This window comes from Myotis yumanensis, unplaced genomic scaffold (assembly GCF_028538775.1).
Source record: "Myotis yumanensis isolate MYYU_CA2020_CCGP unplaced genomic scaffold, mMyoYum1.0.hap1 SCAF_11, whole genome shotgun sequence".
NCBI lineage: Eukaryota > Metazoa > Chordata > Mammalia > Chiroptera > Vespertilionidae > Myotis > Myotis yumanensis.
In genome coordinates, this window is record NW_027223762.1 from 39945517 (window position 1) to 40072906 (window position 127390).

The window sequence follows — 127390 nt, forward strand, 5'->3', positions numbered from 1 at the left end:
TTCAAAAGGATGTTTTTTTCCTTCCTAGGGAGTCATCCTCAGCCTTCATGGAGGGTGGGCTTTGTGCCAGGTAAATGGTAGTGCCCTGGGAGCAGGCAAGGAGGTGTCCACCCTGGTGGGCACATACTATCACAGCCCCACCCCCTCAAGCTGCTCAGCTACGGAGCCTGCTGATGACGGGGTGGTCACCACGGAAGGCGGGATGGAGGAAGGACAGGGACAAGCACTTTTTGATTGCCCACCAAGTGCCGGAGCCCACATTAGCCCAGTGAGGGCTGGCTGGAGCATGCCGGTGGAATGGCCAGAGCTGACCTTTGAGTAAGTATGCGCCTTCTAGTCCAGGTCTACCTCTCTCCCCGGCAGTGCAGACGGAGACCTGGGCTGGCGCTGGCGCTGCCCAAATTAAGAAAGTAAGTTGGTGTGATTTTCAACACCTTTATTAAGAAATATCAAAAGTTGATTACAGTTCCATACACAGTTTTACAAAGTTCAAGTGGAGGGGAGGGTGGGAACGTCGTCAATATGCAGGTCTGTACACTAGGGCAGCTGGCCAAGGAGATAACCTGTAACTCCCGTCGCCTTGTTTAACAGTGGCCCACACCCTGCCTTTCCCCATCGCCACTCGGTCACAGCACAATTTAGGTACTTGAGACTGTTTAAACACATTATGATCATAAACACATTATGAATACTCGTTCAATAGCTCTCCTTTTATTTGGTCATCTCCCTTCCCTGAAAAAGCTGAGCTGTGCATAGGAAGCCCACTTGAGTCCCATTCCCTGCTGTTTGCATCACATGTTCACAAAGCCTGCTTTGAGAGTTGCACAACATTGCAAGTTACACGTTACCATGTTACACTTGGGAAAGAACCCACACACATTGTGATTTTTTAGGTAAAGGCTAACAAAGAAGGGGGAGCACTCAACTTAGAAACAAAACACCACGGTCACTCCGTGGAACCGTGAAATACGGGACTCGCCTGCCAATGCCACGGAGGTCCTCGCGAGCGGCCAACGGGCACGACCGAGAACAATTGGATGCAGGGAACCGGCACAGAATTCAGAAAGGGATCTTCTCGGGCGGGTACATCACGTTCCTTTGTCGGGGACATTGCATCAGAGGGGAATTACACTTTCCAAATAATCGGGGCTAGTAGGTCATTGGCACCGACCGGAAACAGCAACGGTGTGGGTGGTGTGCCTTGGTGAAGGCTTGTGCTGGGTTATCTAAGAATAGATTTCGGATGCGATTGTCCAGCAACATCAGCAAGAGCCATCTTCAGAGGAAGGACTCCTTGTTCACCCACATGAGGCTGCGTGTCTCGTTGGGCTTGCACTCATACTCAATGACCGAGAAGGGGCTGCCCCACTGGCAGTGATCTCGCTTGTGGTAATTGTAGAACTTGACTTGCCACACCGTCTCGAAGGTCCCAATGTCAGTGAACTGAGGGAAGAGAAACACGCCCCATAAAAACCCCGTTCTTCCCTGAGCAATAGGCAAGAGCTAACGTTACTAAGGTCTTCCATCACCCAGGATAAGCAACCAAGGCTCTGTGGGTCAGCAAAGCTTAGACCTTTAATGAACTAGCTTCCTTTATGATGGGAGATATTTTCCTGAAAAACTGTCTGTAAACCATTTTTTCCCCTCTATGAAATCTTATCCCAGCGTGTGGGTGGCGTGCGCTGTCATATTGTCTTTAATAAAAATACCTTCACAAAATGTATCTGTGTTCCAAATTTAACTTCTGGAAACTGCTCTTAGAATCTCAGAATTTTAGCATTTGCCACAGAAAGGGGGATTGGGAAGAGAAGAGGGCATAATGTCTAATGGTTGTTTTTTGGTTTCTATTTCAAAAGACAGCTGTCCAAAATAACACAAGCACAACATAAGATACAACTGCCCTTCCATCATCAATTTTAATTCCAAGAAAAGCGATGTGATTGGAAGCATTTGATAGTTAAAGACCCTCCTTTAACTTTCAAATATTACTACCTAGTGTTTAGAAGTCAAGATCCATGACCATGCCTCAGGCTTTGATTATACCTTACCAAAACCATATTTGAGTACCTACTAGGTGTTTTGCACATATAAAAACTTGTATAAGGCATTATTCTTACTCTCAAGAAGTTTGCATTCTATATATAATACTTTAAACAATAAAGAATTTATATTAAAAAAAGTTTGCATTCTAATTTAGAAGGTAGGCCCTGCAAGTCACTGCACAGAATTCTCCGGAACCATAAGCCCATGATTCTCATGTCGCTGAGAAGAGGGCACAGAACACCCCAGAGGCCACTGGGCAGGTGCTCAAGTGGCCTGTGGGGTAGCCTGACCCAGCTACCACCTCCTGGAGCTATTTAGGGGATCTGGCATTAAACAGCGTGATGCCTGTCGTTATTTTATCCGCTGACCCTCCCTTGTCATGGGAGGGGACAGGGACTGACTTGGCAGGATTCTTAGACTTGTCCGGAGCCAGAAGACAGAAATGGGGAGGGCAGCGAGAGCTAGGAGCCTTCTGCTTGTGGCTGTGACAGGAGAAGTGTGGTCAGGTGCTTCCCAAATAGCTTTCCAAGATGCTCTCAAAAGTATATCCTGCACGATGGCCTCATCCTGCTAATTTGATTCCCCAAACAAGTTCTGGCTTTCCTTTGGGCAGTTTGCTTGACTTGAAAGAATGGAGGATCTACCTAGGATCCATAAATCTACTCCCAGGTAAGAAAAATAAAGTATCTCTGTCTAGAGAGTCATGGCTTAAAGACCTATGCAAGTCTACAGCAGCTTTATCTATAATAGTCCCAGACTAGGATCATTCACCTGATGACAGACAATATTTGGCATATCTATCAAATGGCATTTACTCAACAACAAAGGGAACATACTGACTCAGGCAGTGGCAAGACTGGATCTGGACCTCAAAAATACATACTGTATGATTCTATTTATATAAAACTATATATATGTGTATATATATATATAATCTATAGTGGTAGGATATAATGTAAGCTGACAGGGAACATCTGTGGTTACCCAGGGCCTGGGGTGGGAGGAAGGGATGATGATTGATGAAAATGTGCAAGAGGGAACTTTTTGGGATGATGAAAATGTTTGATTGTGGTGGTGGTTATAGAAGTATATGTATATGTTTGTCAAAACTTACTAATCAGTGTGCTTAAGATGGTTATATTTATTATATGTAAACTATACCGCAAAGTTGATTAGAAATAGAAATATTGCTTTTTAGTGCGCTACAAGGAAACAGCTATTCTAAATACTGCCAATGGGAACTGAGTTATATAGCCTTTGGAAAGGTAATTTGTATCAAGTTAAAGGTTCTGAATATACTTGGGTTCAGCAACTCCACATGTAATTTTTCATAAGATTATCATAATGTTTAGAGTACTAAAAATGTGAACATTTGTATAAAAATGGAACACAGGTCATTAAAAAGAAAAAATGTCTAATATCTGAAAATATTCAAATATACTTATTAATTTAAGCAATATACTTTTACAAAGATATTATTGACCTGTCAACTTAGCAAACATTTTCTAAATACCAGAAGCTAAGCATCTAATAAAAGGAAAATATTATGAAAATGGTGGGATATGATGGATTTATATAGGGTGGGGCAAAAGTAGGTTTACAGTGTGAGCATGCAAAACAGTTTATTTTTGTATTATTTTACAAACAACTGTAAACCTACTTTTACCCCATCTGTATAACCATGAAATAGGGTTATAAATGATGTCAGAAAGTGATTAGAACAATGCCAACAGGAAAAAGATGGATTAAAACAGTTTATATACAGTATGAGCGCAAATCCATAAAATAAGATATATGGGGGAAAATGAAAACATATTAATAATATAATTCTAAGTAAAAAAAAATTGAGTGGTTTTTCTATCTTTTCTACTCAGATTTTTGCAATATATGTTACTTTCATAATCAGGAAGAATATTTTAAATGGTGAAATGGATTTATCATCCCTGAAAAATTAACATGTATTTCTCAAATCCTAGGGATTTTATAAATTCTATGAAGGATACATATATGCTAATGAAAACATTAAAAGTTTATGTACAATAGGTTATTAGCAACAATAATAAAATGAAATTTTGTTTTGTAAATCACCAACTCATTCGAAGAGGGTTTAGTATTACTTATTATTACTGACCAGCACAGGGCATTACACATTTTAAGTGCAATTGAGTTAAGTTAAATTATAAAGATATTTTACAAACACTAGCTGATCTTTTGAGAGAAGAAGCCTGAAACCATGCTAGGTAAGTGGAAGAAACAATGCTGAGGCCTTTTTAAAAAAAATAAACACAAAAGTTGGTTTTTAAAAAATAAACTGATGATAACAACAGGTAAGAAAAAACTTATGTCTGAATAACCTTAAAAACTAAGGAAGTCTCAGTAACACAAGAGAGCAAAATAGAAATCTGCTGACAGCAATAGTCATAGCTCAGTAAATGGCACATGAGATGCTTCATAGTCAATTTTGTTTCTCCTTTACTGATGTTGCACCCACAGGCATGTTGTAGTAAACTTAACTGGTGCTTACCATGCCTTAGTTGTTTTAACTTCCCATTAGCCTTCCTTCCCGTTCTTTCTTCTGGAGTTCTATATTCTAGGCATCTCACTACCTAGCTCAGAATTTCTGCTCCTCTGGCTAAGAACAGATGGAGTTTTAAAAGCTGACATTCTTCTTGAAGAACAGAAGAAATTACATAGGCTCTCTACTCCCTCTCAACACATCTGTGCCTTCCAAGGAAAATTTACCCAGGCAGGCTCCCTGGATGATGCAGTTTATACACAGGTGTAATTCTGTGCATTTGTATAGTACTCTTTATTTTTTTACAATATTTTTTAAAAATATATTTTATTGATTTTTTACAGAGAGGAAGGGAGAGAGACAGAGAGTCAGAAACATCGATGAGAGAGAAACATCGACCAGCTGCCCCCTGCACATCTCCCACTGGGGATGTGCCCGCAACCGAGGCACATGCCCTTGACCGGAATCGAACCCGGGACCCTTCAGTCCGAAGGCCGACGCTCCATCCACTGAGCCAAACCGGTTTCGGCTTTACAATATATTTTATTGATTTTTTTATAGAGAGGAAGGGAGAGGGATAGAGAGTTAGAAACATTGATGAGAGAGAAACATCGATCTGCTGCCTCCTGCACACCCCCCACTGGGGATGTGCCCGCAACCAAGGTAAATGCCCTTGACCAGAATCGAACCTGGGACCCTTCAGTCCACAGGCCGACACTCTATCCACTGAGCCAAACCAGTCAGGGCAGTACTCTTTATTTTATGCAACACTTTCACATATGTCATTCCACATTGGTCTTGTGATGGGTTGTAACATCTCCATGTTATGAAGGTAAGAACTAAGATTCAGAGAGGTGAAGTGACTTTCTCTTGGTTTAGCCGAGGCAGCCAGCTAATGATAGGAGCAGGCCAAGAACCTAGGTGTCCTAATTCCTATCTAGGAACTATCGTCACTGTACCAAACTGTTCATATAAGGAAAAGAGCTACAAGTTGATCATCAGTGGTTTCTTTTTTCTCCTTCAGTGAGAACATACACAGATTGTTACCTGTTGAATCCTTTAATACTGCTATGGACTGAGTGTTTGAATTTATCCAATATTCAAGCCTAAATTAAAAATGTATTTGGAGGCCTTTCAGAGGTCCTGGGGGTGGAGCTCCCATGAATAGGATCTCTCTCTCTCTCTCTCTCTCTCTCTCTCTCTCTCTCTCCTCCTTCATGTGAGGACACACCAAGAAAGCAGCCTTCTATGAACCTGGAAGAGTGCTCTCACTAGATCTGTTAGCACCTTGATCTTAGACTTCCAGCGTCCAGATCTGTGAGAAATAAATGTTTGTTGTTTAAGCCACCCTGTCTACTGTATTCTACAGTTTACATTCCACTATACACCTGGATATTTGCTGTAGTGTCCTTAAAAGTTGCAAGCCTTGGTACATTTTAATTTCACAACTAATGTGAAAGAGAACCCATCAGATTCCAAGAAGAGAAGATGCATTTGTTGTCCCCAGTTATAAATGAGTAATCTGAAGAGCTTTTTAAAAACAATTTCTGTGGTCTTGCCCTAGCTGGTTTGGCTCAGTGGATAGAGCATTAGCCTGCGGACTGAAGGGTCCCAGGTTCGATTCCGGTCAAGGGCATGTACCTTGGTTGTGGGCACATCCCCAGTAGGAGATGTGCAGGAGACAGCTGATCGATGTTTCTCTTTCATTGATGTTTCTAACTCTCTATCCCTCTCCCTTCCTCTCTGTAAAAAATCAATAAAATATATTTAAAAAACAAAAAACAAAAACACAACCAATTTCTGTGGTCTTACCACCAGTTGGTCTAGAATCCTGAGAACTTCCCTGCATTCCCTATGCCACCCACCTCCACTGGAGATATGTGAAATTCACCAAGTTATTAATAAGGTCATTCAGAAATTCATTGACTTGGGAGCACAGAACAAACTTATATTGATAAAAACACGATGTTACTTCATTACCAAGTAAATTCAGTATAAAAAGCACCTGTGACTTTTAGTGTAGTGTGATCTATTAATTCCTACTGGATTCCAAGCCCCTCTTCTTCCCTCACATGCTCCCTCTTCCTCGAACTCTTATTCATTCTTTAGTTCTTCCTTTAAGAAAGCCATCCTCACCCTATCTGGTTTGGCTCAGTGGATAAAGCCTAGGACTGAAGGGTCCTGGGTTTGATTCTGTCAAGGGCACATGCCCGGGTTGTGGGCTTGATCCCCAGTAAGGGGCGTGCAGGAGGCAGCTGATAGATGATTCTCTCTCCTCATTGATGCTTCTATCTCTCTCTCCTTCTCCCTTCCTCTCTGAAATCAATAAAAAATATATTTTAAAAAAAGAAAGGCATCCTCAAAACCTTAAGCTAAAATTAGAGCCCTGGTATGTGCTTCACAGGCACCATTATTTTTTCACTACACTTTATATAATAATAATAATTTGCTTTATTATTGATAATCATGTATAATTATGTTTTGCTCCTCTAGATTAGAAACTCTGTAAAGCCAGGCATGTATATTTTGTTTACCACTCTTCTCCCATATTAACATATAGGAAATCGTCATATATTTATTTGTTGACAAACCAAGAAAATAAAAAAATTCATAAAATAAAAATCTAAAAACTCGATATAAAATATGAGCATATTGAACTTAGCATTATATTAAGAATCATGCATGATGTTTAAAAGTAGGACTTATTTTAGAAAATAAAGGTATATTAGCATTTGAAAGTGTATTATGTAATTATTATATTAATATATCAAAGAAGATAAGTTATCTCCATAGACAGGAAAAGAAATTAGATGGAATTTCACACACCTCCCAATTTTAAAAATACCTCTTAGTGAACTAGAAAAAGGATGCTTTAACATAATAGATATTTGAAACTAACATTGTACCTAACAGTGTAACTCTGGAGACAAGGCTAGCCTTTACCAACACTGGCATGCAAAATTATTCTAAAAACATCAGCAATGCAATAAGGTGGAGGAAAAAAAATCAGAAAATGATGTACTTATATGTAAATTATGATTTTCTAGCTGAAAAACACAAGATCATTAACTGAAATTTTTAGTATGCAAATTTAGTAAGGTGGCTAGTTACAAAATACATGAACACATATCATAAAAGCAACATATTTAAAACAATGCAGTACTGGCATAAGAATAGACAAATCAATGGAATAGATTAGGAAGTGTAAAAAGGGCCTTAAAATTATTCCCATATAAAAAATTACTATGAAACTGACCTTTGGAGAAGTATGGATTATTTAATTATATTGGGACATTAAGGACAAATAGATTCTAATATGAAACCATGAGTTTAAATATTTCATTTTCTACCTTTTCTTAAGGGGAGATAGTGATTGTTTTCTTTTCTGTAGTTGCTATTTGCCCAAACACCACCCCTTACACCCCCAAGCAGGCCTTACCGGCATGGTGATTTGGATGGGTTGTCTTTCTCCACTCTTGGTTGGGGCCACACCTTCTGTGTCATATGTGCCCATATAAACAATTCTGTCCCCATCAGGCTCTTTTGACTTCAGTTCCAGTGGGACGACCACACCACCAATGGAAATGTTCCTGCAATGGACTTGAGTTGAGCACATGTGGAAGGAATGAGTTTAGGTACCCTTTGTTGGTCTTGACCACAGCCCTAGGCAGGAAACCTACAGGGTGTGGCTAAAGAAGACATTATGGCATTCTAGAAAGTTCTGAAAATTCAAGAGGCTTGAGTTCTCCAACTAACCAGTCATGTAATCTTAGACCAACTACATAATCTCTCTGGATGGACAGTATTCTCATCTAGAATACTGGTACAAGGCCAAGTCAGAGTTTAGCAGTGGTCCTCCTCTTTAGTGTCTCTTTTGTGGAGCTATTAAAAACCTACCTATTCCCAGCTCCCTCCCAAACCCCAGAGAAGAATTCAATGGGTCTGGTTTGGGCACTGGTAAATCTATCTTAAGACTCACTAGGTGATTCTAAGGTGTAGGTAAGGTTGAGAACTACTAAACTAGTTCTCTCATGATTTTCTGTTCCACCAATCATGGATCCCATGAGTTGGGGCACTCTTCCTCAAGCCAGCTACAACACCAGACATTCCCACTGTTGTTTAAGCCACCCATTCCTTTGTTAGGGTAATGGCCCTCAAATAGCCCTGAACTACCAATATCAGATCACTTGACAGCCTATTAAAAAGCAAATTCTTAAGCCCCTACTCTAGGGTGGGGCTCAGCCCTCTGTGTTTTAACAAGACCTCTAGATGATTCTGACCTACACTCAATCAAGTTCAAGAACCACTGGGTTAGGACATTGAAATCCCCTTGATAAAATTAAATTTTAACTAGAAAATAATAGTTTTGTCATTAACACAGATTCATTAGTAGATTAGCTTGAAAAATAAAAAACTGCCCTCAAGAAAATGGCACAGAGAACAGATAACTCGAGAGAAGAGGTTGCTTGGAAAGAGGGGAAAGAAAACGTCCGGATCTCATGGAGATGCACAGATAACACTGGGAAATGTGAGGACAATGGGTCCATGAAGCTATGGGGGGGGGGGGGGGCAGGCGGGGGAGAAGATGCTGACAAATAGGTGGACCAGGAGCACCAGAAAAAAACGAGGCCTTAGGTCCTTGAATTAGGGCCTGCCACCTAGAAGGCCAATACAAGTTTAGTGAATTAATGACTGCAGATGGGCACTTACGCTGAAAAGGTCTCTGGTGGATTCAAAGCCCACCCCCCCGCCCCCCAACTCAGTAAACTCAGTATATGGTAGATGATTTAAATGCTGGCTATTTCCTCCTTCCCCGCTAGACCTCACATCAGGCTTAGGTGGAGGCTGAGAGGTAAAGGACCCCAGCCCTGGATGCTTCCCCATAATCTATGAGCCCTCCCACACTGACCTCCCAGCCAGGAGTCTACTTAGGTGCATCAGCTGGGATAGCAGGGAAGAGATAATCCCTGCCACGAGTAAACGAAACACACACACACAAACACATCTTTTTGTTGTAAGGATGTTGCTAATCCCAGGCGCCATCACCAGGCTGAACAGAAAACTCGGGAGAAAAAGAAAAACAGCCGGCACGGGAAACCGGCAAATTAGGCCGAGCAGAGGAGGCTGCGCTCTGACTGTGGCTGCTCCCCCAGCCCGGCGTCCGCAGCCACGGAAGGGCAGATGGAGGAGTAGGGGGCGTCCTCCGGGAGCCACAATAACCACCCCACCGCCGCCTTTACACTCCATTCCTCAGCCTATAGCTCGGGGGCAGGCCGGGGCGGGACGCCAGAACACGGGAGAGGAGGACCGCGATTGCGGAAGGTGAACTCCGCGGCGAACTGCACCCATCTGCACCGCCCCGGCCGCCAGGGGGTCCGCGCGGAGGCTGGACAGAAGGGTTGAGAAATGTACAGGTAAACAAACAAACAAAACCAACCCCGAACCCCTGGCTTCCTGTCGCTGTTTTAAACATCCCACCCTCGATGGGTGGAGGGAAGCCAGAATAGAGGAAAGGCAAGGGTAAGGCAGAGGAGGGGACCAAGGGAACCAGGACTTCTGCCTCCCACCTCCGGGTCCCCCTGGGTGCGGCGCGAGCCAAGAGGGGCCCGGGAGGCTCAGGCGTCCCGGGGCCTCGGTCCTCCGCGCGTACCCCCAGGGGGCCGGGCATCCTGGGCGCGCTCCCGCACTCACTCGACCTGCAGCGTGCTGGGCTTAATCTTCACCTCCACCTTGTAGGAGGAGCCGGTGAGCAGCTTGATGGTGCGGTTCTGGCCGAAGCGCTGCCCGTCCACCTTGTAGAAGACCGGGCCATCGTTGGGCTGGATGCGCAGCGCGATGGAGAGGCGCACCAGGCCGGGCAGGTCCCCCATGGCTGGGCACAGGGCGGCAGGGCGGGCGCGGCGGCTCCGGGGGGCGGAGGAGAGCGCGGGCTGTGACCGGGCGGCTGGAGGGCGGTGGGCGGAGAGGAAGCGCGAGTAGGGGGGAGGAGGCGGAGGGAAGGCTGCCGCTAGTAGCCCTCGCCGTCGCGGCCGTCCGCACGGGCTCTGGAGCAGCTCCCGAGGCTGTGGCCTCCCGCCCCACTAGGCGAGGAAGCGCACCGCAGGGACAGCTGCGAGGCCTCGAGCCTGCCCATTCCCCCGCTCCCCCTGCTGCGCCCTCCGGGCACCCGTGGGCTCGCTCCAGCCTGCAGGCCCCCGGTAGATCAGCGTGGCTGGGGGCGAGAGAGTTAATCCTGTTTACGCACCACAATCCCCTGCAGCTAGGGGAGAGGAGGATATTTAGGCTCCTCCTAGAGCGGCGGGGTTTGGTCGATGGAGAGGGTTGGGAGGAAGGGGTTCAGCGACACGACAGCAAGAAGCGAGACCTCCGAATGTGGATGCCTCCTCGGTCAGCACAGGGATGTGGACACCATTGCTCGCGGATGGGGTCCCAGGCAGACAGGAGGAGGCTGAGAGGCGAAAGGGAGACTGGAAGCGAGCAGGGCAGGAACCCGCTAGCCCGTGATTTAAATTTCAGGAAATAGGAGTCTTTCTAAAGCGTAGGGGAAATGGCCGAGTAAAGGCGCAGTTCCTGCTAATGCGGACTGCAAGCTACACTGGATTCGGAATGTGCGCGAGAAAAGGGGAAAGATGAAGAGAAAGAAAATAAGCAATACTCAAGGAGGTACACCTGGCGGTGTATATTTTAATTGTGCATATCATTGTCTCAAGAATTTCACGGTAATGAATCACACACATATATTTATAGTTCTTGATGGGTGAGTTATTAACCCTGTAAAAGGCAACTGGCATGTCTGGAAGGCATAGTTGGTGGACTATGTCCAGGAGGGATCCTCCATAAAAGATTATTGGCAGAGCCCTTGGCCGGACACATTTGCATATTAAGTATGATTAGAGAGACTTCAAGGCAGGAGTCGGTTGACAGATCCTGATTTTGGAAGCAAGCAGAGACCTGGGGTATTAGGGCTCTATTGAGAATGGTTTCAGAGAGTGGAGAGCAAGCTTCTGCTTCAGCACCACCCAGGTGGATAGTACCAGGACCGGTGAGCACACCTGGGTGATGGAGAAGCGGTTAGTGAGGACTAGTGGGTAGGAACGGGTCTGTTTGGTAGTATTTGTTCACCCGGGCTGGTACCACTTTTCTTTAGGAGTAGCGTCGTCTCGAAAGTGATTTGTTTCCTACATTATTCTACAAAAATAAATCAGTTTTAACTCTCATTCCAGAGTTGTTTGCAATATTCCCTACACTATTCTGAATAGTATTAAATTGTGTAGAGCTGCAGAATTTTGTATGGTTGCTTCCCTGACACTGGATAGATTTGCTGATCACACCATAGTTGCTTATACTAGTATAATGTTTTTTTTGGTTTCTCAATAAGACTTTGCATCTTCAGATCACCAAATAATGTCTATCACAGTGTCTTCTGTACAGGGAACCTTCAAGTATTTGCTAGTTTAATCAGCTTGTTCTCACTTGAAGGGAGGGAGTCAGACTGGGTGGAATGTATTGAAAGTGTTCCTGGCAGCAGAAGCAGTTTGTGTAGTTGTTCAACCCAGAAGCCCTACAGTCAGACTTGTTAAAAATCCACACTCTACCACTTCACCTGTTGTGTGACCTGGGGTCTCATAATTTCTTGGAAGCAGTTTTCTCATCTGTAAAGTGGGCCGGGGAAGCAGATGTTATCTCTCTGAGAGAGTTGTGATAAAGAACCAACAAGGGATGCACATTTCAGTACCTAGCTCTAATATTAGCAATCATTATTAATTTGAAACCCGAAGAACAGTAGGCATATGTAAGGATGCTCAACCCTCCCTAGGAGAAGAGCCAGAGGAATGCAAATTAAATCAGTAATATCACAACTATTTTGGCCTATCAGCTTGGCAATTTTTTTCACTATATTTGTAATTAGTTTTATTATAAAGAATTCCAATTAGGAGGACCAGCCAAATGAAGACACACCTAGGGTGAGGTCTGGGAGGAAACACAGAGTTGGCAAACATTGTACATACTTAAACTTCAGTGTTGGCAAGATGTAGCGAAATCAGTACTGTTAGACGTTGGTAGAAAAATATAACTGCTATAACCTTTTATTAGAAGTAATCTGAGGAATTTATTGAAAGTTTAAAATTATACATCTATATCCCTTGTGTCAACAATCCTACTTTTTAAAACTTACCCTTTAGAAGAAATAAAGACACCATCACCCTGGATATGTGTAATATGGGTATTTATTGCAACATTGGTTATAAAAATAAAAACAAAGAATAAACTGAATGTCAAAAATAAATGGCTGAATAAGTTTTTATATGCCCATACTATAGAATTTATGTAACTTCTTAAAATAATAAATTATACGTTATATTGGGAAACACGTATGCTAAAACTGTTGTTGACAAAAGTAGGATGGCTTCACTGTGGTAAACTGTGAAAGTCCAAGGGCAGGCATTTTTGTCTGTTTTGTTCATTACCATATCCCCAGTCCAGTACATGGTAGTGCTCCATAAATATTTGTTGAATTGTGCAGGAAGCCACCGCTTTCCCAATACTGTCCTAAGAGTGCATCAAGGAATGCGGAAGGCTGATGGACCATGGACTTAGCAGGGCTGTGTTGAGATAGTGGTGGCTCGAAGCAATTACCTGACCTGCTAGCCTCAAAGTAAATGTTTACTGATCTTTACTGATCTTTATTGACCTTTGAGATGGTCTGTCTGCTGCCTGTTTGCCGTGCTTTACTGAGGGCAAGATGTGTATCTAAAACTGAATAAAAAGCAGACCGGTCAGAATTTCGGTGTGTGTTCTTCTCAAAAGAGACACCCCTGGCCCCCAATGCCTTCTAAATTCATACATTTTGTATAGCATTTTCATTTGTGATCCTGAACCCTAGCCGTGCAGGTTGCGGCAAAATTGACTTCCTGTCCTTGTTGTAAATATGTTCATATGGAAATTCTCCCATATCTTGAAAAGTAATTAGTTAGATCTATATGATTTATCTGGAATAATGTAAGAGAAAAATCTAATTGTAAATAATATCTATAGTATGATGGTATTTTAAAATACTTAAAATTTTAAAACTATATTAATTTGTACATATTTTTATTAATTTGAAAAAGCATTAGAAGTACACAGCAAACTGGTTATTCTGGTGAATGGGGATGGAAAGAGAATTACTTTAGTTTTTTTTGGAAATTTTTACTTTTTTTCTCACTTTTCATTCAGCAGTCCTACAGTCTCAAACCAGCTTCTACCTGTGCATTTGATGAAAGTTTTGGACGTGGAGTGAGATGACTTCAGTTTGAATTCTGGCTCAGGTATTAATTGTTTTCTTTATGCGAAGCACTTAAAATGTTTGTATTTCAATTTTTATTGTTGTAGAATGGGAATTAAAACGCTTCCTTCTCACTGTAGTGAGAATTAAAAGGAGAAAGAAATGAAAAATGTTTTAAAAAATTGTTTTTCAAATATGAGGTGTTACTAATGCCAGGCAACATGCATTATTAAAAACATATTCAGAATCATAAAATGCAACTTCTTAAAATGAAATTAATAAATGTAAAGGTAACTGGACAATTTCTCATCACTGATATAAATATGCAACAAATCTGGGTATGGAGTCTAATGGACCTGTATTTATATCCCAGTTCTGCTGAGTACAAGCTAGGTGACCTTGAGCAAGACAAGCTACGTTGTCTCTCCAGGATCCAGTGTTTTCATTAGTACAATGTGTGTGTGTGTGTGTGTGTGTGTGTGTGTGTGTGTACATACAGGAGTGGGCAAAAGTAGGTTAAATACCAGCCATTATTACCTAAAAGATAAATCATATGTAAGGATAAAAAATAATACAAATAAATAATACTATAATAAATAAATAAATACATAAATAAATAAATAAATAATATGAGTAAATTCTTGTGTATTCACAACTGTAAACCCACTTTTGCCCACCCTTGTATATGTAAAATCCAAACCCAGCACATTTTACTCTCTTTTTCATTCCTTCTGTCCCTTAGCAGTACATTTTCGGATGGGAATTCTTAATGATCTCTTCAAGTTTATTTTACATTTAGAGTTCTTCAATCAAGTAAGAAACAAATCGAGTCAAGGAAGATAGAGCACCTGGGTGTTTCTCACATCCTGACTCCCACCTTTCTTTCCATCATGCACATATGTGCCCGCATGCTCAGATGCCTCAAATATCCTCAAACTGAAACACAATATACAGTCTCAATCCTTCTCTAGATGTATATAAGGTATTGGTGGACATTACGAAATTCTCAGGCTCTGAAATCACAAAATGCAATGAGACAATTTCCTGCCGATGACGACTGGCCTGGCCCCAAGCTTCTCAGGATCATGAAATTGGCTCCATTATTTTCTTTCTTCTCCTGCCTTATGTCTTACAAAATGGCATCTTAAATAACCACAGGACCTGTAATACTGATGAGTAAGAAGCCATAAACAGTGGAATAGATTGTGCATTATAAAATAGGAAATGAAATGACTGATTGAAAATCAAAGCACAGTTCTCAAAGATGAAACTGTGGCTTAAAGCACAACATACTGTCCGAAAACATGCTGAAAATTGTACATGAGGAGAGATGGGGAGTTAACAGGGTAGGAAGCAGTAAATAGACTTTTATTTATTTATTTTCTTGAGATGGAAAGATGCTATTAAAGCACTAGATTCTGAAAATCTGACCAGTGTTTTATGGAAAATAATGTGCAGGGAATTTCCCCCCTCATTTTTTTTTTTTTTACTAGTTCCATATATGACACACAGACATTCCGAACGCTGGAGTTGTGTCTGAGTACAGCAGGGTTCATGGTCTGGGCACTCAAAGGACTGGGTTTGAGTCAAAGAAGAGGGTTCTTGAGAGCTGCAATATATGCAGAGTGGCTGGTGTTAGGAACTCAGTCTAACATAGGTGCTGTATTCCTTATCTATGGGTGCATAAAAAATTACTCTATAACTCAGCAGCTGAAAACAATGTGCATGTATTATCTTACAACTTCTGGGGAGTCAGGAGCCCAGGAGAGTTTAGTTGGATGATTTTGGTGCAAAGTCTCAAGCATTCAAGCTGTTAGCCAAGGATAGAGTGTCCTGAAGATTTGGTGGGAGCGGAGGGTCTGCTTCCAAGCTCACTCACATGGGTGTTGCCAGGAAGCCTCAGTTCCTTTCTGACTGTGGGCTGGAGGCTTCAGTTCCTCACCCTTTGGGCCTCACCACATAACATGGCAGAGAGCCAAGGCAAAAACTGCAGTGTTTATAACCTTACTAGAGGCCTGGTGCACGGGATTCATGCACTGGTGGGGGATGTGGCCTGTGGAGATTGGCCTGCTGTGGGAGCCCCACTCATCCAGATCAGCCAAGCGGCTGCACAGCTGCTCATCCTGGTCAGCTGAGTGGTTGTGGACCTGCCCTCCGAGCAATTGCTCCCGCTGTGGGAGTGCCACTCATCCCGGTCAGCAGTGCCGCTCCCACTTTGAGAGTGCGCTGACCACCAGGGGGCAGCTCCTGCATTGAGCGTCTGTCCCCTGGTGGTCAGTGCACATCATAGCGACCGGTCGACTGGTTGTTCTGGTCATTCCGCCATTCGGTTGCTGAGCTTTTACTATATAGGATCTTGGAAGTGATATACCATCACCATTACCATATGCTATTGTGCTAAGGGAGGGAACTTCACCAGGGGTGAATACAGGAGGTGCGTATCACTGGGGGCCAACTTGGAGGCTAAGTACCTCAGGTACAAAAGTATTTATTAATAAGATGGTTCTCCCTAGGAAATGTCAGGTCGATCGGAAATCTTCCTAATAAGGAAGCCCCAAAGCATAGGTATATTTTTGTTTGAATAAATAGAATTTTTTTAGTGGTCACTGCACCACAAATATTTAAAACTGAGTCAACAAAATATAGCCCTTGGGCCTAATTTGATTCTGCCTATTTTTTTGTATGTTTCATGAACTAAGAATGGTTTTACATTTTTAAATAATTGGAAAAAGAAAAAGAATAATTATATTTAATGACAGGTGAAAATACATAATTCATATTTCAGTGTCCATAAATAAAGTTTTATTGGAACACAGCTGTACTCATTTGTTGAGATATTGCCTAGGGCTGCTCTGGTAGTAAAACAGCAGAGTTGAGAAATTGCAACAGAGACTGTATGGCCTGCAATCTAAAATATTTACTATTTGGTCTTTACTTAAAAAGTTTGCCAACCCCTGACTTAAAAGGACATTTGAAATAAATTTAAAATAATATCCTTGTAATTTATACATTATGAAGGATATGAAGAATTTTTTATTGATAATAGAGTATGTCATAAGGGTTAATATTTGTGTAAATATAAATTAATATTTGTCTACTGAAATAATGAAACTGGACAACCAATGAGTCCAGGCTACCTTTCATTGCTTGGGCCAATTTGGCGGAGACAGTTTGAATCAAATATGAGCGTTTATTTCAATAATGCCGGTGGGATGGGAGAGCAGCAGGTTACCCACAAAAATCTGCTCTGCACCCCATCATAAGCCAGCTGCTTATATTGGATAGAAGGGCAAAGATTACGTGGGGAAGTAGGAATTACAAGCATGGGAAAGGAGGCACAGGGTAATCATTACAGGTTATGCCATGTGGGCTGGTGGGTCGCAGGAGGGTGGGCACCTCCGGACACCCTGGGACCAGATTACAGGCAATAGGGGCTGGAGGTTGTAAAGAGCAGGTGCCTCCAGGACTAGATTGCTTTGCCACAAGGTTGTCAATCTTTCCATAATGATAGGCAGTTCTCGGGACAGGAGGATGGACTGCATTCCGATGTTAGCTCCCATGTCTCAGGGCATACAACTCTCAGCCAGGTGAAAATGTGTTTTCTAGTCAGAACAGAACCATCATGATTAACAGAACATGATTAATATCTCTTATAATTATAATTATAATAATTAGTTTTTGATATTCTATTTCTGCCCCTAACAATTCCTTTGCTGGGGCTGAGGGCCACCAAGGTTCCTGTGCATCCTGAGGACTGGGCATTCTGTTTCCATTATGGGAGCTCACCAGTACCCTTCTAACCACTACCTTCTATTATTTAAGTAAGGGAAGGGTAACAGAATTTGCCACCTCCAAATATGCCACTTTGGCATAAGGCAATGAATCTAAGATGCATATAAGAAAAAGAAAAAAATTTCTTCCCTTACACAAGTCAGAGTCAGAGCGCTTTGGCAACTAAATACTACTAATAAAGTTGGTGTGGGGTGGGAATGGTACAATCAGAGAATGTACACTAAGGTTTTAACAATAACATTTGCCCTTTTACCCTTCATTTTTCTTGTTTATATTTCCTAGAGTGAATGGTGAATATGTATTACTTTTAGGCTATGAAATGAAAGGATAATCAAACTATTTTACAAACAAGATCAGAGATGGAAATGAGACCACGCACCGGTTACAACTGACCTTACTCAGTTTAGATCTGACTTTTGCGGGGACTTAAGGGGAAAAAATTGAGACAGGAAATATATGGATTATTTAGTCTGGTAAAAAAAATAAGCAAACATATTTTTCTAAAGAGACAAGGTTTTTTTCTGGCACTGAATTTAAGGAGAAATTTTGTATGTGTGTGGGTTCTTGTTCAAGGTACACGGAGTAATTTAATAAATATCTTAAAATGTGGTTTTGCAAAAGACAGACTGTTCTTCAAATGAATGTTTATATTGGCATACTGTAAAAACTAAGAGACTTATATTCCATCTTAACCAAGTGAAGATTTCTGTAAGAGACCAAAATAATAATATCATGTAAGTTCCATTCTTCAGATATTACCTAGTATAGGTAATAGATCCTAGCTCTCACTCTCACCTACCTCAGAGCCAAATTCAGAATTTCATCCTGAAAGGATTCAGTGCCAAAAATCCTTGAGGGAGGGATGAAGACCTTGAGACCCCCAGAGCAAGAATGATGGGCCAGGGACAGGTATAGAAACCCACTGGGACAGAAAGCTCCAGATGCCTAGCCAGGGGCAAACTGGGAAAACAAGAACCTCGCCCCCAGGGTAACCTATTCTCTCCATTTCATATCACTAGTCAGGCTCCTTGGCCCCTGATCTTCCAAAGTAAATCCAAATTCACTTTTTTTTTTTTTTTTTTTTTTTACAATGGACAGACATATCTGTGGTTAGTTTGTTATTCACATTTCTCACCAAACAGCAGAAACTTAATCAAACTCATGCAGTAGAGTTTGTTCCTCTTTCCAGTTACATATTTCTCTTTCCAAATTGCTACAGATCCTCTCTGTGGTCCAGGTTTAGCTTTTGTCCTCAACTGAAGATAACCCAGCTCTCATCTATCTTATTTAAAAAAACAACCAACCAACAACAAAAAACCCAAAAAACAAAAGCCTGGTTTGGTTAGTGGAGTAATTTCCATTCATTGTTCTCAAGTAAGACCGTAATGCCTTACCAACCTACCAAAAAATGACTTCTGCTTTTGGCATGACAGTAGACCACATACTCTCCTCTTACAAAACAACTAGAACCTACATAAAACACAATTTTTATTACATTGCTTATATATCACCCGAGGATATTTTTCCATTGATTTTTAGGGAGAGTAGAAGAGAGAGGGAAAGACAGAGAGAAATATCAATGTGAGAGAAGGACATCGATTGGTTGCCTCTTGCACATACCACGACCAGGGACCAGGCAGGGAAGAGCCCACATCCGAGGTACATGCCCTTGACCGGAATCAAACCCGGGACCCTTGGGTCCGCAGGCCGACCAAATAGCACTTTCTTTACATAAGCATCTGGTCTCAGGTTTTTCATACTGAGGACATTTTGAGATTTCAGTTTGAAGACAGCCTGAGGTCCTATGAGTAGCATACCCCGATCACCCTCTAATAGCTAGATTGTTTGTATAGCCCAGTGGTCGGCAAACTCATTAGTCAACAGAGCCAAATATTAACAGTACAACGATTGAAATTTCTTTTGAGAGCCAAATTTTTTAAACTTAAACTATATAGGTAGATACATTGTTATTAACTTAATTAGGGTACTCCTAAGGCTTAGGAAGAGCCACACTCAAGGGGCCAAAGAGCTGCATGTGGCTCGCGAACTGCAGTTTGCCGACCACTGGTATAGGCAGAGGGATTCATCTCTCCATTTTAGATGGCTTGATGTTTGTAGATCTTAGAATGCTTGCCTTTAGGGACACTTTTACTTGGAAAATTATAACACTAGTACACAAGTCAAGCTTTAACACATTTAATATTTGCTTGTTGAATGCAATGTCAAAAGATTAAGCATGTTTTACTTTTTTCCTCACAAGGACATAAAAATTATGGAAGGGGAACTTAACAGGAACTTTTAAAAAGGTAACAAATTTTTTCTTTTGGTAGCCCGAGGGTGGTTATGACAGATAGGTTCCAGGTTTTGTTTGTTTCATTGAACAGGGATTTTGCTGCAGTTTTGTTTTTAATATCTGCTTCTGCTTCCCTCTCTGTCAGATCGGCTTCCTGCAGGGCCACCACCAGTTGGTGCTCGGTAGCTTGAAATGCTGTAGGAATCAGGTGGAGGAGGGGCCCCCTGCCCCTTTCCATTGAAGGGGGAAGCCCTCTGTCTTGTCTGCCAACCTGATCACGACCATGTGAGTAGAGATCACTTCGGCTGCTTAAGTAACTGTCTCAACTTCCACCATAGCTGCTGTGGTCATCACAGCGACTGCTTTCCACTGTAAAATGATGGGGTCCTCCTATAGGTGGAGCACCATGTGAGTTACCATACCTGTCATGTGGATCCTTGCAGGAACTACCACTTGAATCAGGGGTCCTCAAACTTTTTAAACAGGGGGCCCGTTCACTGTCCCTCAGACTGTTGGAGGGCCGGACTATAGTTTAAAAAAAAACTATGAACAAATTCCTATGCACACTGCACATATCTTATTTTGAAGTAAAAAAACAAAACGGGAACAAATACAATATTTGTATTTGCATGTGGCCCATGGGCCGTAGTTTGAGGACCCCTGATTCTGAATAGTCATGATCACAACTGTAGCCATCTCTATCGCTATAGCCTCTTGATAGATAGTCATCACATGAACTGGAATGACCATAATCATGATAAGTGTAATCTCTCAGTGGTGGTGCATAATCTCTTGTATCACGAGAATTTGGATAATCTCTGTGTGAATAGCTGTCTTTAGTAGAATATCTATCCTCTCTTGGGAACAAATAAACATCTTTACCAGAAGGCGGGGTGCCTTCGAGGTGGGCCTTCATTACCATCTCTTCCACGTGATGGGGAGCCCTTCCTCCCATTCCACTGTTGCTGGGATCTGGTCTTGAAGGAGCAGAATTTTTTTTTAAGTGAAATTACTTTTTAAAAAAATACATATTTTTAAAATTAATTTCATAGAAGGAAGAGGTGAGAGAGATAGAAACACCAGTGATGAGATAGAATCATGGATCAGCTGCCTCCTGCATGCCCCATACTGGGGGGATCGAGCCAGAAACCAGGCATGTGCCCTGACCTGGAATCGAACCTGGGATCCTTTAGTCTGCAGGCCAATGCTCTATCCACTGAGCTAAACCAGCTAGGGCAAGGAGCAGATCTTTCGGAGGAGGACCCTTACTTCTCCGTGGTGGTCCTCTTTTTCCTGGAAGTGGTACCCTGGAAGAACTCATATTAAAAATCATGGAATAGTCACTATCATCCATGTGCCTTCCATGTGAGTGAGGTCCCCTGGTTCCTCCACTTCCTCCCCTGCCTCCTCTAAGACCTCTTGGAGGGCCTCTGCTTCTTGGAGGGGGAGGTGGCCCACTTCTACTACTTTCAAATGATGGATTAGTGGCTTCTTATACCTTCACAGTTTCCATCTGAGGACTTTCCATTCATGGCTCTGGCTGCTTTCAAAGGTGACAAAAGCAAATCCTCTCGATTTGTTGGTTTCAAGATCTTTATTTATTTATTTAAAAAAATTTTTTTTAAAAAATATTTCTTTATTGATTTTTTACGGAGAGGAAGGGAGAGAGATAGAGAGTTAGAAACATCGATGAAAGAGAAACATTGATCAGCTGCCTCCTGCACATCTCCTACTGGGGATATGCCCGCAACCCAGGTACATGCCCCTGACCGGAATCGAACCTGGGACCTTTCAGTCCGCAGGCCGACGCTCTATCCACTGAGCCAAACCGGTTTTGGCCTATTTTTTAATTTTTAATTGATTTCAGAGAGGAAGGGAGAGGGAGAGAGAGATAAAAACATCGATGATGAGAAAGAATCATTGATCAGCTGCCTCCTGCATGCCTCACATTGGGGACCGAGCCTGCAACCCTAGCATGTGCCCTTGACCAGAATGGAACCTAGGACCCTTCAGTCCGCAGGCTGACGCTCTATCCACTGAGCCAAACCAGCTAGGGCTTCATGATCTTTATTCAAGAGTATTTCTACTCTTTGCCTATATTTGCCAAATACTGCGTCAAGGGTTTTCTCATTTGTTTCTGTATTGAGGCCACCAATGAAGAGATTTCCTGGGCGATCAGCTTCAACAATTTTCCCCCTGGTGAGAGTCAAAGGGGTGACAACAATTTCAAGCTCCTAAGATCTCATGAACGGGCCTTCCTAGCAGTTCAGCACACGGGAGGGCCCCTGGCTCTGAAGACAAGAGAGAACTGCTGGAATTATTGCTCAAGGAGCGAATGGATACATTTTAGACAACAGAATACTATTTTAATGAAAATGAACCATTTAGAGCTATATGAAATAATATAAATGCATCTCTCAATACTAAACAAAAGTAATAAGGTCCTCAAGAATACAAGTAATAGCCCTAGCTGGTTTGGCTCAGTGGATATAATGTCAGCCTGCGGACTGCAGGGTCAAGGGTTCAGATTCTGATCTAGGGCACATGCTGGGGTTGCAGGCTCAGTTCCCCAGCAGGAGGTGTGCAGAAAGCAGCCAATGATTCCCTCCCATCATTGATGTTTCTATCTCTCTTTCTCTCTCTTTTCCTTGCTGAAATCAGTTAAAAAGAAGAAAAAAAATTTTTAAAGTCACATAAAAAAAAAAAAAAAAGAATACGAATAGGCCCCAGCCAGTTTTGCTCAGTGGATAGAGCATGTACAATTTTGGCCAAGGGCATGTACCTTGGTTGTGAGCTCCTCCCTGCCTGGGCCTTGGTTCGGGCGTGTGCAGAAGGCAACCAATCGATGTGTTTCTCTCACATCGATATTTCTCTCTGTCTTTCCCTCTCTCTTCCACTCTTTCTAAAAATCAATGGGAAAATATCCTTATGTGATTATTAAAAAACAACAACAAATAATAGAATTTCATATAGTTCTAAAACAAGTAAAATTAAGCAACAATAATCAAAACCGTTTGGTGTTGGCATAAAGGGAGATATATAGAAAATTGAAATAGAATAGAGCCCCAAATAAACGCTTGCATAGATGATCAAAAGATTTCAACAAAGGTGCAAAGACCCTCCAGTGGCGGAAAGGACAGCCTTTGCAACAAATAGTGTTGGAAATACTGGTATCCACATGCAAAACAGCAACAACAATAAAAACTGAAAATGGATCAAAGACCTAAGTGAAAAGCCTAAAAGTATACAAGTCTTAGAAGAAAACATGGGGGGAAGCTTTATGACATTGGGTTTGGCAAGATTTCTTGGATGTAATACCAAAAGCACAGGCTATAAAAGTAAAAATAGATAATTGGATTACATCAAAATTAAAAACTTCTCTGCATCAAAGGGCACTGTCAATAGTGTAAAAAGGCAACCTATGGAATGGGAGAAACTATTTGTAAATCCTATATCTGGTAAGGGTTAATATCCAAAATGTAAAACTAATTTCTACCACTCAACAACAAAAAGCCAAGTAACTATTAAAAAATTGACGAAGGACTCAAATAGACATTTCTCCAGAGAAAATATGTAAATGACCAACAGGCACACCGGAAGATGCTCAACATTACTAATCATTAGGGAATTGCAAATCAAAATCATAATGAGGCATCACCTCACATCCAATATGATGGTCGGTATGAAAAACAACAACACAGAAAATAACAAGTGTTGGTGAGGATGTGAAGAATTGGAACTCTTGTGTACTGTTGGTCGGAATGTACAATGGTGCACTCACTATGGAAAACAGCATGGTGCTTCCTAAAAAAAAAATAGAATTACCATATGGTCCAGCAATATTACTTATGAATATATATATATATATATATATATATATATACACACACACATACTGAAAGCAGCATCTTGAAGAGACAATTGTACAATAATGTTCATAGCAGCATTATTCACAATAGCCAAAAGGTGAAAGCAACCCAAATGTTCATTGACAAACAGACAAATAACATGTGGCATATTCATTAAGAGGGATACAAAAAGACGGAATTCTTACCATTTGCAACAGCATGGATGGAACTGGAGAGCATTATGCTAAGCGAAATAAGCCAGCCAGAGAAAGTTAAATATCATATGATCTCACTCATTTATGGAATATAATGAACAACATAAGCTGATGAACAAAAACAAATCCAGAGACAGAGAAGCATCGATCTGACCATCAAACCTCAGAGGGAAGGTAGGGGAGGGTGGGGGTAAGGGGGAGAGATCAACCAAAGGACTTGTATACATGCATATAAGCCTAACCAATGGACACAGACACCAGGGGATTGAGGGCATGAGTTGTAGGGGGGTGGGGGGGGGGGGGCAATGGGGTGATAAGGACACATATGTAATACCTTAATCAATAAAGAAAATAAAAATAAAATAAAGTAAAATAATAAAATAAAATAAAAAATATTCCAGACCAAAAAAAAAAGGGGCGGGGGGAGAAGGATATTATTTGGCCTTAAAAAGGAAGAAAATTCCAACACATTTGACAACATAGATGAAACTTGAGGACATTATAGTATGTGAGCCATAAGCTATTTGCAAAAAGACAAATATTGTATGATTTCACATATAGAAACAGAAAGTATGATGGGTGCAAAGGGATGGGTGAAGGGGGATATGGGAGTTGTTTAATGGGTGTAAAATTTCAGTTTGCAAGATGACAAGTTCTGGAGCGCTGCTCACAACAATGTGAATGTATTTAATACTATTGAGCTGTGCACTTAAAAATAATCAAGATGGAAATTTGTATGTTACATGTCTTTACCACAGTTAAAAAATGTGAGGAATGAGCAAAATTACTATACGGATAGAGATAGTCTTCCATGTAGGCATTTAAATTACAAAGGAAAACGGAAAGTGATTATCATGAAGTCCATCTAAAAAATAAAAACCTTTTCCTAACCTAGGGTTTCAATGAGTTTTTCTGCAAGTTTTTCCAGGTTTGTTTTTACATTTAGAGCTATTGAGTTAATTTTTATATAACATCTGAGGCCTGGGTCCTTTTAGGATTTTAATTCTTGAATGAATTATGATGCAAAGACTAACATATAGCTAGAATTCCTCAGCTGCAGTGGTAGATGCGGTGGATGTTCTATTCCTGCGGCAGCCTCTTGACCAGAGCCCCCTTCATTTCTGTCTTCGAGTCTGACAAGGCAGCTGCATTGAAGATAACATTGTATTTGTGTTCAACAAAACATAAAAATTCCTGAATAAACAATATCCCAAAATAACAGTAACAACAACAAAAACCACACACCTTCTTTAGAAACAAATACGAGATAATAAATATTCTTTTCTGCACTACACTTAAAAATGTTTAAATTCAGGATTTATTATAGCCATTGAACAAGAATAAGGTTGATTTACATTTCACTGCTTGTTTGAAGAGTTGTATGAAGACACCTGAACTGAACAGTATAATTGTTATTTATCTAATTATATTTAGATACATAGATCGATGTCCTAGATATTGCTTGTTTGGTCCATCCCTAAAGCAGCTCTTTGATTATGCGCCTCTTCTCAGGTTTCCATAACAGAAAGAGATTTATGTTCTTATTTGGTTGAAATTTGGGAGACGGGATTAAATATGCATTCTCAAAAACACTCTGGACCTTTAAATGCTTAAAAATTATTTCCGTGTTTACCTTTGCCTTTATGATGTTGTCCATGTGTGTACAAGTGATGACACGCAGGTTTACATGGATAATGTCTGAATGAGCACTCGGAAATGCTAAATGCAGGACCAGAGGTAAGAGAACGTGGGCCTTGACACTAGGTGGACCTGTTTCACTCTTAGCTTTGGCACTTATTAGATTATAGAGAGCTTCTTAGTCTCTCTGAACCTCACTTTTCCCTTTTACGATATAAAAAATTCTACAAAATGGAGAGAATTTTTCCTGCTTTGGATGCATAAACTAGGTTTTTTTTATAAACATAGCTAGATAGAGGAGGCCCTGGGGATTCCCTGGGGAGGCCCTGGGAATATACACGTTTCTAAACACTAAGAGTCTGAGCTGGATCCTGAGGGATGGATAGGATGCTTTCTCTGACTTTTCCTTTTCACCTGCTTTTCTGTTGCTCTGACAAAGAACACATCTCTCCCCCACTGCCTGCCTTTGCTGTTACCATGGTGATCCAGGTTCTATATAGCAGGCGTTAGTGATAGGACAGATTGTTTCTGCGATTTTGTGAAATCTCACTCTCTAAAATAAGGACCAAGCAGTCACGGCAGCAGTTACATGTGTTGGGCAGAGTTTCTGCCACCTCTCGGCCACATGGTAAGTGCAGAACCCACCTTCAGCCTGGCGTGGCGCCAGGTCCTGGTATCCTGGTGATGAGGGAGGCAGTCATCTGAGCTGATAAGATGCAGCAGTTGAAGATTGCCGTTGGCTTTTCAGTTTCCCTTCTCTTCAGTGTCTTTTCTGTGCCACATGCCTCCATGTTCTTCCCTTTCTGCCTTCAAACATCTGCTCTCAGATCATCTGAGTTGACACAGCAGAAGTGGGCATTAAAACAGAGATTCTTAGAATTGATTTCAGAAAACCTTTTACTATAAGAAATGTTTAGTAAATTATCATTTTTTAATTTAGTAAAAAATTTACTAGATTATTTTTAGTACTCATCACCCAACTTCAATAATTATGAATTCATGGCATATATATACATATATACATATATATATCTTTGTATATACATCAAAATATACATATATTTCATCCTCACCTGTATTTTTTTGCCACACATCCCAGAAATTATGTCACTGGATCCATAAATATTTTTTTATTGTTGCCACTATAATAGATGTCCCCCATTTTCCCCCTCCACTCATTCCCGTCCCCCGTCTCTCCCTCCCCCGTCCTTATTACATTGTTGTCTGTGTCCATGGGCATAAAGATTTTAACAGAACCTCTAAAAGGTAAGAATTGTTGTTGTTTGTGTGTGTTTAAATTGACCACAGTGCAATTTAAATTGACCTTGGATATACCCTATTTTTCTTTGATAAGTTCTGAAGAATAAAATTGACTTGTGCTTTTTCCTTGCATGAAAGCTTAACAGCAACAAGAATTTCCATTTTGTGATAAACAACTAGCGAAATGAACAAAGCTTACATAACAACTATTTTCAAACAGTGAAACTCAGGCAATATAGAACTGTGAGACCTGAGAGGACTGGAATAAGTACTTTAGGCTATATTATTTTCCAACCTCTCTATTCTGGTGGGATCAGTGAGATTTTATGTTGTTTGGCACCTGATTTATCTACTGCACACCACTCTCAGGTTCTGCTCCTATTCAGGGTGTGTGTGTGTGTGTGTGTGTGTGTGTGTGGCATGCCCCTTAGAACACTATACTTCTGGAAGCAAATAGATAATGAAGATATCCCATTAATGCCTGCTTTAATAATTTTCCAGTTCAAAATCATTATTGCGATATAAAAAACTCATGATATTCAACTTTGATTAATCATTTTTATATTTACATGTATGATAGAGCAGCCCATAATTGTTTTCCAAGAAAGATCTGTGTTCTAGCTTTAAAAATAAATTCTATAATAACCAATACAGAAATGATATATTCATCTATTGAGGTGCGAATTACTTGTGCATTCTATCAGAGTTAGAATAGAAGCAAATAGAAGCAATATTATCTTACACAAATGGTAACATGCAGTGCTACCGTTGTGCACCTTGCTCTTTCTCACTTAACAATATACATTCACCCATTCATTTATCATTTAATATTATTTGTAGAGCTTCTAATAAATGTCAGGCCCATTCTAGATGCTGGGGATGCAGCCTGTCTTTTGGGCGCATTGCCCTGACATCAGCAGTAGTTACAAGTTCAGACTCAAAATCCAATTAGTAGGACCCAATGGGACTGAGTCTAGCGCTAAGTTTACTCTATAGACATAAACAGGTTGAGGAAAACAGCATGCAAAACATCTTTGTTCCCATTGGTGATCCAGCAACTTCACACAGGGAGTGCGAACAGTTTTCATGAATGAGGTCAAGGTATATCCGATTCATCTTGAAACAGAGAACGTACTGTTCTATTTTTGTAACTGTCACTTTATATGATGCTAGTTATGTAGACCCAAGATGTGCGTGCCAATTCATTGCTCTCCCAGTAAGCAAGACATGTAACCAATTTGTGGTATGCAATAGTCCACATTTATGCAAGGAAGTGGTGCTGTGAGAAGGCAACCCCAGGATTATCTCCCCAAGCGGAACTGCTGCTCTCCCTTTACTCACATACATGCACTCTCTTGAGGGGAGACAGACAAAACAAGCAAGTATGTCCTAAGGACAGCACTGGTAAATGCTGTGACGACCAATAAGGATAAAGAACTAGAGATGGTGGGAGATGCTCCTTTATACCACAGTGAGGGGAGTCCTTGTATATTTATCATTCGTACACAGGTAAGTATAGCCATAGGATTCTTGCTCAGGAGCAGATTTGCTGGGTCAAAGAAAATGTGCTTTTTGTAATTTGGATAAATATAGTCAAATTTTCTTCTGTAGCGTTTCCTCAGCTTTATACTCCCACCAATGATGTGCCTGTTTTCTACCTACACCTTTGTCAACATAGGATGCATAAGTTTGGAGTCTGAGCCATCTGATATGTAAAGAATAGAATCTCATCATTCCTTTGTGATTCCTTTTATTATGAATGGGTTTACACATTTATCATAACTTTAAGAATCATTTAACCCCCTTTCCTGAGAACTGTTAATTCATGTCCTTTACCCGCTTTCTTTTGTTGTGATTGTATTTCCTTGTATAAATTCTCATTGCATTAAAAAATAATCCTTTTGCCTGAAATATGTAATAAATATTTTATTTCAATTTGAAATTTATCTTTTTGCTTTGTGGTGTTTTTCTAATACACTATTTTTTACTTTTATGGAATTTAAACTATTAGTTTTTTTATGACATCTCCATTCTGGGATTATAAAAATAATTTTATCTCATGTTTCCTGATAGGACTTTCCTGATATCATTTTTAATATTTAAATTTATTATCCATCTGGAGTTGATGTTGATACAAGGTGTGAGATGTAGAATCTAAAATTTGTTTTTTTCTATATGCTATCCATTACACCACCATGATTTATTGAATAACAACTTGATAATATTTCAGAACTTATCTACCTGCTTTAATTGGTAACCTAAGATATACACACTTTTGGTCTTTGCTAAAGACTACAACCTCAAACTTTGTGTTGCTCAACTGTGATAAAAGATGATTTACATGGAGGACTGCTTAAAGGATATTCATCTGAGAATTTTAAATATCTGTGTGTATTTTTTCCATGTTTCATTTCTGCATTAAGACAGAGAGTTGTTGTTTTTAAGTCTTCATCCTAGGATATTTTTCCATTGATTTTCAAAGAGAGTGGAAGAGAGAGGGAAAGACAGAAAGAAATATTCATGTGAGAGAAACACATCAATTGGTTGCCTCCCACAAGCACTTGACCAGGGTGGGGTGGGGAAAGAGCCTGCAACCGAGGTACGGGCCCTTGCCCGGAACCCTTGACCAGAATCAAATCCGGGATCCTTTGGTCCACAGACCGACGCTCCATTCACTGAGCCAAACCCACTAAGCCTGTTATTGCTCTTAATATCCTGGAAACTACCTTGAAAAAGACCCAACTATGTATAAAAACAAACAAACAAACAAACCAAATGTGACTGAATCCTATTCATTTCGTAGAATTGCAGAATGGAGGTATTGGAAAGGTGTTATCTGGCCCAGTTTCCCCTCCAAGAGTTATTTGACAAATATTAAAATAAACCCCAAATTTAACTTTTTCCCCTATATGAGAACTAAAGTGTCTTTTAAAGAAATGGGAAGTCTGTTTGAATCAGAATGAAATATACACGTTTCTAAACACTAAAGTGTTTAAATACTTTCAGAACCAAATTATGATCTGATATTTCATTTGTTTTAAATTCTTTTTGGGAAACAATTCCTTTCACCTTTTATGGTAGGTTGGCTGCTAGAGGGCCTGTGATCTCGCTGTGCTCCTGGTACCTCCCCCAGCTCCGGCCCCGCCCCCCAGCTCTGGTCCCCGACTGTGTCCTGAGCAGTCAGGCGGGAATCAGCAAGGACATTTGCTGCAGCGGAGAATACGTTGTGCTGATTTAGGAATAACAGCTCTGAGCTGATGATATCAGTAGCTTTTAAATAGCTTATTTAAAACTCTCTGCAGTGACCTCAGCTACACGTGATGCCACTTAGCTCATCTAGACGTGGGCAGGAAATGTAAGAAGGATGGTTGACAACTGGAATTCCAAGCAGCAGTATCTTCAGAGGCCCATTTTAGGAAAGAACTGGACTGAACAAGTTGAAGATTGAAGATACCCTTGGTATCCAGTGATCACGATGTAGATATAGAACCTGTGTGGCCCGGCCCTGCAAGTCTGGGGAGAAGTCTTGCCTCCCTACAGCAGTTGCACATGCTATTGCTCTGCACGTACCTTCTGTGGTGGGAGCTCTGGCCCCGTTTCTGGTTCCTTTTGTATTTTGTTGGTTCTGCAGGAGATGACTCAGGGGACTCATGGACACGGTCCTATCAGTCACTGTGGATTTCTCCTGTTGACCCTCCTTATGATTCTCTCTTGCAGCCAATGTGGCCTCCATAGCAGGTGATGCCTCCTGAGGTCGGGGGCATCTAGGCCGTAGATTCCTAACACCTAGAGTGCTGATGTCTGCCCTAGGAGCATGTGTCTTGTTGCAGAGCCCACGTGAAGATGCTGCTCCCAGCAGAAGTGCTGATGGGACAGGACCCTGAAAAGCTGTGCTTAGTCTTCTGGAGCCTTCAGTGTGCTAAAGCTACACCAAAGCAGGGGACACTTTGGCACCCGTAAATGCCATTTATCTGTTAATTAGACACCAAAATGATACCATAAAATCTCCAGCACTCTATACCTGTTACTAGTGAAGTATTCATGGACCATTATTAAACATGATCTTAATAAAAACCTAGATCATCACAGGACTCGACACCTTTTCAGTCTAATCAAAGAGCTGTGTGTGCTGTTTAAGAATCAGGACATAAAGTCTCCAACTGGTTTGTGTCCTGCTTTTTCCACTTATTTCTATCAAATGCTTTTTATTATATTCTAAAAATAAAATCACAACTCACATAGAATACAATGGAGAAAGAGAAGTCAAAGACAAGTTTATATGGAGTGAAAGAATGTTAAAATCAATTTACGAATGAGCAAAACCTTTTTTTTTTCCATGTGTGTGGGTGTGGAATTGGGTGGGGTAGTAGAGTGGACTGGAGTCTGTTGAGCCTCCATCAAAGAGAATTTACGAAGCTGTAAAATAATACAAATATAAGGAAAAACACAAACTCCATAGAATCAAATCACCTGTAAATGTGTGCTGTAAATGAAGCCTAATTTCCCATTGGAGACATACAGTAATCTTTTTTTTTTCTTTTCTTATTCTAATGTCTTACTTTTCCTTACACCAATAAAATGTACTATAAGAATGTTTTCAAAGTATTGATCCATTGTGGAGAATTAGAAGTAGGACAGAAAGAGTTTTAAAGAAGTAAGCCTAGACACACATAAATAAAAAAAAAGATATTCAAAGAGATTCTAATTATCTATCTGACCTGGAGATGGGATGTGACAGAGGGGAAGAGCATTTGCTTCAACTCTTATAAAAGTCCTAAATTCGTCACTCATTCAGACAGTTCCTCCTACTGACCACTAGGTGTTGCTCAGCAGGCATGGTGACCCGTGGCTTGAGGAGAAGCAGGAGTGTCACCTCTAATCCATCCCTGATAATGTTCAGCTGATAAACACATTTCAGCTACTTGGTGGCAAGACATTTTACCTAGTCCAGGGCTTGGCACATAGTCAGCATTCAAAGCATATTTCTTGAAATAAATTATTCAGAACACAGGGGGTTGCTTTTATACCGTAGGCATCCTAGAAATGTGATATTTTGGAGTAAGGATTCTTTACGACCTCTGGTCATATTCGGGCAAAGAGAGGAAACATTACAGTTTGGAAGCCACTTGGCCAATTAAACAAAACGAGGTAAATTTAGCCATGAAACGAGACTTGGTAAATCTATGAACTGTTTCCATGGCCTGTAAAAATACAGACAATGCAAAATACTTGTTTCAATGAAGACAGGATAACCATCCCTTCCTTTGGTTTCTGTTTTGCTCAGGTGCCATCTAATTTTTATTTTTTTCCACTCCTACACCCCCAAGCTTTCTAATAACTTCCAACTAATGTTGGTGCAATGAAAAGTGGATGGCGAGCCGTCTATATAGTTTTACATAATCTACTGTGGACGAAAGGGGCCACATGCTAACCTGACAAGCTCAGGGGAGGCCTGCATGTCAGTCTTGCAAACTCAGAGACCTAAAGTAACCACAAAGGATGGTCTGAAATTAAACTTTAACTAAAAACAGTTATGGTGGATTGTTACATCCTAGGCTGGTATCTTCATTGACAAGGTCAACCTTTACCTTAACTGAGCCTGTCTTTTTGCATCTATAATAACATACCCTTGAAATGTCTGGGTAACTTGTAACTTCTCTTTTTCTGGACCGCTTGGGGCACAACCAAATATGCTGGGCGCCAGGACAGATACCACAAGTTCCTTCATTATCGTGTTAATTGTTCCTGCACCCACCTAAGTATGTGTCCATCATTTTACTTTTTATCCAGTCCCAGGGGTTTCCCTGCTTTGCTTTCTCCCACCTCTCTAGTCTATAACCAATGGATTTCATGTAACCCACCTACGTCCCTTTCCTTTGATTGCAATGTATAAATACAGATGTAATCCGCCAATCTCCGGAGCATTATCTCAACTCATTGAGGTTCTGCTTCCTGGCATATGTGGACAGTTTGGCTCAAATAAACTTACAAAAATTCTTTACAGGTTTCAATGTTGTTGTTTTTTATGTTGACACTACATTAGCCTAAAATGAAAAGTGAAACATAGAGGGGCAGTGACTGCTGGTTAGATACAGAGTTGGAAGAAAGGAGGAGAGTGAGTCAGGAGGCTGTTAGAAAAAAAAACCCTCAAGAACAGATCTTCCTGCCCCTGAATTTCCTGGGGTTTTGCCTATGCAAGGCCTTTCACTCGTCCACTATTAAAAGTGCCCTGATTTTACTTTGGGGGATGAGCCCTCCTCCATCAGGCACTGTCCAGGTGGCTGAGAGGGAAGCACTGAGGCAGTCTAGTCCCATCAAAGGTGGGGTCCCTGGAACTTATTGTAGAGCCTGGAAACCATTGAAATTCTTTTAGTTTGTGTCTCAAAGACACCATGTACTAGTTCTTGCTTCCTGGAACACCACAGCTACCCTGATTTCTGTCCTTTCAAAGACCTGAGTCTTCTTTGTATGCATATATGCATAAACCTTGGATACAGACAATAGGGTGGTGAAGGCCTGGGGCATAGGGCGGGGCCAGGCTGGAGGAGGTTGGGGTGGGGAGGGGACATATGTAATACTTTCAACATAAAGATTAAAACACACACACACACACACACACACACACACACACACACACAAAGACCTGAGTATTTTTTCTTTGAATAAGTTAGCCATTCCACACTCTTCTAGTGAATTCCCATTTGCTTATCTTAGTCAGAGTTGGTTTTTATTGATTGCAGCCAAAAACTGCTAATATAATGAGGAGAGGGAACTAGTCAAAAATCTAGTCCTATGATTACTTCTATAATCTTTGTTGAACTTATCATTGAAAAGAATCAGCCCTACAATTTATCCAAAGAAAATTTCCCTGTCAATTTGTTTGATGATTACCTTAGTTTGTAAATATCCCATGAACTGATGTTTGGTACCTTAAAACTAAAATATAGCCCCTGGATATGTGAAAATGTATGTTTCGGTGCATCTCTGTTTTAAGTAATTCTTTTCATGTTTTCTAAAAATGTGGCTCAGTGGTTGATTGTCAACCTATGAAACAGGTCACGGTTCAATTATGGTCAAGGACACATGCCTGGATTGTGGGCTTGATCCCCAGTAGAGGGCGTGCAGGAGGCAACCAATTAAAGATTCTCTCATCATTGCTGTTTCTATCTCTCTCTCCCTCTTCCTTCCTCTCTGAAATAAAAAATATACTAGTACATATATTTAAAAACATGGATCAGCCCCAGAATAATGAAGACTCTTTGAAAATGAGAAATCACTAACATTTAATGGCACTTACTAAATGTCCCAGACACTTTTCTAAACATTTACAAATATCACCTTATTTAAACTTCAGAATGACCCCATTGAATAGATGTTATCATCCCCATCTTACAAATGAGAAAACTGAGGCACAGAGGGATTAAAGAACCCGCCCATTTTCACATGGCCAGATAAACATTCTCAAAGTTTGCTGCATAGAATACTAGTTTTATAGATTTCTACTTGTTTCCTGTGGCTTCTGTAACAGAGTACCACCAACTGCATAGCTTAAACCAGCAGAAGTTTATTGTCTTACAGTTCTGGGGGTTAGAAGCCTGCAATCCAGGTGCTGGCAGGGCCATGTTCTCTATGACTGTTCTAAGGGAGACTCTTGCTTGCTTCTTCTAGGTTCTGGTGCTTGCAGGTGATCCTCGGCATTCCTGGGCTTAAAGATGTATCACTCCAATCACTGCCTCTGTGTCATGTGGCTGTCTGCTCTCTGTGTTTCACTCCTCTTCTAATAAGAGCATTAGTCATATTGGATTAAGGGCCCACCTCCTCCAGTATGACCTCATTTTAGCTAAACTAATTTCATCTCCTAAAATCCTATTTCCAAATAAGATCACATTCTAAGGTACTAGGAGTTAGGACTTCTTTGGAGGGGGAATACAATTCAATCTATAACAAGAATGTTAATAGACATTGCTCAAAAAGAATTCCGTGGCCAAATAAATTTGGGAAACACAAAATTAAACACCACTACAATAAGACTGTCTGCTGCAGTACTTGAATTTGTTCATCTAAAGGCGAGTCACTAAGCTGAGACTGTAATGTACAATTTCTCAAACATGTGTGAGTAAGGATTGCTTTTTTACCAGCCTACTGTTGGGTTAGCATTGTGTGTGTCAAATGGTCCTCAGGCTGATGGGAGGCAGCAGTACCCTGGTAAGATCTCTCCCTTCTTTTCTGGTTCTACCTCTTACCTGCTCTGTCACCTTGAGACAACTGCTTACTTTTCTGAGTATGAGTTTATTGGTGTCTCAGATGGAGACAATAGTGAACTTCCCCCTGTGGATTTCTTGTAAGGACCACAATAAATGAGGCTGGCTGAAAAATAGCCGGTAGAGTACTTGGCATAGAAGTGGGCATTCATTTAATAGCAGCTACCTTTGTTATGCTAACCTGTTGGTTGTGAATTTCTTGGAATGTTTATTAAGCATTTCTAGGATCTCAAGAATCATTTCAAAACCAGGACTATTTCTACTGAGGAGGTTTTCTTGTTCATTTTTCCTCTTCTTTTGATCATTTTCCTTCTATTGAGGAGAATGATTTTCCTTATGGTTATACAAATTTACAGCTGCACGTTGAACAGTCTCCAGCATTAGCACAGAATGGGTTGTTTCTCTCTGCAGTTCCTTATTCTGATCTTCCACCCCAGTGAGGGGAAGAGGATGTGATCATGCGATCGCCAGCCAACGGGAAATTGTGAAAGGGACCTCACCATAGAAAAGCAGCCCACAAGTGCCTCAGCTCTCAGAGGAGGCTGAGCTTCTGAGAGGACTTGTCTGAGAGTGGACCCAGCCGTCTGTTTGTCCATCCAACATGGAACCAAAGCGGATCAGGGAGGGCTACCTGGTGAAAAAGGTAAGCAAGAAGTGCCACCTACACGGGTGTCACTGGAGAGAGGGTTGGGGAGGATTAGAGTCCAGTTTGCACTCCCTGTGCACTCGTTTTAGAGATGTTGAGTGCTGAACCTATTGGGTTGAACTAGGAGAACATCGCAGCATGTAAATGTTCAGGAGGAAACCAGCACAGGTTCCACTTCATTCTGGTTCTTAAAGGTGAACTTCCCTAGCACAGGTGTCAGCAGAGGTTGAACTCGTGGGACTGAGAACTCCAGGCTACAGGGTCTGGAAGGCAAAGGTCTAAGCAAAATCAGTATGTTTTTCAAGAGCCACATATGCCTGTTATGACTCAAACTCTTTTGCTGTAGCAGTTATTTGGAGAGACTATTCAGTTGTTATTTAAATTCCAATTCCCCTCCTTTTTATTTTTATTATTTTTTTTTTTTGAGGTGAGAGAACAGAAAATGATTAAAGATGAGCTGATATAATAATACTCCAGTTGTAGCTTATTACTTGGGCTTTCTTCTTAGAATTGGTACATTAAAACTCTATCTTTTTTTTTAAATATATTTTATTGATTTTTTACAGAGAGGAAGGGAGAGAGATAGAGAGTTAGAAACATCGATGAGAGAGGAACATCAATCAGCTGCCTCCTGCACATCTCCCACTGGGGATGTGCCCGCAACCAAGGTACATGCCCTTGACCGGAAGGCCGACGCTCTATCCACTGAGCTAAACCGGTTTTGGCAAAACTCTATCTTTTTTATTGGCCCGAAATCATTCACAATTCTTAGTGAATTTATATAACGTGGCACTAAAGTGGTAGGTAGAGCACCATTTTAAAGATTGGAAAATAAGGACACAAGGGCACTCAGAAATGCTTAGTCTCACTGGTGTGGCATCAGGAAATTGAATTTTGTTAGTACTGTTGGTTTGTCTTCTGCTGGTGAGCATATGCCATGTCACTGTGAAACTCTCCAGGATGTTGAGTTCACACTCAGGGCTCATTAGCATCCTGTGGGCAATACACATATAAATAAGTACACTCATACTGTCCCAAGTGAGCTAAGCATGTCAGAAATGAGCTGAATTCGATACGGGCCTTCAGATGAATGCCTACAGTGGCTCTTTTAGGTTGTTTGTTGGTTTAACATTTTAGCCAAAATGTTCTACTTACAAGTAGGTTAAACAGGACACATTGCTGCCTGATTCTCTTTTAACTTAAAGCTGGAAGGGACCCTAGATCCTCTGGCTTCATTCCCTCATTAACAGAAGAGGAAATTGAGACCCGGAAGCTGGGTGACTGACTGCCCAAGGTCACATGGCTGTGACAGAGTTGGGGCCAGAAACCCACTCTTTTGAGACCTGAGTTTCTGATTTGTGGCCCTGAGCTCAGTCAGTACACCAGGATTTTCTCAGAGTAAACTAAATCTAAGCTAGGATTTGTGATGCATCTATGGTAGTGAGAGGTATGAGCAGATGAGGAAGACTACGTAAATGCTCAGTTTATATTTTCTCTAGCTGGCCATCTTTTGAAACATCCTTTGGAAAAGACACACATATGTACACAAAGGTGTATGTAGATTCTTTGCAATAGGCACCAATACTCTTTTTGAGAACCAAAAATTATAAATGTTGACTTACTTCTTTTCTGATTGCTTCGGTTAGTATCCTGAGATGAGCGGGTAAATGGAAACATTTTCTGCAAAGTTGTTTCGTTCAAAAATAATTTAAACATCTTGTAATAAAAACTGCTTTAAGTGTGTATTTTCATATTTTAAACTCTATAAATTACAAAAAAAGAAGACTGACTCTTTAGTAAGTGAGTTTGCCCCAGTAGAAAATGGGAATGATAGAGTTAGGGTTATGGACTTAAATTAATAAGTACATAGTTTTTAATTTTTTCAGATCATGGCCTGTAAAAGGCAATCTAGAAAATGTAACAAGAAAGAAAAATAGTGAAATTTCATATTGATATTTACATCTTCAGTAATTTCTGCATTTTTCTCTGGGACCTTTTGCACACTCTGTGTTGTAATGTATTAAGATTCCCTAATTTGTCATTTTTAAGAAATGCTTGCTTCAGAAATATTCTCTTGTTGGCTGCAGAACTACCCCTGAAGCCAGAATTTCCTGGGAAGGTGCTGAAGTTCTTAACTTCTTTAGATGTTAAGTTTCATTCAGGTACCTCATATATGGGGGTTAATTATATATAATGAGATATTTACTGGTTCCTGGCTTGGTTGCCAAGTTAATAGTGAAGCAAGGACCAAAAAAATCTTTCTCTGGCAAGGCTGTTGGAATCCTTCACTATGGTTTTTGACATTAAAGCATGACAGGCAATAATTTATGAATCTCCCTCCAAGCACGTATTTTGTTGTTTGTTTTTTGTTTTTTGTTTTTTTTCTCATGCAGTTTCAGATTCCTAGGTGGTAATAAAAATATCTTTCTCCTTATTCTTCTTTTATGAAATAACTTTATTGGAGATAAAAAAAATACAACACTAGGAAAACTCTGGTGCAAGGATTTTGTCAAGTCAGAAATCTTGGGATCGGTAATCAATGGAATGTTTCTGCTTTTCTTTTGTGCAAGGAAACTGCCCACATTTCACAATTTAGGTCTCCTCCTTTTCATCAGCTAAGATCTTTAAATAGAGCTGATGGTTAAGTAAAGGAAGAAAAATACATAATTCTGTCATTTTGTAGCTTTTTCATTCTAAATAAGACCTGGATTTCCTTGCCTCAGAATCTTGTCACTAAAAAAACAAAAACAAACAACAACAACAAAAACAAACAAATAAATACAAAAGTACTTAGAAGCTACTATGGGTCCTAAAAATAATTAATACTTTTCCTCTCACCTTTTAAGTTCTAGCTGGGCTAATAATCAAACCAACAGAGACAGATTAACAGGAGAAAATCAAATTTTAATGCACGTGCGTGGGAATTCACATAAGCATGAAAATTCCATAGATAGTGAGTAGACATTGGGCATATATGACATTTTTGACAAAGCAGAAAAGGAGTGGGAGACCTGGTCTTAGATTTCAGAAGTGAGATTGGCAATTCACAGATAGTTGAGGCAGGGGTGTTGGCCTAGGACTTTTTTCTCACAGCTACGTTGTCTTCTGGACACAATACCATGAAATAGTTTCCAGTGATTTGTACCCATTGATTCCCATCATCTTAATAACTAATAGATTTGGTGCTTACCTTGCAGCAGGGACAGATTTAAAGCATCAATGCACTTAATACTTATAACAACCCTACAAAGTGGCAGGCGAATTCTTTTAAAAAATATATATATTATTGATTTTTTACAGAGAGGAAGGGAGAGGGATAGAGAGTTAGAAACATCGATGAGAGAGAAACATGGATCAGCTGCCTCCTGCACACCCCCTACTGGGGATGTGCCCACAACCAAGGTACATGCCCTTGACCGGAATTGAACTTGGGACCCTTGAGTCCGCAGGCCGACGCTCTATCCACTGAGCCAAACCGGTTAGGGCGAAGGGCGAATTCTTGCTAGGCAACTCCGAAACAGTGGGACACTGGGTATCTAAGCTAAGGGGTACCAGCCTGAAGCCCTCCTAATCACCATACTTAATTTGAATTTGGTTAAGGCAGTCTCCTAAGATTCCCTTCCTGGAGTAGGTTTTTCTAGCTGAACCTCTTGGAAAGGATAGTAGGGAGAGCTTGAGTTTCTTTCTGAGTCTTTTATTTCTCAGTAACCATCTCAAAATCAATATCCCAAAAAGTCAGCTTCAGGGTGGCAAAACTTTGATTCCCTTCACTACCATGTAGCAATCAGTTGTTCTACAAACAAGATCTCATGCAATCCTAGCCACTCTGTACAATAGTGTCGTTATCCCCATCTTACAGATGAGAAAACAGAGGCGTCACAGGTGAAAGGCCTTGCAAGTCTGAAATGGGGCAGCTGGGGAAAGCAATATAGAGCTCCGCTCAGCCTTATGTGTGGGGTGGCGTAGGTTCTGCTCATGTGCATAAGCATAGCTTTAAAAAAGAGAAAGGAGCAGGTTACGAATTGGACTCTACCAAGTCACATCCCAAACCAACCTCATTCCTGGGAGTTTATGGAGCAAACTGTTGCTGATTGTTTGACAATGGCACTTCATGGCATTATAGAAAACTTTCCAATGGCACTTCATTCTATATGGCACTTCATGTAGCAGAACTGATCCAAATTGTAAGCTTAGAGGTTTGGGTGGTCTTTTAGGCTGGGAGAAAGCACAGGAGTTGGGATGCCCAAGGACAAGCGGGTTGGACAGGAAAGAAAAGGCCCAGCGAGAAGTGTGGCTGCAGGAGGAAAACCTGGGGTAAAAGAGAGAACAGGAGTCAGGGGTGTTGGCCTAGGACTTTTTTCTCACAGCTACGTTGTCTTCTGGACACAATACCATGAAATAGTTTCCAGTGATTTGTACCCATTGATTCCCATCATCTTAATAACTAATAGATTTGGTGCTTACCTTGCAGCAGGGACAGATTTAAAGCATCAATGCACTTAATACTTATAACAACCCTACAAAGTGGGTACAACTGTTAGCCCTACTTGACAGATGACGAAACTAAGGCACAGAGAAGCTAAGAGGCTTGCCCAAGGCCACACAGCTATTAGGTGGCATAGCTGGACTGCAACCCAGCAGTGTAGCCTTAGTAGACAGCTGTGCCTAATCGTTTTAAATGCAGCCCTCTTGGGCTTGGATTGCAGTGATTTAGGTTTCAAAGCACTGTTGTCATGATGGCTGATACCCAGGATAACCTTATGCTAGAATGATTTCACAGAATTGCCTACAAAACTGTGTAATCCCATCTGCCTATATGCTAACCATTTTTGAGCACCTGCTACAACCTAGCCACAGTACTAAGCCCTTTAAGTATACCATTTAATGTTTACAACAGTGGGAAGTAGTACAATATTACCTTTATTTTACAGGTGAGGAGACTAACGTTTGGAAAAATTAAGTAACTTGCCTATGAGAACTGTCTTCAAATTTGAACCCAAATTCCTAAGACGGAAATCATGCTGTTAAGCACTCGGTACCATTTCTCTGTTGCTTACCCAGTATGATTTTATTGAGAAATTATCCAACCTGGAAGATTTGATTAATGTAAAAAACATATTAGGGAATAGATTGGTTTCCTTGCCTTCAGATCATTTAAATAGGCACAAAGCAACCATTTATTTATCTGGCATTTTATACAAGTGATTTCATGGATCAGGTTGGAAAACCAGAAGATACAATTTACAATGCAGCAGAAATAAGGATGTAATTTGATGCAACACCAACTTGAAGTAACACGCCCATGAGTGTGGGAGAATAGGTCATGCCGACTCACAGTTCTGCTTTAGTTAAACACGTAGTTTTGAGCATAAGGTAATTTTCCTTTGAATCCCAGCTGTACGTCAACATATGAAAAGAGAAGTTTGAGGGAAAGGAGAAGTTAAAGGAGGTGTCCTCACTCCCTGGGAAGTGACCTGGGAGGGGTTCTAAACAACATAATAAAGTTGCCCCAACCCACAGCAGTGAGTCGTGGCTTTTTTCAGTGACACTGCTCATACTCTGCATCCTTCCATTGAACTGGAGGTGTCATTCAAGGTCACTCTCTCCACTTGTTAGACGGTGAATCATCTAAGAGCAGAGACTGTCTTACTCATTTCCCACCCCAACACCCAGGCCAGTGTCTGAAGCACAGGAGTTGCTCTATCATTATTTGTTGAATGAACATGTCTCAAAGAAAGAAACTTGTCTAAATCATAGAAACCAAGGAATTGGTGGTCCATATTACAGTAACTTATAATATATTAAATTTTTTCCAATTTGGTATTCATTTTTTGGTGATCATGTTAAATATATTAGAACTTTATTTATTTTTGGCTTGTAGGAGAGACCCAAAGGGATATCTTGAAATTGAGGATATCCACAGGGATAGTAAGGACAACAGCCTTTTTGGAATAGATGTGTAGAATCTGAGGGTTGAAAGGAGTATTAAGTATTAAAGTAATTTTTAACTGAATTTTCCACCTGAGGCCGCATTTCTTTTGCTATTCTGTTACCAAGCATGCTTGAATGCCTCTTGTGTCAGAGAACCCACTAATTTAACTTTCTCTCTTAAGTTATGCGTAAACTGTTTTTTCTGAAACCTCCATGATCGATGACAATGTTTGAAACCTTTGAAGACGGTCCTCCTCAGCTCTGCTTGTTCCTTTTTGGGCTAAAACCTACCCAGTTTCTTCAACAATTTCCCCAAAGAGATGCCAACCTGTCCCTCTCTTTTGAACAGGCTCTGGTTTACCTGCAGCCTTGAGGTTTCCTAAACGCAAGGTTGTCCTCCAGCTGCACCTGATAAGCAGAGTTACAGGACATAGGTACTATTTATTGAGCACGTACTATGTGCTAGATTCTGCCATTGGGAATCTACATGAATTGTTTCATTTAATCTCCCAATAACCCTGAAAAATACGTAGTAACATTGTCCCCATTTGCCAGATGTAGAAAATGAGGTATAAGAACTTGCTCAAGATCCCATTGGTAGAATGTGGCAGAACTGGGATTTGAGCCTGGACCACCCAGCTCCAGATTCGTGGTCACCTCCTGGTTACGCGCCACTTAAAGTCAGAATATTACTGTCCTCTCTTTAGATCTTATGCTTCTATATGGCCTACAATGACTTTAGGCATATATATATATATATATATATATATATATATATATATGTAAAATTGATTTCAGAGCGGAAAGGGGAGGGAAAGAGAGATAGAAACATCAATGATGAGAGAGAATTATTAATCAGCTGCTTCTGCACACCCCACACTGAGGATCGAGCCTGTGACCTGGGCATGTGCCCTTGGCTGGAATTGAACCCGGGATCCTTCAGTCCGCAGGCCGACACTCTATCCACTGAGCCAAACCAGCCAGGGCACTTTAAGCTTTTTAAAAAATAGTGCACATCAAACTGCTGCTCCTAAGGCTCCTTTTTGTCTTCTCATGCCCAGTTCCCCAAATCTTCAACAATATATTTTATAAATCTTTTAAAAAATCTTATCAATGGGCAGAATTATATCTTATTTAATTTGTGTCTCTTTGAGTACTATTGAAGCAGTACGTTTTTATGTCTATTGAGCCTGAGTATTTCTTCTCTTGAGAATGGCCTATTTATATTGTTTGCCCATTTAAGGAGTGTTTCTATACATTTTTAATAATTCTAAAAAGTTCTTAAAAACATGTCAACTTTTAATTATATGACATATTACAAATATCCACATTTTATTTTGCTGTGTTTTTTTAATGCACAGAAGTTCATTTTTAAAAAATATACAGTCAAATATCTCATCCTTTGAGATTTCTTCTTTTGGCATTATGCAATGTCAGACTCTTGTGCACTAAATTATACCAGTCCCATGATGATCAACAGCTGTTCCCTGGGAAACATTAATAAACCTAATTCAGCATCTAAAACCCACCCATTGTACATTGTAGAGGTCTTCTTCTATAATGACAAAAGGCATTACAGAAAAGTACAAATAATACCTCCTCACCACTCAATACTTCAGACATACGATTATATATATATATATAACATATTATATAAAATTATAACCATGATTTTATGTATAGCTAGCTAAGTGGTCTGAAAAAAATTGATTTAGGTTCCAGAATTACTCAAAGGTACATAGGAACCGAAATAAAGATGGCATCTGAGGGGAAGTAGAAAGAGCATAAAATTGGGAATCAAGAGACCTGGATTCTAGTTCCAGTTCCACATGTGCTGGTCAGGTGTAATGTGCCCTGGACATTCCAGGATCGCACTGCCCGGTTTGCTCTTGGGTGAGTGCCAAGAGGGTTGGGGACAGGAAGGGGTCAGTACAGTGGTAGTGGGGAGGAGGTGCTGTCGGTTTACTGCAGTGAGAAGCTGGTGGCTGTAGCAATGGCTAGGAGAAGAGAGATCACCTGTCATTCCATCATCCTAACCCAGCTAACCCCAACCAAGCCTGGAGGAAACTTTCCACTCTACGAGGCAGGTCTCATTTCCCTTGTTTTACAGAGGATCAGCCTTCTCAGTGTGCATAGCGGCCCTGAATCCCAAATGACACATCCTGCTCTGAGAACGGACAGACCCCTGAGGCTACATTTGAATTAGGAGTAGCTTTAGTTTAATTGCCTACAGGAGGAATGCAGTGCTGGCTGACCTCTCCCAATTTATCCCAATACCGAGGTCAAAACTGCTGAGTGATTGTGGCAGTTATTCATCTCTGAGGGGCCTGAGGTAGAATATACAATTTTAGACATGAAAGGTATTTAGTGTCATTTAGTCCAACTTTTTGCTTCTAGCTCTGTGAGTATCGCTTTTATTATTTTCATTATTTTATACACCTGTTTCTATGTTTCCCTGAAAGTATAGCCTAGATTTTACTATATATTAGTGTCTTGTGTTGTTCATTTATTTATTAATTTTCCCCAATTATTTTGAAAAATTTCAAACCCACAGAGAAATGAGAAAATGAGTACGACTACCTGTATACTATTTACCTTGATTTATCAATTGTTAACACATGTCCACACTTGCTTTATCTCTCATATCTCTGTATTTCTATGTAAATATACACACGGTTTTCATGAGATTAAGCTGCGGACATCATGCTACCTCACTCCTCAGTACTTCAACATACAGTATATCTCCTGAGGATCGGGACATTTTCCAGTTTGATGTGCCATCTTGCACTCCTGCCCACCACATATGGGGATTCCAGTTACCATCCTTGCCAAGTCTTGCTCTTCTTAATTTTTGTAAATGTTAGATATTCTAATGATGTGTAGAAGTATCTCACTTTGCTTTGAATCTGCATTTTCCTAGTGAATAGTGATGCCAAACATCATTTCAGATACTTTTTTGAATACCTCTTTTTAATATATATATTTTTATTGATTTCAGAGATGAAGGCGGGGGGGAGAAAAAGAGAGATAAAAAACATCAATGATGAAAGAGAATCATTGATCGGCTGCCTCCTGCATGCCCCCTACTAGGGATCAAGCCTGCAACCCAAGCATGTGCCCTGCCTGGGAATTGAACCATGACCTCCTGGTTCATAGGCTGACACTCAATCACTGAGCTGGGGTGGATAACCTCTTTAGTGAAATGCCCCTTGCAGTCTTTTTCCCATTTAAAAAATAGATTTTATTTTTCTTATTGATTTGCAGGAACCCTTTATATTCTGGATATAAGTTTCTCTCAGATAGATGTAAAGCAGAAAGACATTTAACTGAAATTATTTCCTGTGTTTGCAGTGTCTGACCTTCCCCATTTTTTAAGAAAGGAAAACAGTCTAGTGTTAGTATGGATAGTCATTCTGCCTGTGCAAAAAAGAGATAGTGGGTTCTAATTTTAAAAGTTCTTTTAGTAACTAAAATAAAGGAAACACTTGGACAAGCAAAATGATACAAAATGATAGTCCCACAAGTATTTAACCTTTTTGCATAAATAGACTTCCTTTTGGGCAACTGACCTTAATATAGAGGCTCTTTGCATTTAAGATAAGCCGCAAGGTCTTCTGGGAGCTGGATGATAATTCTATTTTGTGAAAGTCATGACAGGGTGACCTCATGGGTCCAATGGCGAGAGGCAAAGAACCTTATTTTCCCAAACTCTCCCAAAATATAGACAAAAAAGAGAGACTTCTTTGATTTAGTCAGAACAGTTAATGTACTGCTACAGGGGCAGTTAACATTAGTCCAAACTGAAAACTTTTCCAGTAAAGATCTTCCTAAAAGCATGGACGGCAACATTCTGGCATTACAGACCATTTTTTCAAGGGATTTTCATACAACTTAGCCATCCTGAACGCAAGGCTGCTGTCTGAGTTTCTTCTTGACATTCACATTCAGATAAAATCTTAGACCACAGGATGGAAGAAACTGCAGCTAGCACGCCACCTTTATGGCCTCCACACCTGAGGCAAACACAGCTGTTGGATCATGTCACTTTCCCCATGAGTCCGGCCTCAGGCATCGGCTGCTATTCAGTTTGTGCTGGCACTTGAGATAGAATCTATTTGCCATCCCTGAGTTGAACTGAACACAATGGGCAGGGGTGGGAGCAGAAAGCCAGCCTGAAATGCACAAGAAGAAGAGTAGAGATCCATCCCATATTCCCTTGGTAATGACCCATGAGAGGCTTATGGCCGATTATGGACATGCGTACAGTTTATCTTAAAAATATTCTTTTAAAGTTCCAGAAGAATGGCAGTCCCTTCTCCCTTGAAGGCTGCTTGCCTAGCACCTTGATCACACAAATGTGGGTCACCTGAGTCCACACTGGTCAACAGTAGGCTATTTACCAAGTCCTACCTCATCTATAGAACAATTTTAGAAAATATTGTTACATGACTTTTTGTTGTCATTACAGGGGAGTGTGTTCAACACCTGGAAACCCATGTGGGTTGTATTGTTAGAAGATGGGATTGAATTCTATAAGAAGAAAAGTGACAACAGCCCCAAAGGAATGATTCCCCTGAAAGGAAGCACTCTGACTAGTCCCTGTCAGGACTTCGGCAAAAGGATGGTGAGCGGACATTAATAGCCACAATGAATGGTTGGTCAGACACTGACCTTTGAGCCTGTGCATAGCCTACAGTATGATTGGTTCCCCCCGGACTAGTTCCCTCACCACCACCCTGGGCATTTGGGTCTCTCTTGGCCAAGTACTTCCAGGACAGGGTTGGCTCAACTGCTGTGCTTCATAAGGGACCTCAGCCCCTTGAAAAGAGTGATTCCTAATGGCATGCATTTTTATTTTTAGTTTGTGTTTAAGATCACTACAACCAAACAGCAGGACCACTTCTTCCAGGCAGCCTTCCTGGAAGAGAGAGATGGCTGGGTTCGAGACATCAAGAAGGCCATTAAGTGCATTGAAGGAGGCCAGAAGTTTGCGAGGAAATCCACCAGGAGATCTATTCGACTTCCAGAAACCGTTGACTTAGGGTGATTTTCTGTGTTTGCTTCCTTCTACCCCTTCTTTTTTCCCCTTTGAGGAGATGTTCCAGGGCTTGCTTTGGTCACCTCTGAAGGCTATATTCACCCTTCCAGGCCGATACTGGCTCTTGGTGTACTAAGATGCTTACCTGGATCTGAAGGAGTGATCATGGCTTCTCCAAGGCCTAGCAGCTGAGGAGACGAAGCTACTGGAATATAGATTCCCTCATTTTGGAAAACCTTGGAGAAGAAACCTTGGCAGAGAAAGAGATCCAAAGAGATAGAGAGAGACAGAGAGATAGAACTTATTGCATTTATGAAGTAGCCATAATAAGCTAGTCTTTAAAGAATGCTCCAGGATGTCTGGGTAGGGAGGAAAAGGCAGGGGGTCTGCATCCAAGTATGCAAGGTCTTGAGTTCAAGTGCATATATTCACACTGTCAGCAAGGACCAGTCAAGGTGAACACCCATCCTGGGCAGAAACCCTGGTCTGGTTTAATGTCCTATAACGTTGGCTGGCTTGGAATTGCAGGTGGTAGTTGTTGTCTAAAGGTTGTTAGAGGCTCACGGGAAAATTCAGCCCCTGACAGGAACAGGGCTCCTTTCTTTCTGCATGTTTCATATCTCCTTCTATCACATGAGCTTTTTTTTTTCTAGAAGAGTCATTGCTTCCTGATAGTTTTGCATCTATGTCGAGTATAACCTGAAATAGGAGCCTAGTCAGAAAGTATTCCATGTTGGCTGCTAAAAATGTTCAAGAAGGGTTCTGTTTACACAATGTGGCTGTCCCTGAGAGGGACCAAAGACAAACCCTTTCAGCAGCCTAACACAGGACTTGGCATGTCACAGGAGTTTAAGTTTGTACAATGAGCTTGGGGAGACTTAGAATATTCTCTCACCAGCAAAGCTTTTGGGTAAAGACCCAAGAGCAGGCTCCTGGCCTAGTGCAGTTGCTGGCTGGGGGCATCAGGTGACCACATTTCTGGCCATGACTGTCAGAACTAAGTGGGAATGGTGTTTGTGCTTTATGGAACCACATGATACATGAAAGGGGCTTTCTGGTTACTTGCTGGCAGTTTCTCTTATAAGGCTATCTTGAGTTTATTACTTCAAGGACAAAAATGAGAACTTCTCACTATTTTGCTTTGTCTCATAATAGAATAGGAGATAAGCTTAGCTAAAACATTCGCTTTCTTGGAGGCAATGTCTAGTCTAGATGGTCTCTTAATGACACATGAAGGACTGGGATGTGAAAATCAAGGGACCTTGAAGATTAGAGTGGAAAACTGGCCCTGAGAACCTTAGTTTTTGCCACCTAACTTTCTCTCTCAGGCATTGGGACTTAAATCAACAAAGAGCTCAATGAATTTAAGAACTAATAATTATCTCCCTGCTGCAAATATCAACTCCGCCCTTTAACTACTTGTGTTCTGGTGGGGAGATTAGGCACAGGGGCCACCTGGGAGGGGAGAAGCTTGTGTTCTTGGCCAGCTCCTCAAAGTCCCTGCGAGGACTTGCCATTCTGAAATGCTCCCCACTCATCCATCTGTTTTCATCTCTGTGCAGGGCTCTGTATTTGTCCATGAAAGACACGGAAAAAGGAATAAAAGAGCTGAACCTAGAGAAGGACAAAAAGATTTTTAATCACTGCTTCACAGGTAAAAGGCCTTGCAAGTCTGAAATGGGGCAGCTGGGGAAGGCAATATGGAGTTCCCGCTCAGCCTTATGTGTGGGGTGGGGCATGTGTAACAGGCTGGGTAGACGGGGTCATAGGAGGATGACTGGTGAACATGAGAATTGAACTTCTCCAGCATGGACATAAAATGAAGGGTAGAAAAGAACTTTGTTGTCCAAGATATTGTTTTGGAAATGCCAGCTATATCAATCAAAGAGTCATTTTTTTTTCCTCCCCCCCAAAATGGTATTATGTTAAAATAGACATAGAGCTGAATAAAAGAATAGACAGGAATCAAGATATATAAGACTTAAGTGCAAGTGGGTAAAGAACTATTTCTTTAATGATGCATTGCTTCTTAAAGAACTTACAGATTTAAGAAAAGAGAAACAAAACAAAACCCTTTACATAGTTCCGTTTGTTTCCGGGTAGCTATCCCACTGATTTTGTTTTTCCTTCCTGGAAATACAGGGAAGATGAGACAAGTGGGTGCTCTGGGGCTTTCCAGGGGCGATGGTCAGTGGTTTGTTCTTTGATTAGGAGAGTTAACCTTCCCTCTGATGGCTCCATCCAGGTAACTGTGTCATCGACTGGCTGCTCTCCAACAAGTCTGTTCGGAATCGCCAGGAAGGCCTCATGATCGCCTCCTCACTGCTCAACGAAGGGTACCTGCAGCCTGCTGGAGACCTGTCCAAGAACGCAGTGGATGGGACTGCTGAAAACGCTTTCCTGGACAACCCTGATGCCTTCTACTACTTTGTAAGTGAGAGAAGCTACCTAGCTACTCTTCCTGTAATGGAGACTGCTCTGGGCAGATTCGAGGCTGGGCCACCCACATGTGTGAAAGAGAAGCCCAGCCCTCGACCCAGAGTTGTTAGCTGTTCTTGACTTGACAGCTGTCCCCCAGCTCAATGCCTGCCACATCCAAGTGAGTCAGTTTAAAGGAAAATATTGTTTACTTGAGTAGTTTTCTTTGAAATGACTTTTAAAGCTTTACATCTATTCTTATTCTAAGCAATAATTCATTTATAAAAACAAAGAGGATAGAGCAATGAAAAAAAAATTGCAGCCTGCATGGAGCTGCCTTTCTAGAGGAGATCCATAAAATCACATTATGCTGATTGTATATTTTCTCAAATATACATTCAAATATTCAATTTAATGCAAAATGTATGCATTGGCCCTCCCTCCCCCAGTCATCTGTGTTACCACAGATGGGGAAACACGGGATGTTACACAATGTGGACCTAAACCTGGGCCACGTGAGAAATCCTGCATCAGTGAACTTCCAGGGGAGTTTTGGCAGTTTTGTTTCTATTTGGGGTCAGAGCACAGAAGTTAGGAAGCTACTTAAGAGCCTTTTATAAAAATGATGTGAATGTCCCGGGGAGAGTTTCATTTCACTTTGGGGGAAGTTCTGCTGTCAGCATACATATTTTTAAGACCTCTAATTTGGCTGCTTTTAGCCATTTAAATGTGGGATTCTAAAAATATCCAGCCACAAGGTCCAGGCCAGGCTTATTTCCTGTTTAATGTGTTACTGAGTCCAGGGTATTGGGCTAGAACTTCTTAAGTCCTCCCCATTGAAGGTCTTAAAAAATGGCTCCTCTTTCTCTGTATGATTCATTGCTTGCTTATAGCTGAGCAAAACCCAGTTCCCTGCTGACCTCAGGGGTTGAGGCTGGGCACCTGCTCTTGGTCTTCTCAAAGTAGAAGAGGGCTGAGTGGCAGAGATCATAGTGGAGGTCTTGTTGTGCAATGTCTTATAAAGTAGCCAACTCTACTTTTTAGGATGTGGCTTTGAGATCGGAAATGAGGGAAGGCTTTGAAGGAAGAAATGTGCTGAGCTAGACTTAAAATATGTGTAGCATGGGGAACCCAAGAAAATGAAAGGATATCAGCAAGATCACATGAGTGGAAGGAGAGGAAGAGCATCTAGATTCTAGAAACAAGATTAAGAGGGAGGGGAAATGAGATAACCGAGGACAGCCTTTATTTTTTATTGTTTATTTTATTTATTTATATATTTTTAAAAATAAATCTTTATTGTTGAAAGTATTACGTATGTCCTCATTTCCCCCCATTGACCCCCTCCAGCCCACCCCCTCTGCCCCAGGCCTTGACCACTCGATTGTCTGTATCCATGGGTTATGCATGTATGCATACAAGGTCTTTGGTTGATTACCCGCCCCCCCTTTCCCTCCGAGATCCAAGGACAGTCTTTAAAGTTCAGGTTGGGATATGAACCACTGGAGGAGAAGAAGGAGCCTACGCCAGTGGCTGGAAGTGGTGCAGGGTGTGTGTGTGTGTGTGTGTGTGTGTGTGTGTGTGTGTGTGTAAAGATGGTACACATAGCAATATGCCTAAGACTGGTAAAATAAACTTGCTATTTCCTTTCCCAATAGCCAGACAGTGGGTTCTTCTGTGAAGAGAATTCCAGTGATGATGATATAATTCTGAAAGAAGAATTCAGAGGGGTCATTATCAAGCAAGGATGTTTACTGAAGCAGGTGAGTGGCCACCACTGTTCCCTTTTAGCCTTTCCCTCTTCTCAGGTTCTTTTCGTTTCTAAACCACCAAATGGTATTTCATTTGGCTGATAGCCAACCAGTAAATGAAACCAGCAGACTGAGAGATGGACAAATAGCTTGGTAAATGATCAAAATGGCATTAAGACAGGAGGACCGAGGCAGGCAGGCAGAAGATGCACCTCGAAAAAAGGAAACTCTTTTATCAATATCATGGGAAAAAGAGATGTTTCAAAAAATTATTGATCTTTAATTAGCTGGAAGAAATCAGTTGCCTAAGAGATGGCATGGAAAAGACAGATATTTCATAATACAAATACTTCCATTTGCTTATCCCTCCCCCTCCGCTTGCCCCCAAAGTAACCAGGAAACAGGAATAAGCCACACCCAGAGGAGGAACATCATATATGCTTGAGAGCAAGTAAGTGCCATTCCAGCCTGTGGGTAGGACAGAGTGAAACCAAATCCAGGGCATGCCTGAGGCCAACTCTGCAGAAGCAGCAGATGAAGGTCAAATCCAGTGAGAGGGCATGGACTCAGTCCTGGGGGGAAGTCATGTGCAGTTCCCAAGTGTCCGCAGGTATAGGCTAGCATTAGACTGGGAGGCAAGGGCTAGGTGAGCTGAAGAGCTGTAGTTAGTTACCAGCTGCCAAAGCATGAGATGCCAAGAGTTAAGGGCTGGGGCGAGCGAGAAAGCCAGGGCCAGCACCTGGTAGAGGCAGAAGCAACAGGAAGACATGGGAATATCAGGATGAAATCAACTGATACTAACACATGGTGTCACAGAAGCAAAAGTTGCTTTATGAAGCCAAGGTTTTGCCCTTCTGGTTGTGTTGTGAGCTGTCTTACAGGCACTGCTCAGCATGTAACAGGGAGAATCTGGTTGCCGTAAGGAGATTTTTGTGCACGGTCTATAGGCCTTGTGGGACGGAGATTTGACTTACCTCGTAATGGACCCCTGAACTTTCAGGGCAAAGAAGGGAGAACCAATGTTGAGTATATATTTACTTTTAAAAAGAAGGGATTTGGGCTAGTTGAAATTAGGTGTAGACGTGGATTCCGAGCTTCACTAGGGGAAGTGGGGCATTAGTGTGGTAAACTACCTTAACATCAGGGTCCTAAGAAATAATACAGCAAGGATTTAGAAAGATTTCACAGACTCTTGTAATGACTTTTATGACAGGGTGACCAGGGACTAGATTAAAGGAAAATAATAGGAGCAAGGCCAGCCTTATATAGGGAAGATGGACAGTTTGCCCATTGCTGGCTTCCTCTTTAGTTTAATCCTGGCTCTTTGATTACAGGTGCTGGGAGGTGGCCGTTAAGACAAGAGTTCCTTAGGAGGGAATTTCATTATTTTCTTACGTTGTTGATACCTTGTATAATTCTGTATTGTTATCGGCTATTAATGACTGTTCTTGAATTAGTTGACCTGAGAAGCCCTAGTCTAGAGAGGAGCCCTGAGAAAACTGAATGTGAAGGTTGAAAAGGGCTGAACGAAGACTGAGCTGGACTGCATAAGTACCCCGATGCAGGCCCTGGAGGGTCAAAACCTAGCTGAGGGTAATGGGTGCCTGAGTGCCTGTTGAAGACAGTGGGGACCAGAGTAGGCGTGCGTCCATGTTTTCCTTCGCCTGCCTTTACTCGGCCTTTGATAGCTACCGTTTAGCCTGTTGATGCACACTCTACTCCTCCAGGACCTGTTAAAATTGCATGCCAGGCCAATGATATTAGAGTCTCTGGATTTTATAGCTCTCATTGGTGTGTGGCCAGGCTGAAAACCACAGAGCTAGCCTTTTACCTAAAAGCTAATTTATCCTATTATCAGAACACTACTATTTAAATAGCCATCCTTACAAAACCTCCTTTAAACATAAACAAAACAGAAATCTATGTGCATTCAGGAATTTTGTTCTTTTATAATATTCTTTCCTCTCTTTTTTTGGAGGCTGACGGGGAAAAGAACAAAACACCTCTTCTGTTTGAATTGACAACCCCCTTTAATGTTTCCATCCTCTTAGTTCAGTGGTTTATATCAGAGTCATCTGAGGGAATTTTAAAAATGTCCTCTTTGCCAAAACCGGTTTGGCTCAGTGGATAGAGCGTCGGCCTGCGGACTGAAAGGTCCCAGGTTCGATTCCGGTCAAGGGCATGTACCTGGGTTGCGGGCACATCCCCGGTGGGAGATGTGCAGGAGGCAGCTGATCGATGTTTCTCTCTCATCGATGTTTCTAACTCTTTATCTCTGTCGCTTCCTCTCTGTAAAAAATCAATAAAATATTTTAAAAAATGTCCTTTTTAAGTGGCACAAAAACTAACCCATCCGGTGTCTGCTGCTAGGCGTTAGCAACCATTAACCTGCATAGAATGCTAATCTTGAAAAAGGACACCTGTGCTCCACACCTTAAGGCTTAAATGGTGAAGAAGCAGTGTCCAACTGGAGTCAGGCCCCTTCTTCCCCATCTTTTCCTCCCCACTTCTCCCAACCCAGAGGAAAAAATTCTACTTGGGGGAATGTAACAAATTCGAGGACAAATGAGATTGGATTATATTCAGTATAATCTTTTAAAATATAATTCATTCTGCTGTGACAATGGATAAAATATCTGGTTTCTCAACCAATGTAGATCCTTTGATGAGGAAGGACAATGTGTTATGCGTGTATGTTTTTCTCGTATCTGCTGCAGAGTTCAGCATCCTTCTTGGTCTATAATAGGCAAAAAAAAACAAAAACATTTGTAGGAGGAATTAAATAAAATATAAGTAGATTGCTTTGACAGATCAGAAATAATTCTTGGAATCCCTAGGCACCCATGCATTCCTTAAAATTCCTCAGAAAATGCTCATTAGATGAAAGATGTCCAGGCAGAACATCAAACTCTTCAACTTGTCACATTGTGATGCCAGTGAGGGCTTAAAGGGATTATGGTGGTGGCCAGGGTTGGCTGATTTCACATCTTCCTGTTACCTTCCTCTTCCATTGACTCATGAGGAGTTGATATTCACCCAGTTATTTCATAGGAGGATATGCCACATACACAGATCAGGATAAAACAATGTGGGCAGAAACTTTAGTGTCCACATTTTATGGGCAACATCAATTAAGGCAAAGAGCAGAAATTCATAAGAAGAGCTTTAGAAGTCAATGCTTTGCAAAAGCCATTCTGAACATGAAATAGCAGATAGAAATATTCTGTATTCTCCCATATGACTTCACAGAGTTCCTGGCTTCAACCTTCATGCAAGTAAAAGACTCTTTTGACATGAGCTCCTTGACCAAATGATTGGCCAAATAACTTAGGCCCATTCTTGAAAGCTCCCTTTAAACTCCTCTAACCTGGAATTATGGCACTGTTTGCTAAAATTGTAAATGTTTCATTGCTTTCTATACGCACACAATGAAAAAATGTTGGGAAATTCATTTATGTGCCTGTCAATGTGTGGAGTGTTAGAGAACAACATTCTTTGTATTGGCAAGATAGAAACTCCATATCTTTTAATCTAATACAGTATATTTTGGCTTCTGAGTTATTCAAGTCATTTGAATTTCTGTGGGAAAGCATGCCATCAGTTTTATCATGACATTTTAATAAAATGCTATAAGCTAATTGAAATAACTGGGTAATTCAAGGCAATAGACATGAAGCACTCCCCTGTGCTAGGCATAGTGCTGGGCATTGGAGGACCAAAGACAAGACACAAATTCTGCCCTTAAAACCCACAGTCCGAACAGTGTCAGTGTGTAATTCTACTGGAAAAGGCCAAGTCCTATTCTTCCTTCTCATCATGTCTGGCACAGCAGCGATTCCTTCCCATTTCTTTTGCTGCTATCTGATGTTAGTCCCTGATAATTTTATGCCTGAATTGTTGCAATCATTTCTTAATGACTTTCTTTTTACCTTATTATCTTGCCCCTGGTTTATCTTTAATTTAACCAGCTAGTTCATTCTGTATGTTGTCACCACATCAATCTTCCTAAAATGTGATTGTAATCTTTTTACTTCTGACTCAGCAACAACCCCACTTTTTATTTTTACCAAGTCCCTTTCCACTTTTCCAATCTTGACTGGACTGTTCCTCATGACCCCTGTCTTCTAGTCTGACTGCTCTTACTGCTGTTTTGTTGTCAATGGTCTTCTTACCTACCCTTTTTCTCACCCATGTGGATAGGGATAGGTCTTTATAAGACTTTCTTTACCTTCCAAACCCCAAATTACATATCTCTCATTTAATTTTTTTCAAATCCATTATCTATACCAACTATTTGATACTTTATTTACCCACATAGACTTTAAACTCTATGAAGAGAAGGGACATGTATTAAATTAAATCTCTTTATTGCCCCCACATTACTTAACATAGTACATTGCACATACAGAGTACTGTTTTGTATAATATCAAGTTGGAAGGCAATATTAGCAATAATTTAATCTATAGTTTAATGATATCCAAATTGTTCATGGGCCACCGTGCTAACTCTCTGACAAAGATCTGAGTTGGGGCCTGGTTCTCCTAGAATTAGTATTTCATCTTTTTTTTTCTTCAATTCAGCCAAGATTTATTTTGCAGGTGCTATATATACAGAGCGATGCCAAGAACTCATCATTCCTTTTCTTATGTTGTTCCTGGATATAGGGGCATCGGAGGAAGAACTGGAAAGTGAGAAAGTTCATTCTGAGAGAAGACCCTGCATATCTGCACTACTATGACCCAGCTGGGGTGAGATTCTGTGGTCAATAAGCCCATCCTACTGGAAGCCGCCACTGCATCTGCTCATGGGGCTTTCCACTCCCATTTCTGCTCTGCTGATATCCCCTTCCCCTCTTCGCCCTCCCACTTTTGTTTTTCTGCCACCTATCTCTATGGTTTTCTACCTCCTCTTATTTGCAAAGATTTGAGATCTTAGGCTTTGAGGCATAAGCTCAGGGATGGAAGAAAATATCACTAAATTATCATTTATTAGTCAACTCAACAGAATTTGTTTTATTTTCCCTAATCTAATATTTTCAGAGGGGTTCAACCAGTTCAACACTTTGTTCCTGGTTTAATATGCAAACAAGTGTTAGTTTCTCTTTCAGGCCAACTTGGATGAAAGCATTGTTTAAATCTAGGTGCTTAGACTGTTGAGTATTGAAGGGGGCTTTTCCTCAATGAAATGAGCCAACTCTGAAGTGTAAAGACACCTCCATCTGGGTTGGGTCCCCAAACTCTTTGATTCTCTCCCATGAGGGTTAATTGCATGAGGCTAAAGAGCTCCGGAAACATGCAGTTCTCTTGTGGGACATGATGATTCAACCTTTCCACCTCCCCTCCCACTTTCTCCAGATATGAAGCTAAGATTGACTTGTGTCTCCTCACCCCATCTCCCCGGGTGAGGTGGTGGGTGGGGGACTTGGAAGGGGTGTCTTTTAACTTCCTTCCGCTCTTATCTATTTTGGGGGGCCCTGATCTATACCTGAATGAGTGTGTGGCTTTCAACTGACAAGATAAGTTATATCCATACCCTGTACTTTGGAAACATAAGAAAGGACTCCTCTCTCCTCTAGGGGGAAGATCCCCTGGGAGCAATTCATTTGCGAGGCTGTGTGGTGACCTCAGTGGAGAGCAACCCAGATGGTAAGAATGAATTTTTTTTTGAGAGCGGTGTATCTACTTAGGTTCCCTTTCCACTCATGGGCATCCTGAGCCAACAATTATCAATCATTCGATTAATCAGGCATAAGCATGAATGAATTTCTGTTTAAAAATCTGGGAAAAACCAAGAGCTATTCTTTCCCAACTTCTGCCCTGGCTCTGTGGGTCTTGGGGAGTTAGAGAGATTTTGTGGATGCTTTGGGTAAATCAATGAGCAATGCTGAGAAAAATTCTTCACATTAGAACTGGCTTAAGTGGAGAAACTTGTTACCTCCTGATGCGTGTAACTGAGCCATGACATTCCTTAATGGGAGCCTTTTACATACCAGGAAATCTCCCACAACCCAAAGAACATTTGCAGTGTGTGGAAGGTGTACCTGGGTTATCGTTAGGTCTCTGCTAGTTGGTTAGCGGCATGGCCTTGGGTGAATCACCTAAATAATCTGGGTCTTAGTTCTTCCTCTGAGAATGAGAGATGACCAGATGACCTCCGAGTCCCAGATCACAAGTCTATGATGTGGTGCATGGAATAAGCATGTTGGTGTAGATTGACTTCTCAGGTGTGGGGAGGGGTGGTATCACTGTGGAGGTGTGGTTTGGACATCCAAACCTTGATTTTATCTGGTTGTTTTGGGTTTATGATGTTATAGAGATAGACAGAAAAACACTACAGTTGCATAAGCCTATATTTTTTTCCCCCACTACCCCTGCTTACTCCCTTCACCCCATAGAATTCTGCTTTAGTTTTGGGGTAGGGAGCATCTTGCTTTTTGATTTGAGGTGGAGATTTTAAGCCTTGTCACAGTATTGGCCAGTTTACTGCCTCCAATCTTTCAGCAGAGACTCTAACTTAGCCCTTGACAAAAACAAGTTCAGGCTAGTCTGGTGGTACTGGCGGTAGGCCTGGCTATCTATCTATTTATTTATTCACTTACTTATTTATTTATAAATTTAAAAATGTATTAGAGTCAGCCCTTGATTTATATTATGAGTAGAGGAAATATTCATTAGACACTATTAGAGGTTGCTTACTACTCGTATGAAAAAGTGAGAAATTTAGTTTGTAAAAGAAAACGTTTCTCCTTGAGTGTTTCAACTTATTTCTTAAACGCACACACACACACACACACACACACACACACACACGATCATACTATGTACCTGTCCATATAAATACTATCTATAGTTATACAATAAATATATATATTATCATACAATGATGGTAAGTTTGAAAACCACGTATTTGATTTTCTTAGAACACTCAGGAAACAGGGATTTCCTTCCTTGCAGAAGGAGGGCTAGGTGGCCTCTCTGATGCCCATGGGCACTGTCATTCCTGTTTTCTTTCACCAGCCAAGAAAAGTGAAGAAGAGAACCTGTTTGAGATCATCACGGCCGATGAAGTTCATTATTTCTTGCAAGCGGCCACCCCCAAGGAGCGCACCGAGTGGATCAAAGCCATCCAGGTGGCCTCCCGGACTGGGAAGTGAGGACACACCTGCAGCTCCTCCTCACCCTCCAGAGGGAACCCCCCAAATAAGCTCGGTCCAGGATCTATTCACTTCTGGAGACACATCAACAAGAAAGGGCCCAGGGCTGGGAACTTTTCACCTGCGGGGGTTCTAAATGTAACTAACCACATGCCAGGCGATGTGCACCTGCACCCCACCATATGGCTCACTGCAGTCTCTGCTACTCTTCGTGTCCCCCAAGCAGATATACCAAGCTATGTGGAGTTGGCACACAGCTTAATCTCTCAGGCCCCTGGTTCCTCTTCTGGAAAATGAAGTGAAAGCCTTGAGGTCCTCCTTAGCTTAAAACCCCAAAGCCCCATGATTCTAACACCCCCCCGCCCCCCTGTCATCCAGCTGCTGTCCCTTCTTGACTAAGTCTTGGCCTTCAGAACCCGAAACAGCTCTTCCCTTTATAATCCTCGCAACCTGTACTAAGAGGACTAGGCACAAACCGCGTTTGTTCTTTTCCACTTCCTTCCGTTGCCCTTGGCCACAAGATTATGTATCAAAATGAAGGAGACCTCTTTTCTTCCTCCCTCCCTCTACCCGGAAACGTCCTGAGAGCCAGCAGTGCAGCGGTGGCTTTCAGGGTGAAGCCTTCGTTCACACACTAGAGCCTGGAAGGTTATCATGTCTTCTGCGAAAAAGACCCAGGGAGGCCTGGAGTAGCCGAGGTCTTTTCCATGCCTTAAAGCCGCTCAGAGCAGGCGTTTTCCACTCCCACTCGAGGCTGGTCTGAGAGGGCCTACCTTTGTTTCTTTCAGGAGCATTTCTCTATCATTTATTACCATTAGGATGGGGAACTCCACATCTTTGAGATTGTTTCATTTGAGTGTTTGCAGGAAAAAAAGTCACCATATGGGTTCCCTTCATGGTTTCTCTCCATGGGTGCAAGGCCTGGACAGCTGCCTGGTAATGTGTGCCTCCAACCCCAGCTCCAGGGTGCAGGGGCTGGACCGCAGGCAGCCAGACAGGGTGATGGGTTCATATAAAGATAGCACTGAAGGGACAGAGCTGGTGGAGGCGGTCAACATGGTTTGGTGCTTTCAGTTCTGTGGTGAGTGACACTGTGGTTGTGCCTGAGCTTTAAGCATCAGCTGTAGCAGCTCCTGCTGGGCCTCACGGACCCACTTTCAACCAGACTGATCTGACCTTGATTCAAATCAGGGACCGGTTTCCAAATTTTGTTCGTGTCCACTCACTGGTAATCCTAATCCAAAACTGAGAGATAAACCGGGGTGTGTGCGAAGGTGTATTTCCCAATTTCAGATTTTTAATTCTAAGGCCCCAGTGAAGAAAGGAGAGTAGAAAATTCTTCCTAATTGTATCAACTCTCTTCCCTCCCCCAATTTCACACAATATCCATGAGGCTATTCCTAGTCCCAGATTGTTTTAGCAAAGGCCTTCGGGCAAAAGACTACCTTTCTTCTGATTCTGTAGTAAACTGTTTTCTTAGAACAAGCACAGTAGTTTTTCGATATTCAGTGTTAAAAGTATTTATTAATATGGAATCCACGTTATGTTTTCAAATAAATATGACTGTGTTTAGTGTCTTTTGGATGTGATAACGCTGATGTTTTGCCTCCCATTAATGACTCTCCTTTTCTACAACCCACTTCCATTTACTGAGGACAATACCATTTATAATCTCTCAAGTTATCCCGATGACTCTATGATTTCAAAGTCAGTCTGTTCTAGGAATAATAAAAATAGGGGGCAATAAAGATAAACCATAAGCCTGGTTCACTAATTTTTAATTTATGAGTCCTTGATTATAATGTTCAGGCAAACAAGAGTCCACAAATGGCCATTAGCTATTAAGGATGCAGAAAAGTATTTGCATCACGGAAAAATAAGTTTCCTACAGGAGGGCTGCTGTGTGTGGTTGAGCAGATGTGTGCTGCTCAACCCCAGGAGGCACTATTCAGACCGGATTCTAGGTGACTGGCGCCCCTAGGATTTTCATTACACAATCTGCATATTTGGATACAGTCGTCTGCAGAGAATGCAAAGTGTTATCATGGCTTCCTCACACAGCAACTCATTCTTCCTGGTGGAACAAAGGGGTCACTTTTCAAAGTCGATATTTCGAGTCTAGGTATAGATGTTATAGCTGAACCTCTTTGGCTAAGAAGTCTGCCCAGGCCTTCAGGCTAATGATAGGTAAATCCACATGGGTCCTAGCCCCAGAGCGACAGACTTTTCCCTCAGTAATGTGGATGAAGGAATATACAAACTGTCAGTTTCATTTGAAGAACATTCAAAACCAAAAAGAAAGGCTGCTTGGCATTTACCCAGGATTCCAATTTAGATGGGAGTGGGGTAAATTGTAATATAATCCACTGTAGAAGAATTAAGAAAGTATATATAAAGGAGAAAAATGTCTTTGTGCATCATGTGATCAACAGAAAAATAAAGCATTCGATCTGAAAAATCTAACACCTTTGTGGGAAAAAAATAGAAGGGAGCACTGGGAGGTGAGAATCTTACACGCAGATGGAGAAGACAGTGCTGATTTAAGGAGAGATGTTCAGTGTCCCTTGTAGACACACACACAGACACATACACACAGACAGCGACCAACGTCTTCCAGTAGAGGATGACTTTCCAAAGCAGGACGAGGAACTTGCTTAGATTAAAATAACGAACTGTTCCCAGTGCTACACAGAGCACCGGCGTCATTTCTTTTGATTTGCGGGGAGCCTACTATAAATGAGCCTCTTTCTGCTGTCACCCCACATCAGCCTTCAGGTACAAAGAAAACCACCCCAGGAATTCCTTAAGATTTCAGGTTCCATCTTGTGCTCTCTAAACAAGGAGTTTCACAACTGAGTATAGTGGATTGGGAGATGTCAGAGGGGGAGAGGGTGGGACAAAGAGAAGGAAAGGAGGAGTTTGCTTTAAAACAAACAAACACCAAAACTTGAAATGATAGTTCTCAGTGATTTGGGCTCAGTTTCAGGGCAGAGGGAAGGTAAAATTCAGACCCCAGTAGAGGAGAAAAAGGAGAACGAGTAGAGAGTATTTATGACACAATATTTGCTATCTAGTTAAGATTCAAGGGAACAGTGTTTATGGGGAGGTTGTTTGATACAGTGGGAAATGCCTTGGTTTAGAGCCTGGAACCTGTGTTTGAATGCCCAGTCTGTGACTTACTACACTTGCACCATGTAAGAGTATCAACTTCTTTGCCCCTAAAATGAGAATAATAATGTCCCCCTCATAGGGCTCTTCTTAGGACTAAATGAAATACTACCTGCAAGTTACCTGGCATGTGTGGGCACCAGACAGATCCTAGTTCTCTTTCTTCTGACTTCTCTGTCAAGAAGCCATTCATATTAATCCAGATTTACTTTTTTTAAAATTTAACAAATAGTTATTGAACATTTACTATGTGCCAGCAATGAACTGTATACTATTATTTTTTCATTTGCAAAGTATATGTATATAACTTTGCAAATGAAATTATATATATATACTAGTGGGCCAGTGCACAAAATTCGTGCACTGGGCGGGGGTGTCCCTCAGCCCAGCCTGCATCCTCTCCACTGTGGGACCCCTCGGGGGATGTCCGTCTTCCAGTTAAACTGGCAGTTGGACATCCCTCTCACAATCTGGGACTGCTGGCTCCTAACCGCTCATGGGCCTGCCGGCCTGCTTGCCCCCAACTGCCCCACCACCACCAGCCTGATTGCCCCTAACCATCTCTGCTTCAGCCCCGCCACCTTGGCTTTGTCTGGAAGGACTTCTGGAAGGTCTCCTGGTCTAATTAGCATATTATCCTTTTATTAATATATATATGTGTGTATATATATATATATATATATATATATATATGTATATGTAATGTCATAGGGTCATTTTCCCCCATAAGGTATTAATTTACTCAATTGTAAATTGCCCTGTGTCGGGTTTTGAGAACATAATCTCCACAGGCTCCATGTCAGTGGGTTTCAACTTTTGGTTTCTGTCGGAACGGCTTGCAGAATTCTTTCACTGAACATATGCCTGAGCCTCTGCTTCAGGGATTCTGATTTCATAAGTGTGCAGTGGGGCCTGTTTGCACTTCTACTTTAAAAAATATATATGGGTAACTTTTTTATCAACATTAAAGGTAAGAACTACTAGTAAACTGCTTGAATCCCCACTGCCTACAGTTTAGACATTGAAGAAATAGTCTAGCATTTAAGGCTCTTTGCCAACTGGTCCCCACCTACCTTTCCTAACTGACTTCCCCTTTGCCCACCATCCACTCCAGACATCTCACTTGTCCTTGGGAAGACCATCAGACTTCTGGAACCTCCTCTTGCTCATGCACCCCCAAGGCCTAGAACTCTCTCTCTCTCTCTCTCTCTCTCTCAATATGTTTTTATTGATTTTAGAGAGAGGAGGAAAGAAGGAGGACGAGAGAAACATGGAAATGAGAAACATCAATCGGTTGCCTCTGGTTTGCACCCTAACCAGGGATTGAGCCTGCAACCTAGGCATGTGCCCTGACCAGGAATCCAACCGGTGACCTTTCGGTGCACAGGACAACAATCAACCAACTGAGACACACAGGCCAGGCTGGCTCTCTCATTCTTAATGCATAGCTCCCCCACCCCCTTTGTAATTCCCTCTACTTCCATGGCAGACCTTATGTCTCTGAATTTCTCTGTTATCTATTTGTACTAGGAAGAGTACATAGCAATAGTTACGTACTCTATTGGTTGACCTTATGAACCATGATTCCTGTTTTAGGGGTTTGTGTTCTTTGGGATCAGGAAAATGTATGTCTTTTACAATTTTTCCAATCCTTTCTAACACCTAGTTCAGTGCTTGTGCATAGTAGATGCTCTATAAATAGCTGTTGATTGAGTAATGAGAGTCAAGGAATTATAGTCACAAGTAGGAAGCTCTTTATTCACTGACAGGAACTTAGGGAGATCCCTGCAGCTGTAAGAGCACACTTTTATCTGCTACCGCCATCCTAAGTACTTGGCAGATATAAGCTCAGTTAATGTTTATAGCAACCTTAGGAGATTTATATTATATTATTCTCATTTTATGGATAAAGACATTTTGGCACAGAGAAGTGAAGTAACTTGTCCAAGTCACACAGCTAGAAATTGTCAGAGTTGGGGTTCTAGCCCAGTCTGGCTGGCCCTAGAGTCCCAGAATTCAGGCTCGTAACCCCCACTTTCCCTTCATAATAAGAGATGAATTTAATGTGCTAATCATAGATGCCAAGAACTTTGTTACATACCACCCAGATTTTTCACTTAATTTTTATAACAATCATGTGAGGCAGCTTCACCCCCATTTTGCAAATGAAAAAAAAAATGAGGTTAATAAGATTACCCAAGAGCTCTGAGCCAGTAGCCCAAGGGACTTCAAACCCAGGTCTGCCTGGCTTCTGAAGCCACGTGCTTAAGTGCTCGGCTCTGCCCTGAATTCATTTGGGTTTTACCAACTTTTGGTTATGTATCTCGTTGCTGTGGGAACGCCCTGCTTACTGCACCCACTATTCATGCACTATCAGCGGCAGCAACATTTCCTGTTAGGTCACAGGGCTCTAGGTTTTCCTTTGTTTAAAGGGAAACCTGTATGGTCAGATACAGCTATGCAAACAGCTCTGCCCTGCTGATATTGGTTTGGAGGCTCTTGACGATTTTATTCTCTAACACTATATGTTCCAAAGCATTTTCCTGAGCTCATGAGCGTGTGTGTGTGTGTGTGTGTGTGCCTATATATACACATGTGCACTTGTATATGTACTTATAACCTTTTTACCTAACTCTACTGATATCACTGCATCCATGCACAGGAAAGAAATTGCTGTGCGATCAAAGGTCATGTTTTGTCAATAATAAGAAAGCAAACAACATCATAAAAAAGCGGGGGGATACTTTACTGAAAAAGATATATAGATGGCCAATCAACATCATTAGTTATTAGAGAAATCTTTATTGCCAAAGACACTATTTTGAATACAGTGGGTCAAATAAAAGATATTATTAAAAGTAATTTTATCCATTCCTTTTTACTATTTAAAATATGACTATTAGAGAATTTAACATTGTGCATGTGGCTTGCCTTTGTGGCCTGCATCAAGTTTTTATTGGATAACCTGGTTCCAGATAGTAGTTCCTCTATCTGGATGGTTCCTAAAACAAGGATGTCCAAAATATGGAACAGATCCTACACCCAACCCACAATGTGTAATGTGAGCAAGAAACAAGTGTTTGCTGTTTTAAGCCATTGGGGTTTGGGGTTACTGCGGCATTAATACCCTAGCTAACCTGTTGGGTCAACATGGAAGAGGAACTTCCAGACTACCCTACCCTCTGAAGTCTCCATCGATTATTTTTCTTCTTTAGATTTCTCATCTCCAGGAGTCACAACCAGACAGGTCAGAATCTTTTACGATTTTTCCTTGTCTTTCTAAATGAACTCTCGTCTAGTAATAATTCAGAAGAAGAACGGCATATCCAATATCACTGTGTGGATTTTTCTTTTACGTCAGTGTCTTGACAGACAAGAAAGATAAGTTTCTCGTTGTCTTGCCTTTGGATTAGTAAATAATGTCAACATGAGGCTGGAAGACTCACTGCCCCAGTTTGGTCATTTGTTTTCTGTCACAGTGAGTGACCCAGATGGAAGAGCAGCCCACTCTTTCTGTTATGCCTGCCTTCCTGTCTCTCTTGCTCTCTGGGCCTCTCTATGAACTATTCACATTAGTGTTTTACAAGCAAATTCTAACCATAGTATGGAGAGCATGTGGAGTGAGAGGACAGTGGTAGTCAAGCCTGTTGTCACAACCAGGTAAGAGATGATAGGAACACGGCAGTGAAGGTGAGGCAGGTGAGAGTCCATTTCAGTCACCAGCTGAATAACTATTTTTTTTTTTTTTTTTTTTTTTTTATATATTTTATTGATTTTTTACAGAGAGGAAGGGAGAGGGATAGAGAGTTAGAAACATCGATGAGAGAGAGACATCGATCAGCTGCCTCCTGCACACCCCCTACTGGGGATGTGCCCGCAACCCAGGTACATGCCCTTGACCGGAATCGAACCTGGGACCTTTCAGTCTGCAGGCCGACGCTCTATCCACTGAGCCAAACCGGTTTCGGCTGAATAACTATTTGCAGAAAGTCCATCACATATCAGGAATTTTGCAGGGATGAGAAGTAGCTGAGCCTTCCTCTGCCTCAAAGAACTGTGGTGCTGATGTTTCAGCACCTTGTGACTGCTGAGGACTTGATGGGCCGATAAAGAGGGGGAGCTGGGCTGTTTGAGACAGCTTCCTAGAGATGGTGAGAGCTGAGTGAAGCCTTGCAAGATGGATATTATCAAGCAAAGAGGGCAGGGAACAGACCAGAAAGCTACTCAGGCGGAAAAATGAACAAGAGAGAAAAGAATCTGAGATGATTTTCAGTTTGGCGCTTAGTGACCTGGAAAATGGTCATTTCACTGACCAGTGTAAGAAATACAAAAAGAACAAGTTAGTGGGAAGGATGATGCATTTAGATAGAAAAATACTAAATGTGAAGTTCTAGCTAGGAATCTAGAAGGGACTGCCCAGTAGCAGTTAAGGATGTAGGAATGAAGCAAAGAAGAAAGGTCAAAGGGAGTGTTACATGTTGGAGTCGTGTGCTTGTCTGTGAGCATTTGAAGCTGTAATAATGGAGAAGACTGCCCAGGGAGAAGAAAAGTCCATGCGTTCATTTGACTCATGCATTCAGTATTTACTGAGAGTTCACTGTGTGGTAAGTGAAGAAAAGTGAGAACAACCTGAGGAAGTGTGTACTTCAAAGACAAACTGAAATGTAGACTCTTCCTTCAAGAGACTTGACTGTGGCCCAGCCAGTAGGGCTTGGTGGTGGAACATTGACCTATGAACCAGGAGGTCTTGGTTTGATTCCTGATTGGGGCACATGCCCAGGTTTCTGGCTCAATCCCCAGTGGAAGGTGTGCAGGAGGCAGCCAATCAATGATTCTCCCTCATCATTGATGTTTCTTTTTCTCCCTCTTCCTTCCTCTCTGAAATCAATAAAAACATATTTTTTTAAAAGAACTTAAATGTGCAAGGAAAGGGATAAATAGCTGATAACTAGATGGGATAGGAAACCAAGAGAACACTTTAAAAGGATGAGAGACTTTCTGGAGTTGAAAATTTAGTTTAATTTCACCTACACTTAAAAAAAAACACACCTTTTTGTCAATGAGAGAAATATAACTTAAAATTTTCAGTTGATTGTTTGCATAGATGTTAATATTGTTAAAATGTTCAGGGATTTAAATCATATCTATTAATACTCCTACCCATTATCTGATTCTTCTGCTCTGCAAATAATGGACTTAGAAGATTTATGCTTCAAAAGAAATTAATTGGACAAATGTTAACTGGCCATCTCAAGAGCTAGGTGTTATGCGGGTGCAGAGAAGTCAAGACCCAATTGTGCTCTCCAGGCCTTAGTGTCTCTTTATAAGGATTAATGCTAGCGAACTGCATAGATGACCACAGTGATGAGATTACACCTCCATTTTTAGAAAATACTGCAAAAAGTAGGAAAGTAGGAATATTGAGGAAAGCCTAGAAAACTGGCTTGAGCTCTGTTTGTGTTAAATAAATAACTAAAGAATTAGGACTTCCCTTTTTTTCTTGGAGGCAATGGGCATTTAGGTAGCTTGAAAGACGGTCACTCAAGGGACAGGAAAATCCATTAGTGGATTATTATAGTTTATTGGCATGAGAGGCAATGGAGTATAGGTAGCAGAAATAGAGATGAATGCATGATTTCTTTCCAGGTCCTTATATTTGTATTCAAAAACTAACTTCAAATATTTAAAAATAAAATTGATTTTATAAAAATGTGACTCAAATAGTACGTTTACCTTAGAAACCAAGTTAATAAAGTCATTCTTGCTTTAAAGAAGTCAGTGAGAGTGCTCTTTACATTTCTAATTTTTAAACTTTAAGTGTATTTTATGTCCACAAAGTAGTTTTAATTTTATTAAGTTACTTTTGAATAAATGAGTTATTTTAAACATTGCTTAATGCTTGAAAATTTTAAGCATGAAAGCAAGTTTTTCACTGCAATATTTTAGGAGTTAGTCTGTCAAATCTGGTATTTTCTTCTACCCATTTATAAATGCCCTAGTACAACACCCTCTTTTGTTTCATGTCCTATTTAAAAAATATTTTATTAATATTTATTATTATTTTTAAAATTAATTTTTATTGTTGAAAGTATTACAGATGTCCCCCTCCCCACTCAAGCCCCCTCCCCAGGCCTTCACTACACTATGCACTATTGTCTATGTCCATGGGTCATGCATATATCATATAAGTTCTTTGGTTACTCTTTCATCTCCCCTGCCCTCCCTCCCCCCTCGCCCACCCCACCACCCCCGGAGGTTCCTCAGTCTGTTGAACACAACTATTTCAAATGAAGAATGTACTGATTGAATACGATGGTGAAAGCTAAGAGGTACTTAGAGAGGACGTTGGTGTCTTGTTCCTCTGAGAAGAGTAGTTCCTTAACAGAAAAAGGAAAGTTATAAAATGAGGATGAGTTTGGAATATGATTTTGAAAATAAGGTGAGAGAGTGGGGATCAGGGGACTGCTTAAACGCATGAGCAAATAAGTAAAAGCTGAAATCTTTGGAGATGTGTTAATCAAAAAACAAGTAATAAATTGACACAGCTGTATGTCAGACAACTGGGAAGACCCATGGATGGAGATCAGGAGCAGGGAGAGGAGCCGCCAAGGGCTTGGTAAAGACGTGGTCTACAGGAGGAGACCCAGAAGCCTGGGGAGAATTATTTTGCAAGAAAAGGGAAGTGGTCAGCAGTGTCAAATGAAGCTGAGGCCTCAAAAAAGCAGTTGGGTTTGGTCACTGAAGCACCATGGTGACTTTCAAGGGAGCAGTTTCCGAAGAATGGTGAGGCAAAAAGTCTCAGCACAGAAAAAATGGTGGGTGTAGGGAAAGGGGGAAGCTGTGGATGTAAACTATTCATTCTAGAAGTTTGTTACAGTGAATTTTAGAGAATTGGGTTTCAGCTTTCAGGAATAATAGTGTAAGTCATTCTCTTACTTGTTCAATCCCTATGTGCCAGGGCCCACTGGGTGCTTGTCCACTGCTGGGTGAATAAGGCAGGCCAGACCCCCCACTGTTACGCAGCTTGCGTTCCAGTGTGGAGGTTGTCTTCATCTATAAACAACGAGGACAACCTCAGACACTGAAGGTGCTATTGATGAAAATAAAACAACGCACAAAACAGGCACATTTCAGTCTATGGATAGAAAGAGAAAGCACACAGAACCTGAGGCAGGACCAAGTGCCAAATATTCAAGAACAAAAAGGCCATTGTGCTTGGAGCTTGATAAACTAAAGGGGAAGTAGTGGAAGACACCAGAGAGACAGGGGAGGAGTTAGGGTTTTCTTCTAGGGGACACCATTATAGATTTTAGAGAAATGACATGATCTGATTTACAACTTTTGAATTCTCTTTGGCTGCTTTGTGAAGAATGGACTGAGGAAGCTGCTGAATAATTCAGGCAAGGGAGACGGGTGGCTTACACCAGGCTGGTAGCCCTGAAAACAGAGAGAAAGAGCCAGATTGGAATATGTTTTGGTGGCGGAATCACCAGTTAGGACCTGCTAAATGTCGGGATAAGGGAAAAAGACAAGTGAAGGATGACTCGGGTTTTTCATCTGACTGAGTGGATCAACAGTGGAACCTTTTGCTGCTCTGGAAAGACTGGGGGAGGTGCAGATGTGGGGTGTGGAAGGGTAGTAGGGTAGACGGGGTGGCTGATGTGTGACATGTTTTGAGTCATCCAAGTAGAGGTGGGGTTCAGAGCAGTGGTCAGAACCCAGTGGAAGATTTTTCTCTTAGTGGAGAACTGAATATTTGTAAATTATAGATTGAGGGTAGGACTATGCTGGAGAGGGGGTGAAAGGCAGAAAACGAGGAAGGAAGGTTTTGAAGGAGGGAAAGAAGGATTGGATCACTGGCCCAGACAGAGGTTTGCCATGGAAAGCAGAAGGGACTCTACTGATGCGAAAACGGAAATAAGGACAGATGTAGAAATAGAATTCTTTAGAGGTTGAGAGGAAGGAAGAGGGTAGAGCTTATGTGGAATGACCTCTGCCATCTCTCTAAATAAGAGAGGAAGTCGCCTGCTGAGGGTGACTCCAGGGAGAGGAATTGTTAGGAGCTGGAGGAGAGAGGTGAGGAATAGACATCTTAGGGGCTCAGTTGAGAGAAGAGAGCATCACTCTCTGTAGTGCAGGAGTGAGAAAGGCCCTTGACCTCAGAAGTCCTTAGTGACCCTCAGGCAAGGATGAGGAATGCAGTGGGAATGAATTGGGCACACAGGTTGGGTGACAACTCTAGCAGTAGGTGAGGGGAGCGTTGTTAGACTAGATTAAGGGCATGTGTGGGATACAGGGGGGCCTTAGTGCACTGAGTGGGGCTGATGGGTTAGGGTCCTGGTGTAGGCGAAATGCTGGGTGTGTTTGCCACAGAAGAGAGCTGTGCTGCTAAAGTGTGGTTCACAGCCCAGCAGCTGCAGTGTCCCCCGGAGTCTGTTAGAAATACAGAAGCTGGGTTCCAGCCCAAATCTCTGAGCAGGAGTGTGCATTTTAATTAGACTCCCGCATCATGTTCTATGCCTATTAAAATTTGGAATGGGCTGCTTTGGGGAATGAGGCTTTCAAAGGTTAAAATTAAAACAACAACAATACAACTGTATATTTCTGCTGAAGATGTGAGGATCTTTCTTATAGATTGGTTTGATATATTTTACTTTGTAATCTATATCATTTTTCTGATTTTATTTTTTAAATATATATTTTTTATTGATTTCAGAGAGGAAGGAAGAGGGAGTGAGAGATAGAAACATCAATGATGGGAGAGACTCATTGATTGGCTGCCTCCTGCATGTCCCCCACTGGGGATCAAGCCCACAACCCGGGCATGTGCCTTTGACCGGAATCAAACCTGGGACCCTTCGGTCCCCAGGCAGATGCTCTATCCTTTGAGCCAAACCTGCTAGGGCTGATTTTTCTGATTTTAAAAAAGAACATACACTTGTCTTGGAAGTGGAAAATACAGACATGTCTGAAGAAGAAACCAATGTTCAAGCACATTTTTAGGACTACTTACAATGTTAGAGGGAACAGAATCCTGACTGTGAGAGTCTCCCGGAAGGTTAGTTTCTCACAGGGAGGCAGGTACTTCCTGGTTAGATGACCTTCTAAGCTAGTTACTTAACCTAGCCTCTATTTCTGTATAAGCTGATGTATGCAAATAATACTACACAGGGTTAATGTAAGGATTATATTACATGTAAATACCTTAAGGCAATTCCTGACACATAGTATTAGGTCTGTATCAGGGAGAGAAGTCTCTACGCAAAGCAAACTTTTAACACAATGTCATAGCTGCTCCTGCTTGGAGGTCTTTGGACTACTTCGGGTATAGACTACTGTCTTGAAGGTCCTCACCAGCCATGACACTTCAGAGGGAGAGCCCTGGAGGACTGAGGAGGCAAGATACACCCTTGATCTGAAGGAGCTGGTCAGGGGATGGATGCCAAGGTCTAGGAAAAGGGAACAAGATGTGGAGACTTTGATGTGGGGAGTTAAAAGCAACAGAGCAAAAGCCTAGGCCTGGGATGGAGTAGAAGATTCTCCTCTCTCACTTTTGGTATTGTACCTTTTCTCTTTGTTACATAAGTCCACAGCAGCAGTGCAACTGCTTTTGTAGTAACATAGCTCAAACTGAAACCATGAAAATCAGGAAATAAATGTATGAACTGCCTTTAACTCCCCCTGACCAGGGGTTAAGCAATGTGGAAATCCCCCACTTTCTCACTGTGGCTTGTCCACAAATATAAATAAGCACCGATGAAATGCCATGGAAAGTGTGCAGCATAATGACGTGTAAGGCTATATGCAATGTTCAATTTGCCATGTAGGGTAGAAAGAGTACATACCACTCCTCTGAAGGCATAACATGTCCTCGGCGTCATCTTGAAAGCAGATACTGAGACAGAATTAGAGATGGAAGGGGTTTATTGGGAAAGAGAGAGGTTAAGTTCATGAAAGATAGAAGAAGAAGCCGAGTTGGATACAGAAAGTTTTCAGACTACAATGCAAACCTGACAGAGGTGGCCTTGAGAGACAGAGCAAACGGTAGTCTTCTCAATGGACAGAGCTTTGAGATTTGTGTGGAAGAATAAGTGCCCAAGGTGATAATATTTTTGGACTCATGGACAGTGGCAAATGGCCTGTAGAACTAGTCAGGGTCCTATAGGGAAAGAGACTGAAAAATCAGAGACAAGGTCTGAGATAGTAGCATATGGACATATAGAAAGGGACCTGAGGTAGAAAGATGTCTGTATTATATACTAATACTCCCCCAAAGCATCCACCTGCAAACTAGTTAGCCAGTTGGTGTTAGCCAGGCCTTGTCTACAGTCACTACAGAACCATGGGCACCTCAATAGGGTGGTCACAGTGGCAGAGGTGGAGGCTATGCATAGTGCCAGCAGCATTGACTTCCACTTTCCAAGGCTGATCTAGCTACTGCCACCTCTGAATGGCCAACCTGTTAGCAACAGAGATAAATGTTGAGCCTCCTGGGATGCAGTATGTCAACCGAATCAGAGGCTTCTATATGACACTGTGTCTGAGACCCAAGGGCTGAAAGCAGGTGTAGCCTTACTTACCGCCATGCCCAGTGACCCATCCGGTGATTTGGTCTTTGCAATTCTGGACTCAGTTAAGTTAGAGGTCTTTATCCTCAGGGAGCACATTCTTGCTAGAGGACACAGCAAAGTCCCCACTGAACTCTAAGTTACAGCTGCCACCTGGGCATTTGAATTCCTTGTGTCTTGGGACCAGCCCACAAGAGGTGGAGTCAGTAACTTGAAACAGAATTAGGAATGCAAGGGATTTATTGAAGGCAATGCGTTTGAAAGATAAAAGTGGGAGGATTCGTTAGTGAGCGCCTCACATTGTGGTGCAAGTAGGACAATGGCTCAGTCCACATCATGGGAAGCTCCAGAGCAAAGATTGCCTGTTCCCATGTTGAGGAGAAATGGCCAAGCCCTCCTATTCCACCATGATTTTCTACTTAAGAACAGAGGTATTTGGTCCATATGGATTTTGAAAAGAGCCTTTTCTGTATTTCAGAAAAGGTTCTTAAAGATCCCACCCTTATATCTCCCTAGTGTCTAGTTAGCTTTCATGTGAACTCTAGTCCTGCAGCTTTGGCTCAATTCAACATTACAGTCCTTTATTCTCCTAATAAAACTTGACATTTACTAATGAAAACATTGGCTTGCATAACTATTATCTCTAAAATGGATATCAAAAGCCTAGGTTGGAACTAAAAGCTGAATATTGTTTCCCTTTTTTGTAGCTTAGCTCTGCTCACCCCTCTGAAGAGGCTAAGGGAATAATAAAAATTGCCAGGAATAAAAAGTACTTGTAATAATATTTCAAATTATTACCCTGCATTGATTTATCTCATAGATATCATGTTGCATAAAAGAAACCAGTCTCCAAAGAATGTAATGCATGAATTCTTTTACAGGAGGTTTAAGATCAGGCAAAACTAAAGGTTATAAAAGTCAGAACGTTGAATACTTTTGGGGGTATGCTATATCATCTGGGAAACTGCAGGAGGAAATCTCATACGATGCTGGAATGTTCTATAACTTGATCTGGGAATTGTGTGTTAATATGGGGAAGATAAATTGTTGATCTGGCCGAAACCGGTTTGGCTCAGTGGATAGAGCGTCGGCCTGTGGACTGAAAGGTCCCAGGTTCGATTCCGGTCAAGGGCATGTACCTGGGTTGCGGGCACATCCCCAGTGGGAGATGTGCAGGAGGCAGCTGGTCGATGTTTCTCTCTCATCGATGTTTCTAACTCTCTATCTCTCTCCCTTCCTCTCTGTAAAAAATCAATAAAATATATTTAAAAAAAAATTGTTGATCTGTACACTTAAGATTAGTGTGCTTTTGAATATAATTGTATTGTCTTTCAATAAAAATGCATTGTTAGTTTCCTATTGCTGTTGTAATAAATTATCACAAATTTAGTGGCTTAAAACAGCACATGTTTATTATCTTACTAGAGGCCCGATGCACGAAATTCGTGGAAGGGGCTTGGCCCTTGCAGCCGTGGTGGCTTGCCTCGGCCTTTGCAGCCCGGGCTTCATCCGGAAGGTCATTTGGCTGTCCGGTCTACTTAGCATATTACACTTTTATTATTATAGATAATAAACATTCAAAAATGGGTCTCCCTGGGCTAAAATCCAGGTGTTGGCAGGGCTGTAGGGGAGAACCCAGGTTGTGCTTTGTCTTGCCTTTTTGAGGTACTTTGGCTTGGACTCTCCTTCCATTTTCAAAGCCATCATTGGCCAAGTGATGACATCTCTCTGGTTCTGACTCTTTTGCCTCACTCTTACCCATTTTAGTACACTGGTAATTGCATCTGTCCCACCTGAATAATCCAGTATATATCCCTGTTTTAAGGTTAGTTGGTTAGCAACCTTTATTCCTTTAAGAAGGAAAAGAGCTTATGACAGAAAAAATGGAAGCTTTTTAATTTTTTTTAATTTTTATTGATTTCAGAGAGGAATGGAGAGGGAGAGAGAGATAGAAACATCAATGATGAGAGAGAAGCATTGATTGGCTGCCTCCTGCACACCCCCTACTGGCCATGTGCCCTTGACCGTAATTGAACTCGGGACCCTTCAGTCTGCAGGCCCCGACGCTCTATCCACTGAACCAAATCAGCTAGGACGAAAATGGAAGCTTTTAAATGGAAAATGTAATATTGATTTTTCCGGGCATATCATTGTGAAAGTAAGAACATCAGAGAAAAAAGAGAAACAAAAATAGGGCACACACAAGAAACTGGAAGTGAGAATGTTATTGGACTCCTCAATAGCAACATTGAAACTAGAATAGATCAATGCCTTCAAAACTCTGAGTAAAAGTTATTTTTGACCTGAAAGTCTAAATGTGTCTTTTTTGAGGCACTGCTCCTTCAATTCCTGACCATTCTGGGTTTCCACAATGCACTTCACTTAGATTCCCTTTGGTATCTCTCCCTGCACGTGCTATAATTGACCTTCCTCTTCCTCTGCTAAATCATTTTTCATTCTTCCATCGACTTTCTGTTTTCAGACTGTGTTTCAATTACACATCTCCTTAGTCACATTGAGAATGCAATTTATATTGCTGTTTCTCTTTTTTCTTGTTGTTTTGTGTAATCTGCAATTAGGTATAGAAAGGCCTTTCCCTGCTTCCTAACCATGGAAAGGTTTTCTCCTTGTTTTACTCATTCAGTCTTTCAATGGCTACTTATTTTTTTTTTTTTTTTTTTTTTTCAATGGCTACTTATTGATTGCCTCTGTTCAGCCAGGCTGAGAAAATAAAACAAAAGCAAGCCCCTGTGGCCTCTATTACAATGCATTGGCAATTCTAATTCTACCCTATTCTTCCTGTGCAGATCAACGACAAGGTCAAGTTCTTATTCTCAGGAAGCCAAAAGAACAGGCACATGCAGGTGGTTAACACTATCCTGTTACCTGTACATGTGATACACATTCATGTGGCCACCATATTGCATTCATGCATCTGTTCTCCGTGTTCTCTCCCTATGTGGATGCTTCTTCAGGGCATCAGAAACGGGAAAATCTTCCCCAGTTGATTCCCCCTGCATTGACTCTTTATTTGCATTTGTCTACGAATTTCTTGTCTTTGTCAAATGAGTCAGCAAAGATGTAACTGTTCCCTTATTTGGCTTGTTTCATGTGCTTCAATGTCACACTGCAGCAGAGGTACCAGGGTCGCTGTTGCACAGTCCATGGTGTCTGCGCATATGGCGCACACACGTAAAGGCGTCTAGTTATCTTTTCTGCTCCATCTGGACACCCGAGTGTTAGCTACAAATGCTAATTGGTTGAGTGCTTTGCATACTTTCTCTTTCAAAGCCTGAAGGGTTTTTTTAAAGCTGAAATTTCTAAAATCAATGAAAGGGTTAGTTCAAAAATGAGGACTCAAAATTGTGGGAGCGAAACCAACGCCTGGCTCAGAGTAGCAGCAGCACCGCGGCTGCTGAGGGTTTCTCTGGCCAGTGTCTCTCCCTCCAGTCTACAGCACGGGGAATATCTTTGCCAACCTCTTCAAGGGCTTTTTTGGCAAAAAAGAAATGCGCATTCCCATGGTGGGCCTAGCCAGTGATGGCGAACCTATGACACGGGTGTCAGAGGTGACACGTGAACTCATTTTTTTTGGTTGATTTTTCTTTGTTAAATGGCATTTAAATATATAAAATAAATATCAAAAATATAAGTCTTTGTTTTACTATGGTTGCAAATATCAAAAAAATTCTATATGTGACACGGCACCAGAGTTAAGTTAGGGTTTTTCAAAATGCTGACATGCCGAGCTCAAAAGGTTCGCCATCACTGGCTTAGATGCTGCGGGGAAGACCACCATCCTGTACAAACTGAAGCTGGGTGAGATCGTGACCACCATTCCCACCATAGGTTTCAACGTGGAAACTGTGGAGTATAAGAGCCTCACCTTCACTGTGTGGGACGTGGGTGGCCAGGACGAGACCTGGCCTCTGTGGCGCCACTACTTCCAGAACACACAAGGTCTCATCTTCGTGGTGACAGCCATGACCGAGAGCGTGTGAAGGAGGCTCGAGCGGAGCTTATGCGGATGCCGGCGGAGGATGAGCTCAGGGATGCTGTCCTGCTCGTGTTCGCAAACCAGCAGGACCTCCCCAATGCCATGAACGCAGCTGAGATCACTGACAAGCTGGGCCTCCACTCTCTGCTCCACAGGAACTGGTCCATTCAGGCTACCTGTGCCACCAGTGGGGACAGGCTCTATGAGGGACTGGACTGGCTGTCCAATCAGCTCCGGAACCAGAAGTGAACCGAACTCCTCTCTTCCCCCGCTCTCCCTCCTTCACCCTTGCTTTCCTCTCATGTGGCAGATGTGCCCCTGTGGTGTGAGTGCCGGAAGCTGTCTCCATGGTCGGTCCCCCTGTGCTTCATCATGTTGTACATGTGCAGACTCAGCCTGCAACCGGGTTTTTATTTAATGTAAATAGTTCTTGTTTCTAATGAGGCAGTTTCTGGTACTCCTATGCAATATTACTCAGCTATTTTTATTGTAAAAAAAATAAATAAATAAATAAAGAATCAACCCACTGTTTAGTACTGAGAAGGGATTTTGGGCACCCAGGGCAGAGCCTCTAGGAGTTGCTCTGAGATCACCTCAACACTCCTCCTCTGGGCTTTAAATCTGTGTTGAGATCCATTTTGGTGGTTGGTTTTTAACCCAAACTCAGTACATTTTTTATAATATAAATACAAGGTAAGGAGACACTTTAACACAGAGAAGGGGGAAATGTGCCTAGTGTAGGTTCTGCAGTAATAGCTTGAGTCCAGTCTGCCCGTGGCCTGTCTCCCATCTGGAGCGTGCAGTGGGCAGAACCAGCTACAATACATTCTGCATGGTCACTTACGGTCCCTGATTGGCTTTGTCTCGCTGGGTCATATGCATCCCATAGCATTTGTGCTTGTACCTGTGCTTACACCACTGCCTATGTGGGTAGGCTGGGGGCTGCGGCCACCACTCAGGCCCCTTGGAGGGATCCCAGCCTTCCCTTCGGTCAGTGTGGGTCAGCGTAGGTGCTTTGGTGGGACCACTCTGGCCAGAACGGGAGACCCCCATGGTCCCTACACACACTCACTTGCTCCAGGTTGTCTGGATCTCACCAGTAGGAACTCAGGCAGGTGACTGGACATCTTAGAGCCTAACTCCTCAGAGCCCCTGTCCACATGTCCTTTCACTCCCTCAGCCTGCAAGGGTCAGATTGATATAAAAACAACAACCTCTACTTTTTTCTTTTGTATTTTGATAAACACTGAAGAAACTAGAGCTGTTAAAATTTATCTTGGAGAAAACCTCAGAACTGGGTTATCTGGTGTCGTGGAACCTCTTACTGCTTTCAATACACGATTAGTAATCAACTGTTTTGTAGACTTGTTTTCAGTTTGACAAACAAGCACTGTAATTATAGCTATTGGAGTAAAAAACGTAGTAAATATAGTTTATTAAAGAGTTAACTTAGACACTGTTGGTGGGAATGCAGACTGGTACAGCCACTGTGGAAAACAGGATGGACTCTCCTCAAAAAATTAAAAATGGAACTGTCTTCTGACCCAGCTATTCCACTTCTGGGAATTTGCCTGAAGAAATTCGAAACACTGATTCAAAAGAATATATACACCCCTACTCATTATACCGTTATTTACAATAGCCAAGGTTGGGAAGCAGCCCAAGTGTCCACCAGTAGATGAGTGAACAAAAAAGCTGTGGTACAGTTACATACGGAACACTTACTTGGCCATAAAAAAGGGAAATCTTACCTTTTGTGACAGTATGGATAGACTCGGAGAGTGTTATTCGAAGTGAATTAAGTCAGTCAAAGAAAGACAAATACCATATGATTTAACTTACATGTGGAATCTAATAAGCAAAACAAAATAGAAACAGATGCAAAGAGACAGAGAATAGACTGACATTTATCAGAGGGGAGGAGGTTGGGGATTGGGTGAAAAAGGTGAAGGGATTAAGCAACCCTCCCCACCGCCCCTCCCGACACACACCAAACTCATAGACACAGACAACAATATGGTGATTACCAGAGGGAAGGGGAGGCAAAAGAGGGTAAAGGGAGGATAAATGGTGATGGAAGGAGACTTGATATTTTATTAACCAATGTCTCCTCAATAAATTAATAAAAATTTTAAAAAAAGAGTTAGCTTAGACAAATTATTATTTTAAATAGATGAAAATTTAAAGTAATATATAGACACTGATATTATTGTGGGAATCTTATACAGCATGTATTTTTTAATTGATTCACATGAAGTCAGAAACTTCAGAAACAGTTGTCACTAGAGGGTATTTATTTATTTATTTATTTATTTTTATTTTTTATTTTATTTATTTTTTTTTTTACTGATATAATTATTTTTATTTTATTTTTTATTTTTTTTTATTTTTCGCTTAAAGTATTACAAAGGGTATTACATAAGTGTCCTTTTCCCCCCACCGCCCTTGACAAGCCCCTGCCTTCCCTTACCCCCCAGTGTCTTATGTCCATTAGTTATGGTTATATGGGTGCATACAAGTCCTTCGGTTGATCTCTTACTCCCCTCCCTCCTGTCCCCCAACCCTCCCTGGCCTTCCCACTGCAGTCCGACAATCAGTTTGAGGCGGCTCTGCCACTGTATTTATTATTGTTCAAAAGTTTGTAATGGTCTTAATTATCCATGAAAGAGTGAGATCATGTGGTATTTTTCCTTCATTGACTGGCTTGTTTCACTTAGCATAATGCTCTCCAGTTCCATCCATGCTGTTGCAAATGGTAGGATTTCCTTCTTTTTAACAGCAGCATAGTATTCCATCGTGTAGATGTACCACAGTTTTCTAATCCATTCATCTACTGATGGGCACTTAGGCTGTTTCCAGATCTTAGCTATGGTGAATTGTGCTGCTATGAACATAGGGGTGCATATATCCTTTCTGATTGGTGGTTCTGGTTTCTTGGGATATATTCCTAGAAGTGGGATCACAGGGTCAAATGGGAGTTCCATTTCCAATTTTTTGAGGAACCTCCATACTGCCTTCCATAGTGGCTGCACCAGTCTGCATTCCCACCAGCAGTGCACAAGTGTTCCTTTTTCTCCACATCCTCTCCAGCACTTGTCGTTTGTTGATGTGTTGATGATGGCCATTCTGACAGGTGTGAGATGGTACCTCATTGTTGTTTTGATTTGCATCTCTTGGATGATTAATCACTAGAGGGTATTTAGAAATAAAATACACTAGAGTTTTGAAGCTAAACTCTACACTAGAGTTTTGAAGCTAATGCTCTCAGGTAGTCTTTCTTGTTTAGTTAAATAAAAGTGTGTGTCTGTGTGTGTGTGTATGGAGGGGGGCTGTTTGCAGAATTTGCCTGTATATTCTAAAACTATGCCCCTTAATCAAAGATGGAGTTTTTACCCTTATTGGGAGATTAATAGTTACCATGGAAATGTCTTGGCCATTTATTTTTAATTTCATTTATTTATTTATTTAATATTTATTCAAAATAGTTATTGATTAATCACTATGTGTCAGGCAGGCACTGTTTTAGCTGCTGATCTTGTTGAGTTTATATTCTTTTTAAATAGATAAATTATAATGTGGTGATAATTATTACATGAAGAGTCAGATAACAGGAATAAAGAGTCAAGGCTAGTGATGCTCTATTAGCGAAGGAAGTCAGGGCAGTCCTCTCCAATACAGTGACATTGGAGCCGACACCTAAGGAAGAAGGTGAGCCATGCTGGTATGGCGGGGGGAGCGGGGGGGAGAATCATCCAGACAGAGAACACAAGTGCAAAGGCCCGAGGTGGATGGGCTTGAGGAGCAGGAAGGATGCCAGTGTGGGAAAAGCAAAGTGTGAGTGGGAGGTGGGGGAGGAAGGGGCCTGCAGGTAAGACCGAAGCAGCAGTGGAGTCCAGGTCATGTAGGATCATTTCAGGAAGTGCCACAAATAAGTGAAAATTTCCATGTAGTGCATCCTGAAAGTTCTCAGGCCTTTTCTCAACTCCTGAGCAGCAATATTTTCAATTAGATTTAGAAATGCAATACATTGTACCTGTCAATTTATTAAACACATAAATAACTTCCATCCACATTGTTAAAACCAATGGTCCCAGAAGTCAGGTGCCATTGGTAGGTCCCTCCTGCCTCCTTAGGCATCTTATTTACTTTCTAGTCTCCCCTCTACTTCATTTCTCAGTCTCTTTGGCTGGCTCTTCTTCATCCTCTTCATCTCTGGATGGTGGAGTGTCTCAGGTCTCAGTCCAAGGGGAAAGGGATGGGGATATGGGGCATAACTGTTAATTCTCATAACAGTTCCATGAAGTACATACTTCTGCAATCTTCATTTTACAGTTGCAAATCTGAGGCACAGATAAATTGCCCACATAATTAATAAGGAGCAGTTGCAGGAATGGAAGGATACCATCTAATAAATATTCACATTAGGATAGCTATTATCTACACTAATAAAAGAGAAACATGCAAATTGGTGTCACTCCGCTACCCTTCCCATTGGCTAATCAGGGCGATATGCAAAGTAACTGCCAGCCAAGATGGCGGCCGGCAGCCAGGCAGCTTGAAGCGAACATGAGGCTTGCTTGCTCCAGTGATGGAGGACTCCAATGTTCCCCGCCTGCCGCTGCCGGCCTCTGAGCTTGCAGTTTGAAACATTGTTACAAATATAGAAGCTAAACAAAACCCCAGAAACCTGCTTTCAGCCAGCCGGGATCTCAGAGCTGGAGTTGAAACAGTGTTTCGATTATAGAACCCAAACAAACCAGATACCTGCTTTCAGCAGCCGAGGCCTAAGAGCTGGAGCCAAGCCTCAGAGCTAAAGCTGGCCCAGAATAAAAAAGAAAAAAAAGAAAAAAAGGAGCGGTTGGGAGCTTCAGTCACCCGCCAGCCTGAAAACAGCCCTCAGCCCCTCACCCAGACTGGCCAGGCACCCTAGTGGGGACGCCCACACTGAAGGGGGTGTGACCAGATGCAAACAGCCATCATCCCCTCACCCAGGCTGGCCAGGCACCCCAGTGGGGACCCCCACCCTGATCCAGAACACCCTTCAGGGCAAACCAGCCGGCACCCACCTGTGCACCAGGCCTCTATCCTATATAGTAAAAGGGTAATATGCCTCCCAGCACCGGGATCAGCGGAGCCGCTAGGCCTTCCGGCACCGGGATCAGTGTGACGGGGGCAGCGCCCAAACCTCCTGATCGCCCTGCGGCTCTGTGTGTGACAGGGTGCGGCGCCCGAACCCCCCCACCCCCACCCCACGGGCCCTGCTCTGTGTGTGACGGGGTAGAGCCATAACCTCCCCATTGGCCCTGCCTTGAGTGTGACAGGGTGCGGCGCCCCAACCCCCTGATCCGCCCTGCTCTGTGAGTGACAGGGGGCGGTGCCCCAACTCCCCTATCAGCCCTACTCTGTGAGTGACAGGGTGGAGCTCCTCAACCCCCTGATGGGCCCTGCTCTGTGCGTGACGGGGGGAGCTCCCCAACCCCCTGATCGACCCTGCTCTGTGCGTGACAGAGTATGGAGCCCCAACCCCCCTGATGGGCCCTGCTCTGTGAGTGACGGGGGCAGCGCCCCAACCCCCTGATTGGCCCTGCTCTGTGGGTGACAGGGGGCGGCGCCGCAACCTCCCCATCGACCCTGCCTTGAGTGTGACAGGGGGCGGTGCCCCAACCCCCCAATCGGCCCTACCCTGAGCGTGACTGAGGGTGGCATCGCAACCTCCCAATCCACCCTGCTCTGTGCATGACAGGGAGCGGCGCCCCAGCTCCCCAATCAGCCCTGCTCTGAGCCCGACCAGGGGCTGCACCTAGGGATTGGGCCTGCCCTCTGCCACCCGGGAGCAGGCCTAACCCAGCAGGTCATTATCTCCCGAGGGGTCCCAGACTACGAGAGGGCACAGGCCGGGCTGAGGGACCCCTCCTCCCCCCGTGAGTGCACAAGTTTTTGTGCACCGGGCCTCTAGTCTATATATATAATAGGCTAATATGCAAAGTGTCCCCTTGGGAGTTCAACCAGAAGACCAGAAGTTCGCTCGCTCACTATGATGTTTGCTGACTACCACGGGCCTGGCCAGCAGCTGGAAGGCCCCAATCGGCCCTGATCACTGGCCAGGCCTAGGGACCCTACCTGTGCATGAATTTTGTGCATCGGCTCTCCAGTTATCTATAAACTTTGATCTTGAGTGGTGACTTGCATCACAAATATGCTGAGCTTAGGCAGGGTCATGCCAGTAGAATAAAAAACTAAGTCATATTGAGATAAAACTATATATCATACTTAGGCATATTTTACTATCCATTTTGAGATGTGGATATTATATACATAATAAAGTGCATATAATCCAAGAGACAGATTTCAAAACTTAAATGTGAGCAGCTTATTTTTAAATGAAATGGCGTCTTGCATGTGAATTTTGATTACCTTGCTCAGCTCCCCAAGGCCCCTTGTTCAACTTTCTTGCCTAAATGAGTTTTAAAGGGAAAGAATAAAAACATAATTCTAGAAGTTTTTTCACCTCTGGGTGAATTCCTTTCATAGTCTTTTCATATAGGGAAGAAGAATTTATTCACAATGTTAGTAAAAGGGTGAGAAATTTCTTTACACCTCAAGACTGTCAAACCATAAATGTCTATTTCTAAGTTCTTGGAACCAACAAACTCAGAACTCACATCCGTTACTTCAATAAATATACTCACACTTACAGCCCAGCATCATAGAACTGCAGAATCAGTGGAGACCCTGGGATGAAGAGTTAAAAAATGAATCTGCGGAAAAGAAAGAATACCCCTATAGAAAAACACCTGCGCAGAATAATTGGATAAAAAGTGCAAAATTAAATTTATATATTTTACATTGTGCCTTTGGAGATTAAAGTAGAAACCTATTGGGTGGCCAGGTGAGGACTGAGGGACAGAGAGGGTTAGACATTTATTAATTGGAGTATTATATTCCTTGACATCTTAAACTTCTAGCTGTAGAGGCTGCTTGTCATTTTGGGGTTGCACCCTCCCTATGTTCTTTTTTTTTTATTGATTTTTTACAGAGAGGAAGGGAGAGAGATAGAGAGTTAGAAACATCGATGAGAGAGACATCGATCAGCTGCCTCCTGCACATCCCCCACCGGGGATGTGCCCGCAACCCAGGTACATGCCCTTGACCGGAATCGAACCCGGGACCTTTCAGTCCGCAGGCCGACGCTCTATCCACTGAGCCAAACCGGTTTCGGCTACCCTCCCTAGGTTCTTAAAGTCACACTTCACTCTTAGCCCCACCCTCCTACCTGGAGGTGAAACTGATTAGTTTCAGTTCTGTCATTTGCGACTTAAAAGGGTTCTGACTTCTGGCTTGTGAGATTAGCAAACCCAGCTGGGATGAGGAACTTTCTCACACCCAAGCTCTTGGTCTAGTTTCAGTAGAACTATTCCTCCCTCTGCTGGAAGCTGTTCGCATTGACCAGGTCTCAAGGAGCGGGTGGCAGAAACAGCTCCTGTCACTCCCTTCCAAGTACAAGCTGTTGGACCTTACTCACCTTACGTTGCTTCCGTGAGCCTCAATTTTTGCATCATTAAAATATTAATGTTAAAAAATGACCTTTCAAGATAGTTTGAAGAGTTAAATGGCCACATAAAAGGCACCTAATCAATGAAAGATATTATGATTAGACCATTTTAGGGAAGACAGACAGCCTGTTCCTCAAGTTTTTCAAGGTGGTAAAATATTGTTGTTTTTCTGGGTCTGAGAAAACATACATATATTATGTCAACCTAAGAAGCTGTTTGCTGCAGGGTATAATTTAAAACACTGCTCAAAGACCAATGGGAATATTCCTTGGTCAGGGATACGATAACTAGACATCATCAAGATGTGAACTATCCCTAATTTAATAGTATTCCAATACATTTCAATGGCGGAACAGTCTTCGTTTCTCCTGGGACCTGGGAGAAGGACGTCCTATAACAGCATGAAGCAACTGCTGTAGAGTAGAAATGGGTGCTGTAGGGTGTTTAGGCAGAGTGAGCCTGAGGGGAGACTGAGTTATCTTACAATGCTACCACGTAGTCAGCAACCGTATTCTGGTTCATGAAGACTATGGAGTTGGGAGCGGGATGGGACACACTATAAGACTTAATCTTGCCTATGAAAAGTACTCCAGTCATTTGCATGCTAATTCAGGCTCAACACATTACTCAGTCTTTTGGGATTAGGGCTGCCAGGTAAAATACAGATGCCCAGTTAAATTGAATTTCAGATAAAACTGAAACACTTTTTAAAATTTGTTTTAAAAATGAGACATTTGGCACACACTTATACAAAAATCATGATTTATTGTTTATCTAAAATTCAAATTTAACTGGGCATCCTGTATTTTTATTTGCTAACTCTGGCAATCCCATCTGGAGTTCCTCCTTTTCCCTTCTTCCCCTTTCCTGGCATCTAGGTAGGGCAGGAAGCTTGGGTAACAGCATTGCATCAGAGGCGCAGCCTGCGGCCTGCACACAGCCCTTCCTGAGGGGCCTCTTGCCATTTTGGGCAGCAGCCTCTCCTCTCAGTGCGTCCTTTGCCCCTATGATCTGCAGTCTGTTCTCTTGGCAGGATCAGGGTTCCGGGTATGGGGTGCTCTAAGGACTCAGCAGCATCCTGTTTCTCTCATGGTTTTGGCTGTCAATCCCATGGCTTCTGCTTTGGGGTCCTGTGACCTTATTTCTCAGCTGCTTCTCTAGCTCTCTCATGGGGCATTGGAACTTTGTCAGATCTCCCTCAAGTCCCACTGAACTGAGGGAAACTTGAGGGTGACCTCTCTCTCTCCCCATTCCTTCTGGAAGTTCAATGATAAATACACTAAACCTTCATAGAGGCGTCACCAAATGGGTTCCATCCCGGGGGCTGGCCCTGCCTGGCTCTTGACTAGCGCAGGAAAGAATTTAAGAACGAGTAGAGTGAGATCCAAAGCAAGTCTTATTTGGGGAAAGTTTTATATAGGGAGAGAGAGGCCAGGAAGCCGGTCTCCTGCTTGCAAGTCTGACCGGTGCCATTGCAGAAGTACACGTCTCAGTGGATGCGGGCAAACTCACGTGTGAATTGTGCGCTGGGTCTGGTTCCTAATATGCTCCATTCTGGAAGTGCCTTGGTGCCCCTTCTACTTGTGGTGTCAGTTTTTTATTTTTTAATCTTTATTGTAAAAAAATAAAATCTTTATTGTTGAAAGTATTACATATGTCCCCTTCCCCACTCCCCCAATTGATCTCTTTTAACCCATCTCCATCTCCTGCTCCAGGCCTTCACCACATATGGACATAGGGGTGCGTACATTATTTCTGATTGGTGTTTTGGATTTCTTAGGATATATTCCTAGAAGTGGGATCACTGGGTCAAATGGTGGTTCCATATTTAATTTGTTGAGGAAACCCCAATAGTGTTTTCCATAATGGCCGCACCAGTCTATTCCCAACAGCAGTGTACTAGGGTTCCCTTTTCCCAATAGCAGTGTACTAGGGTTCCCTTTTCCCAATAGCAGTGTACTAGGGTTCACAGGTGTGAGGTGATATCGTTTTAATTTGCATCTCTCTGATGATCAGTGACTTTTAGCATTTTTTCATATGTCTCTTGGCCATCTGTATGTCTGCTTTGGAGAAGTGTCTATTCAGATCCTTTGTCCATTTTTAATTGGATTGTTTATCTTCCTTCTGTTAAGTTGTATGAGTTCCTTATATATTTTGGATATTAAACCTTTATCTGATGTTGCATTGCCAACAGTGCCAACTATTCCCATATAGTGGGCTCCCTTTTCATTTCTTTCTCAATGGAGAGATTTGGTGTTACTATCTCAATCAAATGATCAGACTTACCTTCTAACATGGATCAGACATTATGTGCTAATTCTTAATGTGATGCAATAAGAAGTATATTACATCACCTAGGTGGTATAGTTGCTAAATATGTTATACCTGAGTCAAACCATGAAGAGACAACCAGTCAAATCAATTATAGAAAATTCTATAAGATAACCAGCCTGAATTCTTTTTAAAAAGTCGGTATCCTGAAAAACAAAATCAAAGGCAGGGGGATACTTCTGGTTAAGAGATTAAAGAGACAAGCCCTGACCGGTTTGGCTCAGTGGATAGAGCATCTGTCTGCAGATTCAAGGGTCCCAGGTTCGATTCCAGTCAGGGGCATGTACCTTGCTTGCGGGTGCATCCCCGGTGGGGGGTGTGCGGGAGGCAGCTGATTGATGTTTCTCTCATCGATGTTTCTAGCTCTCTATCCTTTTCCCTTCCTCTCTGTAAGAAATCAATAATATATATTTTTTTAAAAAAAGAGATTAAAGAGAAAAAACAATATGCACATGTAAACCTTGTTTGGATCCTGAATTGGAAAAAAAATCTATAAAATCTATTTTGGGGGGCCATTGGGGAAATTTAGGTATGGATTGTAAATGAGATATTATTGAATTAATATAAAATTTTTGATGTGATAATGATATTATATACAGGAGAGTACACTTATTCTTAGAAGATGCTGAAATATTTAGGGATAAACTATCATCACATCTTCATCTTATTTTCAAACACTTCAGCAAAATTAATAAAACCAATGTGGAAATGTTAATAACTGATATATCTAGGTAAAAGGCATAGATAAAAGTTTTTGTCATATAATTTTACTTTTCTGCAGGTTTGAAATTTTTCAAAATAAAAAGTTGGAGGAACATTCTTGGCTCTTCCATTTGAGTTACTCATTCTCAGATAAGTTTTTAATTCATTCAATACAAATTTATTTAGCACCTACTGTTACATACTCTTATAGGTTACTGGGGAATGGTAATGAATTAAATAGATTGTTTGCTAACTTGTTTCCTCAATCATAAGCGGAGATACAGTAATAGCACCTCCACATAACCTAATGCTTGTTGTGGAGTAGACACTCAATAAATATTAACTACTATAATTCAACTTTGTCTATTGTTGACCTACTTCTATCCATTTGACCTTTGGTCTTTCAACTGTATTCTAAATAAAAAGGCATAATCCTCCATCTTATTATTCTTATTTTTGTTAATATTATTATGCATTTGAAGTTTTGGAGAGAAGATATATAAAGTCAAAACAAAGATAAAGTGGTTAGGGGTTATATTTTCCTAATTAGGCTTGTATATATGTGACTATTCTAAGGCTTAAAGTTTATATTCATATAGATTTTATTGATAATTATGTCCTGGTCTAAGATTGGGTTATAAGCTAGAAGCAATTAAAAAAAGGTTTCTAAATTTTTAAAAAAGTAGATATTGAACTGATTAAATACTTAAAAACATTGGAAATTCCAATAATCTTGTCTCTTTTACAAACTGTGTATATTTAACATGTTATTTTTTCTATATAAGGATTAAGAGCACTCCTCCCACATTACTCCACCCACTCATGTTTTCAAATGCTAATGGCTCGGTCTGATAAATGTACACTTCATTCTAAGCCCATCCCATAAAATTTATCTTTGAGGTCCAAAACTTCCCTTTCAGTGTAGACTGAGATCATAGCTCATAACTTATCACACCAAGAATTACGGAAATGCAATAATACTACAAAAACAAAAACTTAAAATTGATAGGGGTGACCCAATAATTAAAAGTAGTAAGTGATACATTTGGGTGAAGTGTATTTTCAAGTGTTTATTAAAAAAAAAAACCAAAACAGAATATTTCTACTTTCTGATTTTTCTCTTACAACTTTAGAGCATACCAAAACAATTATTCATATATTAGCATTAATATCAAGCATACCATATATCTTATGAATTTTACATTGCATTTCAATATTTGTCTACTAACAATATAGTAAATTGTTTTTATTACATATTCTGGGTAGAATTAAAATAAATAACACACAAATAATTTAATATTTTTTATGGAATACCTACTATGTTCCAGGCTTTGGGAGCACAAAAATAAATAAATGGTCCCTGCCATCAGAAAGCTCACAGTTTAAAGGGGGAGACAGACAGATAAACAGACAAATTTAATGCAGTGTGGCAGCCTTGAGAATGGCATGCACAAAGAACTGTGGGGAACCTTCGGAGGGCCACTTAATCCAGAATGGTAGAAGTTAGGGATGGTGTCCAGATTAAGATGATAAGTTTTACAAAAGAGGTTGCCAAGAAAAGAATGAATGGGGGAGGGGGTGATAGGAAACACATTCCTAAAGAGGGGGTTGCCAAATAGTCTTAGAGATTGGACTGCCTGATCTTTAAGGCACCTTCCAACTCTAAGAAGACCATAAGAGACAAGCACTCATCCCCTGCTTGATTCAACAAAGAGAATTTGTAGAGAATGGGGCATCTTTCTGATATTTGCCTATTTGTTAAACATTGGTTTACTGGATCCTTATTTTTCATGCTATAGAGCACAGTGTAAGAAGAAAACCCCATCCTAACTAAAATCTTTTGTAGACAGACACCTTCTACTATGGTGCTGGCCACAGATTCAGAATGAACAATCTGGTAGAGTGTATACCATGGCACCTACTTTTAAGAAAAAGAGAACAAACATTAAATTAAAGGTTACTGGAAAGCTATAAACTTTAGCAAAGTCAGGTATTTAGGGTTCTCTGAAACAATATTTTTCTTTTACATGTGGAGAAAACAAAAAGGAGCTGTCCTTTGTCTTAGTTATCTATGAGTAAAACACTAGATGGTGCTACAAGATGGGCAGAAAGAGAGCTTTGCTAAGAAAAATAGAATGGCAGTTCTGATGGTAGTTAAGCATTCTGAATATTTTCCATAACTTTTCAGTCTCAGAACAAGTTTTAGCCCCATGGTCAGATTAATTTGAAACTAAACCACAAACCTAGCACATTTTATAATGGTTTCAATGTTTATCAGTTCAATCTGATTTCACTGAAATGGAAAACTTAAAGTTATTGAAATATAAATTTACTATACATTTAAACATATTGCTGTTAATTTAACTTGGGTTATCTTCCCATGAGCCTAGTTATGACTACTACTCAATGATCTCTAAGACGGCTTCTTCAAATGGTATCCTGAATTTTTGAATTATTATTAATCAGAAAATGCCAAACTCTCTTATCATTCAAGTACCACAATATACTGACACAAATACATGAAACAATACATTTTGGAATTACTCTACTGGTACATCATTTCTTACATAAAAAACATTTCATGATTTGTCACGTTACATTAAAACCAGAAAAATATTTTTCACTAAAGTGCCAAGTAAAAACAAAGCTTTACTTTTACAATATTTTCTATTTTTAAATGTTAAATATTTTAAAAGGCACATAACAACAACAAAAAAAGAATGGGTAAAGAGATACCTTTTGCAACCTAAGAGTCATTTTAGGTTTAAATTCTCACAGTTATGAAATCTGTTTGTGATTTGGTCTTTTCAGTTCTGCTTCTAGAATTTCCCCCCACGTTTCTGCATCCATTGGGCACATGATTGTTTCTGGTAGGCTAATAGGAGAACATATGTTGCTGTATCTGCCACTTAGCCATCCAAGTTTCACTTGACTCTTCTGGTAATTCCTCAGTAGTATGTCCTGAAAGAGGTAAAGCAGCAGCATCACAGAAGGTAGTAGGTTGCTGCCTGATGAGTTGAGTTTGTTTGAAACCAGAGAAGCTGATTGACAGGGCTGAAAAGAAGATTAAATTTTTACATTGATATACGCATATACTACTAAATTTGTGTGTGTGTGTGTGTGTGTGTGTATATATACAGTGTGAACCATAGAGTTTGCTGGGGGTTTTGGATAATGTGAAGTTAAAAGAAGTAGCCACTTTCCTTCTGGTTAACAGAGGAAAATGCCTTAATTTAAGATTGAAAAAATGTTAAAGGGTGGATGGGAGATAGTATGGTTTGCAGGAAAAGAATAATAATTCAACTTTAAGTTCAAAAGCCAACAAACACACTTGAATGTCATTCTGTATGTGGAATCCTACCTCATCCAAGCAGGAAGCAGAGTTTGGTTCACACCTACCACCGTGTACTTAAGAATACTGCAGACCACAAAAATGACACTTACCCTCCAGGAATAACCGCTTTTCCGATCATCATCTACTTCTCTTTTGCACACAGCTCGTACAGCCAAGCAATGAGGTTTCCATAAGCGGTCATTGTTTCTTATTGTGGCAAACCAGCTCATGCATGTCATTGAAGCCCTGCACAAACTCTGAACGTCCAGCTGACTGAAAATGTGTAAAGTAACTTCTTGAGGCAGCCACATAAAAAAGTTATTTTGATTCATTTTTTTCCTTCTCAGTATCCACAGAGTTCAAGTCTATATCAGAAACTCTTGAATTATGGTTCCTCTTGAAGTTATTCTGCATAGCTTGATGTTTTAGTTAATTATCCGCATAGGTAATCTAAAAAGCAGAGTTCAAATTTATTCAGTCTCTTCAGTTCAGACTATGGGTCCCACTCTGAGCCAGGTAACTGTTCGGGCATGATTTTAAAAACTTTAACTTTCTTGACTTGAGCTTTTCAATCTGTAAAATGAGGTCGATAATGGTCTTCACGTGTATGTCCTTGCTAGGATTAACAAGGAAAACGTGTGAATTATCTAGTTTCACATCTGGATTGCACACTGGGGATACTGGACAAATGTTACTTCTCTTCTTCTTTTTAATATTGTTAGTAAATGGGTTTGCTAGTAAACATGTGTCTTTTTGCTTGCTCCCAAAGAACATTATCTTAAAAAAGACTATGATTTATTGAGTTTAGTAGAAATGCCTATTGTGAGAACACATTCAAACTACTTATTGAAAATAGCTTCAAAAATGTGTAGGATTAAATTCTATTAAACTCCTGAATACTCACTGTCTGTGGGAACTGATGCCCTGTCATTAAGGTCTTCACCTACAATTTACAACCTAATCATAAACCTGATGGACATTTAGTAGTTTATATAAGAAGTAGAGGCCCGATGCACAAATATTTGTGCACTTGGCGGGGAGGGGGGTCCCTCAGCCTGGCCTGTGCCCTCTCGCAGTCTGGGACCTCTCAGGGGATGACCACCTGCTGGCTTAGGCCCGCTCCCCGGGGGATTGGGCCTAAGATGGCAATCAGACATCCCTCTGGCAGCCCGGCAGCCCTCGGGGGATGTCCACTTGCCAGCGGAGAGCAGGCCTAAACTGCAGTTGGCCATCCTTAGTGCTGCTGAGGAGGCAGGAGAGGCTCCCACCACCATCGTTGTACTGGCAGCCATCAGCCTGGCTTGTGGCTGAGCACAGCTCATCCCATGTGAGAGCACCCTGACCACCAGAGGGCAGCTCCTGCATTGAGTGCCTGCCCCCTGGTGGTCAGTGTGTGTCATAGTGACCAGTCATTCTCAGTCCTTCTGCTGTTAGGGTCAGTTTGCATATTACTCTTTTACTATATAGGATAGAGGCATGGTACACGTGTTGGGGCAGGCTGGTTTGCCCTGAATGGTGTCCTGGAACAGGGTGGGGGTCCCGCTGGGGTGCCTGGCCATCCTGGGTGAAGGGCTGATGGCTGTTTGCAGGCTGGTCACGCCCCCTCCAGTGGGGACCCTCACCCCATGGAGGTTTGGCCAGCCTGGGTGAGGGGCTGATGGCTGTTTGCAGCTGGTCACACCCCCTTCAGGGTGGGGGTCCCCACTGGGATGTCTGGCCAGTCTGGGTAAGGGGCTGAGGGCCGTTTTCAGGCTGGCGGGTGACTGAAGCTCCCAACCTCTCCTTTTTTCCTTTATTTTTTATTTTTTATTCTGGGATTTATTTACCTTCTATGGCTGTCACTGGAACTGAGAGCTGGCTTTAGCTCTGAAGCACGGCTCCAGCTCTGAGACCTCAGCTGCTGAAAGCAGGTATCTGGATTTATTTACCTTCTATAATTGAAACACTGTTGCGGCTCCAGCTCTGAGGCCGGCTGGCTGAAAGCAGGTTTCTGGGGTTTGTTTAGCTTCTATAATTGCAACATTGTTTCTTAGACTGCAGCTCAGAGGCCAGCAGCGGCAGGCGGGGAACCTTTGCTTCCTCCATCACTGGAGCAAGCAAGCCTCCTGTTCGCTTCAGCTGCCTGGCTGCTGGCCGCCATCTTGGTTGGCAGTTAATTTGCATATCACCCTGATTAGCCAATGGGAAAGGGTAGCGAAGTTATGGTTAATTATCATGTTTCTCTATTATTAGATAGGATTGTTTATCAACTTGTATCTAATGGGTAGGTGCTCACATTAGACACAGATACTATCTGAAATGGATAAGAGGTTGAGGTCAGGGTTACAACGACACAAAGTCTCAAATATTCAATTCCATGATAAGATGAGTGTTTTAGAAATGGCCTCGTGAAGCTATCCTACTTGTGCAATTAATTATGAACCAAGGATAATAATCACTGAGGCAATCAAGCACCAGTGTGACCGACCACTAAAATGTTTATTATTCATTTAGGTACAGCATGTAACTACTGATTGGGGTGGTGAACTCACAATACCATATACAGATAATATATTATAGAATTGTACCCCTGGAACCTATATAATTTTCTTGACCAATGTCACCCCAATAAATTCAATAAAATATTGAAAATAAATAAATACACAAAAACTAATCTTGTACCTTTATTTCTACCAATTACTATATTGAAAGTGTCCTGTATAAATGTAATTATAAGTTAAACTAATGCATAAAGTATTTTTTTTTCCTAACTGAAAAAAAAAAATTCCAGTTTTGGCTAATTTACCTGAGGTGCATGGTGCAGGCTTCCAAAATCAGTTGAAAGCATGGAGCTATTTTTGCATATGAAGACAGCTTTATACTTACTTAAAATTAGTTTATTTCATTTAGCACTTGTATAATAGGGATTGATGGTGATGGAGGAGGATTTTGAGATACAGCTAAATACTTCTTTAACTTAGCTCATGACAATTCCCCATTTCCAAATGAACTATTCACCTACATGTTCTGGACTACCAAGGCCACAGTTGCTCCCATTCAGTTGGTTGTTTATAATCCAAAGTAACTATGCTGGTGAGAGTTTTAATGCCTGTATTCATCAGAGGACTTCCTCTTGAGGCTTTGGGGAAGTAAAAAACCAAAGAGGTAAAAACAAGATTTATGAGTCATCCCCAAGTTTTGGCCAAGCACCACCCCTCCCGTCTCATCATCAAAACAAACCAAAGCCAAACCATATTCTTGAAAAGAATCTCATATTAGGAGAACATTGCTACTTGTTACTACTTCCAGGATCTCACTGGGGAATAAAATGCGCCTTCTCATTAGTTACTCCACAGGAGGCAGAAGAAGGCTTTTGAATTTGTGAGGTTCCTAAAATCCCACTAGACATCTTTCTTATGAGTCCAGTTTTGCCTGGATGCCTAGAAAACTATCCTCTTTCTGCCTGTTCTTTACGAACCAAACTGCCGAATTACCTCTGGAATTAGGGAAGGGCTCGTCCCCGTTCAGGTGTCACTCGGACGGAGATGGATCCAGAGGCAGGAGAGACCTGGCCGCGGACGCCTCCCGGCGTTCGGGAAGCCCCCCACCCTGTCCAGACCCCGCAAATCGGAAGAAGTGACCTCGCGTCCCCCCCTGAGCCCTCCTTTTTGCGTGCCCCACGCAGGCTGCAGCTGACAGCTCAAGAACACAGCTGACAATAACAACTCTGAGCACCGGCTGTCACTTCAGCTCTGCGGCACTGAGCCGAGGCGGCGCTGGCGCAGGGGCCACGCCCCCGAGACAGCCGGCCGGATGGGGGCTGGACGGGAAGGAATGACCTTACCTGCTGGAAGGTGCCGGGTTCTCCTCCAGCGGTTTAAATCCTCTGGCCACTGAATCCCATCCCCGGGTCCCCCTGGCCCCGCCCACTCTAGCCGGTCCTTGCTGACTCTGATTTTGCGTTGGCGTAGAGAGGAGCGCGCATTGCCTTTTGGGATCGGTAGTTTTACTAGGGCGTCTCCGCTGGGCCAGGCAGGAGAAGGACGGCGCGACGGACTACAAGGTCCGGCGTCCTCCCAGCCAGGTGGGCGGTGGGAGGGGAATGGGGACCGGCTCAGCCGGGGTTTTAAACAGTAGTTGGCGTACTGGCAAAGGGGGAGTCCTCGATTGTGTCACTGGTCCGATTGGAGAGGCGGGACTCGGGACGAGTCACTCGGGCCCCAGCTGCGGGAGAACTTGACACACCCGGGCCAATTCCAGCTCCCCGCTGTGTTTTTCTGGGGGGCCTGCCCAGGCTCCGCGCGTGTCCCTGGAAGGCGGAAACGGCTGCGGGGACCGTCTCCTGGCGGAGGGGCCTGATCCTCGCCGCCATGTCCGGGGGCTTTGAGTTGCAGCCGCGGGACGGCGGCCCCCGGGTGGCCCTGGCGCCCGGGGAGACGGTGATCGGCCGCGGACCGCTGCTGGGAGTAAGTGTGCGAGGGCTCGGCCGGACCGAGAGCCGTGTCGCGAACGGTCTCGCTCGCTTCTGCGGCCCTTTCCCTCCTGAACCTATTCCCCACCACGCTGGCCATGTCTGGATTTTAAAAGTTTGGGGGCAGCACGTTTTTCACTCAACTTGAATCCACTCACACACGTTTCCCTTATGTTGCCTTTAAAAAGCACGGACTTGTGTTATCATCATTATCATCTCATCCGGTGGTCGGCAGACTGTGGCCCTGGGTCCAAATCCAGCCTGTTTTTTGTTTGTTTGTTTTTTTAAATATATTTTATTGATTTTTTTACAGAGAGGAAGGGAGAGGGATAGAGAGTTAGAAACATCGACCAGCCGCCCCCCCCCCTCCCCCCGCCCCCACACACACACTGGGGATGTGCCCACAACCAAGCTACATGGCCTTGACCGGAATCGAACCTGGGACCTTTCAGTCCGCAGACCTATGCTCTATCCACTGAGCCAAACCGGTTATGGCAAAATCCAGCCTGTTTGGAATGGGCCTGCGTCCTAAGAATGGCCCTTAAGTTTTAAAGTGGAAAATGTAAACAACCGGTTAGCCTTTCAGGGGGAATAGTTGCTCCAAGGGCTGTGGATATTGCCTCTTGACTTGACAAACCACAATATTTACACTAGTTTCTGGCTCATTATAGAAAAAAAGTTTGCCAACCCCTGAATTTATCTTTTCTAGAATAATTTCTTTTAAGTTTTTGGCCTCATTGTGTGACTGATGGCCTCACTTTTATCGGTATAGTCTTTCAGTAGCTAACCCTTATGGGGTGTGTAGTGTTGCAGGCATACCAAGTTCTGTAATCCTTTCAAAACCATGGGAGTTAGGTGCTCTTATTATCCTCATTGTTTAGATGAGAAAATTGAGTTGTAGATCGGTTATTTAAAGGCCACACGTAAGGTTTTGGACCCAAAGTGGCACTAAGCTGTTTAATCTCCACCCTCTTTGGGATGTTTAAGAATTAGAAAAGTGGTCTGTTGCATTCTGAAATTTTGTAGCTCTCCTTCTAAATATGTATATGCATATTTTCTTGATAGTCAACATTTCTTTTTTAGTGCCCACTTTGTGCAACACATTTTGTAGACTCTTGCACTGTGGGGCATCCAAATATGAGACATGGGATGATGCCCTCTAGTTTTCTCTTGGACGGTGGAGACAAACCTGTGCCAGTGAGCTAATGCCAGGGAATAATGGGTAGGGACTGTTACTCTGGTTAACCTCCAGTGTCTAAATGGAAACATTGGTATTAGCGCAAGAACCCTTCTCCAAGCAGGAAAAGGTGTGAGAAGGAAGTCAGTCCAAAAGGGGTGAGTGTGTATGTATGTAGTAAGGTTAAGCAAGAAAGTTGAAATTCACCTGTTGGTTATTTTTATTTTTTTACCTGGCAAGTCATTACTTAAATGTTTCAATAACATTGATACTTTTTGCCACAATTTATTAAGCTGTACAAACATTTGAAGGAACTGCCTGGGAGGTTTGTCGTCTACATACCCTTTTCTCTCCTCTTCCTTCTTCCCTATTTCTATCTCTCCCTCTATCCTTTTCTCTCTCCCTCTCTCTCTCTATGTATATCTTTATCTATATCTAAGTTAGGAACTTAGCAGAGTATGTGCTTCATCTAGATCTTTTGACTGGTGACTAATGAGTTTTGATTTGCTTAACAAATTATATCACCAATGCAGAGTTCTATGGATCTAGTTAAAAGATGGATGAGTTTTAGGCCTGTGTTTTATAAACATGTAAGTTGCAGACCCTTTCACCATTTGTAGCTTGATCTTTTGTGTTCTAGGTTTGTTATTGTGATACTAGAGGCCTGGTGCACAAAAATTTGTGCACTCAGGGGGGTTCCCTCAGCCTGGGTTATGCCCTCTCGCACTCTGGGACCCCTTGGAGGATGTCCACCTGCTGGCTTAGACCCGCTCCCTTGTGTATTGGGCCCAAGCTGGCAGTCAGACATCCCTCTGGCAGCCCGGCAGCCCTTGGAGGATGTCTACTTGCCAGTGGGGAGCAGGCCTAAGCTGCAGTCGGACATCCTTAGCACTGCTGAGGATGTGGGAGAGGCTCCCACCACCACTGCTGTAATGGCAGGCATCAGCCTGGCTTGTGGCTGAGCAGAGCTCCCCCTGTGGGAGCGCACTGACCACCAGAGGGCAGCTCCTGCATTGAGCGTCTGCCCCCTAGTGGTCAGTGTGTGTCATAGTGACCAGTCATTCCAAGTCGTTCATTTTAGGGTCAGTTTGCATATTACCCTTTTATTATATAGAATAGAGGCCTGGTACATGGGTGGGGGCCAACTGGTTTGCCCTGAAGGGTGTCCTGGATCAGGGTGGGAGACCTGCTGGGGTGCCTGGCCAGCCTGGGTGAGGGGATGATGGCTGTTTGCAGGCTGCCCAAACCCCCTTCAGGGTGGGGGTCCCCACTGGGGTGCCTGGCCAGTCTGGGTGAGGGGCTGAGGGCTGTTTTCAGACTGACCAAGCCCCCCAGCGAAAGAAGCTCCCAGGCTTTCCTTTTCTTTTTTTTATTCGCTCCAGCTCCGTGGCCATGGCGACTGAAAGCAGGTATCTGGGGTTTATTTACCTTCTATAATTGAAACTTTGTTGCTTTTGAGTGGAGTTCAGTGCCGGCGGCAGACTGGCTTCCTCCATCACTGGAGCAAGCAAGCCTCCTGCTCCCTCCAGCTCCGTGGCTGCGGGCCGCCATCTTGGTTGGGTGAATTTGCATATAGTTGCTCTGATTGGCTGGTGGGCATGGCTTAAGGCATAGCAAAGGTATGGTCAATTTGCATGTTTGTCTATTATTAGGTAAGATGAGCCTATTTGGCTTCTGTTTTTGAAAATGGTAAGGAGTAGAAAGTCAATTATCTGGTCTGGATTTTGCTTTTCCTTTTCAAAGCAAAATCCAGTGATAGGATTCTATTGCCAAATTTGGCAGGCATTAGAAGTGCCTATTAACAATATCCTAAATGCACTGAAGGGAAAATTTGAAGAACTAACAAATCATCTGTGGTTTTTAAGATTTGGGAGCTGACAGACACATGTATTTCTTCTCTGTAGTGGTTAACACTCAATATGAGGGTTGCTTTTCAAACAATAGCAATTCCAGTAAGGTGGGGTTTATTCTTTTTTTTTTTTTTTTTTTGGTAGTATGAGAGAGCAAAGACTTAGTTTTAAGTGGAAAAACTCAGGAAGTTAATTGTAAATTCACATCTATCTGAAATGATCTATAATAATAAGAGTGTAATATATTAATTAGACCAGGCAGCCAAACGACCTTCTAGATGTCATTCCAGAGGTCCTTCTGGATGAAGCCATGGCAGAGGGGTTAGGGGTGATCAGGCAGGCAGGCAAGCAGTTAGGGGCAATCAGTCAGGCAGGCAGAGGAGGTTAGGGGTGCTCAGGCAGGCAGGCAGAGGGGTTAGGGGCGATCAGGCAGACAAGGCAAAGGTGGTTAGGGGCCTTCAGGAAGGCGGGTGAGTGGTTAGGGGTGATCAGGCAGGAAGGCGAGAAATTAGAGGTGATTAGGCAGGCAGAGTGGTTAGGAGCAATCAGGCAGGCTGACAAGCAGTTAGGAGCCAGGCAAGCGGTTAGGAGCCAGCAGTCCAAGATTGCGAGAGGGATGTCTGACTGCCTCTAAGGATCGGGCCTAAACCTGTAGTTGGACATCCTTCAAGGGGTCCCAGGTTGCAAGAGGGTGGAGGCCTGGCTGAGGGACCCTCCCCCAAACCCCACACGAATTTCATGCACTCAGCCTCTAGTATTGGATAATTGGATAAGTGCTGACTAGACTTGTGGGATAATCATTACAACAATGATCCCATTTAACTTTTTACAGACATTACTTTCATAGTATTTATTAGTTTTCTTTCTCTTTTTGTAAAGGCTTTGTTTTGTAAAGCAGTTTTAGGCAGAATTGAGTTGAAAGTACAGAGTCCCATCTACCTCTCCCCTCCACCCCCATCTGCAGCCTCCCCCACTATCAACATCCTGTTTGACCATGGTATGATCTATAAACTTCTATTGTCATGTCATTATCACCCAAAGTCCATAGTTTACAGTGGGGTTCAGTCTTTGTGTACATTTTATGAGTTTTGACGAATGTGTAATGACATGTATCCACCATTGTAGTACCACACAGAATAGTTTCACTGTCTGGAGAATCCTCTGTGCTCTGTCTATTTATTCTTCCTTTCCCTCCCAGTCCCTGGCAACTACTGAACTGTTCACTGTCTCTATAGTTGTACCTTTTGAAGAATATCCTATCATTGGAATCATGCAGTATGCATATGTAGACTTATCAGATTGGCTTCTTTTACTTAGTAATATGTACTTAAGGTTCCATAGCTTTTCATGTTTTTTTAGTGATGAGTAATATTCCATTGTCTGGATGTTCTATAGTTTATCCATTTACCTACTGAAGGACATCTTGGTTACTTCCAAATTTGACAGTTATGACTAAGGCTGTTTTAAACATCTATGCACAGGATTGTATGGTAAGAATGTATTTAGTTTTGTCTTCCAAAGTGGCTATACTATTTGCATTTCTACCAGCAATGAATGAGAGAGAGTTCCCGTCCCAAATCTTCATCAGAGTTTGGTATTGTCAGTGTTTTGGCTTTGGGCCTTCGGGTAGGTGTGTAGTGAGTTACTTTTCTTATGTATATAAAAATTATCATCTGCCTATTTTTTCATATGCCTTCATACTTCTGTATGAACTCCTTTCTCTGGTAACTTGATTCTGTAGGTGGTTTCTGGATATCTGTGTGTTTTTTAAGCTTTGAAGATGATTCTGTTATGAAACCGCAGTTCAACACCACTTCCAGACACACTGTGAAGGATGCTTGGCACAGAATAGGTCTTTAAGAAAGGTCTGCTGAACTGGACTAAATAAGTAACAATTAAGAAACTTTAATTCACCAAAGTCTCAAATGAGGATTTAAATGCAGTTTGTCCTCCTAAACTTTTCTTATGCATTTACTCACCATAATGTCTCTGTCATAATATATTGATGATGAAGATGATGTTCTCACACTTGTATAGCGTTCACCCTGCAAGCTGCATTGCAAGCCAAACAGGTTAGGTGAGTTGAAATTTCAACAGCAGCAAGTCAGCACAGTTCCATCATATTGGCTAACAATTCAGCAACCTTGAATTAGGAGATCAGAAAGTATTGGATTTTACTTTTAAAAATCTTCATGATCCACATTTCATCAGTATTATGGATTTAATAGGTATTTGTGAGATAGCCTGATAACCTTACCATTTACCCTGTTATTCTTATGGAAAAGTATATTCACAAATTTTAAAAAACTACTTCACCTCCAGTAAACGAATAACCTTTGTAAGCTTATTTGTAAATTGGAGTCTGCCTAGTGAGCTTATGGCCAAAATCAAGTATATTTTCTCAAAGTTGTCCTTTCTTTTTTTTAAAATATATATTTCTATTGATTTCAGAGAGGAAGGGAGAGGGAGAAAGAGATAGAAACATCAGTTATTGGCGCCTCCTGCACGCCCCCTATTGGTGATTGTGCCTGCAACCTGCATGTTCCCTGACTGGGAATTGAACCAGGACCTCCTGGTTCATAGGTGGATACTCAACCACTGAGCCACACCCATCAGATCAAAGTTGTCTTTTCTTAATATCATAAATTGGACTTGGGTAAATTCCAAGTGAAATAATAAACATCTTATGTCAATTAATTTTTGCTCTTATGAGGAATAAGATAAACTAATGTAAAGTTATGGTTGAGTCTCAGTGTTGGTGATTGAGCTTTGGAGTGTATGCTGGACCCGATACTGGGAAGCTCTCTAGATAAGAAAACTTTATGGCTTGAAAACTGCTTTATAGTAGCCAGCCTATTCAAGTCAGGTCTTTTTTTTTTTTTTTTTTTCAGGTCTTAATTTTAGATTTTATTGACTTTACACATGCAAACACACACACACACACACAATATGAGGAATTTTATGCAAATCATGCCTAAAATAGATCTTGTGCTTCTTTGGGTTTGTGCATTTTCCCATAACACATACTCAGATCTCAGGTGGTTTTCTATTTTTCTCTGCCATGAAAGTTTGAATTGGTCTATTTTTTATTAGTTGTCGATAGAGCAAACTAGATACTCTTGTGTGAAAGCACTGAAAATTATAAAGTACTGTACAAGGAAATTTTTATTCTCTTAGACCTTAGTGGGCTATGTAATTCATACTCAAAAAACAACACACAAATTTTACCTCTTTTCTGTTCTGACATATATAGGAAGCAGGCTAAATGGGAACATTGAATTATTGAGTTACATTTGTCTATGATATTCAGAAATTGCTCTGGGAAAATATCTTAAGAAAAATTAACTGGTGTTGGTTTTTCTGTAAATACATATAGGCAAAGATGAAATGAGTGGTACCATTCTATTCTATCTATTTCAGGGTCCAGTAGCTATTCTGCTTTTACTTTATTAGGGTTTATTTTTAGGATTTTGGAAATAAACAAATAGGTTAGAGACCTTGATTCAAAACATTTAAGCATTTCTCCTGGTAGCATAAGAAAATCTTCATTTTGTTTGACTCCAATAAATGCCAAAAATGAATATGTGGCAAACAAGTCACAAACAGTTCCTTTATGTTTTTATGTTTCTCTCTTTTCTTCTGGCACAAACTTTTGATCATAATGCATGAAACATTCAATTCAAAACCAGAAAATCAAAGATAAGGGAACCACTTTGTATCAATACAAAGGCTATATAAAAGCTGAGAGCTGTGCCCCCAGTCAACAAACAAACGTGAAGAATTTTAGTGAGAGGTATTTTTATAGTACCTGAAGAAAACTGCTGTCACTTTAGTGCTGCTTACGGAGGAGCGGAGTGACTTCAGTATTATCCTTCAGCCTGGGTATCCATCAGGGTTTCTTTTCTGACTTCCTGCCACATGATACCCAATTCTTTTAATAATAAAGTTCTTGTTCTGGAGTACTCAGTTTAGTTAGCTTTTCTGTTTCTTAATATTCTTTCTCTAAATGGCTGAGCATAAATGAATTTGTTATTAGATGTCTAGTATCAACATAACAGTTGCAAAGTAATGGGTATTAATCATAATTGCTCTTGGCTGTAAGTAACACAAAAGTGTAGACGGCAGCTTAATCAAATAGGTTTTTCTTCTGTAATAGAGAATCACAGGGGCAGTGAGTCAGGGCTGCTGCAGCTACTCCAGGAATGGGCTCTTCTGTGCTCCTTGCTCAGCCTTTGCATGTGGTTTTCATGTCTGTAGTCGTGGATGGCTGCTGTACTTTGAGGAATCACATTTAAGCAGGAGGAGAGAAAGGCAGAGGGCAAAAGGTGCATGCCAGTTGAGCCAGGTCCTTTTTATCGGGAAGACAATCTTTCCAGAAGCTCTACTCTGTTTTAAAATATAGATTTTATGGTTTTAATCAGGTATGGTGAGGCCAACTGATCAGGAGATGATTGCCATTGAAAAGACAATTTATTACTCACAGTTCCCAAGGCAAAGAAGGGCACACCATGCAGGGCCACACTAGGGAACTCTAGGTCAGTGGAAGGCAGGGGGTGGAGAGAGCTAGGGAAACTGGAGGGGAAAGCCTTTATTGTGGCTTTCTCCTGAATGAATGGGCAAGGCAAGGAAGCAGGTTTAGGATGGACTGGTTTGAATAATTTTATTGAGCTGAGGTCCCTTGGGGCTGCCCTTAGTTGTCTGATGCCTAGCCCTGTGGTGATTAGGGCAGTTCAAGAGCCAGGTAAAGCGATGGGATTGGGGGTAAGGTTTTGGATTGGTTAGTTTGCATATGAAATGTGCACTTACAGGTGAGTCATTCATTTATTATCTCTAAGAATCCCATAATCCCGGGAGGGGTATTTCTTTCCTTGTCAATAATGTCCTAGGTATCAAAGCAGAAGATTCAGAAGCTAGAAAATGTGGTTAAAACACAGTCCCTCTTATATCCTTTGCTAGAACTGTTTCTTTGCCATCCACCACTACAAAGAATTCTAGACATTTGGACATGTTTAACTGGGCACATTGTTACCCGAATAAATTGGAGTACTATTAGTACTGAAGAAGAAATGAGTAGATATTGATTAAGCAACTAGTAGCATTTGGTACACAGTGTCACATGGGAAGAATTAGCATCTAAAAAGTATAGGTGTAGTTTAAATTGTGAGTTGCAAATTCAAATGCCACCAGAGGCCAAGTATGCCATGAAGAGTAAAGTGGGCTCAGTGGAAGATTACAGGGAGTGCTGGTGAGATGGAGGGTGTGTATACACTTCAAAGTAATAATGAAAAAAAAAAAAACCAGTGTGATTTGTGGCCTATTAGCTATCAGTTGTGGTGCCTACTTAAATTACATGTAATAGAAAGATGCTTATTAATTTTACTGAAGAGACTATAAATAGAAATATACTATATTTATCATGTTATTTAGCAATCATGTACACTACATTTTCTAGTTAACTTGATGGTAACTCTTACATACCAGCCTCACCGGGGCTGTCTTAACCTCACCGGGGCCGTCTCAACCTCACTGGGGCCGTCTCAACCTCACCGGGGCCGTCACGGCCTCACCGGAGCCGTTTCAATCTCACAGAGGCCATCCCAGCTTCACAGGGGCCGTCCCAGCCTCACAGGAGCCATCTCAGTCTCACAGGGGCCGTCTCAGCCTCAAAGGGGCCGTCTCAACCTCACCGGGGCCGTCGCAGCCTCACCAGGGCCGTCGCAGCCTCACAGGGGCAGTCGCAGCCTCACAGGGGCCGTCTCAACCTCACCGGGCCCGTCACAGCCTCACGGGGGCCATCTCAGCAACACGAAGTTTGGCATTCTGTCTTTTGTTGGGCGGCTCCTTGCTGGACAAAATCTCCAGGCATTCTTGCTGGCTGAATTTCTGGTATTCTTGCTTGGATTTTGTTTTCTACTAAGTGCACAGACTGCTTGTCTGCCGTCTCCCGGCGTCCCATGTGAGACTGGATCTTGTGGACCTGTTTGTGTGTTTGCTGGTACAGCAGTTCCATGTTGCCGGCCCAGCCGGGTCCGGTTACGGCTTCCTCCAAACCTGATTCTGCTTCTTGAGTGTGTCCCTTATGGGTGCGAGGAGTTGAAATCTGCAGTTTGTTGGGTTAAGCTGCAAAAGCGCATGTGGTTCCTTTTGTGCCACTGGCACAGCTTGGGTGGTGATGTACATTGAGTAGGGCGGGATCTCAGGGAATCACCAGGCTGAGCAGACAGCAATGGCGTCTCCGTGACTCCTCGCCTCTTTGGGACTCTGCGTCTCCGCGTCCCCGAGGGCCGGCAAGCACCTCCATGAGAAAGCCGCCCTCGCTTTCCAACCCACTGCAAGGCCGTCCTGCCTCTCCCCGTAGGGGTCTGGGACCTCAGAATCCCGCCCCAAACAAGCTCAGTGGATTCAAAAGTTTGTAACCTCTTCCAATTGAAAAAAAAAAAAACGCTTCTTGAGTGTGTCCCTTATGGATGCGAGGAGTTGAAATCTGCAGTTTGTTGGGTTATGCTGGAAAAGCACTGGTGGTTCCTTTTGTGCCTCTGGCACATCTTGGGCGGGGATGTAAATTGAGTAGGGCTGGGTCTCAGGGAGTCACCAGGCGGAGCAAACAGCAATGGCGTCTCCGCAACTCCTCGCCTCTCCATGACTCTGTGTCTCCGCATCCCCGAGTGCCAGCGAGCAGCTCCGCAAGAAAGCCACTCTTGCTTTCCGACTGCAAGGCTGTCCAGCCTCTCCCCGTAGGGGTCTGGGACCTCAGAATCCCGCCCCCAAAAAGCTCATTGGATTAGAGAGTTTGTAACCCCTTTCGATTGGAAAAAACCTCGCATCCAGTTGCAGCCCACTTGGCGGGCGACTCCGTACCTCTGTTCTTGGCTCCTCTGCATATCCTACTCAGTATCAATGCTCTTCTTTCTTTCCTTCTGGTTGTAGAACTTCCACTGGGCCAGTTTTCCCATGGTTCTGAATGATAGCTGTTTTATTTATAGTTGGTATTTTCAATGTTGTTGTGGGAGGCAGCACGCACAGGTCTGTATATTACGCCGCCATCTTGGTTCTTCAGGTTCTGTCTCAAATATATATTTTTATTTATTCATTTTTTTCTTTTCTTTTTTTTAAAGTATATTTTATTGATTTTTCAGAGAGGAAGGGAGAGGGATAGAGAGTTAGAAACATCGATGAGATGAGAGAGAAACACCGATCAGCTGCCTCCTGCACACTCCTCACTGGGGATGTGCCCTCAACCAACTTACAGGCCCTTAACCAGAATCGAACCTGGGACCCTTGAATCTGCAGGCCGATGCTCTATCCACTGAGCCAAACCGGTTAGGGCTTCTTTTTTTTTAATTGCTTAAAGTATTACAAAGGATATTACATATGTCTCCTTTCCCTCCCCCCCCCCCCCCCCCCCCGCCCTTGACAATCCCCTGGCCTCCCCTACCCCCCAGTGTCTTATGTCCATTGGTTATGCTTATATGCATGCATATAACTCCTTCTGTTGATCTCTTACCCCCCCCCCCCTTCTGCCCCCTTACCTTCCCCGGCCTTCCTGCTGCAGTTTGACAGTCTGTTTGAAGCAGCTCTGCCTCTGTATCTATTTTTGTTCATAAGTTTATAATGGTCTTTATTATCCATGAATGAGTGAGATCATGTGGTATTTTTCCTTCATTGACTGGCTTATTTCACTTAGCATAATGCTCTCCAGTTCCATCCATGCCGTTGCAAATGGTAAGAGTTCCTTCTTTTTTACAGCAGCATAGTATTCCATCGTGTAGATGTACCACAGTTTTCTAATCCATTCATCTACTGATGGGCACTTAGGCTGTTTCCATATCTTAGCTATGGTGAATTGTGCTGCTATGAACATAGGGGTGCATATATCCTTTCTGATTGGTGTTTCTGGTTTCTTGGGATATATTCCTAGAAGTGGGATCACAGGGTCAAATGGGAGTTCCATTTTTAGTTTTTTGAGGAAACTCCATACTGTCTTCCATAGTGGCTGCACCAGTCTGCATTCCCACCAGCAGCGCACGAATGTTCCTTTTTCTCCACATCCTCTCCAGCACTTGTCATTTGTTGATTTGTCGATGATAGCCATTCTGGCAGGTGTGAGATGGTACCTCATTGTTGTTTTGATTTGCATCTCTCAGATGATTAGTGACTTTGAGCATGTTTTCATATGTCTCTTGGCTTCCTGAATGTCCTCTTTTGAAAGGTGTCTATTTAGATCCTTTGCCCATTTTTTGATTGGATTGTTTATCTTCCTTTTGTTAAGTTGTATGAGTTCCCTATAAATTTTGGAGATTAGGCCCTTATCAGATATGACATTGACAAATATGTTTTCCCATGCAGTGGGCTTTCTTGTTGTTTTGTTGATGGTTTCTTTGGCTGTGCAGAAGCTTTTTATTTTGATGTAGTCCCATTTGTTAATTTTCTCTTTAGTTTCAAGTGCCCTAGGAGCTGTATCAGTGAAGAAATTGCTTCGGCATATGTCTGAAATTTTGTTGCCTTTGGATTCTTCTAGAATTTTTATGGTTTCTCGTCATACATTTAAGTCCTTTATCCATTTTGAGTTTATTTTTGTGTATGGTGTAAGTTGGTGGTCTAGTTTCATTTTCTTGCATGTATCTGTCCAATTTTCCCAACACCATTTATTGAAGAGACTATCTTGGCTCCATTGTATGTTCTTTCCTCCTTTGTCAAATATTAATTGAGCATATTGGTTTGGGCCGATTTCTGGGCTCTCTATTCTATTCCATTGGTCTATATGACTGTTCTTCTGCCAGTACCAGGCAGTTTTGAGAACAGTGGCTTTGTAATGCAGCATGATATCTGGTATTGAGATCCCACCTACTTTGTTCTTTCTCAGGATCTCTGCAGCTATTCACGGTCTTTTTTTATTCCAGATGAATTTTTGGAGAGTTCGTTCTAGATCTGTGAAGTATGCCGTTGGTATTTTAATGGGAAGTTCATTGAATTTATAGATTGCTTTGGGTAGTATGGACATTTTAATGATGTTGATTCTACCAATCCATGAACACGATATGTTCTTCCACCTGTTTATGTCTTCCTCTATCTCTTTTTTCAACGTCCTGTAGTTTTCTGAGTAGAGGTCTTTTACCTCTTTAGTTAAGTTTATTCCTAGGTAGCTTAATTTTTTTGGTGCAATGGTAAATGGGATTGTTTTTTTAGTCTCTCTTTCTGAAAGTTCACTATTGGTGTATAGAAATGCCTTAGAGTTCTTGGGGTTAATTTTGTATCCTGCTACATTGCCAAATTCACGTATTAAGTCTAGTAGTTTTTTGATGGAGTCTTTAGGGTTTTTTATGTATAATATCATGTCGTCTGCAAATAAGGACAGTTTTACTTCCTCTTTTCCAATTTGGATGTCTTTTATTTCTTCTTCTTGTCTAATTGCAATGGCTAATACTTCCAGAACTATGTCGAACAGAAGTGGTGAGAGTGGGCATCTCTGTCTTGTTCCTGTTCTTAGGGGAAATGGTGTTAGTTTTTGTCCATTGAGTATGATGTTGGCTATGGGCTTGTCATATATGGCTTTTATTATGTTGAGGTATGATCCTTCTATTCCCACCTTGCTGAGAGTTTTTATAAAAAATGGGTGTTGGATTTTGTCAAATGCTTTTTCTGCATCAATTGATATGACTATGTGGTTTTTTCCCTTCAATTTGTTTATGTGATGTATCACGTTTATTGATTTGCGGATATTGTACCATCCTTGCATCCCTGGAATAAATCCTACTTGGTCATGGTGTATGATCTTTCTGATGTACTGCTGGATCCGATTGCTAAGATTTTGTTGAGGATTTTGGCATCTATGTTCATGAGGGATATTGGCCTGTAATTCTCTTTCATTGTGTTGTCTTTACCTGGTTTTGGTATTAGGGTGATGCTGGCTTCATAGAATGACTTGGAAGTGTTCCTTCCTCTTGATTTTTTTGTAGTAGTCTGAGGAAGATAGGTTTTAGTTCTTCCTTGAATGTTTGGTAAAACTCCCCTGTGAAACCATCTGGTCCTGGGCTTTTGTTTGCTGGAAGCTTTTTGATGACTGCTTCAATTTCTTCCATAGTTATTGGCCTATTGAGATTTTTAGATTCTTCCTGATTGAGTTTTGGAATGTTGTATTTTTCTAGGAATTTGTCCGTTTCCTCCAGGTTGTCTAGTTTGTTGGAGTAGAGCTGTCCATAGTATTTTTTAACAATCATTTGTATTTCTGTGGGGTCTGTTGTTATTTCGCCTCTATCATTTCTGATTTTGTTTATTTGGGTCCTCTTCTTTGCTTCTTGGTGAGCCTGGCTAGAGGATTGGGAAAAGACAGACAAGAGAATGAGCTGGGTCTGGGTGTGACGCTGCTCCCCTGATGGAGAGACAGTGCCAATGCTCACAAGCTGTGTCTCCATTTTATAGCAGATGCCACAAGGCAAAGTAAGGGCCTGATCAAGATGTTTACAACAGTCTCGTGGGCTTCAATCCTACTCAACTACATGCACCTGAACTCTATCAAACCTATATTACTCAGGCACGTGGGGCCACGTGTTCGGACCTTAGGTTCAAGCTTACAACTATAGCTGTTGGCTATAATTGTGCTGGTAGGGCCCTGCCCACCAAGCTGGGACTTGCATGTGGCAATGAGAGGACTGTGCCCTCTCATCAGTCCAAGGCTTGAACCTGACCAAAACACTGTAGTTGCTCCCCACATATCCCCCTTTACTTTTGTTTTTAAGCACGTCTATTTACATTATCAAAAAAACTCTAGAGACTGGACAAAAATCGCACCTCATGAATGAGTGGGTGGGGAGTGAGGGCAGAGGGTGGGGTGGGAACTGGGTGGAGAGGAGTTATGGGGGGAAAAAAGAGGAACAAATGTAATAATCTGAACAATAAAGATTTAATAAAAAAATAAAGTGAAGATTAAACATTTAAAACATTTATATTTATATATATATATATATATATATATATAAACTCTAAACAAATTATTCAGCACAATCAAAACATCAAAACAAACTTCTGGCTATTAACAAAACCATAAACACAGCGATGTTAATACAGCAACAAGGAGAAACCAAGATGGCGGCATAGGTAAACACCGGAGTTTGCTGCCTCGAACAACCACTTAAAAAATACAACTAAAAGACGGAATGGACATCATCCAGAACCACAGGAAGGCTGGCTGAGTGGAAATTCTACAACTAGAAGGAAAGAGAAAAGCATACTGAGACTCAGAGGAGGCGCAGTACAGAAGTAAAATACTAAGGTGCGGAGGTGCATGTGGAGTGGGCTGGCGGCTGAGGGCGTGGTTGTAGTTTTCAATAGGGAGGGAGTCTCAGGCTCTGAGCTCCAGTTCAAGGCAAGTCTCTAGGGCCCCATACTCATACAGGAGAAGTGGGACAGTCTGGCATCGGTCGGAACCCGAGGGCAGCTTTCTCTCCGAGGGGCTTGCAGTGATTACGATTACGGGGACACTGAGAAGCAGAGCCTCCGAGGGCAAGTCTGAGAGCAGCCATAACTGCTAGCCTTGCCCTGTTGATCCCATGGGACCCGCCCCACCCAAGCCCTGCAGGGCGGCTTTTGCTGGATAGCTGCAGGCAAAGCCTAGATTAACACCTCCCTAGAGATCCAGGAGCCAGGAAGCCCAGAGGTCAGAGTGGGACCATCCAGTTTGCAGCTCCGTGGAACCATAAAAGACACACTCAGGGGGAAGACTCAGTAAGCACCAAAGCCCCATTGAAACAAGTCTTGCCCCAGAGGGGTGTCTCCAGCACAGAAGTTCTCCCATCGCAGACACAGCTGATTCTCACAGCCAGTTGGCCTGGAGGTCAATTCCTCCCAGTGATAACTACAACAATCAAGGCTTAACTACAACAAGACTGTAACAAAGCCCACAAGGGGTTTCACCAAGAGTGTCCTCCTGAGGTAATTGGGGAGGCTGAACCACTGGGCCCTAGAGGACACTCAGCACAGAAAACCACTTTATCAACACAGGTAAGCATAAAAAATGCCACAACAAAGAAACAAGACAGAAACGACAGAATTGGAGGAAAGCAAACTGCTGAATATAGAGTTCAAAACCACACTTTTAAGGTCTTTAAAGAACTGTCTAGAAGCTGCCGATAAATTTAGTAAGACCCTCGAAAAGTCTGGTGAGACCGTCGATAAATATAGTGAGATCCTCAAGAAATCTAGTGAGACCCCCGATGTTGTGATAAAGAACCAACTAGAAATTAAGCATACACTGACTGAAATAAAGAATATTATACAGACTCCCAACAGCAGACCAGAGGATCGCAAGAATCAAGTCAAAGATTTGAAATACGAAGAAGCAAAAAACACCCAACCAGAAAAGCAAAATGAAAAAAGAATCCAAAAATACGAAGATAGTGTAAGGAGCCTATGGGACAGCTTCAAGCATACCAACATCCGAATTATAGGGGTGCCAGAAGAAGAGAGAGAGCAAGATATTGAAAACCTACTTGAAGAAATAATGACAGAAAACTTCCCCTACCTGGTGAAAGAAATAGACTTACAGGTCCAGGAAGCACAGAGAACCCCAAACAAAAGGAATCCAAAGAGGACCATACCAAGACACATCATAATTAAAATGCCAAGAGCAAAAGACAAAGAGAGTATCCTAAAAGCAGCAAGAGAAAGAAAGTCAGTTACCTACAAGGGAGTACCCATACGACTGTCAGCTGATTTCTTAACAGAAACTTTGCAGGCCAGAAGGGAGTGGCAAGAAATATTCAAAGTGCTGAATACCAAGAACCTACAACCAAGATTACTTTATCCAGCAAAGCTATCATTCAGAATTGAAGGTCAGATAAAGAGCTTCACAGATAAGGAAAAGCTAAAGGAGTTCATCACCACCAAACCAGTATTATATGAAATGCTGAAAGGTATCCTTTAAGAAGAGGAAGAAGAAGAAAAAGGTAAAGATACAAATTATGAACAACAAATACACATCCATCAACAAGTGAATCTAAAAATCAAGTGAATAAATAATCTGATGAACAGTATGAACTGGTGATTATAATAGAATCAGGGACATAAAAAGGGAATGGACTGACTATTCTGGGGAGGAAAGGGTGTGGAGGATGCCGGAAGAGATGGACAATAATCGTGCACCTATGGATGAGGACAGTGGGTGGGGAGTGAGGGGGGAGGGTGGGTGGGAACTGGGTGGAGGGGAGTTATGGTGGGAAAAAAGAGGAACCAATGTAATAATCTGAACAATAAAGATTTAATTAAAAAAAAGAAAAAAAAATATAATAATAAAAGGCTAAAAAAAATACAGCAACAAGAGAGAACAAAACTCTGGCTATTAATAAAACAATAACAAAACAATGCCAATGCAAAACTGTTGTAATGTACCCCGTGAATCACACAAGGCCGCCACAAGAAGTTGAATTAAGGAGTCACATTTATTTCAAATCTGGGACTACGAGGGGGCATTTTGCTCTCCAAATCTCGTAGTGCTTACATATCCCCAACACCAGATTTATATACACAAAAATCACAAAGGTATTGATTACATCTCGGGGTTTGGATTGAGGAACCTGGTTTGTAAAAAAAGCAGTTTGTTACAGAAGCTAGATTGAGCCAATTAGTTATCTACAAAGATTAATTATAGTTTCGGGTCTTGGGACCACTGAGTTGACAGAAACACATTATCTGTAGCCATTGGGTCTTGGGATCACTGAGTCAATGGAAACACATTATCTGGAGCCACTGAGGCAATTTAGAGTAATTGTGCAGTCCTGGCCTCCAGGTACAGAGGAATGTGGTTTCTAAAACCAGTATGACCATAACCCATGGGGTATTCACATTACAATCAATAGGGTATTCAATCGAATGGGATGATTTATATAATTCAGAAAATCAAAATAACTTTTCTATTATTTTAGCAAGCAAATAATGACAGAAGCCAAGTCAGCAGGGTTAATGGTTGCCACCATGCTTCAAAACCAAACTACAAACATGTTAACATTTTCTTCAAAATAAAAGTTTCTTTTGCTGCTGGTTTATAACTACTCAGATTCCTCAGATTTGGCTGCACAAGACTTTAAGAGAGTAACTTCCACTCCGTTTTTTTACCATCTGTTTGGCCTCAGTCGCCATCTTCTTCAGCTGACTCCATGTTGATACCTCAGTCCCTTGCATAGTAAACTGCCGCCGATGCAAAGATGTCGCCGATGTAAAACTGGTCCCCTGGATCAGGCTGCTCAGACAGTTGGCCTTGGGACTGAGCCAGCACCAGTCCCAGTCAAATCAGCCCCGTCCGCATGGTGGAAGTATGGTCCCTTCCTCAGCTTTTTTCTTTAGCCGCTGCTGCATGGAAATGAGCAGCCCTCGGTCCTGCAGTACCGATAACTGGCAGCTCACCAGTCGCAAAGGGAGCTATTAGGTCACACAAGCAAAAATGACCAAAGCCCAGAAACAATGCAACTGCCACAAGAGCTTACAATCTAGGTCAGAAATAAAAGTGACTTCCTTAAACAACATCAACCACAGCCATTTTTTTTGCTTTACAGTGACTTAAACAAAACCTAGGAAATTTCTACCTTATTTTGTATCTCCTATTTTCTACTTCCTACCTATTTCTACCTCCTATTTCTACTGCTTATTTCTCTATTTCTACCGCTTATTTCCTACCACTTATTTCTACCGCTTATTTTCTACCGCCATTTCTACTGCTTATTTCTCTATTTCTTCTGCTAATTTTCTAATGCTTATTTTCTAATGCTTATTTTCTAACACTTATTTTCTAATGCTTACCGCTTACTTCCTACTGTTTATTTCTTACCCCTTATTTTTATTTAACTTTCTCTTTTGCTTATCTTATTTTCTCTTTAAGAAATTTAAAAATGCTTCTACTAAGCACTGTCCCATATTTTACACTCAGTAATTACCAAACCTGGGCTCCCTACCCTAATTTTGCTTTCAGCTTTTACTTTTAGTTTTCTACTTTTTCTTTCTGCACGTTCCTTAAGGGAGCCTCCTTTCATCTGAGTTAGTAGTTCCCCCAAACTCAGGCCCTGTTCCTGATAACTCAGTCCCTGTTACCAGAACTCAGTCCTTGGTCCCAGAGCTCAGTCCCTGCTCGGACACCATATGTGGCAAGCTGGCACTGCCATGGCATACTCAGCCCCAGAGTACCTTATGTGCCATGCCAACTCAGCCTGGTTCAGTGACCCTGAGAGGGGCCGGTGAAGGATTGAAAAAAGACAGACAAGAGAATGAGCTGGGTCTGGGTGGGACGCTGCTCCCCTGATGGAGAGACAGTGCCAACTCCACAAGCCATGTCTTTATTTTATAGCAGATGCCACAAGGCAAAGTAAGGGCCTGATCAAGATGTTTACAACAGTCTCGTGGGTTTCAATCCTACTCAACTACATGCACCTGAACTCTATCAGGCCCATATTACTCAGGCACATGGGGCCACGTGTTTGGACCTTAGGTTCAAGCTTACAACTATAGCTGTTGGCTATAATTGTGCTGGGAGGGCCCTGCCCACCAAACTGGGACTTGCATGTTGCAATGAGAGGACTGTGCCCTCTCATCAGTCCAAGGCTTGAACCTGTCCAAAACACTACTGCTCCCTACACAAAACCCTACAGTCCACAGGCCAACGCTCTATCCACTGTGCAAAACCAGCTAGGGCATCAGTTTATGTTGTTACTTAGGTTCCACATATGAATGAGATCATATGATACTTGTATTTTTCTGACTGACTTATTTCACTTAGCATGATATTCTCCAGGACCCTCCTTGCTGTCTCAAAGGGTAAGAGATTCTTCTTTTTTACTGCTGTACAGTACTCCATGGTGTAAATGTACTACAGCTTTTTATCCACTCATCTACTGATGGGCACTTGGGCTGTTTCCAGATCTTAGCTATTGTAAATTGTGCTGCTATGAAAACAATTTTAAGTATATTTTTACTGATTTCAGAGGGAAGCGAGAGATAGAAAGATAGAAACATCCTATACTAATAAAAGACAAAAATGCAAATTGACCATACCTTCACTACACCTTAAGCCATGCCCACCAGCCAATCAGAGTGACTATATGCAGATTAACCCAAGCAGATGGCGGGCAGCAGCCACGGAGCTGGAGTAAGCAGGAGCTTGCTTGCTCCAGTGATGGGGGAAGCCAAGTTTCCACACCTGCCACGGCCTGGCTCTGAGCTCCACTGAAAACAACAAAGTTTCAATTATAGAAGGTAAATAAACCCCAGATGCCTGCTTTCAGCCAGCTGTGGCCACGGAGCTGGAGCGAGCAGGAGTGGGTTGCCCCTGGCGATGGAGGAAGCCGAGCTTTCCGAAGGCCTCTGCTAAAGGCAACAAAGTTTCAATTATAGAAGGTAAATAAATCTCAGAATAAAAAAAGAAAAAGAAAAAAAAGAGAGGCTGGGAGCTTACATCGCCAGGATGCTTGGCCAGCCTGAAAACGGCCATCAGCCCCTCAGCCAGACTGGCCAGGCACCCCAGTGGGGACCCCCCCCACCCTAAAGGGGGTGTGGCCAGCCTGTAAACAGCCATCAACCCCTCACCCAGGCTGGCCAAACCTCCATGGGGTGAGGGTGCCCACTGGGGTGGACATCCTCCGAGGGGTCCCACACTGCAAAAGGGCATAGGCTGGGCTGAGGGACCCCCCCAAGTGCACAAATTTTTGTGCACTGATCCTCTAGTCAATGATGAGAGAGAATCACTGATCAGCTACCACCTGCACACCCCGTACTGGGGATCGAGCCTGCAACCCAGGCATGTGCCCTTGACTGGAATCAAACCCAAGATCCAAGGGTTGCATACCTTCTTTCTGATTGGTATTTTGGTGTGCTTAGGATATATTCATAGAAGGTTCGGAGCCCGGGGGCGTGCCTGGGTGCAGTGGCCTTGCATCCTGGGGCTGCAAAGGTCCCAGGAGCCTGCAGGCATGGTTTGGCGCAATTGGCCTCGCCTCCCAGGGCACTTGACACCTGCATATGCAAGTTAACCCACCATCTTTATCAGCTTAATTTGAATACCCTCTCCTGATTGTCTGGTGAATGTACCAGAGGGATGGTCAATTTACATGTTTCTCATTTATTATATAGGATCATTCCAGTTTGTTCCTGGGAGTGTAGCATCCACTTACTATGCCATCATTTTTAATCTCTGATCTATTCAGTTCTGCTTCTAAAATTTCCCCCCAGGTTTCAGCATCCATTGGGCACATGGTTCTTTCTGACAGGAGAGTAGACAAATCTATGTTGCTGAATCTGCCACTTAGCCAAGAATGTTTTACTTGACTCTTCTTGTAATTCCTCAGTAGTGTGTCCTGAAAGGTAAATCAGCATCATCACAGAAGGTAGTAGATTGCTGCCTGGTGAGTTGAGTTTGTTTAAAACCAGAAAAGCCGATTGACAGGGCTGAATATAAGATTAAGTTTTTACATTGATATACACATATACTACTAAATTTGTGTGTGTGTGTATAGATATACATGTATATGTGTATATATACAGTGTGAACAATGGAGTTTGCTGGGGTTTTGGATAATGTGAAGTTAAAAGAAGTAGTCACTTTCCTTCTGGTTAACAGAGGAAAATGCCCAAATTTAAGATTGAAAAAACGTTGAAGGATGCATAGGAGATAGTGTGGTTTGCAGGAAAAGAATAACAATTCAACTTTAAGTTCAAAAGTCAACACACTCTGTATGTCATTCTCTATAGAAATCTTACCTCCTCCAAGCAGAAAGTAGAGTTTGGTTCACACCTACCACAATATCCTACCTAATAAAGAGGGAATATGCTAATTGACCCTCACACTTTTGCAAAGATGGTGGTGCCCACAGGCAATAAGGAGGGAATATGTTAATTGACTGCCCTGCCCTCAAAGATGGTGGTGCCCACAGCCACAAGATGGTGGTACCCAGTCCCCTCAGGCCCCCAGCCGCCCAGGGCCATCCTGAGTCATAGGCAAGCCTCAGATGATGGCTGCCCAGGGCCGCCCGAGGCTCAGGTAACCAGGGCGGGCTGAGGCTTGCGCTGTTGCCAATGGCAACAGTAGAGGTGTGATGGGCGTTGCCTTCTCCTGATCCCTGGGTCGCCTCCCACCCCTGAGGGCTCCTGGACTGTGAGAGGGGGTAGGCTTGGAGGAGGGCCCCCCCCCCCCTCCAGTGCATGAATTTTCATGTACCGGGCCTCTAGTTGTTAATAACACTGCAGACCACAAAAACTAAACTTACCCTCCAGGAATAACCGCTTTTCCGATCATCATCTACTTCTCGTTCGCACACAGCTTGTAGAGCCAAGCAATGAGGTTTCCATAATAAGTCATTGTTTCTTATTGTGTCATTCCAGCTCCTGCATGTCATTGAAGCCCTGCACAAACTCTGAATGTCCAGCTGACTGAAAATTTTTGAAGTAACTTCTTTAGGCAGCCACATCAAAAGGTTATTTTGATTCATTTTTCCCCCTCAGTATTTACAGAGTTCAATTCTATATCAGAAACTCTTGAATTATGGTCCTTTTGGAGTTATTCTGCTTAGCTTGACGTTTTAGGTAATCTTCACAGGTAACCTAAAAGGCAGAGTTTAAAGTTAGTCTCTTCAGATCAGACTATGGGTCCCACTTTGAGCCAGATAACTTTTTAGGAATTATTTTAAAAACTTTAACTTTCTTGACTTGAGCTTTTCAATCTGTAAAATGGGGCCAATAATGCTCCTCACGTGTATGTTCTTGCTAGGATTAACAGGGATAACATGTGAATCATCTAGCCTCACTTCTGAATTGCACGTTGGAGACACTCGACAAATGTTACTTTTCTTCTTCTTTTTAATATTGTTAGTAAATGGGTTTGTTAGTAAACATCTGTCTTTCTGCTTGCTCTCAAAACACATGGTCTTAAAAAAAAGAAGCGATTCTTCACAGATTATGATTTATTGAGTTTAGTAGAAATGCCTATTGTGAGAACACATTCCAACTATTTATTGAAAGTACCTTTAAAAACATGTGGGATTCAATTTTATTAAGCTCCTGAATACTCACTGTCTGTGGGAACTGATGCTTTGTCATTAGTCTTCACCTACAATTTGCAACCTAATCATAAACTTGATGGACATTTATAGTTTATACTAGAGGCCCGGTGCACAAAAATTTGTGCACTCGGAGGGGAGAGGGGGTCCGTCAGCCCAGTCTGTGCAGTCTCGCAGTCTGGGACCCCTCGGGAGATAATGACCTGCTGGGTTAGGCCTGCTCTCGGGTGGCAGAGGGCAGGCCCAATCCCTAGGTCCAGCCCCGGTCGGGCTCAGAGCAGGGCCGATTGGGGAGTTGGGGCACCACCCCCAGTCATGCACAGAGCGGGGCCCATCAGGGGGGTTCGGGCTCCGTACCCTGTCACGCACAGAGCAGGACCCATCAGGGGGTTGAGGAGCTCCCCCTTGTCATGCACAGAGCAGGGCCCAATGGGTGGTTGAGGAGCTCCCCCCCTGTCATGCACAGAGCAGGGCTGATCAGGGAGTTGAGGAGCTCCCCCCTGTCACTCACAGAGTAGGGCCGATAGGGGAGTTGGGGCACCATCCCGTCACACACAGAGCAGGGCCCGTGGGGGGGGGGGGTTGGGGTGCCGCCCTCTATCACCCACAGAACAGGGCCGATCAGGGGGTTGGGGTGCCGCCACTGTCACACACAGAGCCGCAGGGTGATCAGGGGGTTTGGGCACTGCCCCCTGTCACGCTGATCCCGGTGCCGGGAGGCCTCGCGGCTCCACTGATCCCAGTGCTGGGAGGCATGTTACCCTTTTACTATATAGGATAGAGGCATGGTGCACGGGTTGGGGCCAGCTGGTTTGCCCTGAAGGGTGTCCTGGATCAGGGTGGGGGTCCCCACTGGGGTGCATGGCCAGCCTGGATGAGGGGATGATGGCTGTTTGCAGCTGGTCACACACCATTCAGGGTTGGGGGCCCCACTGGGGTGCCTGGCCAATCTGGGTGAGGGGCTGAGGGCTGTTTTCAGGCTCGCGGGTGACTGAAGCTCCCAACCACTCCTTTTTTTCTTTCTTTCTTTTTTTTTTATTCTGGGCCAGCTTTAGCTCTGAGGCTTGGCTCCAGCTCTTAGGCCTCGGCTGCTGAAAGCAGGTATCTGGTTTGTTTGGGTTCTATAATGGAAACACTGTTTCAACTCCAGCTCTGAGATCCCGACTGGCTGAAAGCAGGTTTCTGGAGTTTTGTTGAGCTTCTATATTTGTAACAATGTTTCAAACAGCAAGCTCAGAGGCCGGCAGCGGCAGGCCGGGAACATTGGAGTCCTCCATCACTGAAACAAGCAAGCCTCATGTTCGTTTCAAGCTGCCTGGCTGCCGGCCACCATCTTGGCTGGCAGTTAATATGCATATCACCCTGATTAGCCAATGGGAAGAGTAGTGGAGGTACGGCTAATTACCACGTTTCTCTTTTATTAGATAGGATAATAATTGTTTATCAACTTGTGCCTAATGGGCAGGTACTCACATTTGACACAAATACTATCTGAAATGAATAAGAGGGTTACAATGACACAAAGACTCAAATATTCAATTTCATGATGAGTATTTTAGAAATGGTCTCTTGAAGTTATCCTACTTGCACAATTAATTATGAAGCAAGGATAATAGTCACTGAGGCTATCAAGCAACAGTGACCAACCACTATAAACAATGTTTATAATTCAGCTAGGTACAGCTTTTAACTAACAATTGGGGTGGTGAACACATAATACAATATACAGATGATATATTATAGAATTGTAGAATTATACCCCCAAAACATATATAATTTTATTGACCAATGTCACCCCAATAAATTCAATAAAATGTTAAAAACAAGTAAACAGAAAACTAATCTTGTACCTTTACTTCTGTCACCAGTTACTATATTGAAAGTGTTTTGTGTACAAGTAATTATAAGTTGAAATAATGAATAAAGGTGTGTTTTTTTCCTAACTGAAAAAAAAAAAGTCCAGTTTCAGCTCATTTCCCTGAGGTGTATGGTGTAGGCTTCCAAAATCAGTTGAAAGCATGCAGCTATTATTTTTTTTTTTTGCATATAAAGACAGCTTATACTTACTTAAAATTGGTTTATTTCATTTTGCACTTCCTTCTATAATAGAGAGTGATGGTGTTAGAGGAGGGGTTTGAAATACAGCTAAATACTTCTTTTAACTTAGCTCATGACAATTTCCCTTTCTAGATGAGCTGCTCACCTACAAGTTTCTGGACTTACCAAGGCCACATTTACTCCCGTTCAGTTGGTTGTTTATGATCCAAAGTAACTGGTGGTCAGAATTTTAGGGCCTGTATTCATGCAACAGAGGACTTTCTCTTGAGGCTTTGGGGAAGTAAAAAACCAAAGGGGTAAACACAAGTTTTATGAGTATTCCCCAAGTTTTTGTGATGCACCTCCCTGTCTCATCATCAAAACAAACCAAAGCCAAACCACCATATTCTTGAAAAGAATCTCATATTAGGAGAACATTGCTATTTGTTACCACTTCCAGGATCTCTCTGGGGAATAAAATGCGCCTTCTCATTACTTACTCCACAGGAGGCAGAAGAAGGCTTTTGAATTTAACAGTGGGGTGGGGGGGGGGGGGGGTACCTTGGTGAGGAAACTAAAATCCCACTAGACATCTTTCTTCAAAGTCCAGTTTTGCCTGGATGCCTAGAAAACTATCCCCTTTCTGCCTGTTCTTTACGAACCAAACTGCCGAATTACCTCTCGAGTTAGGGAGGGCTCGTCCCCGTTCAGGTGTCACTCGGACGGAGATGGATCCGGAGGCAGGACAGACCTAGCAGCGGACGCCTCCCGGCTCTCGGGGAGCCCCCACCCTGTCCAGACCCCGCAAGTGGGAAGAAGGGACCCCGCGTCCCATCTGAGCCCCCCTTCTTGCGTGCCCCACGCAGGCTGCAGCTGACAACCCAAAGAACAACTCAAGAGTTGATAGTAACAACTCTGAGCATCCGCTGTCACTTCAGCTCTGCGGCGCTGAGCGGAGGCAGCGCTGGCTCAGGGATCCGCCCCCCGAGACAGCCGGCTGGATGCGGACTGGATGGGAAGGAATGACCTTACCTGCTGGATGGTGCCGGCTTCTCCTCCAGCGGTTTAAATCCTCTGGCCACTGTTCCCATCCCCCTGCCCCAAGTCCCCTGGCCCCGCCCACTCTAGCCAGACTCTGCCAAATGATTTCGCGTTGGCGTGGAGAGGAGCGCGCATTGCCTTTTGGGATCGGTAGTTTTACTAGGGCGTCTCCGCTGTGCCAGGCAGGAGAAGGACTGCTCGAAGGACTACAAGGTCCGGCGTCCTCCCAGTCAGGTGGGCGGTGGGAGGGCAAGTGTACGGGCTCTCCCGCGAGTTTTAAATGGTAGTTGAAGTACATGCGTTAGAGGGACTCCTCGATTGCGTCACTGGTCCGATTGGAGAGGCGAGACTGGGGACGAGTCACTCGGGCCCCAGCTGCGGGAGAACTTGACACACCCCGGCCAATTTCAGCTCCCCGCCCTGTGTTTTCCCGGGGCGGGGTGCGGGGTGGGGGGCGCTGTCCAGGCTCCGCGCGTGTCCCGGGAAGGCGGAAACGGCTGCGGGGACCGTCTCCTGGCGGAGGGGCCTGATCCTCGCCTCCGTGTCCGGGGGCTTTGAGCTGCAGCCGCGGGACGGCGGCCCCCGGGTGGCCCTGGCGCCCGGGGAGACGGTGATCGGCCGCGGGCCGCTGCTGGGAGTAAGTGTGCGAGGGCTCGGCCGGACCCGAGAGCCGTGCAGCGAACGTTCTCGCTCGCTTCTGCGGCCCTTTCCCTCCTGAACCTATTCCCCACCACGCCGGCCATGTCGGGGTTTTAAAAGTTTGGGGCAGCACGTTTTTCACTCAACTTGAATCCACTCACACACGTTTCCCTTATGTTGCCTTTAAAAAGCACGGACTTGTGTTATCATCATTATCATCTCATCCGGTGGTCGGCAGACTGTGGCCCTGGGTCCAAATCCAGCCTGTTTTGGAATGGGCCTGCGTCCTAAGAACTTTAAGTTATAAAGTGGAAAATGTAAACAAACAAAGAACCTGTTAGCCTTTCAGGGGGAAGAATTGCTCCAAGGGCTGTGGATATTGCCTTTTTACTTGACAAACCACAATATTTACACTAGTTTCTGGCTTTTTATAGAAAAAAAAGTTTGCCAACCCCCGAATTTATCTTTTCTAGAATAATTTCTTTTACGTTTTTGGCCTCTTTTGTGTGACTGATGGCCTCACTTTTATCCGAATAGTCTTTCAGTAGCTAACCCTTATGGGGTGTGTAGTGTTGCAGGCATACCAAGTTCTTTAATCCTTTCAAAACCATGGGAGTTAGGTGCTCTTATTATCCTTATTGTTCAGATGAGAAAATGGAGTTGTAGATCGGTTATTTAAAGGCCACAGGTAAGGTTTTGGGCACAAAGTGGCACTAAGCTGTGTAATCTCCACCCTCTTTGGGATGTTTAAGAATTAGAAAAGTGGTCTGCTGCATTCTGAAATTTTGTAGCTCTCCTTCTAAATATGTACATGCATGTTTTCTTAATAGTCAACATTTCTTTTTTAGTGCCCACTTTGTGCAACACATTTTGTAGACTCTAGCACTGTGGAGCATCCAAATATGAGACATGGGTTGATGCCCTCTAGTTTTCTCTTGGACGGTGGAGACAAACCTGTGCCAGTGAGCTAATGCCGGGGAGTAATGGGTATGGACTGTTATCCTGGTTAACCTCCAGTGTCTAAATGGAACCATTGGTATTAGCCTTAGAACCCTTCTCCAAGCAGGATAAGTTGTGAGAAGGAAGTCAGTCCTAAAGGTGTGTGTGTGTGTGTGTGTGTGTGTGTATGTGTGTTTAGTAAGGTTAAGTAAGAAAGTTGAAATTCACCTGTTGTTTATTTTTTTTTACCTGGCAAGTAATTACTTAAATGTTTAAATAATATTGATAGAGGAAGAGGGAAAGAGAAAAGGATAGAGGGAGAGATAGAAATAGGGAAGAAAGAAGAGAGAAAATGGGCGGTAGAGGGCAAACCTCCCAGGCAGTTCCTTCAATTGTTTGTACAGCTTAATACTCTTAAATGAAAACTACTGGTTTATTTATTTCCTTGTGTGTTTTAATATATATATATATATATATATATATATATATATATATATATATATATATATACACACACACACACACACACTAGAGGCCCGGTGCACAAAAATCTGTGCACTTGGGGGGGAGGGGGGGGGGTCCCTCAGCCCATCCTGTGCCCTCTAGCAGTTTGGGACCCCTCAGGAGATAATGACCTGCTGGCTTAGGCCTGCTCCCGGGTGGCAGAGGGCTGGCCCAATCCCTAGGTGCAGCCCCTGGTCGGGCTCAGAGCAGGGCCAATTGGGGAGTTGGGGTGCTGCCCCCTGTCATGCACAGAGCAGGGCGGATCGGGAGGTTGCGATGCCACCCCTAGTCACACTCAGGGTACAGCCAATTGGGGGGTTGTGGCATGCCCCCTGTCATACTCAAGGCAGGGTCGATAGGAAAGTTGTGGCGCCACCCCCTGTCACGCACAGAGCAGGGCCGATCAGGGGGTTGGGCGCTGCCCCCTTTCACACACAGAGCAGGGCCCATCAGGGGGGTTGAGGCTCCGTACCCTGTCACACAGAGCAGGGCCGATCAGGGGGTTGAGGAGCTCCCCCCTGTGACACACAGAGCAGGGCCGATCAGGGGGTTGAGGAGCTCCCCCCTGTGACACACAGAGCAGGGCCGATCAGGGGGTTGAGGAGCTCCCCCCGTCACTCACAGAGTAGGGCCAATAGGGGAGTTGGGGCACCGCCCCCTGTAACACACAGAGGAGGGCCTGTGGGGGGGGGGGTTGGGGTGCCGCTCTCTATCACCCACAGAGCAGGGCCGATCAGGGGTTTGGGGTGCTGCACACTGTCACACACAGAGCAGGGCCGATCAGGGGGTTGAGGCGCCGCACCCTGTCACACACAGAGCCGCAGGGCAATCAGGGGGTTTGGGCGCTGCCCCTTGTCACGCTGATCCTGGTGCCATGAGGCCTCGCTGCTCCGCTGATCCCAGTGCCGGGAAGCATATTACCCTTTTACTATATAGAATAGAGGCCTGGTGCACGGGTAGGGGCCGCCTGGTTTGCCCTGAAGGGTGTCCTGGATCAGTGTGGGGGTCCCCACTGGGGTGCCTGACCAGTCTGCCTGATGGGCTGAGGGCCGTTTCAGGCTGGCGGGTCACTGAAGCTCCCAACCACTCCTTTTTTTCTTTTTTCTTTTTTTTTATTCTGGGCCAGCTTTAGCTCTGAGGCCTCTGCTGCTTTGTTTACCTTCTGTATTTGATACAATGTTGCAGTCCGGCTGGCTGAAGCCCGGCTGACTATCGCAGGTTTCTGGGGTTTTGTTTACCTTCTATATTTGCAACATAGTTGCTTAGAGTTGCAGCTGAGAGGCCAGCAAGTCAAGTGGGGAACGTTGGAGTTCGCAGTCACTGGAGCAAGCAAGCCTCCCTGTTCGCTTCAGTGCATGGCTGCTGGCCGCCATCTTGGCTGGCAGTTAATTTGCATATCACCCTGATTAGCCAATGGGAAGGCTAGCGGTCGTATGCTAATGACCATGTTTCTCTTTTATTAGATAGGATATATATATATATATTTGTTTTCAATTTAAATTCTTTATTGTTGAAAGTATTACATATGTCTCCTTTTCCCCCTATTTACCCCTCCCTGGCGGCTCCTACCCCCCAGCACATGGCCCCCCCCCTTGTGTCTGTGTCCATTGGTTATGCTTATTCTAATGCATACAAGTCCTTTGGCTGATCACTTACCTGCCCGCCCCTCACCCCCCTACTCTTACCCTTCCCTCTGAGGTTTAATGGTCTGTTCAATGCTTCTATGTCTCTCTCTCTCTCTCTCTTTTTTTTTTTTTGACATGTTAATTCCTTTATTTTCGTAACCACTCAGGCTGCCTGTGTCCCTGGCAGATGGAGGCAACTTCTATGTCTCTTGATCTACTATTGTTCATCAGTTAAAATATATTTTTACTAGTGGCCCGGTGCACAATATTCTTTCGGGGGGGGGGTGTCCCTCAGCCTGGCCTGCACCCTCTCCAATTTGGGACCCCTTGGGGGATGTCTGACTCCCGATCCCTGTGGGTTTGGGCCTAAACCAGCAGTCGGACATCCCTCTCGCAATCCGGGACCGCTGGCTCCTAACCGTTCACCTGCCTGCCTGCCTGATTGCCTCTAACCACTCTGCCTCCTGGCCTGATTGCCCCCAACTGCCCCCCCCCAACCTGCTCGCCCCCAACTTCCCCGCCCCCCCCCCCACCAGCCTGCTTGCCTCCAACTGCCCCTGCCTGCCGGCCTGCTTGCCCCCACTGCCTCCCCACCCCCCAGCTGGCCTGACCTCCCCTAACCACCCCTGCCTCAGCCCCTTGGGGGATGTCCGACTCCCGATCCCTGTGGGTTTGGGCCTAAACCAGCAGTCGGCTTTGTCAGAAAGGAGATCTGGTCTCCTGGAAGGTCTCCCGGTCTAATTGGGATATTACCCTTTTATTAGTATAGATTGGTTTCAGAGAAGACAGGAGAGGGAGAGAGAAATAGAAACATCAATGATGAGAGTGAATCATTGATCAGCTGTCTCCTGCATGCCCCACACTGAGGATCGTGCTCACAACCTGGGCATGTGCCCTGACCAGGAATTGAACCATGACTTCATAGTTCATAGGTTTATGCCTAACCACTGAGCCATGCCAGCTGGGCAAAACTACTGTTTTTGATTTCAAAATTTTCTTATTCTGTTTTGACAGCACGAATTAGATGACATTCCTTTTTGATCTATTTTCCTCCAGGGAAATAGGACAGCACCAGATATCTATCTAGTGAGATTCCCTACAGTAATTGAATCTAGTGCTTTAAAGAAAAAGAGAAGAGGTCCCCAGTTGGGGGTGGGGGAGTCATGGACTTTAGTGTGGACTCTTCAAGTGCATCAGTTTACCACTTGTAAGAATGTTGTAAGTGTCCCACAAAGTTTCTACAAAGTAACTGCTCCTCATTCTGGCAACTCTGTACTGTTCCTGCTTGTGCAGAATCTCACTGGCTCTCTTGGAATACTAGTCCTAACCTTGTCCAACAAGGTGTATCCCTAGGGAGTGTGCCAATCATTCCTAGCTGCTAGGTTTCGCTCCTTCCGTCCTTAATTATTGAGCCCAATACATGTCTGGCACATGATCTCATCCTTCCTGTTCTGTGTCTCAACCTCTCACTCTTCCAGTCCTCAAAAAAGAGTCTATTTGTAACTTAGGGTAAAAAGGATATATAGTTTGGAAGTGCATTTTAATAAAGAAGCAGTGCTACCCATTGTTAAAGCTTAAGGAGCAACATTCGTGGTGTTAACATTCTTCGTATTTAGTTGACTAATATTTTAGTAAACTCAGAAAATAGTTGATGAATATATACTAGAGCAGCCGTGGGCAAACTACGGCCCGCGGGCTGGATTCGGCCCGTTTGAAATGAATAAAACTAAAAAAAAAAAAAAGACCGTACCCTTTTATGTAATGATGTTTACTTTGAATTTATATTAGTTCACACAAACACTCCATCCATGCTTTTGTTCTGGCCCTCCGGTCCAGTTTAAGAACCCATTGTGGCCCTCGAGTCAAAAAGTTTGCCCACCCCTGATCTAGCCTCACTTCTGAATTGCACGTTGGAGACACTCAACAACTGTTACTTTTCTTCTTCTTTTTAATATTGTTAGTAAATGGGTTTGTTAGTAAACATCTGTCTTTCTTCTTGCTCCCCAAAAAAATGGTCTTAACTAAAAAGAAGTGATTCTTCACAGATTATGATTTATTGAGTTTAGTAGAAATGCCTATTGTGAGAACACATTCCAACTATTTATTGAAAGTACCTTTAAAAATATGTGGGATTCAATTCTATTAAGCTCCTGAATACTCACTGTCTGTGGGAACTGATGCCTTGTCATTAAAGTCTTCACCTACAATTTGCAACCTCATCATAAACCTGATGGACATTTATAGTTTATATAATAATTGTTTATCAACTTGTGCCTAATGGGCAGATACTCACATTTGACACAAATACTATCTGAAATGAATAAGAGGGTTACAATGACACAAAGACTCAAATATTCAATTTCATGATGAGTATTTTAGAAATGGTCTCTTGAAGTTATCCTACTTGCACAATTAATTATGAAGCAAGGATAATAGTCACTGAGGCTATCAAGCAACAGTGACCAACCACTATAAACAATGTTTATAATTCAGCTAGGTACAGCTTTTAACTAACAATTGGGGTGGTGAACACACAATACAATATACAGATGATATATTATAGAATTGTAGAATTGTACCCCCCAAAACATATATAATTTTATTGACCAATGCCACCCCAACAAATTCAATAAAATGTTAAAAACAAGTAAACAGAAAACTAATCTTGTACCTTTACTTCTGTCACCAGTTACTATATTGAAAGTGCTTTGTGTACAAGTAATTATAAGTTGAAATAATGAATAAAGGTGTTTTTTTTTCCTAACTGAAAAAAAAAAAGTCCAGTTTCAGCTCATTTCCCTGAGGTGTATGGTGTAGGCTTCCAAAATCAGTTGAAAGCATGCAGCTATTATTTTTTTTTTTGCATATAAAGACAGCTTATACTTACTTAAAATTGGTTTATTTCATTTTGCACTTCCTTCTATAATAGAGAGTGATGGTGTTAGAGGAGGGGTTTGAAATACAGCTAAATACTTCTTTTAACTTAGCTCATGACAATTTCCCTTTCTAGATGAGCTACTCACCTACAAGTTTCTGGACTTACCAAGGCCACAGTTGCTCCTGTTCATTTGGTTGTTTATGATCCAAAGTAACTGGTGGTCAGAATTTTAGGGCCTGTATTCATGCAACAGAGGACTTTCTCTTGAGGCTTTGGGGAAGTAAAAAACCAAAGAGGTAAAAACAAGTTTTATGAGTATTCCCCAAGTTTTTGTGATGCACCTTCCTGTCTCATCATCAAAACAAACCAAAGCCAAACCACCATATTCTTGAAAAGAATCTGATATTGGGAGAACATTGCTACTTTTTACTACTTCCAGGATCTCATTGGGGAATAAAATGCACCTTCTCATTAGTTACTCCTAGGAGACAGAAGAAGGCTTTTGAATTTAACAGTGGGGGTCGGGGATACCTTGGTGAGGGTCCTAAAATCCCACTAGACATCTTTCTTATGAGTCCAGTTTTGCCTGGATGCCTAGAAAACGATCCTCTTTCTGCCTTTTCTTTACGAACCAAACTGCCGAATTACCTCTGGAGTTAGGGAAGGGCTCGCCCCCGTTCAGGTGTCACTCGGACGGAGATGGATCCAGAGGCAGGAGAGACCTGGCCGCGGACGCCTTCCGGCTTTCCGGAAGCCGCCCACCCTGTCCAGACCCCGCAAGTCGGAAGAAGTGACCTCGCATCCCCCCTGAGCCCCCCTTTTTGCGTGCCCCACGCAGGCTGCAGCTGACAGCTCAAGAACACAGCTGACAATAACAACTCTGAGCACCGGCTGTCACTTCAGCTCTGCGGCACTGAGCGGAGGCAACCCTGGCTCAGGGACCCGGCCCCGAGACAGCCGGCTGGACGGCTGGACGCGGGCAGAAAGGGAAGGAATGAACTTACCCGGTGGAAGGTGCTGGCTTCTTTGGCAATTTGAGTCCCCTGGCCACCGAATCCCATCCTCTCACGAGTCCCCTGGCCCCGCCCACTCTAGCCCCGCCTTGCCGACTCTGATTTCGCATTGGCGCAAAGAGGAGCGCACCGCCCACTCTGATTTCGCATTTGCGCAAAGAGGAGCCCGCCAATTTGGCCTTGGCATGGAGAGGAGCGCGCACTGATTTTTGAATTTGCGTTGGCGCGCAGAGGAGCGCTCCGCTGACTTTGATTTCGCGTTGGCATGGAGAGGAGCGTGCGCTGACTCTGATTTCGCGTTGCCATGGAGAGGAGCGCGCGCTGACTCTGATTTCGCGTTGCCATGGAGAGGAGCGCGCGCTGACTCTGACTTCTCCTAGGCGTAGAGTGGAGCGCGCTGACTCTGATTACGCGTTGGCGTAGAGAGGAGCGCGCATTGCCTTTCGGGATCGGTAGTTTTACTAGGGCGTCTCCGCTGGACCAGACAG

At 42.6% G+C, this 127390-nt stretch overlaps 3 protein-coding genes and 3 pseudogenes across 4 annotated transcripts; 2 read left to right on the top strand and 4 right to left on the bottom strand.

Annotated features, from left to right (window-relative positions):
• Positions 1–421: 421 nt before the first annotated feature.
• Positions 422–10624, bottom strand: CNRIP1 (cannabinoid receptor interacting protein 1). Of its 2 annotated transcripts, none has more exons than XM_070429372.1 (3): positions 10250–10624; positions 7998–8148; positions 422–1443 (listed from the first exon to the last, which is right to left on the bottom strand). In XM_070429372.1, exons 1-3 carry the CDS (start codon positions 10426–10428, stop codon positions 1279–1281), a joined length of 495 nt encoding a protein of 164 aa, XP_070285473.1. In that variant the 5' UTR covers positions 10429–10624; the 3' UTR covers positions 422–1278. The 2 variants fall into 2 exon arrangements, with proteins under 2 accessions (XP_070285473.1, XP_070285474.1); XM_070429373.1 differs by having other exon boundaries at positions 10282–10462.
• On the top strand, positions 10299–59652 carry PLEK (pleckstrin). Its single transcript, XM_070429371.1, has 11 exons — positions 10299–10419; positions 13775–13866; positions 35542–35773; positions 46176–46331; positions 46569–46750; positions 48308–48399; positions 48991–49175; positions 50822–50926; positions 55580–55663; positions 56491–56560; positions 57932–59652. The coding sequence occupies exons 3-11, from the start codon at positions 35732–35734 to the stop codon at positions 58066–58068; spliced, it is 1053 nt and encodes a 350-aa protein (XP_070285472.1). The 5' UTR covers positions 10299–10419; positions 13775–13866; positions 35542–35731; the 3' UTR covers positions 58069–59652.
• LOC139019649 (uncharacterized) lies at positions 10639–35726 on the bottom strand (annotated as a pseudogene).
• Positions 59653–74983: 15331 nt separating the features above from the next.
• Positions 74984–76064, top strand: LOC139019650 (ADP-ribosylation factor 1 pseudogene; annotated as a pseudogene).
• Positions 76065–87502: 11438 nt separating this feature from the next.
• On the bottom strand, positions 87503–93610 carry FBXO48 (F-box protein 48). Its single transcript, XM_070428453.1, is given in 4 exon segments — positions 87503–89348; positions 89832–90048; positions 90050–90337; positions 93545–93610. Coding segments are annotated over 3 exon segments (486 nt in total). The 5' UTR covers positions 90136–90337; positions 93545–93610; the 3' UTR covers positions 87503–89165.
• Positions 93611–114246: 20636 nt separating this feature from the next.
• On the bottom strand, positions 114247–116091 carry LOC139019651 (F-box only protein 48-like; annotated as a pseudogene).
• Positions 116092–127390: the final 11299 nt, after the last annotated feature.

Coding starts and splice junctions, on each gene's coding strand:
- CNRIP1 (XM_070429372.1), bottom strand. CDS start 10,428: ATGGGGGACCTGCCCGGCCTGGTGCGCCTCTCCATCGCGCTGCGCATC. Junction 8,149..10,249: donor CCCAGCACGCTGCAGGTCGA/GTGAGTGCGGGA, acceptor AGTCCATTGCAG/GAACATTTCCATTGGTGGTG. Junction 1,444..7,997: donor CCATCCAAATCACCATGCCG/GTAAGGCCTGCT, acceptor CTCTTCCCTCAG/TTCACTGACATTGGGACCTT.
- PLEK (XM_070429371.1), top strand. CDS start 35,732: ATGGAACCAAAGCGGATCAGGGAGGGCTACCTGGTGAAAAAG. Junction 35,774..46,175: donor AGGGCTACCTGGTGAAAAAG/GTAAGCAAGAAG, acceptor TTGTCATTACAG/GGGAGTGTGTTCAACACCTG. Junction 50,927..55,579: donor AAGGATGTTTACTGAAGCAG/GTGAGTGGCCAC, acceptor TCCTGGATATAG/GGGCATCGGAGGAAGAACTG.